Source organism: Podarcis pityusensis (assembly GCF_964106645.2).
Source record: "Podarcis pityusensis genome assembly, chromosome: 5".
NCBI lineage: Eukaryota > Metazoa > Chordata > Lepidosauria > Squamata > Lacertidae > Podarcis > Podarcis pityusensis.
In genome coordinates, this window is record NC_138032.1 from 75380973 (window position 1) to 75525151 (window position 144179).

At 42.8% G+C, this 144179-nt stretch overlaps 2 protein-coding genes across 2 annotated transcripts in view; both read right to left on the reverse strand.

The window, feature by feature from the left end:
- Positions 1–9000: 9000 nt before the first annotated feature.
- BICC1 (BicC family RNA binding protein 1) lies at positions 9001–113514 on the reverse strand (the record flags this gene model as incomplete). The annotated part of the gene is made up of 21 exons (XM_081004874.1): positions 9001–12462; positions 12677–12776; positions 16042–16202; positions 16842–16998; positions 20951–21105; positions 22432–22471; positions 23178–23343; positions 24355–24511; positions 25533–25674; positions 27760–27956; positions 28585–28743; positions 29276–29462; positions 31989–32120; positions 34456–34707; positions 35854–36048; positions 36594–36647; positions 37191–37349; positions 40557–40636; positions 69532–69601; positions 77835–77881; positions 112935–113514. 21 exons carry the CDS (start codon positions 113512–113514, stop codon positions 12332–12334), a joined length of 3321 nt encoding a protein of 1106 aa, XP_080861000.1. The 3' UTR covers positions 9001–12331.
- Positions 113515–139107: 25593 nt separating this feature from the next.
- Positions 139108–144179, reverse strand: part of LOC308476888 (protein NDNF-like) — a 10946-nt gene continuing 5874 nt past the window's right edge. Inside the window, exon 4 of the mRNA XM_081005006.1 lies at positions 139108–143595. Coding sequence (XP_080861132.1) covers positions 142244–143595 — 1352 coding nt within the window. The 3' untranslated portion in view covers positions 139108–142243. The remainder of the gene's footprint in view (positions 143596–144179) is intronic.

Here is a 144179-nt window from a genome sequence, read left to right on the forward strand (position 1 = left end):
ACAAACCTTCTAAAATTTAGACATTATTGGTGCCGGATTAACGGGGTTCAGCATCTTGCTAAGATTCAAGAACTGAAAGCATTCGGCAAAACTAGCAATATTATAGAAATGCTTCACTCTCTTAGAAAGAGGGCACAGAAACAGAGTGATAAACTCGAGACAAATGCATATCCTCATGACTTCAGCATGTATCACCCCCATACAGAACTCTGCCAATTTACACCAAAGATTGCCTGAGATTGCAATCCTATGCACAGCTACTTTGGAGCAAATCACATCTAAGGTAAACTTGCAACAGTATGTCTGACTGCTTGTTGTTTTGTCCAACTGGTGGATATGCTCCTCCTCCTCTGATCTTGGGCACATCTCCTTTACCCCATCAATGCTTATTTAACACGCACTGTGCTAACTGGCCAGTCATCAAAGGCAGTGGTGCACACCACCTACCATGGCATTTCTGCGTCCTCCTTGCTGGCCAGCACTTCCATCTGCTACCACAGCAGGGAAGTGGAAGAACCCTGGCTTAGTCTCACATCACCTTCTGTGGAGACACTCTGCCATCTGCTGTCGCCTGCAAAACCACACTAACAATCTCCGTGTTAAACATCTGCAATTGTTTTAAAGCAACGAAGTATTTGCTGTCACATTGGCTCACAGTTATAAGGGGGCCGGAGAAACTGAGCAACTTGGAGAGGAGGCCAAAAAGGCTTTCCATATCGGCTGTAAAAGTTTATTTATAGATCTGAAAGGAATTTGCTTCCCAGATATTCTCTGAATACCCAAACGTTTAGCAAATATTTGATACCTGTATTTGAAATCCAATTAGGTTTGATTCCAGTGGGTCCCTCCCCCCCCTCCATCTTTGATATTCTGCAGTATTTGATAGCTGACTATTTTGGTTCAGCTCGGAATAGATTTGGATAATACAAGTTACAGTGGTACCTCGGGTTAAGTACTTAATTCGTTCAGGAGGTCCGTTCTTAACCTGAAACTGTTCTTAACCTGAAGCACCACTTTAGCTAATGGGGCCTCCTGCTGCCGCTGTGCCGCTGGAGCACGATTTCTGTTCTCATCCTGAAGCAAAGTTCTTAACCCAAGGTACTATTTCTGGGTTAGAGGAGTCTGTAACCTGAAGCGTATGTAACCTGAAGCATATGGAACCCGAGGTACCAATGTACTTTCTCACATATACAAACAAAGAAAAAACACTCATTTCCCAAGCCAAAATGTGGCATCTTTAGGACTGCAATGGGGCCTGAACACCTCTCCCAACTTCCCACAATTCTTGAAACTCCTCCTCTTTCCCCAAATGTTTCCTTACAGTAGTATTGTTCATTGGAATGCTAAAACCACAATATCTGAAGCCCCAAGGGACTCTGGGAAATGGAAGTCCCCAGGGTACCCAAGTACTTAGAATTGTGATAGCATTCAAATACAGTGATACCTCGGGTTACATACGCTTCAGGTTACAGACTCTGCTAACCCAGAAATAGTACCTCGGGTTAAGAAGTTTGCTTCAGGATGAGAACAGAAATCATGCTCCGGTGGTTAGGCGGCAGCAGGAGGCCCATTAGCTAAAGTGGTGCCTCAGGTTAAGAACAGTTTCAGGTTAAGAACGGACCTCGGGAATGAATTAAGCACTTAACCCAAGGTACCACTGTACTGTGAATCATAAAACATACTGATAGCTCATGAAATGTTGTATTTGCTGGTCAGACATCTTGCTGGCTCCAGTTCTACATTCCGAAGCCTACTGAACTAGCTAGCCATTAACTCTTACTTCAGCACTGGTGGTGAAGTGGAATTCCCCACATCTGAGGCAGCAGATCAGCTGAGGACAAGACCTGAGGCAACAGAGGGAACAGGTGCCTCTGAAGAAACAGCTTGGGCTGCTGCTTGAGGCAGTCACCTCACTTTCTCCAAATGCCACCTTCAATCCACTCAGCAGGATTGCTCAGTCATAAAACTATTTCACAAAAATTCAAATATCCATTCTGAAGGAGGAGACCACCAGTGGATACAAGCTTAGCAGAAGCTTGATGCTCCCACCTCTTTCCTGGGTGGGTGTTCCGAATTTGCTGGTGTCTGAGGCCTGCACAGATCATACCATGTATAGTTGCAACTTGTGCTCTACTTGTAGATGTGAGAAATAATTTCAGAGTTTGTGCTCTCTCGCGCTCTCTCTCTCTCTCTCTCTCTCTCTCACACACACACACACACACACACAGACACACACAGAGTAATATTAAGAGTGTGGTGTTCCCAGAGGAAAATTGGTCCTGGAAAGGCTGCTCTGAACTGTTCACCCCTTGGTGAAGAGGGAGTAAAACAGGAGTGAAAACCATAGACAAGTGAGTCAAAGTTTCAGAGAGGTGTGCAGGTAGCTCCAGCAGCCAAAAACCCTAACGGCACTACATGTGTCCTTTGCACTGCGCAAAAGTTACTAGCTTCGAGTTGTTCACACGCAGAACAGGCACCGTCCTGCTAAGCGCTCCTTTTGTATTGCTTGCAGATTTGGAAGCCTTCCATGTTTGTCACTTTAAATGAAGACCAGGCAGCGCTCTTATTTGTGTAAGTATAAAAGTCCACAAGACTATGCGTGGTTCCAAAAGCTGTTCTGGGCCTTTAACATTCAAAAGGTTGGAGACAGGATATGATGAAGAAATGATTAAACAAAAACGGGACAATCTGCAGCCAATTTCCACAAAGGAGAACCATGATTCAACAGTTGCATCAAGGATCCTGGCTTTTATGTGTACCAGATGCACAGAGGCTCTTCCCAGTGTGCAGTTATTGCTGCTCAGCAGGAATCCTGTGCCACAGGAACTTTACCCTTTCTGTCACCTGGTTGACTTAGGGGCTTCCGGCTCTCACTGGGACAAAAATCTGAAAGGCACCCTAAGCTGTGAGGAAAGCGTTTCGGGAAGAGAAGAGATTCTACTTCTCTTAAACTGCAAGATTATAAATAATCTACACCATTTGCCTCCCTTTCTGTCTGAATTTGTACCCTTTCCACCTTTAGCTTCCTCTGGATAGTTTATTCAGCTGATGGGTTTCCTACAGCAGAGACAAAAGGACAGAGGCAGCTCTTGGAAACAGCGTATTTTAAATAATTTCAAAAAAAGTAAACAAAAATTATTCTGTCTACCCCCAAAAAGGCCTAATAGACGCTAAGGAAAACTGGGATGCTATTACACACTCAATGACTGGAAACTACTCCCCTCCTCCCATATAAACAATATCTTAGAAACCCCATACAGAAAACCAACTCTCCCAGGATTTATCTCCTCAGCCTGGGGTTGGCTCAGTGGTGCTACTAGGACCAGCTAGTGCAGGTCCAGGCACCCATGCAGGCCAGGGCACCACAGCTGAGGGGGTCTTTATTTGTCTTTAAGTGCAGCAAAAGCATCCTGCTTTCTCCAGTAGCAAAGCTCTCGAGTGAGTCTTTAGGCTCAGCACTGTTTCTTGGGACTCCCATGCAACTATACAACATTGCAGATTGTATGTGGGCTTCCACAGCTGCCTGTCAGGGACCGTGCTGAAGAGGGCTGCACAGATGAGGAATGGTGGGGGCCTCCCCTGCTCCTGATCATGATCCTGAATCTTCCCAGGAGCAGTATGACAGGATAGATTTGGAACAGTGGTTTGCAGAGGCACATACCTCAGAAGACAAAAGTTGGGAAGAACTGGGTTGCGAACAGCTAGGAGAAAAATGAACCAGGAGAGAGAGAGTTAAACTCTGGTTCACTGGAAACCATCCAGCCGATCAGTCCAAGGTCATGAAGATTAGATAAGGCAGCTGCACAGAAGGAACAGTGGTTGCGAGATCAGATTGCAAGATGAGGAGGTGACTCGGGGGGGGGGAGTGGGTGTAAACCTTAATTGGGAGCACCTTTACTCTGAGAATGGACTCTTTGTTTTTTTGCTGGGATCATTAAAATCTCTTCAAATGGTAAGAAACTATTTTTGCTTTGTTCTGCTTATCCACGGCCAAAGGGTGGGAGGAAGCTGCTTCCCCAAAGCCGGACAATGGCTTACAAATAAAAGTCTAGCCAGGCACACATCTGCAACAGTACAAAGCTCTTGGCATGCTGGCTGCTGCTCTGTTGGCACTTCTTGAGATGTTGTGGAGTCCACATGGGCGTCCCAGGAAGTGATGCTGAACAGGAAGATGACATGAGAACACCATACTTGCTGGACATTTTAACTACATGGCATTTAAAGAAAAAGGCTCCTTCAGGCACTTTGCACAGGTAAGGAGAGGAGCCCCCTTGGTCCTTTGCAAGGAAGAAGAGGAGCTACCAAGAGTGGCAGGGTTTGGCACAGCAGGCACCTGCTCTGGAATTGCTCGAGCCCCCATATTTGTTATTTGTTTGCCCATTTTTACTCCCACTCTTCTTCCAAGGAGTTCAAGGCAGGATGCATGGCTCCTCTGCCCCTCTTGTTTCTGCACAATCACCCTGTGACAAATAAGTTGCCTTAAGGGCGAGAGAATGAGTGGAACCAAAGCCATCCAGATGAAGGGAAAATGCAACAGACAAACAAATGCAAGATCTCCTTCAAACATTAAGATGGCAGAATGGAAGTGGGAGTGTGTGTTCATGACAGCAGGCTACACTTCCAAGGATGAGCCCCAGCTCCTATTTTCCAGGGAGACAGGAAAGTCACAACATATGCACATGAAAGCTCATACCAATAACTAACTTAGTTGGTCTCTAAGGTGCTACTGGAAGGAATTTTTAAATTAAATTTAATTTATTTTGTTTCGACTACGGCAGACCAACACAGCTACCTACTTGTAGCTGAAAACCAGAGCTTGGTATAAAATGTCTTCTACACTTCAAGGACAGACCCCAGCTAAACTCAGCACCTGTGTTTGAGAACAGGAAGAATGTAAAAGAAAACACGATGTGATCTGGTGTGCTCGAAGCCAGAGACAATGAACCCAATGGAATGAAAGTTTGTATGAATATTTAGGACAATGTACATCATTTCATGTTAATCCTCAGCTTGAAACTCTGTACCCGTTATCCAAAGGGCAAGGAGCAAATGAGGCCTCTGAAGCTCTTTACTAGTACAAAACAGTTTCATTCGATTATTTTCCGTCTTTTCCATCTGTGAGTTTCTTGGAGGTTGCAACAGCCCTTGGCGCACACTGAGCAATTTCCATCACAATTTATTCAAGCTTTGCCTAAATATCGCCTGGGACCGTTTAACATCTCTGCCAAGTCAGTGTTTTCAAGCCCCAGTCATGAGAAAGAGGACTGCTAACACAGGCAACTCCACAGAGTAACGCTAAAAAGCTCCACATCTTATGTTGTGAAATTGTTTCAGTTCCTGAAACCAAAAGCATGTTTGAAATATATGCAGTTTGACCATGAGGTATTCGGGAAATGACATTTCTAGAAATTATTCACATTGGGTGTAGCCTTTCCCAGGGCTGTTGGAAAGAATTGTGCTCTGAAGATCTACTGAATTCCTTCCCATTATTTCAAAGCATGATCTTACATTGCAATATATCTCTCGTCTCCCTCACACACCCCTACTTGAAAATGGGCATGTGATTGGTGTGGAACCCCAACGTAAAGCAGAATTGTGTCCGGAATGTATTGTACCAAATTTCATTCTAAAATGTCAGAGTTATCGCATCCAAGAAACTGCCCTTCCTCTAAACTGAAGCCAACATTTAAACCAAGGGCCTCAGTTTATTTCGACAAAAAGCTTTAAGAAGCTGCATATTCGTTACCGTTCCTTGAGGATGCTGGAAAAAGCAATGTCGTTGTTTGTGAATGATCCTGAAATGTGTAGATGGATTTGAACGGCCTCAGATCTTTCTTGTTATGGCTGTATGGTAAAAATGACATGAAACGTGGAATTCAAGGAGTAGAAACCAGCTACCCCAGTTTGGAAAAGAAGTTATGAGCCGGTCCCAAACCAAAACTCAGTCTCAGTTCACAATGGCTGGCTCTAGTGCCAGCACTCCTTGCCTTCCCCCCCCCCCTGTTGCCAGTCCTGTGTTTTCTCAAAGTCTCCCTTGGTGAAGAGAGACAAAATGACAGAGCTGGCTCATGTGATGGCCTTTGTCAGCTGCCTCAGCTTCATCAGTAAGTCCTCCTCTCACCTGGATGCTGCTGAGAACATTTAAGACCTCCTGGCATTTTTCTGTTTCCATGATGTAACTTTGATAAGCATATACAAAGCACAAACAGCCTGACAGTGATTTATGTGTTTTTGTTTACCTTTTACTTTGTGTTTTGAATTCTTGGTAAGCACATAAAATTTCCTTGCCTCCAAGAGCTTTCCATTAACTTCATCTAGGGTGTGTGTGTATAGTGGGGAGACATTCAAAGCCTTTCTATTAAGGCAGAGATGGGGAACGTGGTCCCCCCAGACATTAAAGGTAAAGGTACCCCTGCCTGTACGGGCCAGTCGCGTCCGACTCTAGGGTTGTGCGCCCATCTCACTTAAGAGGCCGAGGGCCAGTGCTGTCCGGAGACACTTCCGGGTCACGTGGCCAGCGTGACGAAGCTGCTCTGGCGAGCCAGCACCAGCGCAGCACACGGAAATGCCGTTTACCTTCCTGCTATAAAGTGGTACCTATTTATCTACTTGCACTTAGGGGTGTTTTCGAACTGCTAGGTGGGCAGGAGCTGGGACCGAAAGACGGGAGCTCACCCCGCCGTGGGGATTCGAACCGCCGACCATACGATCGGCAAGCCCTAGGCACTGAGGTTTTACCCACAGCGCCACCCGCGTCGTCCCCCCAGACATTGCTGGACTACAACTCCCAATGGCTGGGAATGTTGGGAGTTAGTTTCTCACCCCTGTATTAAGCTTTGCAGTAAAGATTCTAATGGAAGCCCCATCGCTGTGGGATGCAAGAATGGACTCAGGGTGAGACTTTTTGAAGAGTTCCTTCCAAGCCTTCAAAACCTTCATGTCTTAGCAAAAAGAGCAATGATTCCACAATATCTATTTCACTACTCTTCCACAAGAACTATTTCACTACTCTTTCTTTTAGCATAGTATCACCTCTGAAGTGTTCTGCCATCCCTTGCTACAGCTATAATTTATTTCTAGTCCCAATTTGGACCTCCTTGTTCTTCTGTACCCACCCTGTGAGGCCCATTCTTCATTATATTTTCTTTCAATGAAGTTCTTTTTATTTAGTTTTCATGTCGCCTGCAGCACTTTTGGGGCAACTACCACTGATAACTTTTTAAGAGCTTCACTGCACCTTGGCAGTTCCCCTTTACCTATGCATTTTGCTCTCCACAGAACATTATCTGTTAACTGCTGAAATCCATCATCGTGATGTGAGTTCCCTTTGTTCCTGTACTGTCAAGTTCCTTCCTTTTCAGAGAGCAAGTGCTACTGACATTCACAATTCTATGCTGTTCTGAAACTACCTCAGAAAAAGCAGCTTGAGAAGTCAACGAAAATGAAGACAGGTTCACTCACAGACCTATGCGCACCTGCTTATTCTTCACTGCAGATTTTACGTCCCTTTTTAATCCAACTTTCGAGGATTTTAAATTTATTTCTATAAATCTTTTCTGGCTAGTACTCTAATTTACAAGATGGTCAGCAACAGTTGGCAAATTGATTACAGTTCCACCAAGCAGGATGCAAGGACACCCCTTTCAACTTATTTCCAGAGTTTGCTTTGATGTTTGAACATATAGTATGCACTTGTTAGGATTTTCAAAGCCTAAAACATTATGCAGAAAGCAGTTCAGCTTAAAAAATAGCTGCACAAAACCATCCTTGCCGAGGGAGAGAAAGCTAATCAGCGAGAGGACCAAGAATATCCAAAGCAGATTATCTCCCATGCACCGTTGGAAAATATTGGTGTTTCATAAAAATGCATCAATGCAAATGTGCACAAACGAGGACATCCTAATTTCTCAAGAGAGCCAAAACATTTCTGTAGCAATAATTCCTAAGCAAGAGACCACAGAGTGAGATCCATAAGACAATGGAAACAGTGCTTGTTAAAAAGACTCTGTGCATAGTGCAGGCTTGAAGTCTCCAAGTAGGAAGACAGAAGCATCAGCTCTAAGCTGAGATACAGTGGTACCTCGGGTTAAGAACTTAATTCATTCTGGAGGTCTGCTCTTAACCTGAAACTGTTCTTAACCTGAGGTACCACTTTAGCTAATGGGGTCTCCTGCTGCTGCACCACTGCACGATTTCTGTTCTCATCCTGAAGCAAAGTTCTTAACCCGGGGTACTATTTCTGGGTTAGCGGAGTCTGTAACTTGAAGCGTCTGTAACCTGAAGTGTCTGTAACCCGAGGTACCACTGTAGTTGATTGTTACAGAAGGTATTAGCTTCACTGGATCCAGTATTTTCTTTATAATGCAGTACTTCTCAAAGGCTGATTCATTTGCAGTGCTGTGGGAGCCTCTTCCTCTTAATGCAGCCATAGCCTGTTCCAGAAATGTACGTGTGAAGACACCATATGGGTAAAATCAATGACGTGACTTAAAAGACAGACAATATGGGGTGAAACCATGCAAATCAGCCTGGCCAATGTGGTTCTACCAGAGCACAACAAGAGGAAATGGTTCCCATACCACTGTGGTAAAATGAAAACTGACCCTTAAGAGGGATACATATGCAGTCATAAGGAGACTGTCTTATAATGCTTTTATTGCAAGTTGAAGCTCTTGCCATCCCATGACTGCAGAAGGGGGGGCTGGGCTGGAAGACACAAGGAGAGGATCCATCACAACTACAGAAAGCCACAAGGACAAATGTGGAGAACTCTATGTGTGACTATGGTTCCCAATGCATTTTATTTAGGGGAAAAGCTGCTCCATAATAAAAAGCTGCTTGAGATAAGCATGGGCAAGTCTGCACATGTTTTTCTCTGACTAAAACAGCCTCAAAATCTCTAGCCCTTTTTCTTGTGGAAATAACAAGAAAAACAATGCAAGTGCTTAAAAAATAATAATCAATTGCTCAGCAAGAAACAAGTAGCTTCAAATCACTGGGTACACATAAACTTCCATTTTAATTTGATTAAAAACAATATTTTTATTCAATAACTCTAAACATCAAACATAATGTTACAAACAGACTTGGCTGTTTCGCATCATATCAAAAGCATCCGTAGACCCACTCCTCAGCATAAAATCTATGGGCCTTGGTAGTGGATATTAAACTTGAATGCTTCCCCATTTCAAAGGTTGCCTACTGAAAGTTAGCCCACTGGGTCTGAGGCTGGTTTGAACTCTGCTCCCATGGCAACGGAATAATTGACAGGGGGGCAGGGTGCATTTGGACCATGTAATCCCTCGAACAGCACTCTGAAGCACTGTGTTCTCAGTGTGTACCACACACAGTTTCTGAACATATAGATTGCACCCGTAAGGGCCATTAGCTCATGTGCAATCTGCATTTGCAACCTTTCCCCCGCAAACTGTAAAGAAAAAGAAGGATGAGGTGACTATTACTCACATGATGTGCCCCTTCACTTCAGAAGCACGATCAGCATTCTTTAGTAACTGTGCCTGTTAACAATACTCAGTTTAGGTTAGTCCTCACAGGGCCTAGCATTATAGAGAATATAACAAGCATGTATTTGCTCTGACTTTGGGAGCAACCATTCCATGTTAAGAGAACACGAAATCACCTCTGGAATAAATCTGTGTAAAAGACGACAGACTACATTTCATAGGCAGTGTAACAAGGGGGTTATATAAATTTATTCTTTCATGTAACATTTGATTAGTTTGGAAAATTCCCATTTTTGAACGTTTAATCCCATCTTTCATTTATTTATTCTTTAAAAAAATTCACTAAAAAGGACCCCTTCCCTCCCAAAATACAATCTGTATCTGCTCTATATTTACAGATAACTGGTCGCTATAAAGGCACAAAATTTAAAACTAACGTTTCAATATCTTTTTGTGCATAATACAATATTGACAATACTGAACATTGCATTGCCATATATCCCTTTTGTGGAATCAAAAGGAGTGAGAAAGTTGTTCTTCCAGTGTGGAATTTGTGTGTGTTGTGGGTGTGAGTGTGTAGCCCTATCGTTTTTATATCTGGGAAAATCTTCACTTCAGCATAGACCACAGCAGCTTAATTGCATCTTCCAGGTATAATACTGTCATAACACACATGGCATTTAAGTACAAACTGGAAAAAATATGCACAGATCTGTGGGGGGGTGGGGGGACGAATGCCTAATAAGGCGAGTGGTGGGAGGGTGCAATGGCAGCCGAAAGAGACTGGCAGATAGGTGCTCATCCTAGTCTGAATTAACTCTGGCACAGATTAAACCAAGTTAGTTTTAAATTTTGGTAAAATCATTTCCATGGACAAGCCAAATTCCTGAACTACTAAGTGCTTAATTCTACACATGAGGAGACTCATACCAAAGGGCATATTCATGATTAAGAAGCTAGTTTCTTTTAAGTATCAGGATCTCTATATTACAGTGTGAACAGAAGTATGTGTTAAGTTTTGAGGCAGGACTAGCTGATTTCCAGGATAATACATAAGGCAACACACAGAAAAAGGCAACTACAGTTGAACATGCACTAATCTGGCCTGTGCTTTTTCAAACACTGGAGAAAGATCAGCAGCTATCTGAGTTGCAGTGAGAGGCTGATTAGCTATATAGCCATCACTGGAGATGGTTGGAATGAATGCCGGTGGGTAGCAGATTACAACTGCGTTATCTACCATTAAAGGTTTCCTTTATGTGTGTTTGTGTGTTTTTCTCTGCTGTAGAAAACCATTATCCACAGAAAGTGTCAAAACTATTTCTCACCCCTGTTTTGCATATATAAAAAAACAGCTACGGTAATTGGTTAAATCTAATGCCTTCGTTAAGAGTGGTTTGCAACCACCTTAAAGGGTTTGTACATTGTACATAAATAAGAAATTACAGTACAAGTAAGTTCACAATTTTTTCTATGGGAATGTTTTTCTTCTTTCGGTAAATTCATGTTTGGAAACATCGTATTGCATCGCCGAGAGGCACTTCATCCTATCCTTCACTTCATAAATTTATACCTAGTCATTTGCAAAAAGACAGAAATAGTATAACCAGATTTCTTGACCTTTCACAGTATAAGAACACAACTGTTAGCTCTATCTATGCACAACACAGACTCTTTCTGGTGACAGTCAGTATGGATTTTTGGAAATAGCTCATCTCAAAACTCCACAGCTGACAATCACAAACTTAAATCAACCAATAAAACAGATGTCATTGCAGCTATTTGATTTATGTTGATCTATTGCTGAATGAAGAGTCAATGTAAGCAATATTCTTGAAATAAATGCAACAGTGCTGTCTTGTCAAATGAAATTAATGCTCTCCTTAAGCGAACAATTGCCCAGAGTTCTGGCATGATGAACTGCCTTCCATCCTCTACCAAAAACTTTTTAGGAGATCCGTTTAATTTCTTATGCACTGTAAAGTGTACAGATTCTAAAAAAATAAGACGTTTCCTATAAATAAAGTGTCCTTTAGTGGCAGTATATACTAAAATAGTCCTTTGCTTTGAGACGACCATTAAAATCAGTTTTAGCATTACAGGCAGCAGCTAAATAGGGATAACTGATGGCAATAAGGTTCATTTTGGTCTTTCATTGCATCTTTTACAGTGCACAAGCTTAACTGTAAGGTTTCTTCGAATGCCTCCCAAAAGCGAAAAGATGGTTGAGTCCAACGCTAAGAGACCTGATTGTTGACGACTTCTCTACAGTTGTTTAAGGGGGGAAAATAACCAAAATTTGATTTGCTAGTATGATTTATGGCAAAAGAATTTCATCTAATGTGGGAACATACCTGGCAAATGTTGATAAGTGCCAATACAATATTTTTTCCCCATGGAAATTGAAGAGGAAAACAATAAAATTTCCACAGGACAAGCAATCAGAACACGTAAAGTGCAGAAAGACCTCAATTAATCATTAAGCAGTACCAGAAATACCTTCTTGATAAAAACCACATGCTATGCCCCTCTGGCATCCCAGCCCTTCACTCTCCATTCAAATAAGTAAAAAAAAAAATTTCAGTGCATACAATATAGTTATTATAAGTAATAAAATACTAAACAAAGAACCCTATATTATCATTATTGCAAATTCTGTCCAATCTACATGAGTAAAACATAATCCACATTTGGTGTTCAGAAAGAGACAAGTGTTCTCTTCCTTTTTTTGGCACAGGTATTTGTGCAGAAGGCTTTGGTCCTTGGTACCTAAATTCCCAAAGTGCAGGGGGTTGTGTGCAGTGATGGCTGTCCACAGGATTGCCATGTCCATTTGTGCAGTCAACTGTGAGAGCCTCGACTTACTGCTACCAGCGGCCGCTCACACTAGCAATGTCCGAATGAAACTGACGCGGCAGTCTTCCACTAGCGCCGCCTTCCAGGAACGAGGCACGGACATTGGAGGGGTCAAACAGTTTTCTTCGGTTTTTATTCAGTTCTGCGCATAGGAGGGGAGGGGGCAGGGAAGGAAAGAAAAAAAAATAGCGGCTAAATAGGGATTAATTTTAAAAAGGGGTTTTTTGGTAAACAAATGCAGATTAAATCCATGCACATCAAGGAGGGTGAGATGTATTCTTGAGAGGTGACAACTCAAGCAAGCAAGGAAGACAGGAAAAACAAAGGGCTCATATATGCATATGATTTTTGTATACCTGAAATTGCAAGCAGCATTTTCCTTCGTGCACCAAAAGTAGTAATTCCGAGCTCTTTCAGATCCTGATCTGTGAGAGTGAGGAACGTCTGAAGATCAATCTGGAGAAAATACAAAATGTATACCCTAGTAATTCAAGATACAGAAGTCTCACAGGAAAGATTCAAAATGCATACTAAAGGGAATGGTATGGATAACTTCCCTGAAGAACTTTATTTTTATCATCCAAAGAATAAACTGAGCAAGACCAGCATAGGGTAATCCTATGCTATGCCTACTCAGAAGTTAACCCCATCAAGTCCAATAGCACTCACTCCTAGGTAATCACACATATATAATGAAAATATGATTTACAACCATGAAGAAGAAAAGATTATAGAAATGCCACATTGCCACAGTTTTTCTTCACAGAGAAGCAGGTGTAAAGGGTGCTTTAATATGTACCCATAATGCCCAAGCACTGTTTGTGTGCTATAACCACTATGCAAGTGGATCAGTTTCTGTTTACGTCTAGTGCAGGGAAGCAAACATGGTGCGCTTCAGATGTTGTGGAGCACAACTCCCGTCATTCCTGATCATTGACCATATTGGCTATGGTCGATAGGAGTGGTGGTGCAAAACATCTGGAAGGAACCACAATGGCTACCCTCTGTTCTAGCGTCATGGGAGCAACCACAGAGGAGATGGGAACAGTACTATTAGAAGTGTGTGTAGGTCAAGACCTCAATAATGAGAAACGGGCTAAGAGCTGAACGACCTCAACACCCTTTCTATCCTAACCGTACATTCCTAGATTGAGAAAATAAACCAACAAATGGGATGTAACTGGGCAAGGAAACACTCTGTCTCAGTTCAAGCCCACCTGCTGATCAGCAATGGTGCTGCTGGACTGGATGGATTTGTCCATCCAATTTCATAGGGTCCTTACAGAAATTTCCTTTAATGCAATGCTAAATCTTTAAGATGGCAATGTATTTGTGCCTGATTTCTGTAACTAAATAATGTAGTGTCTGTTTTACAGGAGTTTTAAATGAACTCTTGATCAATTCTAGTTTGTTAATGAGGGTGTGAAATCTCTGCTTACCCAAATTCTGTCTTAAATGCATTACAAATGCCTGTCCCAGACAAACAAAACAAAACAATGGCCTGGTTCTCACAACACAGTAAGTCAGTGTACAACTTACAGTGTCCATGTGAACATGCTGGTTCCTGGAGAGGAACAGGCATCCTCTTTGCTTCCTGATGGGCTTCTTTGATAAGTGCAGCACAGTAGCTTGGGCTTAGTGTTTTGCCTGGGATCACAGTTAAGACTTCTCCTTTTTAACCAGGATTTGTAAAGCAAGCTTTGTCCTGTGGTTACAGGTAATAGTTAAGAATGTGAATCTGTAACCATGAGCCTAGTTTCCAAAAAGCCAAGTTAGCTCTGTGCTGCAACAAGCTAAAAAGCCTGGGAAGAGGAAAGCAGCTTCAATCTCCATCTTGGGAGCTAACACATTGGTGCTAAGAAATGATCTGACAGTGTTATGTGTGCTGCTGAATTGTTCATGTAAATAACGATGGGGTGAAAAGCAAGTTTTCAAGGACATTCACATATCCAGCATCCTGAACACATACATGTGTGTATTCTCAAAGACATGTGAATTTCAGAATTTTCAGATGGTAAGCCATCAGATCTATACCACCAGATGGCATACCTCTTTGCAAGAGTCTACTACAAAAATAAGAAAGAAGGCCAGTAGCAATATTGAGGAGATGAGGGCAGGCTGGTAGACAGATGGCACAATTATATTCTAGTTTAACAAGCCAGGAGAGGCTCAAGATTTGGATGCTCACATGCAGTCCCTTGGCTCCTGCTTCACTTATTTTGTGTGAGTGGGTAAACAAGCCAGAAATACAGAGTTAACCATAGTTTATTATGTGCAAACTGAGAACTGTGGTTAATGGATTCCAAACAAGCCAGAATCATATGTCAAGTTTAAGTCACGGTTTCATATCCAGGCTTCTATGGAAGCCACTGACCATAGTTTCTCAGTTTGCATTTAACAGGAAGCTATGGTTAACTGCAGCTTTCTAGTTTGTTCCCCTGCTTTCATGAAGGGAGTGGAGGGGCAAAGCATGAGCAAAGCAGCTCACAAATATCCTGGTTTTAGTAAGGCAGAATTTGATATATAAGTGTGGCCAATGTACCTGAGCTGAAGATGGCCCACTCTTTTTGTAATTCAGTATGTCAAAAGACAATCCCCACAGGATTAGGTACTGCCACTCCAGGCTACAGTTGATAACATCATAGTTTCTGAGTACAATTCAAAGTGTTGGTGCTGACCTTAAAAGCCCTAAACACCCTCAGCCCTGTATACCTGAAGGAGCGTCTCCACTCCCATCATTCAACCTGGACACCGAGATCAAGAACTGAGGGCCTTCTGATGGTTCCCTCACTGTGAGAAGTGAAGCTACCAGGAACCAGGCAGAGGGGTTTTCTCGGTAGTGGCAGCCACCCTGTGGAACACCCTCCCATCAGATGTCAAGGAGATAAGTAACTATATAACCTTTAGAAGACATCTGAAGGCAGTCCAGTATAGGGTTTAATGTTTTATTATGTTATTATGTGTTGGAAGCCACCCAGAGTGGCTGTGACAACCCAGTCAGATGGGTGGGACACAAATAAATCGTCGTCATCATCAATATATCCTGCCTTTCCTTTCAAAGGAGACCAGTGGCTTTGCCAATTTTCTGTGTAAGCCATGCCACAAAATACCAGATTTGTGTCCAGGCAATCAAAGTTTTGCTCCAATGAAAGCTGAATTCTGTGCTTTGTTCAAACTATGCACAGGGATAAAAGCTTACATTTTTCAATAACCATCACTGATAGTCAGCATGGTCAGCGTTCCAGGATCATGAGACCTATAGTCCAACATGTTAGCTACCCCATGTATCATGTTATCATGTTAGCTACCCAAGCTTTAGTATGTTGAACTGGAAAGCAGGCAGCACTATGCTGCAGTAGAGGCAAAGGCCTGATGACAACAGGCAAGGCCAGAGGCTCTCCTGTTTCTTATGTAGATGTGTCACAAGCCACTGACACACAGTGTCACTCATACAGCAAGTTGGATGCCAATGCACTACAGAGCATGCGTCCACATATGCTTGCAAACACTGGAAACCAGAGTTGCTTCTCTCAGCATAGTGCTTTGAAAACACTTGAGGTTTGAAGCTAGCTATTCCTACATTCAAGAAATGAATATGTGGCCTTCACAGAATAGTAAACGAAAGCGCAGCAGATGGTAGCAATTGAGCGATTTAGTTTGGAAAGTAATCAAAACACTCTAGCAGGAACAACAACAAAAAATGCCTTTTCCAGACACTGACCTCTTGTTGCTGGAATATGTCTGTGTATTTGCCCAAACCCAGTTTGCTGAACAGCTCAGGCAGGTCAGATCCCTTAAATAGGCTGTTCAAGTTACAGCCATTGCTTCCTGTCAGCGAGGAGATGCAGTCCATGTAATTGCTGCTGCTGAGATAATGTTCAGCTGGAAGTTCAGAGAGGAAGTACCTTTGAGTTTTCAAACAGTTTGCATTTCACTTTTAAAAGATATCCCACTGAACTACTTAAACTGTGCATAAGCCACTGTGACAGGTAGACTTTAAACCCCAGCCCACCCAAAGGAAAATGATCAAGCTGTAATATTTTCACTGAAGTGCTACGAAAGAAAGTCAAAGATTGAAACTACATGTGGGGCTGCTCCTGAATAGGGCAGCCTTGTGTTAAGTCCCCTCCCCCCACCTTTGATTTGTGTGCTTCAACTTACACAGCATCCTAAATGTCGTGACACTGAGTGTTCATGTTAGCAGCAGCAGCCAATCAAAGATGTGGTGTTGGAAATATGGCAACACTCAATAGGGTGACATCAGGCCATGAAGTTGATTCACACATTAAAAGGAGAGACCCATGATTCAGGGCAGCCTTTTTCAGCAACCTGTCCCCACCGCCACACACCCAGTTTCTAACTCTGTCCTAGGATTTTAACAATTGCAATTAACAGGCTGAACTAAATAACCAACTTTGCTTCCGCTAGACTCAGGACAAAATTTTAGCCAGGCCAATGATAGTGCATGACAGAAGTCATGCTCAAGTTTAAAAAATAAAAAATAAAGCAGAAATTCATTACTTGATTTGTTTTGTTTCCTTTTAGGGCTGCCAATGGAAGAAACAAAGTCGCCAGGGGCTGCTGGGCCAATGCCATTGTGATCTCTCCAGTTATCAGAGTCGCTACCACTTCCTAGATGTTCCCGGCTGTTGGATCGCGAGAGAGACATTGATGAACCCTGCAAAAAAGATAAGAAGGAATAAGCATAACCTGAAAACTGGGAGAAGACTCCTTATAAACCTTAAAGAATAGTCACCCTGAAATGATTTTTTCTTTTCTTTTACAGGAGAGCACCCCTGTAAGGGAGCCACCCTAGGAAGGTGAGCAAGTGGAATAGGCCGAGATAAAGAGAGGAGGAGGAGAAAAAAGAGAGAATGGAGCACACCCTTTCTTGTTTAATCCCATTTCTCACTAGAGGAACAGAATGACATATTTCTCTATATTTCCAAGTTCTAAAAAATAAAATTCCACTATACAGAATAATTCCACATCAAGGAGAAGTGTGAACTATCAACCTCTGAAAGGTGACAGATGAGCATTTCTTGACATGGAAGAACACCCAGGCCTGAAGGGGTGCAGTTCAGCAAGGACTGCACTAGGATATATTGCTGAGTACTTACTTTGGGCTCTGGGGTATTATTAAATACAAAAAAGCTTGCAACTATCAGGATTCTGTACTCACCGGCATATATGGAGGACACACTACCTTACTCAGCTCAGGACCTCAATACCTTAAGGACTATCTCTCCCCCTACAAACTGACCTAGACCCTGTGTGCTTGTTATCTGAGGTCCTTCTCTATGTCCCGCCTCCCCGAGAGCTTTGGAGGGTGAACGCACAAGAACGGGTCTTTTTTGTGGCGGCTCCCCATCTGTGGAATGCTCTCCCCAGAGAGGCTTGCCTGGCACCTTCATTACATGTCTTTAGGTGCCAGGTGAAAACATTCCTCTTTACTTGGGTCTTCAGCCATGGTTGGTTAAATGTGTGGGTGGGTGCAGGTCCTAGGGGCTGTTGTTATGATTATTTTATTATCATGCTGTGTGTTATGTTTTTGTTATTATGCTGCATAAATTATTATGCTGCCCTGGGATCTTTGGATAAAGAGTGGTATATAAATAAAAAAAGCAACAATAGTAATGCAATAAGCCAAGGTTGTGCCACCTAGTCATTCATTTTGGCAGTAGCTAGTTACTGAAGCACACATCAATCACCAACATGGTTGTAATATGTTTGGCACCCTTTTCAACTCTACCCTTCCTTTTTATTGGGCTTGCTCCCATTTTCTGTAAGAGACATCTCAATAACTTTGGTTTTAGGGAAAGAAACTCATGACCCGTATCACAAGTAAACCTGTGAAGCTCTTTTTAAAAAAGAAAATGGCACCATCCTAATGCAACAGTGCCTCCACAGAGTCAGTCTTTAACTATGACCTGGAATGCTCCTCACCACACTGAGATTGTCATGTGATCCACTGGAGACTTTGTGACCACACCCACACGTTCCCAGAGCTCACCGGTTAACTCCTGGGCTAATCATTTTGGAATCGATGATGTAAGGTACCGTGACAGAAGTGCTTTCTAATACCAATGGAAGTTCTGAAAACAACCCAGTATAAGCAGGAAAACAAAGGGATCCATGGTTTTTATTTTGCCCACATGTCTCAAGCAAAGCAAAACAATGAGTGGCGGAGTCTCTGAAGAAATAGTTTACAGAGCAAGGAACCCAGGCTGTGGTTTGCTTCTGGGCTACAGCCAAGTGACTCAGAGACAGAAAACATTTTTAGTCTCCTAATAAACTCCTGTGAAAAAGGGAGACAAGTAAAATGGCTGGAAGATAATGTGAAACACACGAGACAACATTTATCTGCTAAAAGTATATACAGTACGAGGAGCAGCGTGGCCAAACTAAACCTGTTCCTAAGGAAAATCCATTTTTATCATTTACTATTCATAAGTTGTGAAGATGGTTCACAAAAAAGCCTATATCTCATTTAATGCAATGTTTTGACTTTGCAAAAGAGAAAGCACAGTTTCTGCCATGGGTGTTTCCCACCTATCAGTTAGACATCTGAACAGTAGACTTTCCACCCTGCCCCTGTTAACACTGTCATGGGGGAATCCCTCGCACCCCACTCCCCAGAAAATTCAAACGGCAGCAAAACCCATATACATTTGGTGTTGGTAAAGATCTGGCATCATAACTAAAGAGATGCTCCTTTATAAAGTTGAGTGTTTTGCAGTGTTACCACAATGAAAATTTGCTGTAGGAGGAGCACAATGCCAAAGACCTTGAAATATTGAGCAGGGGATCTGCATGACTACTCTTGCTTTCTCATCCCTCCTTGTCAACCAAGGGTACCACAGCTCTGCTACCAGGAAGCCACAGTGGATCATGATATTACAATCCCCTCTCCTTCCTCTAGAAGCCACAGCAAAATGATTCCCTTTGGGAATCTGCATCGCACTTGCCATGTAACTTAACCTCGTGGCATGAACCATGTCCATGCTGGGATCCAGTTGCCAACAGGCAGAATCTCTCCCACCCCCACCCCCCGGCTTTTTCCACTTTAGATTTCATAGGCCTTGAACCTTCAGTAATTATCTCATGTGTCTTATTGTGAAAGCCACAAAGACAAGTTTTAAGTCCTTGTGAAGCCTGCAATTAGTTGCGGCTGCATTCTAGAAAACAGGCCATTATGATTATTCATTCAAGCTAGAAATGAAAATACTTTTGCTTTGCAGACACTTGTACAAAAAAACACAGGTGATCACCACCGGAGAATCTGCCACAGAGCTACAGCCTTGGATTGATCCCATGTGACTATTTTTACCCTTTTAACATCCTCAGGACCACATTTCTCTAGTTCTTTGCTTGATGTACAGACTACGCTGAAGCTGTTTTTAAAACACAATAAAATTAACAGAGACTCCATAAATCAATGAAGAGTTAAACCTAGAGAAGTCAAAGAACATGCCGCATTGCACCTTCTTAAGATCTTGGAGCTTCGGGTTTGCTGCAAATTGGTACATATGTTCAAAGTTCAGGTGAGTGGCCCCAGTTTCTTGCACGCATAGTAAAACAGATACAGTGGTGCCTCGCAAGACGAAATTAATTGGTTCCGCAAGTTTTTTCTTCTTGCGAGTTTTTCGTCTTGCGAAGCACGGTTTCCCATAGGAATGCATTGAAAATCAATTAATGCGTTCCTAGGGAAACCGCTTGCCAGGCTGGCGGTGCGGAGAAGGGCTTTTCTCCCCACCGCAAGCCTTCAGGACAGGTACAGGAACAGAGGGGAAGGCGCGCAGCGCTTTCCCTCTGTTCCCGGGGCTTGCGTGGGAGGAGGGTTTTTCCTCCGCACCGCCAACATTCAGAACAGCATTCTGAATGTTGGCGGTGGGAAGGAAAACCCTCCTCCCACCCCAAGTCTTCAGGAAAGCCATCCGAAGCTGGGCGGCGGGAGGAGGCGTCCCCCCCCCCCCGCCCGGCATCGGAGCTTCGTTCCGATGCCGGGCGGGGGGAGGAGGCGTTCCCCCCCCGCCCGGCATCGGAGCTTCGTTCCGATGCCGGGCGGGGGGAGGAGGCGTTCCACCCCCCCCGCCCGGCATCGGAGCTTCGTTCCGATGCCGGGCGGGGGGAGGAGGCGTCCCCCCCCCGCCCGGCATCGGAGCTTCGTTCCGATGCCGGGCGGGGGGAGGAGGCGTTCCACCCCCCCGCCCGGCATCGGAGCTTCGTTCCGATGCCGGGCGGGGGGAGGAGGCGTTCCACCCCCCCGCCCGGCATCGGAGCTTCGTTCCGATGCCGGGCGGGGGGAGGAGGCGTTCCACCCCCCCGCCCGGCATCGGAGCTTCGTTCCGATGCCGGGCGGGGGGAGGAGGCGTCCCCCCCCGCCCGGCATCGGAGCTTCATTCCGATGCCGGGCGGGGGGAGGAGGTCCGAGGACAGTGGGGAAGACGCGCTGCGCTTCCCTGCTGTCCCGGAGATTTCCCTATGGGCTGTCGTCTTGCGAAGCAAGCCCATAGGGAAATTCGTTTTGCGAAGCGCCTCCAAAACGGAAAACCCTTTCGTCTAGCGGGTTTTCCGTCTTGCGAGGCGTTCGTCTTGCGGGGTACCACTGTACTTGCAGTTTTGCATACCTCATAAGTTGTCGACATGGATGGTTTATAAGACACGTGGTTAGCTCTTCTCAATTCCTTGATTGTTTCGGCTGGCATTGATTTGGAGAAGCCAAGCCCACTCCAGGTGTTTGTCGGTGTCCTCACCTCCGTAACAACTGGCTTCTTTAACATAGCTTAAAGAAAACAAAAGACAGCACACCCGTAAGCATGAACCCTGTACATTTTTGGATAAAAATGGTGTCTTTCGGCCAAAACAGGTTGCTCTTAACCTTTGCTTCCCCTCCACATATACTGAGACGGTGTGATGACCTCCAATCTTGTAGGGGCTTACGATTCTGTATGTGTGAGGAGAAACCATGGAGCTCCAATAATACATACAAGCTAAGTATCTTAGATATAATAATGTGTGCTGCAGGCATTTGTACATACATGGATGCACATCTCATTCCTTATAGAGAAGTTCTGGCATATATGGCAGAAGAAAGAGGGAGGCTATTTGGAAAAGAGAAATGGAGAACTGAGATGAGTCCCAAGCCCTCCATGATGGAACACTGTGTTGCTAATAATAATAGTAATTTATTATTTATACCCCGCCCATCTGGCTGGGTTTCCCCAGCCACTCTGGGCGGCTTCCAACCGAATATTAAAAACAATACAGCGTCAGACATTAAAAACTTCCCTAAACAGAGCCGCCTTCAGTAGTCTTTTAAAAGAAAAATAGTTGCTTATTGCCTTGACATCTGCTGGGAGGGCGTTCCACAGGGCAGGTGCCACTACTGAGAAGGCCCTCTCCCTGGTTCCCTGTAACCTAACTTCTCGCAGGGAGGGAACCGCCAGAAGGTCCTTGGCGCTGGACCTCAGTGTCCAGGCTGGATGATAGGGGTGGAGGCGCTCCTTCAGGTATACAGGACCGAGGCCCACTTGCCAATGACTTCTGTGATCCTTCCACATATATTTTATATGGGGATTAGCCAGATGTGCATATTAATGTATGCACGCAGCACCCATTCCAACTGCGGTCACTTATGCTTAGAAATATGGAAGGCATTGAACCCCCAACACTTTCCCCTGTGTTTACAGGATGTGCAGGCAGTAGGCAATCCCCTCCATCCAAGTTGCTGCAAAAAGGGGACACATGCTAAGCATGATTATACAAGAGGGAAATGGTGAGGTAGCAGATGAGGCCTGTGTTTCTTGAAAACAAAGTTCCCGATGAAACACGAGTATGTCATCCTTTCCAACCACCTGCCCCAAGACAAGTTTATTGTGGACCAAGAAGTTTCAAGTTTACAGTGTTCTCCCACACTGTAACAGCAGAACCAGAGTTTTTATACACAGAGAAGTTTGGATTGCAAAACATGTTGTCTACGATACAGCTTCTCGATTTGAGCAACCAACCCAGCCAAATCTCAGGGCAGCAGGGGAGGGAAGCATGAACCCTTTCATTGCTCAGTTACCAAACAGATATATATGCTGCAAGTCACAGTTGTCCCACATACCTTTGGTTGCTAATAGCTTCTTCTGTTCATAGTCAAATGCCTAAAAATGAAACACACAGAAGGCAGCTTAATCACTGCTCTCACTAAATGTCAGGCCAGTACTCTGCTCTCCAAGCCACAAAGATTTTGATCACGGTCCATAAGTTTGTCTAGGGGGAACACTAAGCCCTGAACAACAATGTGCCAGCAACTCCAATTAACATTTGATATACTTAAAACTTTCACTTAAAACCAGCTAATTAGGGCTGTAAATAGCTTTGTAGTTATTCCTAAGCCTTCACCCAATCTACTATTTTCAAACACAGCCTCTTTTTCCAAGGTATTCGGAGTTTGGTTCTCTGAACTAAAAATTGCTTCTTCGCCATGTGATTACTGCTGCAGGAGCATGCTGAGTTTTGCTTTGGTCACCAAGTTCCATCACCAAGTTACCACAGTGTGAGCTCTAACCCCCTTGGGGTAGATTGGCTGCCTGCTTTTTCCTGCCATATTCGTAATAGGACATCTTTTTGCAGTTATGGACCAGGCATATGTAGACAGGCACATGCAGAATCCTTCTTAGGGTGGAATTTTAATTGTGTGCATTTTAAGAAGGCTCTCTCTCTTTCAGACACACACACACACACACAGAGAGAGAGAGAGAGAGAGAGAGAGAGAAGGGCTGAAGGAGCCAGAGTGATTGGAGTCCAGATCTGGCCACTTTCTGGTTTTCACCACAATTTGGGCTTAAGCTACCACATGCTCAGTACCTGCATATTCACATACGACGACTGTGGGGCAAGGCGCGCTCTTTCAGAATTCTGCTGGGCTGCTGCCGCCCTCTCAGCTGCTCGTTCACTTCCAGGAGCCTTTTTATCAGCCACTGGGTTCTCTGAACCACTCAGCTCAGAATCTGAAAGCAGCCTCTCTGTGGTGCTGTAAATATGAGAGGGGTTTCTTTCAGGGAGCAGGATTTGCTTTTAAAGTGCGCAGAGATCTTAACAGCATTTGTTTTGTTCTCAGTTAAAGCAACAGGAAAAGAAAACATTTTTGAAGAACAAGACAGATTAGGTACTCATCTTGAAGCACTGGAATGCAAATAATAACTTTGTACAGAATTTAAAGCTTGCTTTTTCAGAGGTGACACAGCAAGCAGTCTGCTAATGTTGGCTTTAGCTTCCACGGCCACCAGTATTATTTGCATTAACTTCCCAAAAAACTCAATTCAAAGTGTGAATAAGAGAGTTTGGCTCACTCGTTTCCCAAGAGAGCATCTTTGGAGGTATGTAGATCTAAGAGTGCATGAATGTGTTCCCTGTGGCCCATGTGGCTGCTCACAGACCAAGGATTAGTGGAAAAGGCTATTTAAGTGTGGGCCAACTTATTGGTGTGTACTGATCTGGTCACATTGCTCCCTACTTTTAAGCAAAGTGGGGAATATAACCCACATCCAATTGAGAAGTCACAACTACATCACTATGACAATATTTAAAAGCCTGCCTTAAAAGTTACTGAAGAGTTGTCTTGAGGAAAGTATGCTGTGAACCCCACACATTTCTTTTGGAGAGCTAGTGTGGTGGATATGAGACTGACCTGTAAATCACAAAATTCCCTGCTGAAATCTCACCACTCACTATGTAGCCTTGTGCAAGCCTTGTTTTCTCAGCCCTAGGGACTGAGGGGGCGGTAACATTGAGAGACTCTCTGTTAAGTATTAGCATACAGGTAGCACTTCAATTAAGCAAAAATCATGAGAGTCAATCGTGGGTCATCAAGAGATCACCATGTCCATATGACTTTTGAGAAGCTCTCTTACTTCAGGGCAGAGCCTTAACTCCAGAGTAAGACCGTTATTAATGGTAGAGCTAACCACCCTTCGCCAGAACATGTAAAATATGTTACTGCCTCCCTGTACTTTATAAAGTCATATTTATGAATGTGACATACTGTAAGTGAGAGTTTTTGGTGCCTTGCAACAGTTCTACTGTTTGCCTCTTTGCACAGGATTGCTTGGAGGAACTCATCATTTGCTTGAGATCACTGGCATTGGCTGAATGTGAAGGACTTCTTGGCATGCCCACCTCCACAAAGGCATCATTGCAACCTATGGAGAACAAAGAGCAGTATATTATGTATCTGTCAGGAATGATTTAAAGCTAGCACAAATCCTGTCACTATAGGAACTGATTCGATAGCCACCAAGATCCTTCTAAAGTATTGATTCCGCTGAAGATTTGAGCATTTCAATTTATTATGAAGGATATTTGCAGCTTTCCAAAAAAATAGTTAAACACAGTCACTATGCACAGCAGAACTTTGTAATAAAAACACAAAGCATGCTCATATATCATTTGTATAGGGAAAGAATGATTCACATTTTCTTGGTGCAGAATTTCTGTTACCAAACTTTTCAGCAAAGCACTACACAGAGACCTATAGCAGCCATATACACACTTGAAGGTGTAATATTAGAAGCTATGTGAACCATACTACACCTCTATCATTCATCATACCATGAAACTAAGAAACTGAATTTTACAGTGCAATATAAAAACCTTGATTTGAGCAGTTTTACTGGTCTGGCTCATATGTAATATAAAAGCATGGTTTGCTGTTTGAAGTGAAAGCTGCCGTGAATCTTGAGCTCATACATTCCCTTCTTTCCCATTTTGCTTGAGTTCAGGAAACTGCAGGTTAGAATAAACTGGGGACAGGAGATTTAAAACTCCTCCCTTTCCAACTAAGGGGAGGGAAAGCATGCAAGCCCAAGGCTCATTTCTATAATGAAGCATGGCTTGTTTTATTCCAAGCCAAGCTACTGACGAACTCATGTGTAAGATGAGTGACAATGGATTTAACGGCAACCCTCAACCAGCTATTTGAACTTGAGCATCTCTTCAATATTTAGCATGACGACGACTTGGGAATCCTGCTGAAACTGGCAGCTCCTTCTTAATTTCTTCCTATCTGCTTAGTCGCTTAGCTTGCCGTTTACTCAGCTGGTGTTTAGAATGATTCATCACCAATTAAAATACAAGCTTATCCCGAATCTCTCAGGAGAGGTAACCCTGCCCATCTGAGAGGATAAGGCAACCTGAGAAAGCACAATGCTTATTTGATTATACCTTCGCCAGCATTTGCCTTGGTGGTCACTTGTTCAGAGGCACTATGACTATTTGTCTGCCTGGATGGATCGCTGTGGTTTGGACCCAATACATTTTCACCGAGTGATGCAGCAGTTAGCGCAGTATATTTCATAGCTGAGGTCTGGAATAGACGCAAGAATGTTTAGTCATAATCTTAAACTATAAAACATTTTATTGAAAAAGATCCACTGAGAACAACAAAAAAAGAGCAGTGTATCACTTAAGCATTTACACTAGCAAAAGTCCTTTGATGAATGGCAAGAGGGGTGCCCACACAGAGCAGGGCCTGTCATGAAAGAGATGCCCGGGTGGAGATGAGAAAACCTAATGGCACGTTTCACACAACACAGAAAAGTAACCGTAGTTTGAAACAAAACAAAACCCCTGTGGTTTAATGGGAAAAAGCTGTGTGCTACTGCATGCTGCTGAAATCCTGGGTGCTGCACTCCTCCCCTGCTGCTGCCAGGAAACAGGCCGTGGTCTGGCTTATCATGTCATCCAAACTTGGGTCATGGTTTCTTTCCCCCAAACAAGCCACAAGCATTAGGCCAGGAACAAACCTTGGCTTCCAATTCATGTTTCGGAGAGAAATAAATGACGAAACCAGGTTCAGATGACACAACAAGCCAGAGCACGGCTTGATTCCCAGCAAGAGAGGAGCAAAACACCCGTGATTTTGGCTGCACGCGCTAGAATTCTGTCCATTCACATTAAACCACAGTTTATTTTAACTACGGTTTGAAGTGAAATGCAAACCAGGACAATGTCAGGAACAGGGGATTTGGCTCGCAAGCAATGTCACAAGGAGCAGAACTTTCGCAACTCTCCTAGGAGGGAATGGCAGTACAATATGTACACTCAAGGGCACCACTAGAGTCATCCCCTGCTTACCCAGATTCCTTTCCCAGCAAACAGCACACCCACTCTTTCCCCAAGATCAAGCATAGTTTAACTGAATGGAATATTTATGTCTGACCCTAATCCACAGAAGACTTTTGTCATGCCCCACAGAAGCCATCCACTGATGCACTCTTCCAATACTGTGAGTTCAGATTGTCACTGTTGAAAATTATATTTGTGCCAAAGTGGTTGAACACAAAATTAAGTAGATTGCAGACAGAAAGAAACTCAAATAGGGAAATATTTGAAATATTTACATTTTCCCTACTCAACAATTGCAGGCAAACAAGTCCAGGTTTTAAAACAATGAGCAGCACTAAATCTGAGTTTCAAAAACCAATGTTCAGATTTTGGATGTATTCCCTACAATTCGAGATACTAAAGATGCCAAGTAGGAAGGAAGCTGCAATGGCAAAGTGACACCACTATTATACTCTGCAAAGCTTAAGAAGCCAAACCTTTTTCTTAACACAAAACCCCTGAAGTTTGCTTGGTAGATTTCTATTGACATTAGTGAGACATTAGTTGGCTTGAACTGATTTCAAATGGGACATAAAATACAACCAACTCTGTGGCTGCATCTGGATGCTATGTTAAACTATGGTTTAACAAGTGAAAAAGCCTTGGTCTCATGTGCTCCTCCTTCTCTTCTCCTTCAGTACAGTAATGAGGAGATCAGAAGTGTTCATTTTCATTTAAATGCAACTCAGCTTTATGTCCAAATCCTGAAAAACTGTGGCTAGTCTAAACTATTATTTATTGAAACAAGCCAACATCAAACCATGGTTTATGAAGTTGACTGGTTTCAGCAAATCATCCTTATAACTAACCACAGTTTGTCTGGGTTGGTACATGCAACTAAACTGTGTTTAAATAAAAATGAAACCTAAAGCTTCCAACCTCTTCCTGGCAGCTTCACTGTAGGAGAAGAGGGAGGACACAGACCTCCAGACTTACTTTCAGCCTATAAATAGTAAAAAGGTGCCCACCTCAGATTTGTCCCACCTGTACAGAGGGAGATATATAAATTAATGTTTGACCACAATCTCCACATTTACCTGCTGTGTTACAGTTTATAACCATTAGATTGACAAAGTGCCCTAATTAATCAAGGCAGGAGACTTTTTTTTACTCTGCTTGCTGTTTTAACATAAGATTTTAACATAAGGTTTTTATTGTCTAAATGATAATTTACTTAGATGTATTTTCAATATGCATTGGCTGCATAATCCTAATCATATTTACTTAGTTCAATGGCATACTCTCAACGAAGAATGCTTAGGATTGTAGCCTAAAGTCAATTTACCTTTACATGACCATTTAGAGAAGCTGAGCTTTTCTTGTTTTCCGCTTGCATGCCATTGACATGAATATCGACAGGGGTCAAGCCAGGAGGGGGAGATGGCGTGTTCTGGCTATAGTTTGGCACTCCTGATAGAAGAATACTGGTCAAAGTGGCTTGGGCAGTAGATGGCATCATCAGGTGGGGAATAGCAGAGAAGCCTGAAAGAAAATGTAACAACTTCCAGATCAGTAACATTTCTCAATTGCAGTCATGCACAAAATCTCAATTAAATAGAGCAGCAATTACGGACAGCCAGGCAATTGCTCCAGTACAGCTTTTGCTTAACTGCCGGCATCTCTCTATGGCACCGTCCTGCTACTTGAAATGTCAATGACTGAACCTGGAACATTCTGCAAAGGAAGTGCTCTATCCTAGGATACTCCACTGTAAAGAAGGTCATTACAACGAAGAGATTTAAATTGATCGCATCATTTTAATGCTATAAACGAGAGCTTTCCAAACTGTGACGCAACACGTTAGTGCATTGGCTGCAGTGTGTAGGTGTGTTGTGCGAACGCTCCCCACGCTCCTCCTGGGGCTGGAAATGGGTTAGCTTAACCTCCGGTTTGCTAGCAAAACTGAATTACTGTGTCGTAAAATGATGCATGTCTAAAAAGTGTGTCAACAACATGAAAAGTTGGGGAAACTCTGCCATAAACCTTTGTGGAACTTGGGAATTCTTCATAATTTGAATCCCATACTTCTCTCTAAAAACATTTTTTACCGTTCACTATGCAAAAGTTCAAGTTGTATTTTTTTTTAATCAAACAAATGAGACCTACTAACCTGTAGCACTTGTATTAGCAATTGAAGATGCCCACAATGTTGGACTGGGAGTGCCTGAACTAGGACTCTGCAAAGGACTAACAGAACTATTGAGAGCATTTAGGAGAGAATTTGGTGTGGTGGACGTGCTGACAGACAAGGCTGTTGGACCAAGGAGGCCTACAAAGTGAAAAAGCAAGACAGGTAACTTACCCCTCACACGCCTGCACAGAATTAATGAAACAATGCTTTAAAAAAATAAATCAAATTCTTCAAATTAATTTTGTTTTAATATCACATTGGAGGACTGACATTTTCAAAGAAGAATCCACATAAACCTATACTTCCCATGATAGCTACTTTCCCCTTCAGTGATGCTGGGGCTACCTGGACATGGGGCACTACACTTCCCTCTCTCTTTAAACTCTAGTGCTGCAAGGTCAACAACACTCTTTGGAAACTGGTCACCAATGGACTTGTACTTTAATCAGAAATCCCACTGACACCCAACTCTGTCCTACCCTTGTCTCTTTCCCCAGCTGTTCCTTCATTGCCAACAGCATTGCCCCAAAGCCGTTATTTCACATCCCACCCTCAATATCTTCCATTACCCCTCTTCAGTTAAATACATGGTTAAAACACGCAGCTTGTCCCACAACCCAACTCATAGTGTGAAGTTTCGGAGTACAGTAAAGTACTGTAGACTTCTTACCGAGTCCAGTAAGTCCTAGCCCAGCTGAGGACAGGATATCCAAACCAGGACATGAGAGGCCAACAGGACACGAGACTGCAGATGGGCTTGTTGCCATGGGGACTCCACTGCTTTCAAGGCCCAGGAGACATTTTCGTGCCTCGTACATGTTTAAGGCATTTCGCTCAACACTTTTCACAATTACAGACTGTAAGGAGAAAGCATGCAAGCAAGGAAATGCAATAAAATGTTCCGAGGGATTCTGATAACTGGCAACATTTAGAGGAATTTGTTTACAAACCCACTCTCGAGCCAAACTCATCCTCTGGTATTAATAGAAAGACGGCAGTCAGGTCTGCAAAACTTGTAGGGATTACTTAACATTTTGCCTTTTTCTAAAGGAAGAACTGTGGAACACAGGGATGGTACAACAAGCCTTGTTTATTTTCTCCCTTACAAGATAAAACACAATTATTTAAATGACGTGTATGTTTTATAATCTTTCAAAATGGGACAAGTGTTTATGTAAAAAAATCATTTCTCCACCATTTCTAAATAGCTCTGGTATCAAATCTACGTTTTTATATACACAGGAAAAGTGAGATCCCGTCAGCCTTAATGGACTCCACAACTTCCAGCATCCTCTTTTCTGCCTAATTTTTGATCACAGAGCAAGGTTTGCCAACAACCAAAATGCTGCTTGTACCTGAGCTAAAATCTTCCTTCTTTCCATTTTAGGATGAAGGCCTGCAAACCGTGTATGCTACTGATTATTCTCCCTCTCAAGTTCATGCCTTTTGAGCCCCTATATCCTGCACCCACCCCCACTCCCAGCCTCATGAACTCAGGCTGTTTCCCCACCATATGCTAACAATGTTACATGTGCAATGTGTCAATGTAGTTAATGCAAACCAAGGTTCACTCACAAACCAGAAATTCTGCATAGCCCTGCTCAAAGTTTCCAATTCTGGTCACATAACTTAAGATTGCACATATTGAAAACAATTTATCCTTTGGTACTTCTACTTGTCTCTGAAGGCGGAGGGAGGCAGTTCCCAACATGAATTAAATCTACAATCTACAGGAGACCTGGAGATCAATTGATGTAAACAACATATTTTTGGCAGTTTGAACTGAATATGTGCATGGTGAATGCAACTGCTACACTACAGGCTCAGATCCTTATTAACTTTGCCATGTCATTACTTCCAGAAGTTCTGGTTAAGGAAAACCAAATTCTGGCCACGTGGTGGGGAGCTCAAGGAATTATTCCATCATTTAATCTTCCAACCCAGACTGCATTGCAATGGGCACTAGTTGTCCAACAGCATTCTCACATCATGTACAATCAGCCTGAAATTTTAGTAAAAATGTCTGCTATATGGAGTTTTTACAAACACCTGACAATTCTTCCCTTGCTTGGGTTTCTATATTTGTGTTGCTTATATCTCTAAAACAACATAAGAATGAACTAGAAACCTCGTGTTCAGTGTTCAAAACTCCCATTGTTCTAGGCGTATTTTGTGACAGGAATTTCATTAGTGTGAGCTGTTTCTGAGCTCTGGGTGCAGTACTGTGCCTAAGATTTCAGATTAAAACTGCAGAATGGAAGGAAAGGGGGGCCTTTTTTTGCCTCCCCACTTCCAGTTATTCTCTGAAGACTGGATAAGACACCCTCTTAAGAATATTGGGGGGCAGAGGGGGGCAAAGGAAGGACTAGATCAGGGGTCAGCAAACTTTTTCAACTGGGGGCCGGTCCACTGTCCCTCAGACCTTGTGGGGGACCGGACTATATTTTGAAAACAAACAAACAAACAAACAAACAAAACGAATTCCAATGCCCCACAAATAACCCAGATACGCATTTCAAATAAAAGCACACATTCTACTCATGTAAAAACACGCTGATTCCCGGACCATCCACGGGCTGGATTTAGAAGGCAATTGGGCTGGATCCACACCCTGGGCCTTAGTTTGCCTACCCATGGACTAGATCATGTGAAAAATGAACATAATATTTTAGCTGAAATTCATTCATTTTATATAACAAACCAAAAAAAGATAGTCTGATAAAGCCAGTTCAAATAAGGTGAAGGTAAAGGGACCCCTGACCGTTAGGTCCAGTCGCTGACGACTCTGGGGTTGCGGCACTCATCTCGCTTTATTGGCCGAGGGAGCCAGCGTACAGCTTCCAGGTCATGTGGCCAGCATGAGTAAGCCGCTTGTGGAGAACCAGAGCAGCACACGGAAACACCGTTTACCTTCTGCTGGAGAGGTACCTATTTATCTACTTGCACTTTGATGTGCTTTCGAACTGCTAGGCTGGCAGGAGCAGGGACTGAGCAACGGAAGCTCACCCCGTCACAGGGATTCGAACTGCCGACCTTCTGATCGGCAAGTCCTAGGCTCTGTGGTTTAACCCACAGCGCCAACTGCGTCCCAGTTCAAATAAAGGTCTGAGTATGCATGCAAGGTTAAAGGGGATAGTTTCCATAACATTCCTGGTTTATTAGAAGCACTGGCTTCTCAGAGCTAAATGCATTAGATTATCTTTTTAAAAGAGTGCAAACTGGCTGCAGGGGTGCTCTGTGAATGCAGGAAATAATTCTCAATAAAAAGCAAGTCTTGTTTTCAGATGCTATACATCCATTGACTGAACAGCTAGTTTGGTTTATTTCTGGGCTGCAGAAGGAAGGCTTGATTTGCCTACAGAAAGGGAATGTTTTCTACCAACCTTGCTTGGCTGCTTTGGCTTTGGCTTAATACTAATGAAGACATCTAGCTGTTCCATTAGCTGAGTTATAAAGTGTGGTTCTACATCAATTTCTTCCTTCATATCAAACATCAGCACAAGAGGAAGGCAGCCCTGAAAGATTAAACACAAAACTCAGTATCAACAGGCAAGCAGAGCATTATCCTTTACAAGCCTACTCAAAAGTAAGTGCCACTGAAATTGGAGGGGCTTACTCCTACGTAAGGAGGTACAGGATTGCAGCATCAGTCCGTTTTCACAAGTGATTCTTAAAATTGGTTCACACATTTCCTGCGTTTGCAAATCAATGAAAAAGAAAACACAAGAACCTAAAAACTAAGACATATTTAATTTTGCAATGACGCTTTCTTATTTAACACCGGAAGCCACTGAGAGAGGGTATTTGGGAAGTAGTGTTGTCACCCAACTATATTTCTTCCTCTCATTAAATGCAGGTGAGACGGTGGGGGTTAAGGAACCACTGTCTGAGACTGGTAATGGACTGGATGATGGCCAGTTTCAGTTAGTAATCTACTTACCATGTTCTACACTAACTAGGAAAGGGTGCATGAAACTCATTTGGCCAGACATTTGAACTGGCTTCTTGTCAATTTCTGGGCTCAATTCAAAATGCTGTTTTTAATGGTTTGATCTGCCCAGTTCTAGGGATCCTCCTCAGAAACCTTTATTTGCATCTCTGCCCCCAATATCTGAGGTGAGCTGGGGAGACACTTATGTCTGCAGCGGCACTCAGATTCTAGAGCTCCTTTCACTGCAAAAGGCTTGCCTAGCACTGAGCATGAAGGCCTTTTAAGGCATCCCATTTTATACTGCTTTAAACTGGCTTTTTGTCCTTTGGATGCTTCGCCTTCTTCTAGCTTGTTGCATTTTTATTATTATTATTATTATTATTATTATTATTATTATATAAAACCTGAACTGTCTGAAGATAAATAAAATTAATAAGCATGACATGCTTGTAAAAAATCATCCTTGCACTTTATCTGCTCATCATTGTTCACTATATTTAAAAATACAAAAAACCTCTGCTCTTCTTCTGAGCATTAAAAAGGGGCTTTTTAATTTAAGCTTTCCATCATTCTTACATAGAAACTAATCAATATCCCTTATGGTGTTCTCTATGAGCATTTCTTAAAAAGCATAGTTCTAGATTAAATTTCTTCCTCCACACTGAATACTACTAGTTGGATATTCAACATTAACAACATATTATAGATAACTTACCATCCCAGTAAATGTGCACTCCCTTGCAGCATTGAAAGAAAGAATGGTCATGTTAGTTCTTGTCAACTGGATGTGTGTGTTACAGATCTGCTAACTTGAACTCTCACTATTGCTGTTTTAGGCTATGGGAATTCAAAATTCAATTCAATTCTCAAATTCCAAAACCCATAGTTCATGAAATCCAAGTAAACAGTTTTTGGGCTGGAACTCAAATGTCACTGATTTGAGCCACTAACGCTAGAATTTTCCACCAGATCTTTGCAAACCTTTGTGCTGAGGTATTGGCATGTTTAAATTACTTAGAAAACAGACAAACATTGGCTTCATGTTAGTATCTCATTGGTTAAATCATGCATAATTTAATTGAAGAGTCCCTTAACCCTATCAAACCGATTATGTTTGTGTACACCTAAGAAGGTAACCTGTGAATGGGACACACTTGTGTTTGGAAACACATACCGTATTTTTTGCACCATAACACTCACTTTTTTCCTCCTAGAAAGTAAGGGGAAATGTCTGTGCATGTTATGGAGGGAATGCCTACGGGTGGCATGCCTACGGATTTTCCTCCTCTAAAAACTACGTGCGTGTTATGGTCGGGTGCGTGTTATAGAGCGAAAAATACGGTACATAAATCATCATGTGCTCAATGCCAAGTTCTCGCTGAGGTGGCAAACCTGGTTTTGGCTCAGATGACTGATTGCTACTCCATGCACAAAAACCCCTGTGCAAGAGGAAACTAGAAGTGAAGTAGGGAGGATTAAACCCAGGGCTTTTTTCCAGCCGGAACTCAGTTCCGGCACCTCTCAGGTGGACACCATTGCCACTGTAAGGGAACAAGGGAGGTGTTCATGGTGAGTTCCAGCACCTCTTTTTCTAGAAAAACAGCACTGGTTAAACCCAAACCTTGTTTTTAACATTCCAGTTTTTTATATTTTCCTTTTGTATGGAGGAGCATTCAAATCACACAAATCCACATCAGCCTGAAGCAAGACAGTCTAGACACAGGTTTACCACTCCAGCGAGAACTGGGAACCCCTGGTCTTGCAGATCTGGAAACAGCAGCTGATCCCTATTGATTGCATAACTGCTGACAAACCTACAGCCTTATTATTCATTTGAGTACCAGTGAATTGCCCTGTGATTGTGGTGTTTTGTTGTTGTTGCTGCTGCTTGACAATTTCCACAGTTTTAATGTACATACCATGAGGTACTGTCTGGCAAGGCAGACTGACTCAATAGTGCCCTGGAGGTAGACTGTGGATTTCTTCTGTGGGTTACTGGGATCGGGGAAATGGATCTGAGCACCAGTTCTTTGCATTATATGCTTGATGTTGCTGCCGTTCCGACCCATCATAAAGAGATGATGCTGAGCTGCTATATCCAGCTGTGTGCTCACGGGGATTGCAGAAGCCAAGCTACCAGCCAGGTGTTCCAAGAGCATAGCTGTTCCTTCCTATTTAAAAGAAGTTTGAGAAAGGTTTATATCAGGTTGCTCCCCATATATTCTGCATACAGAAAGGAATGAGACTTATCCCAATTAAAGCAAAGGGATTAATATGCAGGCTTGTGTATCCAGTGCTGTAATATATATATTCTATTTTGTTCAATCCATACTAGATTATCTCCTCCCCAACACACAGTCAGTCTCATAAGGCACCTATATTTTGTGTGAGGATAAAATGGGAGTAAATCCTACGTTTATACCCTGAAAACAGCATTAAGCAAGGGTAGATTACAAGTGCGGTAGAGACAACTTAAAATTCAGGGAGTGGCAATTTGTACTTGATCACAATGGATTGGGTTTCTAAATTAAGAAAGTAGCAGCTTCCTTAAAAAGTCCAGATTGTCTGGTATTAAAAACGAATAGAATAGGTGAAAAATGCATCTGCATGACATCTATGGACAGACACAGGAAATCACTTATGTTGGAATGCATAACAAATTCTCTAAGAGATCCGTCCTTTTAGTACTCCACAATATTCCCAAATGGATAAATTAGGTGAACATACCACATGTGGCACAGAGATCATGACTAGCTGCCTGTCACCAGGCCTGCCATGTTTATGTCTGTCATTAGACTCAATGTGTCCACACATGCAATCCAACATGGCTTTGCCCAAATTGCTACAATTGCTACCTAGCAAGATCAGGACTAAGGCCACAGTCTATGAGGCCTAAGCAACATCAGAATGCATGATCAGTGCACAGAGGTAAACTGTGTCTTTCTGCTAGATGGCGGCTGTCCTCTCAACTCAAACACATATTGATCTTACCCACTTAGCCTGATGTGTGAAACAGGCTCAGGTTTCAGTCTCTAAACATATATATGCAGGTAACACGTGGAACTCCTATCTGTACTAGGATACTGCAGGGTTATGACCTGAAGAATAGCGCAAACTGCAGTTTCCATTATGCATATGCACACCATTGAAAGAAGGCTATGTTAAACAAATCACTCCTTTCTCTTGGGCAGAAACAGGCAGTTTCCCCTTACTGCCTGGGACTGTCAGCCACACAAATCCAAGCAAAGCAACAAGAACAGATACTACATCCAACTGTGCCTTCAGTACAACCACAGTAGTATCAGCTAAGGTGTTACCTTCACAGAACTAGCATTATTCTGAGATCCTCTGATGATGACTGTAGCCCCATATGTCCGAGAACGCTGTTTAAAGGATACTGAAATATTATATGTCTGCGATATATGCTGAATTGTAGGAGAATTGGGATCAGGGATTGGTTGAAGGATTCCAGCTATAGGTAATTCAAACATCAGCACCAATGGGAGCAGCTCCTGAAACAGTGATTAGAAACAAAAGAACAGAAAAGTTCAACACAAGGAAGAACTTATCTGGCCTATCATGAAGGTATATATTCAAAATTCTAAGTCAAGCAGCCTTAAATGCTATTTTATGCTGCCCACCATCTTACATTGCACAATCTCTACCAGAAAGCATCAAATTATCACTTCACCTTTATTTGGCAGTGTAATAGGTAGATATGATACCAGAAACATAGGGTGAGTATTAAAATCTACAAACTGTTGTTGCATCTTCTGGGACTTTAATCCACAGAATGTGTCCATAACTTTGTTAGTACAGCAAATAAAAATATGGTGAATGCTAATGGTTTGAAAGGAAGTCTGTAAATATCTGCTACAACTAGTATATCCTCAGAACTATGTAGTTCTGCAGCATCCCCAAAGTAGACAGCAGCCAGGGTGATTTTCTACTTTCTGGGTCAAGTGAACTATATAAAAAACTTATTTCAAGGACATAAGGAAGGAGCCAGGAGGGCTCAATGGAAGGCACCAATTAGGTACCAGCATCTGATAATTACCCGTATTCTAACTCTGGCCGATTCAACTCCGGCTGGTTGTCCTGCAATTGACACCTGTGGAAGTATGAACGTAAGATTGAAATTGTAACAATGAATTCCACCATTGTGATTAATGGTTATGCATCTGTTGGTTATCCTTGATGCTTAAAACATAATTGGAAGTTCTGATTTCTTACTACCCTCCCCCACAGCAACATTTTTTCAAACTATGCAAAGTTCCTATTAGATATGTAATCAAAGTTCATTCAAGAAGTGCTTAAATGTTATTTTAAAATAATGTAACAAAACAGACTGGACCACAAGAGGTGCTATTTCAAAGACAGCCATTGCATTTGTAATAAAAAAATCAATCTAATATTTTCTGATCACTTCAGCAAGTGATTTGTTTGGCTGAGAAAACTTTTAAGATTCATTGCTTCAAGTTTCTCTCTATACTCACTCACGCCCTGGGAGTAGGACAGAAAGGTATCTGGGGTGGGGGAATGTCTTTTGTCTCAATTAGCAAAACTTCTTGAGATGCCATTGACATGAACAAAGCCCTGACTCATATGTATGGATATTATGACTCAATGCAGCGGGTGAAAAATATATACTCACTTGATTGCTTTTTTCTGCTTGGTTATTTCTATTAGAATCTGGAAAGTGGATGTGGCACCCTGTTTCCTCCATCACCTTTTTAATGTTATTTCCTCCTTTGCCAATCACATGAGAATGCTCTGTATGGGACACATCCATCTTCAGAGTGACTCGATTACTCTGCAGGGGGGGAAAGGTCAGATGTTTATTTTATTGCATTCTTACAATGCAGGGTATATATATTAAAGTTGCCTTTGTCCCACACTTTATGAAAAACCTGAACGGAAGCTTAAATGGAACAGTTTTCATTTTCAAATCTGAGTACTATTCTACTGTTGACATTTCAGATCCATTAAAAAAAGGCCACATATTTTTGCCCTGCAATTTAACAAGTGAAGCACTGTGGAGTAGGTGAAAATTGTTTTGATACAGAACGCATAAGGTTCTGTATACAAATGGTGGATTAATGAAACTTCCTCCCTCCAAGAGGACATCACAAATTGGTAAACGAAGGTTACTTGCTCAAAAAAAACCCTATATTCTTCTGTATTTGTTATCAGATGGTTAAGTACTTGTGAGACATCTGTCGACCAGGAATTGGGGAATCTGTGGCCCTCGTGATGTTGCTGGACCTCCAACTCCCATCAGCCCCAATGAGCATGCTCAATGGTGAGAATGGTCAACCTCTGGAGGGCCACAGGTACCCTATCCCTATCTTATGTTCTCAACCGTTCACTGGAGCTGCTTCCCTCGCCTCTCTCCCAGCCTAAAACTGAGTAGTTGAGCAGGTGAAAGTCCTCTTTATCTACTTTCTGTGAACCTGCCTGCTCTTAAAGCAGAGCAGAGCAGAGAAGGGCGAAGGAGGGGGAAGCAGTTATCCTATGCCTCACAGTTCCCATGAATCTAACCATTTCCCGTCCTTCATTAAAGGAAGATGCTTGTGGTAAGGACCACTCTTCTTGAGACTTATCAATCTACTCCCCACTACAGACATAGGTTTTGAGCTTTGAATAAGCTACGCCATGCGATCCATTCAGCCAAAACAACCTGCTCTCCACAATTCTTAAATGCTTGAGATTTGCCTTGGGCAAATATTAGGGCTGTAAATTATATTGAAATTGCTGGCACACCCGAGGGTTAAGGCAAATGGACGACATGTTATAAATACAAACCAAGAAACAAACCCCACACAGGAGTAATAACAATTTTTTATGATAAGGTGTGCCTCAAGGACCATTACCTTGCATTTTACTGTGGCATTTATTAAGCCTCTGACCAGTATTTGCAATAAATACTACTACTACTACTACTACTACTACTACTACTACTACTAAGCAATAGGTAAATAAAGGTTTAGAATAAGGAGCTACCCCTCGGCTGACTCATGCTGGGAGTGACTGCTAAAATCTGGGGCAAACAGAGAATGATTGTAGACCTTGAATGGAACTCCAAGGTTACATTGCTGAGGAGCGTTCTTGCTGTATTATGTTATGCTAAGCTCAGGAGGCTTGCCTGGTACCATCTTTATGTATGTTTAGGTGACATGCAAAAACTTTCTTCCGTAACTAGGCCTTTGACATTTAGCTATCTGTGGCCTTTTAGAAGTGGGTGGGATGCTTTTAATGGATTTATCTTTCCTCTTGGTTTTAAGGTATCTATGTGGGGTTTATTGTCTGTCTGGTTGTTGTAAGTCACTTTGGGTTGCCCTGGACAGGATAAAGTGACTAACAAATTTAAAGGAGGAGCAGGAGGAGCTGCCAAATCATAGTTTGGCACTAATGCATAAGGATGAAGGCTCCCATAAAAAAACCCTCATCGCTACTACACTCTTCTCTGGTTGTTTTGCTGCTGCACTGTTGAAAGCTAAGCTATGTCTGCCTTAGCATGCCATGTAAACCTGGGCTTGTGGTTTAACTCTCCAGAGTATGTCATGAACTAGTACCATGGTTTGTTCTGTAGTTTACAGCTTGTGGTTTATCCGGGAGAGCTAAGCCAGGTTCAGATGACACATTAAGCCAAACTAATTAAGCTAAACCACTGAGCCTAGGGCTTGCTGATTGAAAGGTTGGTGGTTCGAATCCCCACGATGGGGTGAGCTCCCGTTGCTCGGTCCCAGCTCCTGCCAACCTAGCTGTTTGAAAGCACACAGTGCAAGTAGATAAATAGGTACCGCTCCGGCAGGAAGGTAAACGGTGTTTCCGTGTGCTGCTCTGGTTTGCCAGAAGTGGCTTAGTCATGCTGGCCACATGACCCAGAAAAACTGTCTGCAGAAGCAGACAAACGCTGGCTCCCTCTGCCTTTAATGACCCAGAGTCGTCCGTGACTGGACTTAATTGTCAGGGGTCCCTTTACCTTTACCTTTATGGCTTAACTCTTAGCATGCCACAGCAGCAAAAAAAACCAGGGAGGAGGAAAGTGGCCACAATATCCTCCCCCGCAGCCAGCACATTTTGTGCTACACCATGGTATTGCTTAATATGATGTATAAGCAAAACTATTTTGCCTGCTTAAAGGCATTTGCAGAAAACAAATGGGCTGCTGTTGCTGCTAATTCAGCAAGCAGCACACCAGCATTACATGTCTATTTACTTCTCTCAGCCACAGCCATATTTAAGTGGTTTAAAGGGCTCTACTTTGCTAGGCTAAATCCAAAGAGAAGCTTCAGGGCTAACCTCACGGGTCATGTACAACCCTAAGCGTCTCTGCAAACTCTTACATAGCCTTTCCAAATGCTACACTGAAAATGCAGTTTTCTTTTTGTGATAATTACACAACACATAATTTAACATGTTAACAAATATTTCTCATGACCTTTAATGCCCACTCTGTGACCAAGTACAGATAGTGTCCCATGGCAAGTAATTTTTACCCCACCCATTAAAACAACTGCATTAGCACATCTGAATAACTTGATAGCTCTTAGGGGGATTTTCCATGAAATTGTAACCAAATGGGATGTAGAGCTCCAATTTAGTTCCTGCAGTGCAGACAGCGGCTTGTGCCAAAGCAGCTTTTTTTCTTTTGGTAAGGATTCCGTGGGATCAGGCTGCTCATGAATTAAAAAAGAAAACTGTCCAGGTACAAAACCCCCAAGTTCTTAAAAAAATAAAAATACTCCAGAGTTCCTGTTGGATGCTGTCATTGACTCATTTTGCAGCATGCAAAGCTGTACTACTTGAGATTACTTGAAAGCAGATCAAATTTAAAGATGGAAATAATCACTGGCTGTTTTAAGGCATGTAAATGTTAAATTTCAGTGAAAATGTTTGCTTTTTAAAGTAACCTAAGAAGGTTCAGGAACGCTAAGTGCTGGTGCACTGCTGAGTCTCAGAAATCAAGAACTTGGAATTCCAAGCCCAAGGGCTGGTTAATTGATTTTCATCTTACTTTTGTGTCCAAAACAGACATGATCTTCTCTTTAGCTTCTTTGACATTTTCCTTTTTCCCGGAGACTTTAATATGAGGATCTTGAAAAGAAAAACCAAAGAGAAATATTACTTTGGTAAATGGGCTATGCAAACCATCCAAAAAATTACCCATTCTTTCTACTACAAGCCAACACAAGCCCTTAAGTCATGCTTCACTGTTCATATGCATTAATTTATGTAAGTTACATTATGCTCGCACAGTATAGACACCACTATATACGTCTTTCTCTAGAGAATTGTGCAAAAGCTCCCATAGCTTTTAAATTAATTTGGTTGCTTATGGCCATGCAAGTGTGCTTTCAGAGCTTTCAAACTGCAGAATGTGCCAGCCAGTTAGGGTTACATATTAACACTTTGGGAATGTAAAACTCTCCACTGCCAAGTGCAACAGGTTCAGTCTGTATCACAGAAACAGGCAAGATAGGCCCTATGAAGCAGTGGTGTTGCATCATTTGCCAGTGCCTGGGGCATGGAGGGTCAACAGAACCCACTGTGCCACCCCAGCCCTTACTGCTGACGCCGCTGGGTGGGTGGGTTCACGGAGCTCATGCACCAGCCCAGCCCTCACCGCCTGCCTGTCCATGCAGGGAGGAGCCCAGCTGGGCGATGCAGCCCTTGGCAGGCACCTCCTCAACTCTGGGTGGGTGAACAGGACTGGAGACATGGTGGCAAGGCCAGGCCAGGCTGGGCTCTGGTGCCCAGAGACCCCCGTCAGCAGGCAGGGTGGGACGGAGATCCCTGCATGGGGGTGCCTGATTCACGCCCCCTAAATTCATGCACCCAGGGCTATGGGCCACCCACAACCCGCCCAAGGTGAAAATGTGAAACTATTTTCCTGAAGAAGCCCAAGAGTAAATCACAGTTAGTAACTACATAAGTTATCCATCCACCTTTCTTTCTTTTTTACTAGTCTTCCTGTCCTTCTTACAATGTTGTTAATTTCTGGCCAGTAGGCTCTCTCACCCTAGTTGCCTGGACACAGGCAGTCAGCAAATTACCATATTGGCCCCAATTTAAGCCACACCCAAATATAAGCCACGCCTTTATAATTGCTGCTCCTGGCTGCATACTGAGTGCACGAGCGGGGGGGGGGGGGAGCACGCTGCGTTGCTGATGACCTTTCTCCTTCCTCACTCTCTCCCTTCCCGGCCTTGGGGGAGAGGATGGGGAACTACACTTGGGACAGACACTGCTTTGCCGCGCTCCTGGTGCTGTTTGCCCCATGCTCCTGGCAGCATACCGTAAGGTTGCGAATATAAGCCATGCTTTAACTTTTCACGGTCAGAATTTGGGGAAAAACTGAGCCTTATATTCAGGCCAATATGGGAGCTTTCACAAGGCTGCTCATGGCATGTCAACATAAAAGCTTTCATCACTTCATAGCTATGCCAAGTCCCATTGAAATAAATGGAAATAAAATGTTTAATTCTCACTGGTTACAACAGGGGTAGGGCTGGGGTGCCAATCCTGACTGTGGTCAAATAGGTCAATAATGTCTTTGTGAAGGATGACCACTTGCCTTGAAAAGGTCAATAAAACACACACTTCATTTAGAAGTAAACATCCTCTGCCCAGCACAGTAACTACAAAGAGAAAACTGATTACTCTTTCATAGTTACGAAGAATGTTTTGTTTAATATCATTTAAGTAAGAATTGTAACTCTTTAGCCTTTCCCTGTGGCTCTAGGACTGAAACAGAACAAGAACTGTACTATTCAGTTTCCTGAATATCATTTACAAACACCTATATCACACAAAGGTTTTCTATATACCTTGTTTGCAACAGCTTAGAATTTTACTATTAGGCAAGTTAATTTCTACCCTCACCTAAAAATTAACTTAACATCCTTTTTTTTATATTTCCCCCCCACTAGAAAATGATCGAGGCACTTTTTAAAAACTGTAAATATATTGCATTTTTAAAAAAAATACATGTACACATCTACCAGGGTCCCTTGAGGAAATGCAGAAAATGCTGGCATAAAGCTAATAAGAGTTATAATTTATTTTAACAGGCATAACAGGAAATATAGGTAGAAGCTTTAAATCATCAGTATTCCTGGATGAGACCTCAGTTTGTTTCTACTTAAAAAATACTTGTCATGTTCAGTCTTTTAGATATTATTCCAAACATGTTTACATCATGATTTGGGCCATGTGTATAGAGAATCTTGTTTGTATAGGTAATATACACAAACATAATTTTATCTGTATGCTGCCTTTCCATAGTTAAAACCATGCTCAAGGCAGCTTACAACATAATAAAGTCATGCTACACCGAGGGGAAAAAATTCCCTAAATATGGTAATATAAATTATACACACTACCTATTATGGCACATTATGGTCACACTCCCCAGCTATGGATGTCAGTTCACATCAAGCAATGCATATATTACAGCACCATGACCATGGAAAATTAATTGCCCTTGCAATGTTAACAAATACTGACTAATTGACTTTTTTTTTAAGCTTTCTTGGCAGTTCCTTATCAAGACAAATTGTCAAACAACACAGTAACAGAGTGAAAGCAAATGCCCACTTACTAGAATTGCTTCTTTAGACAAAAGTTCTCGCAACATAATTTTTGTCTTTTCAAAGAGATGTAGAACTAACAGAAATATGTAGCTGTTGCTATAACGCAGAAGGACAGCTCCATCTGGTGTTTTTATACATTATCAGCCCAGCTATTCCTATAAATGTAAGTTATATTCCGATTTGAACTCAATAGGCTGGCAGCCTGGTGCTAAATATTGCTACTGAATCATGTTTTTGAGAGACATGGCACTGCTACAGTCCCTTCTCCAGGAGCAGAATGCAAGGTAATGCGAAACACCCCGAGCGTGTTTGGAAACAAGGGTCACACAGGCGGAAAAGAGGGCAAGAACAGTCCAGTGTGCAATGAGAAATCTCATGCAGAGACAGAACATTTTGCTTAGCACTGTGCTAAACAGAACCTGCTATGTGGTAAAGGTAAAGGTAAAGGGACCCCTGACCATTAGGTCCAGTTGTGGCCGACTCTGGGGTTGCGGAGCTCATCTCGCTTTATTGGCCAAGGGAGCGGGCGTACAGCTTCCAGGTCATGTGGCCAGCATGATTAAGCCGCTTCTGGCGAACCAGAGCAGCGCATGGAAACGCCGTTTACCTTCCTGCCAGCGTGGTACCTATTTATCTACTTGCACTTTGACGTGCTTTTGAACTGCTAGGTTGGCAGGAGCAGGGACCGAGCAATGGGAGCTCACCCCGTCGCAGGGATTCGAACCGCCGACCTTCTGATCGGCAAGTCCTAGGCTCTGTGGTTTAACCCACAGCGCCATCCGCGTCCCTATGTGGTATATTGGTGTAAATAAACGTGACATCAAATGTAACAAGAATAATAATATTTAGTGTTGTCTTGAAACCTGGCCTCCAATTTCTTCCCCTCTGAAAGAGGTTTCCGCCTTCCTCATTCTCAGAGCACTTTAGAGCTTCACTTTAATTTCAGTGGGCGTAAGGTTGAGCAGGGTATGGCTATGAGGATTGTCATGATGCGCTCAAGCCCTTCAAAATTTACCACTACTGAAATCTATCCCAAAACACAGTAATGCCAAAGGAAACAGGGTGGCATGATCATTCTAACTGGGTTAATACTTTTGATCACCTTATTTGTTGTGGGTGATGAATTTTTCTGACGTTTTCCCTTTATCGTGACGATCTGCCCACTCTGGGCACAGACAAGCTTAGAATCTAAGCCTTAGGTAGCTACTTGGTGATGACAGTGTGGCAGATCATCTGGAGCCCTTGTGCAAGAGAAGGGTTGCAGAATACACCTGCAATAAAACACCAGTCTGGAGTGGTGGTTCATAGCAAAACACAGCTCAAGATAATGTAGGTTGAGTGGAACTAAACTTGATATTGAACTCCAGAGGCTAGCTATAGCTTGCAGGGGGGAAGGGAAGATAGAGTTTGGGTGCAATTAAATTCTCTCTCAGCAATAAGAAGCTTGTGGGGGGCAGGAAACAGGCCAACTCCAGGGCACTTTCTTTTACAAAGAGCATCAGACCACACTGATTTTTTGCCTAGCGTAGAATGGGCAGCAACTGTCACCACTGATATCTATAGCCATGTAGTTACCAATGTTTATGATTAAAAGCCACCAAAACAAGTATAGGTGTTCAAGGAGGATGCTTCTATGGAGAAAAATCAAATCCATAAAGAAGAGATGGTTTCAACTCACTTGCCCGTAGTTTCAACAGGATGGCAAGAAAGCCACCTATCCAATTTGCGCACCCTTTAGCAGAAAAATGTTTGCTTTGTGAACATAACCACAGCACACAAATACCCCTCAACTTCTTATCAGAGTTTATTGAGCTTTTTACGAAGCATTCCATTAGAAACATTCAGTTCTGTTTCTAAAGGATTTTGGCAAGTGCTGCAACCAGCTAGCAGCCAAATACCTTAACATCTTTGTTCCCAGAGGTTTATTACTTTTTGGCTCAATAAGTTTAAGACCGTCCAGTAAATGCAGATGACAAGAACTGCTGCAACAATTACGTTAGTTGCCCCAAGGCATGAAAACAAAACTTCTTCCACACAAAGATATATTAGCGTTAAAAACAATTTATTGGAGGGAGGAACACACGAAGGTCTTGAATTGTCCCTGTTGTGGTCACAACAGGGAAAGCAATATTTGAGTTTTTAAGAGTGTAGCACAAATACCCTTCTTCAGCAACTTCAACTTTGGATTTAACAGAGTAATTTCAAAGGTTGCTTCCTTTGCACTCTCATGGAAAAATAGGCCATATCCATTGAAAATATAACCAGGTAATTTTTTTGAAGCAGCAAAATCTGCAACTTTTAGACCTGACACAGGTCATGAAAAGAGATAAGAGATACTCTGTTGAACACTTGAAGTTTACAAGGTACACGGTCCTCCAGATTTTTGCTGAGTCCCTAGATTTTAATAAACAAGTGAAATTCCATTATAGGCTCCACAGTTTAAAACAATAATTTTTGCAATAGTGGTGCACCCTGCTTACTGGAATTTAAGAGGCTGGCAAACTCCTCTAGGTTGAAGCTGTATAGTATTCATTAAGTGTAGTGGATCAAGGATTTGTGCAGAACTCTATGACCATATAGCCCCTTAACAGACATGCTTTAGCTTAATTATTAGTAGGCAATTTTAAACTTTTATTTACAACTTTAAAATTGTGATAAACCAGTATGGCAGGGGCATATCAAGTCAGCTTCCTTCACAAGTAAACAAAATCTTAAAAGTTTAATCTTTTGTATTTCTTTACACTTAGATTATGTGCCATCTTGAAAGGCAGGGTTGATGTTTTTTGACCTTTATCCTGTTTTTCATTTGATACTGCTTAAAAAGCACTTATATTAAAGAGATCCTTATTTGCATGAGCGCAATGGATGCCAAATTATTATAGCTAAACATTTCCAATAACATTCCTCAGTATGAGCCAGCCCTTAGTGGAGGAGGTGAGGGTGCCAGAAGGAATCAATATGGGAATAGAAATCATGCATTTAAAAGAATGAGAGATTTACTTGCTTCCTTGTTCATATGTTTATCTCCCCCCACATCAGAATTTGGTAACCATGTGAGCTAGTAAGTTTAAAAACACAAGGACTTCAGAACTTTTGTGTGTGTGTGTGTGTGTGTGTGTGTGTGTATGAAAGCTACATCAAAAGGGACTCTGAAGTGCAGTGCCCATGTACACTACAGTGGTACCTCGGGTTATGAACTTAATTCGTTCTGGAGGTCCGTTATTAACCCGAAACTGTTCTTAATCTGAGGCGCGCTTTCGCTAATGGGGCCTCCTGCTGCCGCCAGCCCGCGATTTCCATTCTCATCCTTGGGCAAAGTTTGCAACCCGAGGTACTACTTCCAGGTTAGCGGAGTTTGTAACCCGAGGTACCACTGTATAAGGGAAGTAATGAAGTATAGAACGTGACAATACATTCTTTAAAAAAGTGGCAGGCAAATATTTAATTGCAAAAGCAATGCTGCAACAGTCCAAGCTGGCACACGCACACACACAAGTATAGGAAGCAAATGGTACAAATCAATACAACATATGATTCAGTTCCAGAATTCACTTATGGTATACTGCATTAGCATTACAAACACACTTGGTCGAAATGGAATCAAGCAGTTAAGTTACATTTGTTGCTAGGACTACAACTGGCAAAGTGGCTTATTTAACGCCTTGGGGAAATCACTTCCAAGCAAAGCACATGTGCTTCAGATCAAGAATGTCAGAAATAAGGCCTTTGGCCAGACCCTGTGCAGCACAGGTCAACACTTTAGTCCCTTAGTTTCTTTTAGTGTGCTCCTCTCTCCCACGTTCCTGGCAGTTCTGCAGCATTAGGTAGAGTCCTAGCCAGGCCTTCCCCCACTGGCCTGCAAGGAAAGTAGAATTTGGCACACCTGATACCTTAAACCTGAATATCTGCTCATCATACAGAGCAGCACTATCCACTGAATGCTTTGGTTCCCCACACATCTCCATCTGGGATACCTACTAGATTAATGCATTGTGCAACATGCAACTTCTATTAAATACTACTTGTGACATCTAAAAAATGGTATTTTACATTGCTTGGGATATTTCTCTTGCATTCAGTAATACTGATTATTTGTTTAAAGGCAAGATAGCTTAGGATAGCATTGTTCCACTGATCTATGAGTGGTTATTGAAGCTGCACTTCCTATGACTGTTTGTCCCCTCCTTCCTTAAGTTATACATGGCTTCTCCAGACAGACAATATTTTATAGATTTAACAGAGTACACATTAACATATGACTCTAGAATTCTGCGCCATATCCAAGTGCCAGCTATAGATTGTTCAGATGACTTGCATATAATCTGTATTACTAATTGAGTGAAACGCCAATTGCTTGCCACGTGTGTGTGTGTGTGTGTGTGTGTGTGTGTAAGTAAACATACACACAGATACAGAAGAGAAGAATGACTACTAGTCCAGATGTACTGGGCCTTGCTATACAATGATTAATTTAAACTTGCCTTGAAGCTTTTTTTGCAACAGAGTGTAAAGAACTTTAAGTTTATATTATTTGTTCTTGAAAGTATGTGCTACCAAGTGCAACTGTACATTAAGCAGCCAAAGGACACAACTGATGCCAAGACACTCAGTTTGTGGGTGTTGGCAAGAAGTACAGTGGTACCTCAGGTTAAATATTTAATTCGTTCCGGAGGGCCATTCTTAACCTGAAACTGTTCTTAACCTGAAGCACCACTTTAGCTAATGGGGCCTGCCGCTGCCGCTGGAGCACGATTTCTGTTCTCATCCTGAAGAAAAGTTCTTAACCTGAAGCACTATTTCTGGGTTAGCGGAGTCTGTAACCTGAAGCGTATGTAACCTGAAGCATATGTAACCCGGGGTACCACTGTATATCAAAATAATTTTTGCACAAAGAGCTGCATCATGCATACATTTGTGGTTTTGGTTTTTTTAAAAAAATAAATCTCATTTTGTGTGCGTAACAGCAGAAACACTCCCCACAATTAGTTTTCAGAAGCTCCTCACATCCATACTATAATAATAATAATTTATTATTTATACCCCGCCCATCTGGCTGCGCTTCCCCAGCCACTCTGGGCGGCTTCCAAAACAGTATTAAAATACTGTGATACATCAAACATTAAAAGCTTCCCTAAACAGGGCTGCCTTCAGATGTCTTCTAAAAGTCTGGTAGTTGTTGTTCTCTTTGACATCCAGTGGGAGGGCGTTCCACAGGGTGGGCGCCACTACCGAGAAGGCCCTCTGCCTGGTTCCCTGTAACTTGGCTTCTCGCAGTGAGGGAAGTGCCAGAAGGCCCTCGGTGCTGGACCTCAGTGTCCGGGTAGAACGATGGGGGTGGAGACACTCCTTCAGATATACTGGACCGAGGCCATTTCGGGCTTTAAAGGTCAGCACCAACACTTTGAATTGTGCTTGGAAACGTACTGGGAGCCAATGTAGGTCTTTCAAGACCGGTGTTATATGGCTCGGCAGCTGCTCCCAGTCACCAGTCTGGCTGCCGCGTTCTGGATTAGTTGTAGTTTCTGGGTCACCTTCAAAGGTAGCCCCACGTAGAGTGCATTGCAGTAGTCCAAGCGGGAGATAACCAGAGCATGCACTACTCTGGCAAGGCAGTCCACAGGCAGATAGGGTCTCAGCCTGCGTACCAGATGGAGCTGGTACACAGCTGTCCTGGACACGGATTTGACCTGTGCCTCCATGGACAGCTGTGAGTCCAAAATGACTCCCAGGCTGTGCACCTGGTCCTTCAGGGGCAGTTACCCCATTCAGGACCAGGGAATCCTCCACACCTGCCTGCCTCCTGTCCCCCCAAAACAGTACTTCTGTCTTGTCAGGATTCAATCTCAATCTGTTAGCCGCCATCCATCCTCCAACCGCCTCCAGACACTCACACAGTGTCTCCACTGGTTCTGATTTGAAAGAGAGGTAGAGCTGGGTATCATCCGAAAACTGATGAACACCCAGCCCAAACCCCCTGATGATCTCTCCCAGTGGCTGCATGTAGATGTTGAAAAGCATGGGGGAGACGACAGAACCCTGAGGCACCCCACAAGTGAAATCCCAGGGGTCTGAACACTCATCCCCCACCACCACTTTCTGAACATGGCCCAGGAGGAAGGAGCGGAACCACTGTATAACAGTGCCCCCAGCTCCTCAAGACGGTCCAGAAGGATGTTATGGTCAATGGTATCAAACGCCGCTGAGAGATCCAGCAGAACTAGGAAACAGCTCTCACCTTTGTCCCTAGCCCTCTGGAGATCATCAACCAGTGCGACCAAGGCAGTTTCAGTCCCGTGATGAGGCCTGAATCCCGACTGGAAGGGATCCAAATGGTCTGCTTCTTCCAGGCGTGCCTGGAGTTGCAACCAATCGCTCAATCACCTTGCCCAAGAATGGAAGATTTGAGACTGGGCGATAGTTGGCCATCGTGGCCGCATCTAAAGATGGTTTTTTAAGAAGCAGTTTAATAACCGCCTCCTTCAGCGGGTCTGGGAAGGCTCCCTCACGGAGGAAAGCATTCACCACCCCACAAAGCCCATCGCCCAGCCCTTCCCGGCTAGCTTTTATAAGCCAGGATGGGCAAGGATCAAGGAGACAGGTGGTTGGTTTCACTCATCCAAGCAGCCTGTCCACATCCTCGGAGGTAACAGATTGGAATTGATCCCACACAATTTGACAAGACAGGACTCTAGCACTCTCCTGCCCCGGCCCTGCTCCCACGGTGGCGTCTACCTCTTCCCGAATCTGAGCGACTTTATCTGCAAAAAACTTTACAAAATCATTGCAGGAGATCATGTGGCCCGTACTGGGCCCCGATGTAGCAGGTGGTTCCGCTAAATTGTGAACCACCTGAAAAAGTCTCCTGCTGCTGTTTTCTGCAGATGCAATAGAGGCGGTGAAGAAAGTCTTCTTCGCCGTCGCTACCGCCACTTGGTAGGCTCGACATTGAGCTCTAACCCGTGTCCGGTCAGCTTCAGAATGGGTCATCCGCCACCGGCGCTCTAGCCGTCTCAACGACTAAGCATCTGCTAGTTCATTCCGCTCACTAAGTAGCAGAAACAAGTTTTTAACTAAGCATGTCTGCCATTGTGCACCCATTGGATGGTGCAAATTAGAGTGACCTTTAGGGTATGGCCATGTTAAGGGCTGAAACTACGCCACCAGAACAGTATCAGGCTGAAGAGGACAAATGACTGCTCTGCAATGAAGATAAAGCAAAAGACTCAATCCCAGGGTCATGGGTTCGAGCCCAACATTGGGCAAAATATTCCCGCATTGCACAGGGTTGGGCTAGATGACCCTCCTTGTTCCTTCCAACTCTACAATTCTATGATTCTATAAATTTTGCTAATCATGGATTTACAGCTTCATGTTCATGGCTGCAGGACTGGAATACAACTGCATTTTCCCTTCCACTATTTTTAGCATACATTCCATAATAGTTGACTTCATAAGCTACAAGTGTCTCACAGGTTTCTCTTCATCCACAACTACAGATGGGCCAGTTGCAACTTATACGCAAAAGGCGCGGACTTGGGAAGATGGAAATGCAGCTAAAGCCATAGATCCTTCAAGGGCAGCCCACTTCCTTGGAATAACCTGATATGGGTGTATTTCTAATATGGAGGCACTAATATAAGCAGCAAACAAGAAACAGATGTGCCATAAAGCAATGAAAAACATCAATATACCATACATGATTTAACTTCCAGTATGACATCCAGCAAATATCCTGGCAAGAAGCTTGGTATTCAGTCTTGTTTTTCATCATGTACACTATACTGAGAGAGTACAATATATTATTTCTTCAGCTCAGACTTATACCAAACTGTTCAAGATACTGCTGGACTGTGTTTAAGGGACATATGGATTTCTATTGGCTGTGCCAGCTTCAAAGCCAGGGAGAAAAAGAAACTGGTGGACACTTTCCTCTCTTAACAGCCACAGACTTGCCACTAGCTGCTAAATGGGTTCCATAATTCATCACACCCATGTACATTTTCTCTCTTGATTCCAAAGTCCCGTTAAGGGGTTAGATCACTCCCGACTCATTAATTCAACTCCTGTTGGCAGCCCATTCCTTGGTTAGCCTAGTAAACGTCCCCATATGCCTCAGGAGGTGCTATCTGCTACTCTACAGTTCTAAATGAAGAAAGGAAACAAACAAAGTTTCATAGGACCTGTTGCTGATGTCATTGCACCCCACATACATTGCCTACTATGCTCTGTATTGAAAAGGTTTTCACACTTACACAAAGGACAGCCCTCATATTGAACTGCAAAACCACAGGTAATGTGTTGGACTTGGGGCAGATACATCAAGACTCAAATCCCATAGAGTATTAACCTGCTTTGGATGAAATGCTAAACCAACATATTACAGTATATGTGTTACAGCATCACATGCATGAGCTTCCTTCTGAATCTTCCCTCCCTCTGGTGTGAGGAGATAGGAAACAATAGTTGGCGATAATGGTTACATTCAGACACAACAATAGGCCATAATTTATGAACGAACCTTAGACATTCTCCTCCAGCATGGCTGTCAAGGAACTGGAAGCCTCTGCTTCCATTTTCAGCTAACCATAGTTTGCTGTTTTGTCTGGACTGGAACTGTGGTTAGTTTAATTAGATGTATCTAAACAAGCCAGGATCAGTTTGATCTTGGCTTCTTAGAACAAGCCATAGTTTAAATTAACCACACAGTGTCCTGATTTAGATGGCATGGCAAACAGGAGAACACTGAAAGAGATGCTTCTCATCTCTTCACAGCCTGGATAGCTCACTTTGTCACAGCATGGTGCCGATAACACCAAGGCTGCAGGTTTTATCCCTGTATGGAATAGCTGCACATTCCTGTGTTGTGGAGGGTTGGACTAGATGATCCTCAGGGTCCCATCCAACTCCTTAAGTCTATGATTCTATGTTTCAGGAAACAGTCTGAGGCTTATTGCACTAAATTATGGACTGCTGTTAGGTCTGGATGCGGCCATTATCTTCCAATCTAACTTCCATCATAGGTTTGCTGAAGGAATAACAGGATAATGCCTCTGAGATAGAATTGTGATAAAAAAATAAGTGAACTTTCTTTCCTGAATATTATATCAATACCACATTAATTTCACAAGTCAGCAAATTCCTTCATCGAAGTCACTCTCATACAGCCGTGAACATGAGCCGATCTTTATTTTAGTATTCACCACCTTTCCAAAGAAGCTATGTTCCATGTGGATATAGCAAAATACCCAATAAGAGAAAATCAAAACATAAGCTGAACAATTAATACAAAATTTACTTTAAGTCATTTTGTAACTTACTTTTAGAAAGAGAACAAGGATGCAACTACAAGTGGGGCTTGCAACAAAAATGTTGCATTGTGTGCTGCTAATTCACTAATAGAGGAAGTCTAGTTCAGGGTTCCACAATCCTATACATTGTATAGGATTCTATACAATCCTATACATTGTAAAGGACTCGACTTCACACCTTCTGGTTTTCTTTTCCAAATAACATTCATTTTTGGCTCCTAGAGGCTTCAGATGATACTCTGTCCCCATAAATCTGTTTTTTATCTTGTGAGTTGCCCTCTTTGTGGGGTTTAAAGGGGTTTTGCACATACACATACTTTGGGGGTTACTCAAGCTTGCTGATATCTCTCTTCCTGATTCTCAGTGGCCCTCTTTTGGCTCCAGTCCCACTGGCACAGAACCAGCTTATTTCACTATCAGAGGGAATGATAAACAGCAGAAGAACAAGGTAAACTACCAGCCTAAAACCTAGCCGCAAAAGGAAAGTCTTTCACAGCCTCTGTCATTAGGTGACAGGAACAGGAGCTCCACTTGGCAGATGTGAAGAAAGGAAGGTTCTACTTTGTCCCTCTACCAATCTAGGGGCACTCATAGATGAGACATGGAGTGCACTCCCTGAAAAGTTGAAATGATGGGGTTCCCATGGGCACTGGTACTGCCTGACCTCTTGCAGTGTCCAACCAGATGCTTATGAGAAGCCAGCGAGCAGGACCTGAGCACAAGAACTCTCTCTCCTCCTCCTGTTTTCAGCTACTGGTGTCCAGAAGCATACTGCCTCTGACCATTTTCTCTACCCACTTTCTGCATGCCATGCGTAAATTTATAAAGGTAAAGGTAAAGGTACCCCTGCCCGTACGGGCCAGTCGTGTCCGACTCTAGGGTTGTGCGCCCATCTCACTTAAGAGGCCAGGGGCCAGCGCTGTCCGAAGACACTTCTGGGTCACGTGGCCAGCGTGACGAAGCTGCTCTGGCGAGCCTGCACCAGCGCAGCACACAGAAACGCCGTTTACCTTCCCGCTATAAAGCGGTACCTATTTATCTACTTGCACTTAGGGGTGCTTTTGAACTGCTAGGTGGGCAGGAGCTGGGACTGAAAGATGGGAGCTCACCCCACCGCGGGGGGTTTGAACCGCCGACCATACGATCGGCAAGTCCTAGGCGCTGAGGTTTTACCCACAGCGCCACCCGCGTCCCTGCGTAAATTTATACATTCCTATAAAGTTGCCTCTTACACATTTCTGTCACTTTGCCACTTACACTTCCTCTAAACTAAGAAGCCTCAATCACTGTAATCTTTCCTCCAAGGGGATCTTCCCCTCGGTCATTTGGGTTGGTCTTTTCTGAACCATCTAAAACAGTACCTATTTTGAGACGAGGCAACCAGAACTGTACACAGCATTCTAAAAGTGGCTGCACCAGAGACTTGTATATATGTTTTAAAAAATGTTTAGTGTTTTATTATGTTTTTATATATGTTGGAAGCTGCCCAGAGTGGCTGGAGCAACCCATTCAGATGGGGTAATAATAATAATAATAATAATAATAATAATAATAATATAAGTCTTCTTGTGTAAGCTTCCAACACGACATTCTACAGTGGGTGTGACAAGCTTCCAAGTGAAGCCTTGGACTGATGTGATGCTTATCACCTTCGCCTATGCTTTTTGAGAGGGACTGATAAACTACGGAGATCCCATGCACGAGAGTCCAAGCACAAAGCACTGCAAACATGAAAGCATTTTTCAAAACATAAAACAAAAAAAATAGCCTTATTTCTCTCACGGACACACATTGTACAATTACGAGGAACACTCTTAACAAAAAGCAGATGTAGCTTCCAACGTAAAGGTCCAAAACATATCGTAAGTCATGTGGCATTCTAAACAATAAACATGTCATTAGCAAAACATGCTCTACAAATCTTGATCTGAGCAAAGATAAATACTAATGGCTTTAATGACACTTTTAAGTCAAATATCTCAGATTTACAAGGGGCACTTAAGAAGCAGCAATTTAAAAATACTGTGATACATGTATTTTGCAGGCTGGTTTTAAAACAACAACAACAAGCGAAATATGTGGAAAGCAACTGCTTGGAGCCACAATGACTGGAGTGCAGATTCCTTCTGTTTACCCACAAAGCCAATAATCAAATAAAAGCCACATTTAAAAATATGTGTATCCAGGGATTATGCTGCAATCTTGAAATGAGCGACCACCCATTCAAGGGAGGTGGTTCTTGTTTCCAGCAGTTCAGGGTAAACATTAAGTAGAGTCATCCACAACTGGCAAGTTACAAGTAAAAAGAGAGAGAGGGGAAGAAATATGGGAGATCTGATGCTTCAGAGAGATGACAGAAAACACAAGTCAGCATTACGTATTTGACAGAGAAACAAGACCAATCTAGACAACTTCATCGGGTTTCACTTCCTTGGATATATTGAACACTATTACCCAGTTTATGGAAGTAGATGGGGGTATTAGTTTAGCTGGGAAGCACATTCCATGATCCAGCTCTGGATGTGTTTTTTTAAAAAAAACATACAGTGACTATGACTATAAGCTCAAACTCATTTTTTTAAAGTCCAGACCGATTTAGGAGTTTTTAAAAATAAGTTATCAGGAAGCTTATATTAAAAATCTCATTCCCAAGTATGTTTTAAAAGGTTTCTATAAGTTCACACCTTATAATAAATTTGTGGGGGGGGGTTAGTTGCTTTCTATTCGGAGGAAAGTCATTTTTTAAAAAACGCAGTTGGTAGTTAGCAAATGCAACTGGCATTTCCTTAAGGTAAATTGTTCCAGTAATATTATGAAATATGTTACACAAACATACACACGAAGAAGGAGCATGTTATTTCTCCCTACCCCTACATGGCATGGTTGTAGGGTTTCATTAATTAAACTAGGAAGTCATTCCTTACCTCCTAGGACATGCACATTCTCTAATGTCTACAGTAGGCCCATAAGCACATGCTATTCCAAATGGTCTTCATTCTAATAAGGAGGCCAACTCCTTATACACCCCCAGAAGACAGTTTATTATGCATCAACAGAATAATCTCAGTTCTGAGAAAGTGGAAGAATTTCTCGAAACCAAAGCGGTTTGTTGTATCAAAAGCAAAGAGCGGAGAAGTGGTCAAAATGGTTCTCCCTTTTGTCTACTTGCAAGGAAATAAGCAACGGGAGTGCAACTGTGCACTACACCACCAAGTCAGATAACTAAAGAAGGTCCAGCAAATGAAGATTCAGAGGTGCAGCAAAGATCTCATATCTGAGTGCCTACTATATGCACTTTCTGGAAACAAGACATTTTTGTTCCAATAGAGCTTTTCCCAGCAGGATAGAAGAGTCTTTACCATTTTGTATGTTTTCAGTTATGTTTTAAATGTATTTGCAGTTTTTGTGGCTTTAACTTTTTTAAATTATCCTCAATGTAAGGTAAAAGTAAAGGGACCCCTGACCATTAGGTCCAGTCGTGGCTGACTCTGGGGTTGCAGTGCTCATCTCTCGCTTTAATGGCCGAGGGAGCTGGTGTACAGCTTCTGGGTCATGTGGCCAGCATAACTAAGCCGCTTCTGGCGAACCAGAGCAGCGCACAGAAACGCCGTTTACCTTTCCGCCGGAGTAGTACCTACCGTATTTTTCGCCCTATAGGACGCACTTTTTCCCCTCCAAAAATGAAGGGGAAATGTGTGTGCATCCTATGGGGCAAATGCAGGCTTTTGCTGAAGCCTGGAGAGCGAGAGGGGTCGGTGCGCACCAACCCCTCTCACTCTCCAGGCTTCAGGAAGCTATCCGCAAGCCTTGGGAGCTCCACGGGAGTTCCCGTTGGGCTCCCAAGGCTTGCGGATAGCAGCCTGAATCCCGAAGCCTGGGGTGCGCTGCACAGCGCACCCCGGGCTTCGTGCAGAAATCGGGCAGCCCCACAAGCTCAGGGGACAGCGGGGAGGGGGACGCTTCTCCCCAGGGCCAGCCCCACAAGCTCGGGGGACAGATATCCACAAGCCTGGGGAGACCGGTGCGACTTCCCGCCAGGCTCCCTAGGCTTGCGGATAGCAGCCTGTTCTGGGGGCTGGGGTCGGGAGAAGCTCGGGCATCCCCCGCCCCAGCCCCGCACCTGGGGAAAAAAAATAAATCCCCCCCTTTATTCCCCCCCCAAAAAACCTAGGTGCGTCCTGTTGGCCGGTGCGCCCTATGGGGCGAAAAATACGGTATTTATCTACTTGCACTTTGACGTGCTTTTGAACTGCTAGGTTGGCAGGAGAAGGGACTGAGAAATGGGAGCTCACCCCGTCGTGGGGATTCGAACCACTGACCTTCTGATCGGCAAGTCCTAGGCTCTGTGGTTTAACCCACAGCGCCACCCGCTTCCCATCTTCAATGTACATTGCCTTGAAATGGTTGTTTAGAAGGCAATTAATAGATCAATAATAATAATATGATGCTGTTATAGGCTGGTCAAGTCAGGGTGATGCAGCTGGAGGGTTTGCCAAGGGCCCAGGGGAGGCCTCTAGTGGATGTGGAGGTCTCTGCTAGAATTGGGGTGGCCTGACAGTGAAGATCTTGGGGAGGGGCTGTTCCTTCTATAGGCTAACAGACCAAATCAGATGGTGGGGGAGACACATTCTAGTTCTCACAGTTCAAGGCTCAGCCTTTCCACTCTCAACCTCCGCTCCCCCTCTCTGCCTCCATGCCACACATCAGCTTTCAGATCAACTTGACTCCTCCTCACCAGGGCCGGATTTAGGTTTGATGAGGCCCTAAGTTACTGAAGGTAATGGGGCCCTTTATATGTCCAGCTGTCCTTTGTCAACAACAAATTGTCACTGTTTTTTGTGTTGAATATATGCTATATGGTAATTATGGACCTAATAGGTATCTAAAGCCATTTGCACATAACAAAATACTTTGGAAATGTACACCAAGTTGCTTTTTTTCCTTTACATTTTTGGGGCCCCCCAAAAGAGTGGGGCCCTAAGCAATAGCTTGTTTAGCTTATACATAAATCCGGCACTGCTCCTTTCAAATGTGTGCAGATACAAGGTTTACTGAATTACAGCACTCAGTACCATTATCCTAAGTGGACAAATCCTGCTGTTTTCTATAAACAGTAAATATCCAGTTATCTATATGCATGACTTTTATAGTTCTATCATCTGACATCCACACAAAGAGCTTCATTCCTAACAGTCTCTCACCTGCTCAGTTAATAAAAGGCTTAAGTATTTGGAAGAGGACCAAGACAGAGTCTGGCAATGATATCAAATCATGTACCACAATCAAGAAGAGTGACACCAGCAGAAGTAGCATAGAAGTGGCATCTGAAATATGAAATGCAATACTGCTCAGCGTTCAGTGCCATTTTTCATGTGCATGGAACAGTTAAAATCTCTGCTTTATGGGGAGAAACATATGGAAACTATTAGCCTCAGTTATGTGGTCCCAAGTGAAGCAGAGCTCAGTGGTACTCTTTAGAGCCTATGAGCATGCCAAACGTTAATTTCTCTTATCAACTGCTAAGAAGCCATGCAACCATTTACACAATGTGTTGTAGAACTCACCATGCATGCAGAGAGCTCTGCATTTAGGGGAGGGCTGGGCAAGGCAAAGGAAGACACTGTCTAGATCAAACTACACATAGCATGCAGTCATGCTTATTTTTTAATTCCACATGCAAGGGGAAGGTCTAATCGTTGTCAGAATCACAGTATTCAAGGACTGTAGGTTTATTCCTTCTGTCCCCAGCTATGAGATCCCTCAATTGTGCCCCTTCTCCCGCCCACTATGACTATGAGGCTTGAGGGGGGAAACTTTCCTTTGTTTTAACCCAGCCTCATAGATGTATCAAGCAGGGATTTCAGGGAGATGCAACTGGGGGTCAACAACAGATCACTCTCCCACAAAGTCTGTAATTTAAGGTTGCGGGTGGGATATGGCTGTATGCTACACATTAAGCACAGTGTGTGGTTTGAAAATATCGGTGGGAATCAACCTCCGTTATCACCACCCACATGTGGATTAGTGATAAGTCATAAAGACTCTCTTCTGCAAAAAATATTTTTTGTGCATTGGCTAAATAAGGGATGGTTGGGAGAAAGGATGGTTTTGCAGCAGGTTTTTTAAAAAATAAATAAATGCAAGAGTAAGGATTTAATGCAAAACCAAGTATCCAAGCTATAGCCAAACCTCTATAGAAGACCTATATTACTGTTCATACCTATTTTATTCTGTAGTGATCGCTGCCCTCGAATGCTAAGGGATGAAGGGCGGACTATAAACACAAACAAATAAATAATCATATCTCATTTTCTCTTAAGGTATGTTTTCTGAAGGACACATAAATCCTTTTTGGACAAGCATTTAGGCGCAAGGGTAAGTTAATGCATGTAAATAAAAGCTGCTTTCTTTTTTTATGTAAAATTTGTCATAAGTTGTTTTTTATGTTCCTGTACTGCAGCGTGTTCCACGTTTCTGTGGTCATGGCTAGTACCCTTATGGTTGCAAGTATATCAGCCCTCCATAAGGTCAATCATCTGAATTATTTCATTTATTAGGGGAGAGAAACTGCTAAACTGGAAGATACAAAAATACAAAAATAGCCAGAAAACAAGAAACTTCTAAGAATATGATGGGGAGGAAGCTTCAAAGTCAGTGTTGGGAATGAATACTGGAAAAGATTGCGTACCGTTTCAGAGCATGACACATTTGAGACTTTTTCCAGTAGCATTACAGTAACTGAAAATGCATCTCTTCCACAAAATTAATGATATGCATTCATAGATCTACAGTCTAGGTTATTACCAACAATTTCCTCCCATCACCCCTGAACTTGGAAATGCATGCTTGTTCCTTTTGACTTAATACAACCTCTGCTCTCCCAGCCACATGGGCAACTTAGGCATGAGTGGTGCAGATTCCATTTCGCTGCCAATCCGCACTAGCTGAGCTGGCACTATGATATAAGGAGCAGCTGCTATATATGACCCTCCCCAACCACATGTCCTTTTTTCAAGCGCTATCTGTATTGGAGAAGAGAATGCTAAAATAAGCTTTTCTGGTGGCAGACACCATATTCATGGTGTTTCTTCCCAAGGAATCCAACAGCTCCACTCACTCAATTGAAATAGCTTTAAACACATTTTTATTATTCCAGGGTTCTGTCTTCAAGGCTACTAGAACCTTTCCATTCTGGCTTTTTCTCTCTCCCATTTTTTAATTTTATTTTAACATGTTTCATGACTTAAAAGATGTTTGTTGATTTCCATGTTTTCTTACATTGTAAACTACCTCAGACACCTTTTAAATATGGGTTACAACTCTATGAAAATGAGAAAGTCATTGAAATACCTGGACCAAGCATTTGCTGAGAAGTGAACTTACAAATGGTTTAGTTCAACTCCTATGGGTTGTTTATTACCTTTGAATATTTCAGTTGCAGCATTAGTTGGAAAACTGCATGACAAAGGTCAGAGAAATAAAATGTCTGGACAGATTTATTTGTTTGTTTGTTTGTTTAGTATACTCTCATTCATCCGTAGCTCTCAGGGTGGTTCACAACATATGGGCTTGAGAAATATGATTACCCGGTAATCCGGGTCACCTAAATATTATTATAATTAAACAATTTATAACCAACCTAACATGTCAAACAATTTCAGGGTGGTGTGCACAATCATTAAAAACCACAATTCCAATTATACTACTTTTAAAACACAAGTGATGGTGATTATGAAGTCAACCTGTGAGACTGACAGTTCATTATGCCATTCACAATGTATACTTGCCACAGCAAACATCTACCATTGCAGCAGCCTTAGAGACACTGATCCTGCAATCCTATGCACATGTTTATGTAAACAAGCCCTGTTGAATTCAGGTGGCTCACTTCCATGCCTAGAATAACACTGCCAACTTCTCAATCCTGAAAGGTAATACAGCCTGAAGAATATAGCGATTATTATTTAATTAAGTTAAATTTAGTAGTCCCTTGCTGCACAAAAATGTCTCCAAGCAACTTACAATTTTAAAAAACATAAAACCTAAATAAGAGCATACATAATACAAATTAAATCCAGTTGACCCCCAATCAAACAACATCAACAAATTACAGGGATGTGTTCCTTTCCTGCTCCATTGTGAGACAGCCAACGAATAATGGTCACAACCTGTAATAGTCTTGAGATTGCAGTATTCTTATGAAGAAATGTAACTGTTTGGAGCAATGGAGCTCTGAAACAAGGATACCTTTAAAGAGGATTCCTGATTCTGCCAAAGGAGTGGGGTTAATAGGCCATAAAGTCGCTCCCATTTCTATTTCAAAGGCATTGTCTGCTTTTCATTATATTTTCAAAAGAAACCATTCCACTCTGTGTCCATTCTCTCCTTGCTTGCCTTTTTTTTGTATTTTACTTGCCCTACCAATCCTATTTTCCCTTCCGGCATAAGTGCAGCTCCTCAGGGGCCAGGCCTTCCTTTCACTCCCACTGCTTGAGCTTGGGTACAGACTGTAATGCTCCAAGCTCCTTTACTGGCCAAACCACACTTCTCCAGCCAACATGCAGACACACAAAAATGCAGGTTATATCAGATCTAGCAAAGCCCATTTATAGAAAAAAGATATATGAGTCATTCCCTTACAAAGAAACATCTGCTTGCGATCATCCTGCTTGGGACTATGGATTTAGTTCCACTTTTTGGCTGACTTTACCAGAGTAGCTCATCCTATGGCTAGTCTTAGGCAAACAGTGAGAGAAAAGGTGTTTGAAAAACAAGTTTGCATTGCTTAAAACAAGATTCTGGAGGGGTGCTATTCCTTTTTGCTGATGTTAAAAGGCTGTTAAAACCCAAAGTTAAGAGCAAGTTTGGGAAGCAAGAAGTGCTAAGACGTGGGGCATGGCAGTCTTGAGGTGGGCAGGCCCACTTTGGGTGTTTAGGATTAATGCCATCTCAGTTAGAAAGGTTATATTCATGTATGATGAGGTGTGTCACATACACTGTACAACTGAGGCTACGCTTCTGACTGACAGACATGTACACAGTGTAAAGCCTGAGGAAGAACAAGCCCAACAAAAAATACTTGGGCAGGACAGTTTCGTTTGTTTATAAATTTCATGCTGCTTAATACAAGGAAAATTTAAGCAAAAATACAACACTCCCTAAAAATGAAATAAAAACAGAATGAAGGGATGCATCACAAATACAACTTGCTTAGTCTTTAAAGGTAAAGGGACTCCTGGCCGTTAGGTCCAGTCATGGACAACTCTGGGGTTGCGGCGCTCATCTTGCTTTACTGGCCAAGGGAGCCAGCGTACAGCTTCCGGGTCATGTGGCCAGCATGACTAAGCTGCTTCTGGCGAACCAGAGCAGCACACGGAAACGCCATTTACCTTCCCACCAGAGCGGTACCTATTTAACTACTTGCATTTTGATGTGCTTACGAACTGCTAGGTTGGCAGGAGCAGGGACCGAGCAATGGGAGCTCACCCCGTCGCGGGGATTCGAACTGCCAACCTTCTGACCGGCAAGCCCTAGGCTCTGTGGTTTAGACCACAGTGCCACTTAGTCTTTACCTAGGGGTTAATATTAATCTGCATTTTAAGCACCTTTATTGGGCAACTTTTCAATAGCAGCCTGGCTAGTAATAAATAAAAATCTTATAGGGTCTGATATTGACAACATGATATTAAAAAAAACTCTGGCAATTAGTACTGATAGAAAAATTAACCACTAACTTATAGTAACCACTAAACTAAAAATAGCAAAGGGAATTCCATTTTCAGTGGAATGACATACTTTTGTTCTGCACAGTGCAAAAGTGCATGTTGTAATGGGAAATGACACACAACTGAAAGTTTAACGGTAAAAAAACCTCCAATGTAGTGCAACCTCTCATCTTCAGAAAGGCCAGGGCTTTGTTGTTGTTTTTTTAAATCTGAGTGTAGAAAATTATGAAGGAAGAGCAAGCAAAAACAGTATCCTGGAGCCTGTGGATTCCCAAGCCAAGCCATGGTTTGTCTTCCCATGATGCTTGAACCTGGCCAATTAAAAATTTAAAAAGAAGGAAACAAAAGCTTCATGTCTCCCCCTTGTGGCCATCCAAGAGGAGAAGCAGGGAGTGCTGGAGCCCAAGGTTGGCCATGGCTCATTCCTGCCGTAACAAACCATATGCTAAACTGTACGTTAAAACATGGAAACCAAGTTGACACCAAATAAGCAGATTCCAGCCCTTAATGCCTGTAAAACAACTTTACAATACCAAACACTGTGCTGCTCTTTTAAACATCTGCATACATCATGACTTTAGAGGCCCCTCCCAGCCAACAAGGAACGCACACAATGGAACCACATAACCTTTTCATTGATTCCCCACCCCCTCCTTTGGGCGAGTGGAGGTCCAAACAAGAGCCATGATGGAATGCTGCGTGATACATAATCCTGAAGCAAAGCTGACGGAATAGCTATGAGTAGTTCAGTCGCCATGGGGACCAGTGAGGAAACAACATCTAAATGCCAAGATTCACACATGCACACACGCCTTGGTGAACGGCTATTAAAAAAATAATAAAATACTTTATATCTTGGGAACCGAAAACTTAAGAAAACGCTTTAAATAAAACTCTTGCTGACAAAAGCACACAGGCCTCAACAAAGCAACTCATCTCAAATTCTCCTTCCATCAGAGGGTTCTGCCTGACACCAGGGCATACCAAGCAAGAGGACCCAGCTGCTTAGCAAGTAGCTATGGAAACTAAGAGACACATGGTAAGCATGCAGTAAAAGCATGGGAGATAAGACTACAGACGCGCAGTTTAGACTGTTTTCACAGCTGCCGTTGCCTTGTTATATTTCATTTCTGGTCAAAGTAATAAGCAATGCCCTTCCTTTTTAAGGGGCTTGGAAAATATACAGCCTAAACACAAAGGAGGATAAACATTCATAAACACAAAATAATGAGATCATCTCGGATGTAGGGAAACTCAAAACCTGCTTGTTGAGCTCATGTGATATTATCTCACTATAAGCGTTAGTTCCCATTTAATGTGGGGAGCAGAAAAACTAACTCCTCGGAAGGTTACCCTTCCACAATCTCTACACTACCACACACATACACTACCACACACCACACCACATGTTTAGTCTACTAATCTTGAAGGCATTTTTTAAAGAATTGTCTAGGGATCTGGGTACATGAAGATCTGCCCTCTGCCACATGAAGTTGCCCAAACTCTACATCTTTCATTAGAGACCTCTTGAGTTCCTTAGTCATCTGAAGCAAGGCAGGCAATAACTGGGCAGAGACGGCCATATCTGGAACACCCTCAACAAGAGAAGCTCACTTGGCACCAAGGTGAAATCTACACACATATAAAAAACGTTCTGAAAATGCTTTTTTAAAAGTGTTTTTTAAAATGCAATTAATTTTCCATAAGGCTCACCATTGCCATTTAGTGCCACATTGTATATTGTACTTAAAACACGTTTAAAATGTTTTATTTGCAGCTGTATAGCTGAGTCCCTAATTTGATTGCCTCCCCCCCCCCCCCGGTCATCAAATACCTTTTCGTGGGTCTGGCTGGTTTTTCCTTCATGTTTCCTAGCTTATTTAAGTCATGTCCTGCTGCTTCTGCAATTTATTGCATTTGTTGGATTTCCTTTTTTTCTGTTTTAACATTATAAGCTACCCAGGGTCCACCCCCAACCCGAAATGACAGTATAGGAATATTTGAACTAATCAACAAAACACACCAGCTCATTCTTCAGACAGTCTCCATATTAGACAATGTGGACCAGTTTCCTCCCATGATTAGACCCAAAATTATCAGACTACCACCTGAAATCTAAGAGTAGTCCAGAATGCTTTCATTATCTGAAAGTCACTCTGAGGGTGGCTGCTATGAGTGGTAACAATTGTGGCATTTTATTTTTATCTGTCTCCCACCCCACCCCACCCTATGCAAATATGCTATTCTGGAGGACAGATCAAAATCCCATGAATCTGCAGCACAGGTGCAAAAAGAATGCTGCCATTTGCAACAGAAATAGTACAGAGTTAAGGATACAAGCAATTAACCTAATGCCTATGATCTTGTGAGTTCAAATGCCCAACAGGCAATGACTTGAATATTACACTAACCACTCAGTTCCCCACTGCCGATGTCCAAGCCGATCTTCGTATATACGGTTGACATCTCCTTTGTCTCACTAAGCATTATTGCAGGACAGGGGAAAACGAAACACAGTATTTGTAAAGGTAAAGCATTTACAAGTATGTATTTTTAAAGCAGGGCATTTTATTAGGAGTGGGTTTTGTTGTTTTCCAAGCTTATCAACAAGGCACTAAAGGTCCAGTCGCTGACGACTCTGGGGTTAAGGCGCTCATCTCGCTTTACTGGCCGAGGGAGCTGGTGTACAGCTTCCGAGTCATGTGGCCAGCATGACTAAGCCGCTTCTGGCGAACCAGAGCAGCACACGGAAACACCGTTTACCTTCCTGCCGGAGCGGTACCTATTTATCTACTTGCACTTTGATGTGCTTTCTAACTGCTAGATTGTCAGGAGCAGGGACCGAGCAATGGGAGCTCACTCCGTTGCGGGGATTCGAACCGCCGACCTTCTGATTGGCAATCCCTAGGCTCTGTGCTTTAACCCACAGCACCATCCGCGTCCCTAACAAGGCACTAGGGAGGCTTAAAAAGCAGCCTGATGGCAAGTTGATCTAGTGATGAAAAGCATCCACAACAGCCTCTAGCCGTCAACCTCACCAACAGTGAAAAAAAGGAAACCAATTGTTTAGTAAAAGTGTTATACTTTACTATGCACTTAGTAAGACACAGAAAACAGAGGAAATTCAAGCCAAAATAAATGAAATGTACAAATTCAAACTCATATTTCAGAGTCTAAAGCAACAGCCTTTAGCTACAGCTAATTATTATTTCTATTTCTATTTGCCATGAAGAGCAAAACCCTTTAAATCATTTCCCCATTGACATGCTTAATGTTCAGACTTCACTTATGCAATCCATCTTCTCACCATTCCTTAAATTGTGAAGACAACTTTGTTAAGAATTACAGATGAGATAAGTATCAGTGGAATATTTTCATTGTGGTTGTATTTAGAGGGGATGGGGTGGAAAGGGAGAAACTGATAAGTAACATGCCCCTTTCGGGACAGCAAACTTCTGCCTTCCCTAACACACAACCAAAAAATGGATTTTTAAAGTGTTGAGAGTCTTGGCCAAGAGAGGATAAGAAAGTCAGTGTGAGGATGTGCATCGGGGAAGAGTTTTCTGTTCTGAAACAAGTTAGGCTGTTAGGGAAATAGTAATCCAACTGGATCTGACTAAGAATGAAAACTGGATTCAAGGCAAGTATGGTTCACAATCATCCCTCCTTTGGTCCATCCAGCTTTGACTATCACACCCCCTGATTTCTATCCAAGGCTGGTGGCACAAACGTTTTCAAATGCAAAGTGGTTTTCATAACACGACGCAACCTGTGTGTTCTGTTCACACACACACACATATATATTTCCAAACACTACATTATGCTGTGAAGACCATGTTGCAGCATCACCATACTTTCACGTATTTACAGTGTGAGTTCAGTGCCATGAACCATACTGAAAGCAAATTCACTGGTTAAGCCCATCCAGCTATTTCCTTAAAAAGAAAAAAAGAGAAAAAACCATTCACTTAACTGTGCTCAAGCTGCCAAATTCTTTGGAAAGAATCATTTTACAGAACTGGATTCTGTATACTGTATGTTAGTCCCTAGGTAGACGAAGTGTTTTGACGTTTAGAAATAAAGAATGATCCAACAGAAAAGCTCATGTTAAAAAACAACAACCTAGAGATAAATAGCATACAATTCTTTAAAACAGATGACTGATTGCAAAAACAACTAAAATTGCTTGTTTTAGAGATTCTCACCCAACTGTCTAACCTTAAGAAAAAGGTATTTATTACAAGAAGTCACTACAAAAAAGACACAAAATAATAAATTGGCTTTAAACTTATGGGTTCTCTCTTAACAGGTGGGGAGGTCTTTATGCAGACATTAGCTTTTAAGACACTTTATAGAATAGCTGATGAACATTGCAGGCCTAAAATATCCCCAGCCTGAATTTCAACGACTGAGTCAACATGCAAGCCCAGCACTAGCTGCCCTGTATGTAAAATTCCAAACTATATAATTCCCACAGATGTCACCACTATTCACTTATGCAGCTTATATGTCAATGTCCTTAAAGTGACCCCAGTACAAGACACTCTTCTGTGACACATGCACATCTGGTTGTTGTTATAAAAGAGAAGTGCTGCAATAATTTATTAATGCAATTACCAACTAATCTTTCACTTTCTCATCAAACTGGATGACAATAACTACTTCCCACCAAATGATCATAGAATACAAGAGGCTTCATACGGAAGAATAACAGTAGAAGACCTAACTCATGTACTCCTTGAAGTCCCTTTTTATAACAATCCTCCAAACAATTACATCCACCCATGGTTAAGATCACAGAAGGGAAGGTCGTCTCTTGCAAAGACCTGTTTTTTGTTGTCTGATGTGGAGAGGTACATATCTTTTAGAAGATTCCAATTTCTTGCCAAGGCTTTACAGATTCGCGTAATAAAAGTTAAAGGGGGAATGGAAAATGATTTATCCACTAAAGGCCGGGGAGCAGAAATGTAAACCACTATTATTAGTAGTATTATTGTTGTGATTATTTTTGTGTGTGTAATGGCTGTTCACTAAACTCAATAAACCAAAAGGACTGACAGAAGAACAACAACAGGATGGCCAATTCATACTTCAGTAACCTCCACCTGGATTACTGCAACACTCTCTGGGTGGGGATGCTCTTGAAAAAGAGCCCAGTACTGTCAATTGGTCCAAAACGGTGAATCCAAATAGAGTGCATCACTCCCATTGTCTATAACCTCCATTGGTTTCCTGTTCATTTCCAGGTTCAATCAAGGTGCTGGTCACCCTTAAGCCTCCAATGGACCTTCTACCATAATGTGCTCTCTCATAATGTGCTTTCAACACCTGCTCTAATTGTCCCCAGCTTCTTAGGTTTCACAGGAGGACATGAGGAACAGAGTTTTATCGACTGTGGCAGTGATGTTCAGTGGCAGAGCTTTGCATGCAAAAGATCTAAAGTTTAATCCTTGAGTGCTTTCAGGCAGGGCTGGGAACAACTACCAGAAATGCTGCAAAGCCACTGCCAGTTAGTGCAGCCAATACCAAACTGGATAGACCAGTTGTCTAAAGCAGATCCCTATATTCCAAATGCTTTCCCTAGGGATGCCCACATGGCTTTCAACCCCAAGCAAAGACTCTGATTCCTTTAAAGAAGGGTTTCCCAAACTTGGGTCTCCAGCTGCATTTGGACTACAGTTCCTGCCATCCCTGACCTGACCACTGTTCCTGATAGCCAGGGATGATGAGAGTTGTAGTCCAACAACAGCTGGAGACCCAAGTTTGAGAAACCCTATTTTAAAGAAATGCCTTGCAGAAGCTGGACAGAAATTTTGCTATTTTTTTGTTTTTGTTTTACTGCCGATGAACTCAATTTTCTAGCATGATCTGCTGTGACAGTTGATTTTGTTATAGCATTTTATAATGCCATTCTGGTGCTGCTCCAACTGTTTCTATACTGTTAGCTGCTCTGTTATTTGCTAGTGATGAAATGCTGGACATAAGTTTTCAAAATAAAAAAGTCAAAATATGAACATTGTCTGTGATTTCCCAGATGCTACTGAAAAATCAGATTGAGCCATTTCATTTTCAACCTAACAAACCTTTTGTATGTATAAAGCAAATAAGCAGCTTGCACATAGGCAATGTTATAGTTTACTCAAATTTGATTTAAAATAAAATAAATAATAGTAATACTTTGTTCTTGCCCAGTTTCCCCAAAAACATACTAATTTACAGCACATGAAGACATGGAACTACACTGATTTCAAACATGGCATTGATTTAAGTACGTTTTTGCAAAAAAAATAAAATAAAATGGGGTAGAGTAACCATTTTTATTCAAGTCTGAACAGCAAAAGATGTTATTTTCTTAGAATGGCCCATCACTGCATCTTCATTCTCTCTCTCTACAGAAACTCATGTGAATACATCTTTACAGGAAAATATATGGGCTGTATTTCTGCACAACAGAACATTCTCTCCTCCTGCTGCTCACATGCCCCTAAATATACCCTGAGGGACCCCCCCAATCCTGCAGAGTATTTTGCGGAGCAGGGGCGGGAATACCACTGCATTCATGCTAATCCCTGCACTAATGCAACTATTTAGTTGAATACTGCCCCTTACGTCCTGTCAGTGCAGTGTAATCCCCGAGGTTACTGAAAAGGTTGGTGTGCACATCTGTCTGCATTCAACTATAAAAACACGTCTGCAAGCTTGCAGCTGAAAAGACACTACCACTCAGGCCACAGAATAATAGCTGGATTTAAAAATCTGATTCCTGTTCTTGGAAAGTACTGTCTGATCAGGACCAAAAGCTTGCTCATAATGTGGTATTTAATCACGAAGCACTAGCAGGAGCCAGCTATGGCACAATCTTCTGCTTCACTCACCCACACACCCTACTTTCTAGCATTAAGAGGTTTGGCGTCTTAGATCACTAGAACACAGTAGATAATTCTAATGTTTGATATTATTATGAAAGTCTCAACATCTCAGTAGTCGCTATAGCATGTTAACAACCTTGAGGTACTACTAAAAAGGTTCAGCTTTTCTGTGTATTCAGCTCTCGGGTATTCAACACCTTTGTCAATATCATCACTAGGTGGAGAAGTTAGCAACCAATTTTTACAAACTGATGCTTATAAGTACTAAAATGCCTTGGAGAATTAGGCCATTCACATGAAGCTGAATTTGCAGCATTTACAGACTCTAGAATAGGTGCTGGCAAATCTGGAAAGGCAACCAAACAGGTAACAGGCAGAGTATACTTTTTAGATACAAGAAATTCAGCGCACATTTACATACTTATGTAGATTGGTTTTGTTGTGACTGTCATAGAATGTGCATCCAAACTACCATAATCTTACAAAATATTTTACCTTTCTTTGATTTTGCACCAATCTTCAGCTTGGATGGCCAAGCAATCTGAGTGTTTGTTTCTTCCATAATCTGTTAAAAGGACAACAAAAAATTCAGTTTAAAATACGTTACCCTCTGTACTTTACTGCTGACGGTTGTTTTGAACTGCTAACATGTTACCAAGGAATACCAAGATAATCAGATGTTTGAAGATTAACCAAACGTAGCTTCAATGGAAATTATGACAAACCAATTCCAGTTGTCCCCCCATCCCCATTACAATATTTGTTTTCTGTATTTGCAGAGACCCAATCCTCCTACTTTTAAAAAAACAGCAGGGAAGACTCAAACTTGCAGGCTCCTTTACAATCCTAAAGAGCTTTGTTTACTTTAAATATTTCTAGTTCTCATAGTGGGGAAAACGCTGTTGCATTCAGGTCTAGTTTACAGATGCCCTTCCATAGGCATCTGGTTGAATACTGTGAGAGCAGGATTAAGTCCTTTGGCCTGATCCAACAGGACTCTTCTTACATTCTTATGTGTGTCTCAGCTGTTTGAATTTGGGAATGCTGACCTAAAAAAAAAATCTAGTTTCCAGTACCATAGTTGCAAGAACATATGACTGTAGTTACAATTAAAGAAATTTCAGGTGCATCCTTTGCTGGCCCATTAGAGCAAAAGCTTTTAAACACATACTCCTAAAAATCCCGTAGTCCGTGTTTATTTCTACTGCCTATATCAATAGAATTCTTTAAAGCCACTATTTCCAGAGCAGGGTGCCATGTGGAAAAAAGGAGAAATGTCAGCCAAGGCTTAGTACACTTTGCTTTGTATGGATTTCAGCTGCCATGGGATAATAAATTGCAGATGGAAGACCATTTCCAAACGAGTGAAATTCTACCATGACACGCTTCCTATTCCTGAGAATTCCCAAACCCAGATGTGAAATAAGAAATCCAGTGGAATTAAGTTAGAATGCTAAGTCCTTCAGGCCTCTGTGGGATTTCAGCTGACAGACAAGAGATGGAAGCATGCACGGGTCCTGACTTCCAAAATTTTAAACTGTTTGAAATAAATAGGCTGGCAGAGCAATACTTCCTATCTGCCCAACTGGCATAAATGTGACCTTCTCAGTGGTTACTTCCATGCCAGCTGGGGTCCACACAAAGGTTTTCTAGCAGCATGTTTAGTATATCACATTTGACAACCCCCAAGAAGTTGGGCACCATTTTACGCCGTGCTAAAATATGCTGTTAGAGAGGATCTATGTGTGCTGAAACCTTTTACATCAGCAGGCTGGCTAGCCTAAGGCCCTTCACATGGACTCCAGCCACCATCAGTTCCAAGTCAACACAGCCAGTGGTCAGGGATGAAAGCAGTTGAAATTGGTGTTAGAAATTAGCTAGGTACTTTTTGCTACTGGCACAGGTCCAGCTGCAGCTGCAATGGGAGATCTCCAGATGCCAGGTGGACAACTGACATCTCCATCTGGCTGGTCCCTCCAGCTTTCTTAAGCAGGCAAGCAGAAGAGTTTATTCACTGCATTTATATCCCAGTTTCTTCTCCAATGAGTAGATGGTTCACCTCCTTCTCAGGTTAATCCCTACAATAACCTTGTGAGGTAGGTTAAGAGGCTGTGACTGTCCCAAAGTCACCCACCCAGTGAGCTTCATGACTGATCTCCCAGGTCCTGGTCTGACATCTAACCACTACACCACACCGCCTACCTAGAGTACTTCTGCTATGGTACTTCTATAAACTAGGAAGGAAAATAAATATGGGGAAAGCAAAATGTCATCTGGAGAAGGATCTGAAATATTTTCCTTGGTGCTTGAATTTGCTTTATTCTAGATGGTTTTATTTGATGTTTTAATGTGTTGTAAACTGCTCTGAGATTTTTTTTCTTTAAAATATAAGGCAGTATACTAATGAAATGAAAAGAAATAACAATAATAAAAACTCCATGGAGGGAATTACATGGGTAATTTTCAGTGGCTATGAACAAGTTTAAACTTTGAACAAACGTGCATGTTATAAACTCATTTTTAAATACACATCTTCTTCACGGATGCAAGTGCAATATCACCACATGCTCTAAAACTGTCTTCACGTTAGTCAGTGGTTGTATAAGCATGGAACAGCTACTACACTGCCAACGTGTTTGTCTACCATTCCCAAACATGTTGAAGACGACAGTTAGCTGCAAACGAGAGCGATGCACTTGGAGAAATGAAATCAGAGTTGAGATTTTAAAAGTTTAAACGGGTATCTTGAAAGGTTTTTAACAAAGAGCCAATGCTAACACAGGCACATTTCCAATGCACAGATGGGAGTGGATCACACTTACTTTGAATCAAGGAACAACAATTCAGTGCTGTACAGAAAGTGGGTTAAACTAGATTACTTCATTATTTTTCATCACGTAAAACCTTTGGGTGTACTTAAATTGGCCAAGATACTCTGCGTTTGACCTTTACAGGATGCAACCTTTTTTTTTTTTAACTGGAAGAGTCTGAGGGGAAGTTTAACTCACATTTATGCTCTTGCTTGCAAGTAAGTTGGGAACCTGATCTTGGCTAGCAGGCCTGGAAGTGGTGAGATTTAGAGGTGGTGCAGTGGTTAACAGTGTTGGATTGGACCTGGGAGACCAGTTGCAATGAGCATTTGCACATGAGGATGACAGGTGGAAACATGCAATCCTCCGGACTTGCTGCCAAATCCTATCCCAGGTAATGCTACACAACACCTCTGCAGCGAACTGTTTTGGAAGCCAGGGCAGAGCACATTCCATATAGAAGACTATTTAAGGCAACTACATAAACAGGGTTTAAGCCGGTTGGGTAAGTTACAGAGTTCTCATATCCAAGAGAGCTCCTAATTCATAGTTTTAGTAGCCTGGGTTTGGCACAGTATATTATGAACCAGATTAGCATTTAATTTAGCTCTGAAAGGAGTCATTAGCGGCTCTTGTGAAGCAGCATGCCTGCTCAGCATTCAGCCAGTCAGATTTCCATCCACTACAATCATTTCAACACATTATTTTAAGCAGCTTAAGCTTTATAAACTTAAACAAAACCAAATGATTGCTACTAAACAAAGTGATTCAGACGTCTGGCTTAATCTACATCCCTACATATAAAATCCACTAGAATATCTAGGCAAGTTAGATACAAAGGAGCTTTGCACATTAAAATGATTCCCGAATATCTACTAAAAATGCTGTATATTGTTACGCAGGCCCCAGAAAGGAATACACTGAATGATCAGGCTCATGAAAATCCTTGTCAGCCACTACATTGGGGTGTGTGTGTGTGTGTGTGTGTGTGTGAGAGAGAGAGAGAGAGAGAGAGAGAAAACAAACTATTCCTGCTCACTCAATTCATCCTCATTTTTATTGCAGACAGATTGCATGGGCAGACACAGGGCAACATTCAGACATGGGGAATATTGCATTAGCGTTCCTGATGAAGCTAGTGCTTCTGTCCCATTTCCTAATGTTCCTTTCACACTGAAGTACCTGGTGTGTTATGGAACTTTGGCTTTTTGAGCGATATACCAGCATGTCACACTAAATTTAATTCACACCAGTGGGTGAGGTATGACACAACAACTGCCATTGTACAATGTCGCTACTCCCACACCCTTTCTGCACATGCATGTTTCTGTTCCGTCATGAAAACTGCAGGAAAGAACTGGTATGGCACCCAAATTTCATTACTTTGCTCCAATAGTTTTTAGGGTTAAGGGGACAGCGAATGGGTTTTTTTCTTCTTCTGGGAACAAGTAACATAGAAATGAGCATTGAACATGGACTATATTCTGTTCATTTTCCTGAAGTGCCTCTTATGTCATGTGAAAGCTCAACTCATGTAGAAATTAACAGTTACAGAAGCATCAGAGAAATGGGGGGGAAAACCTGCTGTGTGAATGAAGCCACACATAAACACATTTCTTTCTTCATGTGTGTGCATATGTGCCAATTCATGCAACACATTTTTCATGCAACCCTGAGACTCACTCAGATGAAGTTTTGTTGTGAAGTGGCTCTAGATGGTGCCCAACCTAATTCACTCAATTTCTAATCAGGAAAGCCAACCACTGACCACTGACCACCAGTAGCATAAAAAAAGTTAGAGGAAGCTAATAGGTCAGGTCTGAGAATAAGTAACATTATTGAACCAGATTTATATACCACTTTAGCATCAAACCCCCTAAGCAGTTTACATAAACACTAAAAGTATCAATAAATTAGATGTTAGAAACAAGTTGGCCTTAAATAAAATATCAAAGTAAATGCAGCCTAATTATCGTCCGTCCCCCCCAATGAAGGCTTTTTCCCTTGCTCTTGTGGTGTGCTTGAGACATCTGATGCTCTCTGTTGTTGCCTGGGAAACTGGACCCTATTCACCCCTATGCTGTATGAGTGTGTCACATGCCGTGTTAGAAACTCAGATATATAAGCTACGTACCAAATGGCTTCTTAAACCAGAGTTACAGTCGCCAAAACAGAATGCCTAGCTGCAGTTTTTAGGCTAGACAGTTTGATAATTGCATTTTTCTATATGACTTTTTGGTTCCTGAAATTCATTCTGCTTGTGTAGATAAAATATAGCAGGTAGAATTCTACAGGATGTGTTGCTAGTGTGTGAAATCGGTCAAGATCCAAGGACTCCCAGACATGCACCTCCAGATGGCGGTGGTGTCAGGCACTATCCAGGTGCCTGGGCACTTGGTCACAAGTGGCTGGTAGCCAGGTGCAAAACGTACCTGGTGCCTGGCAAATTTCGAACACTGGTCACATGATTATCCCCAAATGTGTAGGTTTATCTGGAAGCATTCAAACTTGGAATCAGGGGTTGGCTGAAAACCTTTCCATGCCACCAAGATTATACCAGAAATTAAGTAGACAATCTTTCTATAGTAGCTGATGATCTCCTATATTATTATTATTATTTACATTATTATTTTATTGCTTATAGTTGTTGCAAACTGCCTTGATTTTTTTTTATTATATAGCAGTAATTTTTTTATATATATAAATAAACTGAAAATGACTCATTGCTTGCATTAAAGCCAGAAACATTAATGCAATAAGAAAGTTTTTCTTCACACAGCACGTAGCTAAACTGTGGAATTCACTTCCCAGGGAGGCAGTGATGGCCACCAAAACACGCAGCATGACACTTACAGAAGTGCCTTGGTATAAAGCAGGGCCTGTGAATACTCATGAAACAAAGCCACAAAATTAGTCAAGACATGGAAGCACTCTAGCATCAAGGTGGCATAGATCAAGATGACTCATCTTCCTGAACGTCCCAGTTGAATTCACGTTATTCCAAGGGCTGTTTCCACACATGCCACAGCAACAAACCTGGGATGCCGCCCCCAAGTGTTCTATGTGGCCAGCCACTCAAAGCTCTGGTGCATGTACTTGTATGATACACATCTGCAACATCTGGTTATCATATTCTCATTGTGTTTTTCAGAGCTTTATCTAAGCTTTAAGTCCGCACCAGAAATGATGAGAAAATAATGCAGTTATCTGTGAGCATCCATTATTTTTGGCTTCTTGTTATGCTGTCTCCATTTCTCTTGATTCTGAAGTGTCTTTCTCAGACTTACAGGAAACCAAACTGAACAACCACCATCCTCATGAGAAATAAACAAAACTGAGTATGATGCCCCCACTTATTTCTTCATTGCACAACAACCAAAGGCTCCCCTCCCTACTTCACAAGTCATCTCTCCAAGCAAGTGCCCCTTGTGAAAGAGTTTCCAGTTTGGGAAACAACAACTGAAGCCACTGTATCATATTTCCTCCTGCTTACTACTTTTCCATTCTGTGCAACTTCTCTCTCCACAAAATTGACTATTTCACAAGAGAAGTTAAACAGACTGAAGGAAACTCTGCAAACAAGATAGCAAGAATGCCACGAGCAACTACCCAAAGAACTGTTCTAAAATTCTTGATGGACATACCCGAGTGCTCCCTTCAAAAACTTTGCCATTTCATAATCTTCAAAATGCAAGCTTCTTGAACAAATTTATATTTTCCTGTAACCCACAGATGAACAATAAACATTTTTGCCTAGCAATGTCAGCTAACCACAAGCAATGGAACTCTAAAATCTGTTTGAATGTATTATGTAATATGAGTAGCTTTAAAAACCAACATCCATAAACAGAGGCTGACAAGAGTGAATAGAGAGGTTTGTAGTTGGGAGCCTGGAAGAGATGGGTTCAGAACTTAACACTATCAAACTCCCAGGGTGGTCCCAAGGTAATTTTTTTTATCGCTCAGCTTCAGCAGCTCACCTGTAAAGCTCAACCATCACCACCTACCTCAATGGGCAAAACAACATAGAAGAAATAGGGGACTGCTGTGAAAAATTCTATCTCCTACATCTCTCCTTGCTAACCTACAACATTAACCACGTGTCTTCACACTATCATTATGTTTATCATAAAAAAGGGAAAGGACTCCTGACAGTTAACTCCAGTCGCAAACGACTCTGGAGTTGTGGCGCTCATCTCGCTTTACTGGCCGAGGGAGCCGATGTTTGTCTGCAGACAGTTTTTCTGGGTGATGTGGCCAGCATGACTAAGCTGCTTCTGGCAAAACCAGAGCAGCACACGGAAACACCATTTACCTTCCTGCCGGAGGGGTACCTATTTATCTACTTGCACTTTGACATGCTTTTGAACTGCTAGGTTGGCAGGAGCAGGGACCAAGCAATGGGAGCTCACCCTGTTGCAGGGATTTGAACCGCTGACCCTCCGAGCGGCAAGCCCAAGGCTCAGTGGTTTACACCACAGCACCACCTGCATCCCTATGTTTATCATAGAGATACCCAATAAGGAAAAGCAGGGAAGAAGAAAGTGGATCCTGAGTCTCCTGCCTAAAAGTTTACTTGCTGCACAGCACTGACTGTCCCTGATGTTGGAGACAATGGAATGGATTCAGAGTGTGTTATGTTAGGGGGTTTGGCTGATTTCAGTGGAAACTTCAATGGAAGTTTCACTCATGACCTGCTTGTCTGCAGTTGACTTCAATGGAACCAAAGTTCAACTAGTTCACTCTGGATTCAGCCCAATGTATCTCAGCTGAACAGAATGGTTCAACTAATGCTCTAGGGTATTCGAGGCTGACCTCAAGTGCATCTGTAACGTATAAAAATCCTGAAGTTTTATTGGGCTTCCCAAATGTGATAACTGATGCATCACAAAATTGTTGCATATCATTAGTCCAGCCTTATGCAATGTCATGAAAGAAGAACAGGGTTCCAAACTTAGTGAAGTGTTAAGGCTGTCTCTGCACTGTATTAGGAAAAGTATGTGTTGAATAACTGAGAAGTGAGTAAACAAACAGCCACAGTACAGCCACAATTTAATATGGCCATTTCTGTTTTTAACTGTAGATGAATGTTACATACTGAAATAAAAGGTGTAAACTCTGAAAATCTTTTTCTGTAAGCATGTTTGAAACATACTATCAGGTGGAGAGAGGCAGACTCACGAACAATATTCTACAATATAAGACCAAACCCTTTTCATATGAATGGATTGAGGGGGTGGGGCTGTTCTCATGTTAAGCTTTTTGAGAGATCCCCTTTGGGAGAGGGGAAAGGGTGAGTGGAAGCCACAAATCATGGCTGACTTGTAAGTCAAGCCAGAGTTTGCGAACCCCAGTACAAATGTTCTTAAACCTACCTACTGCAGAACTGCAAAGCTGTGTTTTAAAATTAACCCTCAGAATTCCCTTGCCTGTGTGTTAAAGAAAGAATGCCTTTCAAATACTTCAGAAAACCATACAAGTATAAAAAGATGTAAACCCACTCCCCTTAAATGCAGAAATTACCCCGCCCTGATCATTCATATCAGAGGCCAATTCTAACGTTTAAATACTAGCTTTTAACAGCATCACATTTTGGAAACGACTGAAAGGGCTGACTAATCCTGATCCAGATCTGAAACATGTATTCTCCAACCCCAGATTCCTTGGGTTGAGCTGTGGCCGCCACAGTGAAGGCTTCAGCTAGAAATGACTTCTCTGTTCTCCAAGCAAGGGCAGAAAGGCCAGACTCAGCGTATTTCTGCCAGGCTTGGTTAATCCAGTTCCGAATTCCTATTCCTCACTACACCTGAAAATTGCACTGGAGACTAAATGCACAGGCATACGCATACAATAGGTCATAACCAAGTCACATGTCATATTTTCCATGCTCCAGAGATAATTTACCTAAAATATCAATCACCATGCCTTCAATTATAGTGATAAATGTAATATTGTTAGACAGAGATGACTAAGTGCAGTTTTGCTTACCTTCTGAAAAAAGTCTTCTCCACTTTTGCCTTTTCCTTCAGCAGCAGCTGAAAATAAAATGACACACCATTAAACATATGCAACACCTGTCATGTCATGTAGCATTTTCCTACATGCGTGAATTTTATCTCAGCTTAAGGCAATTCTGGTTATGTCTCTCCTTGGGTGCTTTCACAAAGATACTTAAAGCACTGTTGACCCCAGTTTAACAAGGGTGGCAACCCATCCATCATGAGAATTTCCTTGAAAAAGTTACTAGGGCAGTGCTGCTAAAAATGGGAACCATTTCTGTCTGGAAGCAGAAGAGGTTTTGCACAGCAATTAATCCTGCACATATGCTGGCAACCTCCTTTATGCAAAATATGGTTGGGGAGAAAAGGAGAATGTACCGCAGGATGCTTGGTGGTTAACAAACACTTTGATTTCTGCCATATTCCCTTGTACTTCACGTGGAGGAAATGCCTGATGCACTGTCAATGGGGAAAGATTATTGAAATGGGTTTCATGGTGGGAGAGATCAAGATCCAAAATGCAATTGGACAGTCTCATTTCAAAAAGCCAATGGCATAGATACCCCTGTGTACAGTTAGTTCAGCTCATTTTCAACATTTTTGGATATGGTCATTTAAATTTGAGAAACATGCTTGGTTTCTCTATTACACTAAAACTGGTGCTCTTTAACAGACTCGCATGTCTATAGAGATCTGGGCAGGTAGCCTGCATCTCTTCAAGCCCAGGGTGGGAATCCCTAAAGTTACTTAGTATTTGCTCAGTGGTATTTTTCCACTTTTTTTGAACAGCATACCACAATGACTGCAGTGTTGCAGAAGCTGCCTTTCAACTATGGTCCACTCAGTTTCAACTATGGTTTTCTATACAGAGGGCTTTAATTTAATTAACAGAAGCCTAAAACTGTCTAGGGTGCACAAAAATTATAGTATGGTTCTTTGGATCTTAGCCTAGGGCTAGATGTAATCTAATGTTTTACTTTGGCTTTTACATCTAAAATATGCCAGTCTTTGAACTTCCTTCAATGAGCAAACCAAGTGTGTCTGTACATTTGAAAGTATTCTGTTACACATCACTCACACAGACAGCTTAGGCCCTTTATTTAACCATAAAGATACAGTTTCTGAGATGCTCCTTTTGATCATCTCGTTTTGAAAATGAAATTTACCAAACAATTCCAATATGCTTTATAAAACAGTTGCGGTTACTAACCATTGGTGATTATTTTAATGACAAACTAGGACTAACTAGTTGTTCTTCAGAGTGGGAAAACCAGTTTTTCTAGCAAATGCTATGATAATATTGAAACCCATGGTACATATGCTAAAAAGACAAAGCAGGAAAAGTTCATGATCTCAGGTACCAGTGCCAACTTCAACTTAAAACTCGCTAGGGGATGGAGGAGGCAGGCTAGCATAGCGTTGGACTGAAAATATTTGCGTTTTCTAGACATGAGTTTAGACACTGGAATACCCAGGAACCTCTCAAAGGTTATTGTTGTTCTTCAAAATATACTACCGCGCCACACACAACAACCAAGACTAGTAAGATATAATGAATTTTGGCAAGAGTTTATCCATGCAGAGGAACATTAACAGTGTTCAGTAGCTACTGAACTGAAGTTTCAGATCTACTGTTGCAGATAGCCATTTAAGAGAGGAGAGTTACGATCCTAATCACAAAAAGAGATTGGAAGAAAGCAGCTCTTTGCTATTTACCAAGCTGAGCATGTAGGGGCAACTGAAAACAGGCAAGTATTTATTAGCGCTGCCATACGTATGGATTTCCCCGGACATTATTGGGATTTCAAAGGTGGATGTGGCGTCTAGGGAGGGTGGGAATTTCCAGAAGGTGGTGGTTTGTTCTGGATCTTTGGCAAGTAAACCCAAAACAACTTTCAGGGTGTCCTGGTTTTTACTTTTTGAAATATGGCAACCCTATAATAATTAATAGAGCCCACCAGTCTTTCTCACACACTGGCACAGTATAGCTTTGAGCTGTCTTCCATTGATTTTATGCACATTTCCAATTTAATTAGAATAAATTTCTGCTGCCTTTAGTCAGAAACACATTGCAACATCCATCACTTACATGTGATTATAACTAAAGATTACAGACATTCCCAACAGAACGATACGCAGGGACTGCCACTCACAACTATATTCTAATCCCTTTGATGCACATTCATGTATCTCTTCAACTATCAAGCTCTTATGCCCTTTTATATTAAAGTTAAACAAATTCCTGGCCTAGCCTAAGCCAACAGTGATCAACTGGCAGTCCTTGGGGTAAATATTGCCCTCCGAACATGAGAATATGGCCTTCCAGGCCCGTTTTGTGTCTGGTCCCTACCAAATATGCCAAACTTTACTGTGGCAAATTGAATTTATTTTCAAAAGAACTAAGGGATTCATGGAATTAACGGAACCTTAGAGCTGGAAGGGATCCTGATGGTCATCTCGCCCAAACCCCTGCAATGCAGGAATCTCAACACAATGTACCCCATCCAATTTGAAACCATAACAGACCCTGCTTAGCTTTGCAAATGTGCTAGCAGTTTTACTGCTGCACCACGGAGCTAAGTTAGAGCAGTATTTCATGTTACATCTCTCTGGGTTTTATATGAGATGATCTGGATATACACCCCATAATATAAAGAAACTCTACTTTACTTTGTTCTGCTCTTGGCTATGAAGCCTGCACACTGCTAAGGGGTTTGTGTAAGAAAATATACTTCTGGACCCTTGTCTGGTGAATAGGCTAACCACGAAAATTCAGAAATTGACAACCCCTGGCCTAAGTATTTACAGCAAGCTATTTTCTCCCACGCACAGACTCCTGCTAACATATGAAATTTAACAGGCCTTGCATTTTTTTCTGTTACAACATTTGTAAAGACTATCAGGCTTTTCCTAAGAAAGCAGTCTATTGTATATAAATGGCAGGTGTGTTGAAAACTATCTATTTCTATTCAAATATATACGTTAAGCAATTTGTATTTTCAGCTTTACTCTTGCGGCTTCCACAGTTATCATGCAATATTGCATTTCACACACTTCTCATTTTCAGCCAATATGGGGCTGCAAAACGCCTATCCAAAACTAACAGGACAAAGTTGAAACAGGTGTTAACTATTATGGCATCCATGAACTTCAAGGTTTTGTCTACTTAACCATGAGAAAGTACTATTGAAAATCCTTGAGATCAAATTTAAATAAATGATCTTGGAATTCTACTTGAGTGTTATTTCAATTCTAGTCTACTGCAGTGGCTTCTAGTATATTTCAAAGAGTGAAGATTTATGAAGCCAAGTCAAATTTTGTGTAAATTTAGAATTGTTGTAGGTCTTTTGCAAGTGTCATTCATCTTTGGACATGTATTTCTTTCCAAGGTTTTTTTCATCTGTATTGACACAAATTGCAGAAGCCACCCAGGGGTCATAGTCCCAACACAGTTAAATTAGCACTTCTGGTACTGAGCCAATATGGCTGCCATTCAAATGACCCCTGGTAGGTAAATAGAGCTTACATTATAGAAATCTGGTACTAGAGTATCTATACTGTATTCCTAGGTTGTATGCAGCTTTTGAATTTATTATTGGACATCTAGGACTTGTGTCACATGACCCGGAAGCTGCACACCGGCTCCCTCGGCCAATAAAGCGAGATGAGCGCCGCAACCCCAGAGTCGGCCACGACTGGACCTAAAGGTCAGGGGTCCCTTTACCTTTACCTTAGGACTTGTGTCAATAGTTCCATCTCCCTTTTCTATGCCAGTCACCGGCTTCATTACTAACAAACCTTGATTAAAGCTCTTTGTTGGAGAACAAGCCATGAGCCTGGGTTTGGAGTTAACAGCCTGGATAACTCAGTTGCTTAGAGCGTGCTGCTGGTAATGCTAAGGTTGCCAGTTCAATCCCCGTATGGGGCAGCTGCTTATTCCTGCATTGCAGAGGGTTGGACTAAATCAGGGGTAGTCAACCTTTTTATACCTACCACCCACTAATGCATCTTTCTTGATGGTAAAATTTCCTTACCGCCCACCAGTGTTCGATGGAAGGAGGATTCAGCTTGTGCCGTAGAACCCCCTACTGCCCACCTAGAATCCTGAAACGCCCACTAGTGGGTGGTAGGGACCAGGTTGACAACCCCTGGACTAGATGATCCTTCCAACTCTACAATTCTGTGATCTATGATCTACTAAGCCAGCCTGTGGCTTAGCTGCAGACAGTAGAAGCAGAAGAGGACTGAAGTGCTCACGACTTCAGCTGTTTTAACTTAACTATAGTTTAAAGTGACATGCGAACCAGGCCACTAGCTCAGCTGACTCATACCAAGGATACATACAAGAATTTTTAATTAGCTGCTAACCAAGTTTTCAATTTTTATTTATTTGAAATTACTAGAAACTAATCACAAAGTGCTGTTGCTATGTAGCGAGTTCTACAGAGCTTCTCTCATTCATCCTCACAGCCTTTGCTACTAAGAAAAAATAGACCAGGAATGGTATTTGGGGCCAGAAGACTCTCAGCAAATTTAGAGAGCAGCCTGGATTTGTACCAAGATATGTGGATTAGTACTAGGGGTATGCAGTGGGTGCATACAAGTCTATAGCTGAATTGGGCCAATTCAGATTTTAAAAAATCAAAATATGGGGCTTATCCAAGTCATAATGGGATCCCTCCATCGTGGGTCTCCAATGCTGAAATTATGACAGCCCTAGGAGGTCTGGAAAGTTTCACTTTGGGAATACAGGCAGCAAGTTAAAACAGCTGTTGTTCAAGCATATCCCCTAGAGTATTGTTTTTGCTTCTTGATTCCCCCCCCCCCCCCTTGGGCTTGATGGTTTTTCTATTTCAGAATTCTGGAATTGTTGCTACATTAACTTTCTTGCTTTGTTTTCATATGAGCTGCTTTTGTCTATGTTCCTTACACTGCTCTGGGGGCCAAAGACCCAGGATATAAGCAAACTTCTATATAAATCAGCTCATAGTTTCGTGGAGGTGTGCATTAGGAGGTGTGCATTAGGAGAAGTGCAGTGAGTTTAGAAAACTTACTTATGTTATACCCTGGACCTGAGTGTCAGATGCCAGCCCTTGAGCATGATACAGGAGAGAAGGAAGGTTTCAGAAGGGTGGGAAATAAATACATTTCTCCTGCAAATCCCAAACACTGCCACAAGGTTCCTGTTCTAGGTTTGGGATACACTGCTACTATTTGTATTATGAGAAAAATAAGTTGAGTTCTTATTGATAGGACCTGTATTGTCCTTAAATTGGCCACCTTCAATTTATGGCCAGCTGACCACATTTGAAACTAGCCCCTCCAAAAGCATTCCATGTTCACTCTTTGAAAAAATAATAATGAATGAGCCTCACTCCATTTTACAAGCAGACGGAGGCTACGTAGCAGCAGCTCAACCAGTACCACAACATGGTAACTTCTACGTAGCTCCAGCTAAACTTATTGTTATGCAACGGTATAGTGCAAATTGGGAAGACGTGCCAAAAGTGGGCCAAAAGATGTGTTCAACTATCTTGGCACAAATGTAGCCCTACTGTTTTTAAATCCTGCATATTTTATATACCTGTAAGTCACCTTGAGAAAGATATTAATTTGATAAGTGAATGGAGTTCAGAACTGTGAAACACAACAATACTGGTTCTTAGCTTACATGTAGAGCCATTACAGACAACTAAATGGGACTAGTTGTCTGCATTAAAAAGCTACTTTTCTAAGTGCAATCACATCAACACATCACATCAACAAAATATTGTTTTTGACAGCAAGGAAATGAAGTCATTGTTGAGACAAGATCAAAGCACATAGGAAACTGGTGAACAAAGTTATATTATCACAGCTGCTTGTATACAGATATTTAGAAAAGTGACTTCTCAATTCTTGCTCAAGCATGAATTCCATAGTTTGGAAACAAGCTCCCTGCAGAACTGGGGTTGGGGAAGAGTTATAGAATCCTCTTAGGGGATAGGCAAACAATGCAACATTTTGCTAGAGGTCCTATTTGTTAATAGAGATCATCACACTACATAGGTTTACGAGTGAAGTCTTATAATGAGAACAAATAAGCTGTGAATAAGGTATGAAATGAATCAGTTAAGGTTACTTATTTCGTGCATTTGTTATTATCATAATTATGTATACCACACCTAAAATTACTAGATGGCACACAGGTGTAGTTTTTTTAAAAAATAAACCATATTATTTTTAACTTAAGTAAAGTTAAAGATGGATGTTCCCTGCAAGCACACTATCTAGAATGCAACAGATGCAATGTACAAAACAATAAGAATGCAGCAGGTAAACTCAACTTTCAAATCAAGTCATGTTTACCTTCTGCTAACATTCTTACTGCTTCATTGTTGGTTGTTTTGATGGACTTGCCTATATATTCTATGTCCACTCAACCCATCTGGTTAAATGCTTGGTGGAATAAAATCATCTTAAAGCGAATGGCAAAACAGGTCAAGGGGGCTACTTGGGGTTGCCACTAAGCATTCCAATGACCCAAACACCCATCCATGGGGGAAGTTTGACTTTTTAATATTGTACCTTTCCTCCAAAGAGGCCAGGATGGTCACGTTTCTCTCCCTGCCACCTACTCCACTTTAACTTCACATAACACTACCACATATATTCACCATGGGAGGTAAGTGAGGCTGGGAGGGAGAAAATAAGGTAGTTGCCAAGGTGAGCCTAAGATTTGAATCTGGGTTTCCCCAGCCTTGGTTCCACACTCTCTGCATTATTCCACTATGACTCTACACAATCTTAAAATGAAGCTACAGGCAGGTGTTGGTAGCATAATGGTAGTTCTCAGAGGCAGCCCAAACGTTTACAGGGACACTTCTTTTAACACATTAGATTCAGTTTTTGCAGCATTTCATTCTTGCCAAGGTATTCTAAAAACTGAGAAGGCCCAAAGGGATCACGTGCCCAAAGGATTTTTCTCTACCCTGCTTATGAAATCAGACAACTCAATCAAGCAACAGCCAGCACCAAAATAAATGTGAATGCTCTTGCTTATGAGTTCGGGGCCTTTCTGGAAATCAGAGCAAAGTGCCAAGTTATGAGAGGATCAGACACAGTTGCTGAAGAATGGTTTAATTTTTTAAGCCTTTCCTCTCCTCTCCACCTCCAGCGGAGTCATTCCATTTAGCTGAAGCCACGGTTTAGCTTTGGACATCCTTAACTATGGTTTCAAGCTGGCTTGCTTCAAAAGAACAAAATTAGGCACAGTTGGGTGGATTTAACCGCAGGTTGCTGTGTCCAGTAAACAAAAACAAATCCTTCTAAACTGCTCTTTTCAGCCATGCAGGAGGAAGAGGATGAGCAAAGTTCTCCTAAGCTCATTCGAGCAATGCTATTGTATAGTTAAGCACCATCACCAGGACACTGTAAAAGAATTAGTTTCAATTCCACATAAGCTATACAAGAGATACTGGTAAAGTTCCAATGAGTTTGCATATATGTAAGGATATAACATATTTTTATATTTCCAGGTGACAGCTCACCACTACATATGACTTCCAGAATTGGCTGCAGCATTTACATACAGTTATTAAATTGTGAGAAGTAAGCCAACTCTAAGCCTTTGCTGTGCATTTCCCCCCAGGAAAATAAGGATCTGTAAGATGGGAATGAAAAACATTAATCTTTATATTCTTTCCTAGAGTATTTTTCTATCGCTTATACTGCTACCAAATATGGTGCTTCATTCCCGTGAAGATATCAGATTATCTTTTATATGCATTCCCATTTTCTCCAATGATCAGTTTTGAAGCATTTTTTTAGGAATGGCAGATGTCAAACCTTTAGCTCATCAGTTTCTCATCCCCTGTCACATATTGTTTTCATATGAATTTAGATACTTGTGATAATTGTGGGAGAACTGTCTACCACATCAGTTAAAATAACTAAAACTTGGTCAGGCTAGAGATGCCAAGGCAGAGGTGAGAAATCTTTTCAGGTCTGAAGGCCACGTTCCCACTGGGGAATGTAGTTGTAACGTCACCCATCTGGTCAGCAGAGAGAGTGGGCAAGGACATCCATTTTCTCTTTTCCCTTTTCCTCCTCATCCATTCAAAGTCATTCACCCCATCCCTGCCACCCCATCTCCATTTGGGACCTTCATCCTCCTCTAGCACCCACGCAGCCAGCTTGTTCCCTTCCTTCCTTCCTCTCTCCTCAAATCCACTGAGGTAAAGGAGGGACTGTCACCTGCCTCTTCTTCCTCCACCCTGTGGCCAGTTCTTGGCGACAGTAGAAGAGGATGTTCAATGGGTGAGGGAGGGACACACACAGGAAAGCAATCACCTGCCCACATGTTCTCTAAAGTGAGACACACTCATGTTCTTCCTCATATTTCAGAGACAGAGCTGTCGACTGTATTGAGTCTCAATCTATCATCAAAATTCATTTCTCTCAAAAAGATGGCTGAATGACTTTTTGTCTGTACTGAAAAAGTGAAAGTTTGTGAAAAACTTAACCAATTTTCTTCCATTTTCTCCCCATACAAGAAAAATCAGATATGCAGAGTGTTTAGGGATACTGTGCTCCTCTGGATAAGGAAACCAATTTATTGCTACATATTGCTCAAACTGTGGCAGTGGAATATAAGCTTCCAAAAGTCACAAGTCAGATTTTAGGTCCATCTGCTAACATAATTCTTCCAGGAGGATCTGTTTACCACTGGGATTTGAACAATGTTTGAAAACAAAGCTGGAGTACTGTCAACATACACTGCTGCCAGATTAAATGGTCAAGAATGAGCATGGAACTGCATTTTTCAAATGTATTGCTGCTGACCAGAAAATGACCAATATTAATTTTAACTGTCTAAGCCTTTTGCAGGAAGCTGCCTAAATACCCAGACTGAAATCTTTCCAGACTTTTATGCATTTCCTAAATATTGCTCTTTGCCTAAATATCTAAAGTTTAAGGCCAAGATCCAAAGAACTGTACAACTTGCTCTACGTGATCAATGCGGTTTGGGGGCCATGCTTATCAAGCAGAAGCTTTTGTTGCCACTCAGGTACAAATTGTTTTTGAAACTGAAGTGCAGGGGTTCACAAAGACTGGAGCTGAAAGGCCGGGGGACAGTGTATCTTTTAGTCTGGAGAGAGGGGTGGTGGCTTGTCCCAGATGTTGTGTGAGGCTTTGGAGAAACCCATAAAACAGTGAGAAGTCTGGCAACTTCCAAATGCTTCCAAAGCCCTGCACAGCATCACAGACAAACATCAGAGCGAAGTCTAAAGAAAGGAGGGCAAGGACTCATCCCCAGCAGCGAACACAGAAGCAGCAAGACTTTGTGCTACTTTTATGATACGCTCTGAAGTTCAAGGGGACATCAGAGATGAGAGCCCGGCCATCTACTAAGGGTCACTGATACTGTTACATCAATTCAGCCCAAACTGGCACAAGAGCCAGCTGTTCAAAAGGGGGGAAATAAAATCCCATTGCGTCTGTCCACACCCCTGGGCAAGCCTAAAGTAGCTTTTTGGATGATAGCCTGTATTAACAAACCATTTACCAATCTGGCCTTAAGTGTAACTAGCCTTAATAATGGAAAAACACAGATTCAAAACTATTGCTCCATATTCAGTCCCTGAGGCTTTGAAGGATGCAAAACAACATTTCTATAGTGTTTTCATGTGCTCAAAGTGCTTCACACACATTATCTAGCCATAAACCTTACACATTTATTATTTTTGGTATACACCTAAAGAACAACGCATGGAGTGGCCTTCTAATGATATAAAGCAATAAGCATGGAGTATGGCTAAACGCAATTGGACTTAACATTTTCTTTTGTTTCCAAATTTCCTGTATTAAAAATATCCACACAATGTAACGGAATATTTATTACTCAGTATGTTAATTGTACATGAAATGATGGAAGAGAAAACAAAGTATCATGCACTCCAAAAAACGTGAAACAAATGAAAAATTAAGCTTGTTTGGAACATTGCCCCCTGACTTCCTCTACAGCAACTCCAAAGCCAAGTAACATTTCATTTCTGCATGAGCAAAAAATACTGAGCAGCAAATGATTAACTGCGAGAACTGTAGTAGATCAAGTCAAGAAAATTAAAATAGCACGAAACCATCATAGGCACATCTGTGTACTTTCCTAGTTCTGCACGTGGCACTGTTCACGTCTTCTACTTTATTTCCCAGTTGAACAAAACATTGAGGTTATTGGCTGATCTCAGATGCAAACACAACACAAGTCCAATTCTGTGCTTGAAACCACAGCATGCTAAAATGGATGCTTGTAGACTGGGGAGGAGCATCTGAGCTAAGGAAACCAACTTATTGGTGGGACTCGGTAGGCAGAGGCTCTCACCAGATCAAGAAATGCATCTGTTGATCCTCTGTGCTGAAGACTAAAAATCACAGCATGACATCAGAAGGGCAACACTCAACACCTGCTATGGACCCTGTCCATAGATTCACCTTTTGCAAGCAAATAGTTTCAGCTACAGCAAGCTGCATAAGAACTGGGATCTGGGAACTAGATATAGATATAAGAAAACCACTACATAAATTGGAAAAAAGTAGATCCTACTTGAACTACACAGTAGAAAGTGCTGCACACAGCTACCAGCAGATGACAGAGATGTGCACTTTCATTTAAACCATGATGAAAGCAGGCACGCTCACCAAAAGGCAGTGTACGTAACTAAGTACACCTAAGTGTCCCAGAGATGCTCATATACATCCATGCATACTAAAGGTCTAGAGTAAGTTGCATGTTTTTAACAAGGGTCACTTCGGTGCAGTTTGTCAGACTGAGGGCTTTTTGTGTGTGTGTTTAGCAGCACAACACAATTATCTAGTACTTTCAAACACATCTTACATGCATCATCTTCCCTCGCAGACTGTAAACTTTTCATGGTGTGTCAGATGTTTAGAGGATGAGATAGCATAGCATGTGACTTCAGATGCAGCCAGTCTTAAATTTCCTACCAAATATCCCTCTAGCAAAATACTCTCCATGTGTTTCTGTGCTTTGCTCAAAACCTCCTGCCAAATGGCTTGTTCTTTTTAAGGAGACGTAGGAATTGCACTAATTTGGAAGGAATGTCAGGGACCCAACAGGAAAAGCCAACACTACTTTTTTTACCACCCTGGATATTGCTATACATGCCTGTTGCCAGTGTGCATTCTTTAGACAAATCAGTTAAGTAAAACCAGCTCTGTGCATTTGAATTAAGTGCCCTTCCATATTCATTGCCAGCTGTGTATTTCAATGCCCTCTCTCTTTCAAAAATATGCAGGTGCTAAAGACACTCTCATTTGCAGAGGCAACAAATAATATTTTTAAAACCAAGACATGAAGAAACTGATAAGGACCCCAATATGAACTTAATTCCATCAGCCCTCCTTTATACTCTACAAATGCCAAATATCAGCTACTCATCCTAGACAAAGGTCAGCCAGGGACATCAGGGTGCCCAAGGCAGAAAGCCCCTTCTTCACATCAAGCATATCTGCCTGAAAGTTCTCCCAAGCAAGTCTTACTGAAATTGACAAGAGTGACACAAAGCTTTAAGTGATGTGTACATGGGGGAACTCCTATAGTCAATTGTGCCTAAAGGTTAGAACAGAGCAGCACCTACCCTGCCACCCTTAAATGTTCCCCCAGTGTTTGATAGCTGAAGGAGCTGCCTGACCTTGTCCCATAGCAGAGGTATCTGTGCACTGGACAAATAAAGGACAGTGGACACAATTAATTGCCACCAAGACAAAACTCTAATTCCTCTGTTCCATACACTCTAACGGGATGGTGAAGGGAACATTGTTTCTTTGACAAGGTGCATAGGGCAAACCAATCTCTCTAGGGCCAAACTAAATGCAATTAGCTTCCAATGGAGTGAACAGGCATTTTCTTTCCTATGCCTAAAGCAGGCATAGGGCCTCTCATTTTTGATGAGAATCACAACAGAGTGCATCCCATACCCATTTCCATTAGAAAACAAAATCAAAATCCAGTTGCTAATTGTGCAAATGGTGGCACAACTGATATGACCCTGGGTATGCAGAGTTCAGTGTCTTGCTAACAAGTAGAATTTTAATCTAATATTCTGTTGTTGGGGCCCTCAATGAAGTTGCTAAAAGTGCAAAAAAGGAAGAAAAGTCTAAATCTGACTCAGCTTGCTAATACTACTGGTGCTTGAAGGATGCACAAGGCCTTTGCCGGATAAGGCACAGAAACACCATTATTTTGGGGTTTGTATGTCAAAGCTTACAGCTGAATGGGGCTTGGAAAAGCAACATGGATCTAACGCAGGCAGATGATCCAATATTATATTAGGAGCTGAACTATCTTTAGAAAGGCATGAGGCGCTTAATTGGAAACATCCACAATTTTCTAGATCCTTACAAAACAGTCAGCATCTCTTCTTCTCAAAAAGCTTGGCGCTGGTGGAATTTCCAACAGCTGGAAACAATACCTGTATTGACCATGTTACCAGAAGTATTCCAGCAAAAAGAACACATTTTGGCAATCAATTTACTCTACTTTTTGCGTAGTAACATTCCCAGCTCCAAAGCTGCAGGTAGTTTGTCGGGGACAAAAGGAAATGCCCCACTAAAGAACTGAATAAATATGGTTTAAATAAGTAAAGAAATAATGGCTGGTGTAGCTTGCACTATTCAAAAGGGTCATGCTAGCAGATTCTCTTGCACTGACTGTGTTTTTCAAAGGAGATTGTCAGCAACAAACAGGTTGGGAGAAAACTACTGAGGTTGGGGTTCAAGAAAAGCAATAGGCAAGAGAAATGGAAAGCCAGGATTGACAACCTTTTCGGGCCGGTAGGCACATTATAATTTTGACTGCTCTTATTCATAAATAGCTGCGTTCAACTCAAAATGGCTGTCAAGGGACATGACGTGACACAAAATGGCTGCCCACATCTAATAATAATAATAATAATTTATTTATACCCCGCCCATCTGGCTGGGTTTCCCCAGCCACTCTGGGCGGCTTCCAACAAAATATTAAAATACAGTAGTCCAAACATTAAAAGCTTCCCTAAACAGGGCTGCCTTCAGATGTAGTTGTTCTCTGACATCTGGTGGGAGGGCGTTCCACAGGGCAGGTGCCATTACCAAGAAGGCCCTCGCCTGGTTCCCTGTAACTTGGCTTCTTGCAGTGAGGATACCACCAGAACGCCCCCGGCGCTGGACCTCAGTGTCTGGGTAGAACGATGGGGGTGGAGAGGCTCTGCCGAAAGAGGGCAGAGAAAGAGAAGACAAAAAGGTATGAGAATGCCCACTAATCTATAGAAAAAGGCACGTACACCTCTCTTCCACTCTGAATGGAAAGTGAGTGTCCAATTCTGGCATCCAGTGAAGTGAAGCTTAAGGGGGCATGTCTGCTGAAGAAGAGGCTAAGCCAGTGCAAACAGAGCACGAAGAGCAAACCATGCTTTGTGGGGATATATGCCCTTTTGTGGGCGTCATAGGAGCAACTGGTGGTTGCAGGTATCACATTGGCAACCCAGATAACCCATAAACACTGCCCCTCCACCCGTCAATTTTCCTTTGAAATATCACCCCTTGGCACGTCAGAAGCAAACTTGACATTGGAAATGCTCACTGTGCTGCCAAAGTCTAACTGAAATGCAATGTCACCACCTTAACTGTATTTGTAGAGAAAGACCATAGGAAAACAAAACTGTGATCACATCTGTACATTCACAGTGCAAGAAAAAGGAAATTAAGAAGCTATACCTCATTGTGCCAACTGCTTCCAAACCCTCTTCAAGTGAAGAGTTGCCATGTGCAAAATCTCTCTGTGCTTACAATTGAGTTTATTAATTAATCAATAATATTTATACCACTTAATGTACATTATATCTAATCAACATCAAGCTCTGCCTAGGAGGCCTCTACATCTTGCCACTGACAACTGCATGGTCAGAGGTGACATGAGAGCAGGCTGGTAAGTACTCCAGCTCTGAAAATGCCCTTTCCCTAAAATCTGATTAGCACCCACATACCTGACATTCAGATGCAGGGTGAAAGCTCAGCTATCACTCAAGTTTGCACATAACGCTAAGCTAAATCATGACTTAGTGCAAATGGGGAAGCCGAAGTGAAGATCATGGCTGCAGCACTCCAGGCAAACACTGAGCCTTAGTCATGGTTTGTTCTTTTTGGCACTTATGGTTTGTCTGGTGAAAACAAGCCACAAGCCCAGGTTTGAATTCAATACATGGCTTTGCCAGAACTGGGGAAACAGCAGTGTAGCTGCAACCTTTCTTTCCTGCACATTCATGCTAAGCCATGGTTTGGATTACTGTTACATTATTGTCACGTTTTTACTGTATGTGTTTTAAACTGAGGCTTTATTCTACCAGTTACAGTGTTACCCAGAATGATTGGCAACCAAATTGGCTGGGTGCCTTTCTGATACAGTTAAGCTGCATCCTAACTGTTTACTGATTCTTTTTTATGTTTCCTGTTTTCTCTTCCCAAGCAGAGATAATGTGTAAGTGTGGTGTCAGCTCCTTAAAAAAAAGGTCGACAACTCTGGGAGATGGGGGGCCCGCCAGAGGGATCTTTGCACCACGGCGTCGGATATGCTTAAGACGGCCCTGAGCATGGTACAAATACAGTGGTACCTTGGGTTACAGATGCTTGAGGTTACAGACCCAGAAATAGTACCTTGGGTTAAGAATTTCGCTTCAGGATGAGAACAGAAATCGTACGCCGGCGGCGCGGCAGCAGCGCGAGGCCCCATTACCTAAAGTGGTACCTCAGGTTAAGAACAGTTTCAGGTTAAGAATGGACCTCTAGAACAAATTGAGTTCTTAACCCAAGGTACCACTGTAACCTAAATAAATATTGCCATGTAATATTCTCCGCTGTGATGAAGAACTCAATGAAGCTATTAAAAATTTCATAGATAAACTGTGGGGGGGGGGGAGCTTTACTTTTGATTCAGGTTGCTAGCACTACTGATCTTAAAAGGTACACAATGGCTCTGCCCTAGCTGAGACCCAGAAATGCTATCACTCCCCCCACCCCCAATATGCAGAATGAGAGGCATTGAATCGTATGAGATTGGACCATAATGTGTCAGAGGCACTTAACCAAAGGCAAAGGAGCGTGGCAACAATTCTCCAAGGAAAATTGAATCCTACTGATTCTGGTACAAAAGCAGTACGAATCTATTGATTTATTTTTTCCAGGAGGCTGATTCACAAAGATTTTCACTGGATTACATGGAAATGAAAAAGCAAGAAAAACCAAAACAAAATTTCACAGAAACAAAAACAGAAACAACACTGCAACAGTGCTCTTTAACTGGCTTGTTCCGCGCTCACTGTCAAATAAATGACAAATGAGTAAACACATGCCAAAAATGTCAAAGGGGATGTGAAATAATGGCATTTAATTTGCTCTTCATCCCTCAAAGCCAAGCAATCAATTGCCAAGGATTTTAAAGTTGGTTTTACGCTATTAGGCTGCTTCTAAAATCCCGGATTAGTACTATTCCTAATATCCTAAATTCCATGTAAATTAATTATTGAAAACCTGTTTTAACCATATTTTTGGAATCAATCCTGTTAGAGGAATCTAAATTTGCGTAAGATTTCAAAATTATACACATGTGTGAAATGAATGTAACATTCATTTTAAGAATGATATACCCGGCTTTATAATCCCCAATTTTTCTACTTGTATATGGGGCAGAGGTTTTAACACATCAACAACATTTACACACTTTGGAAACTTAGGCATTTTCTCTTTACAGCAAACAGTGGCAGTGAAGAAGTTAAAAAAAGTGGAATATTTAACTGTCAGGAAAGGAGTCAAAGGATCTTTACTGACCACTAGTGGCAATCAATTCTATTTTTGACTGCAACTAGCAACAAGACAGTGTACTGAATAAATTTAACTTTGTCCCTGCCATTCAGGCTGGAGCTATCTTGTACTTTTCTGTAAATTTCACATGCTGACACCGCAGGAAAGGAGAAGAAATGCAAGAGGTTTTGCATTCATTGAATGCTGGCAATGCAAGTGTTTGCCCTGTTATAAATTGCTCAGTTTCATTCAAAAGGTGGAACAGCCGAGGTTAATTCCAAAAGATGTTATCTGTGCTACTATCCTCAACAGCATTGGCTTCTTCTTTCCTTCATGCATTGCTGGTGGTTCTGCATGTTCTCAAAAACACTTCAACTCTCCCCATCCCCAGCTATTATAAGAAACCAGAAAACTTGGAAGACATTCCAAATAATGAATTCTGCTATTTTTCATGTACATGCCACTTTCAATCTTGAAGGCAAGTTAAAACCCGCATCAGTTGTAAGATGGCCATTCTCGTCAGAAAAATGATTTTGGCCGGCTCAGTTTTTGTATCCATCAAACAATCAAGCTTCTCTTTTCTACCACGCTCCAGAAATAAGCATCGCTTGAGGCAATGAAACAACCAGTAGATTACAGCTTACGTGCATTCAAGTTCCATATTAACATCGTTCACATCCTGCATTGTGCAGTTGGTTTCCTTTCAGAGAATCTTAGAGATCACTCAATCTGTGTGCCTCAGTAATTTGAGAGCCTGTAAGACCAAAGTTGCCAGACACGCCTTGAAGTCAAAGACGTCTATGTAAGTGGCAGGCAGTCTTTTCTATTGCAACATGGGGCCAACTGACAGCAGAAATACAGTGTTGTATAACCTTGATGCAGACGCTCCCTCTGCCCTGTTCTCTTCCAGTTAAGCCACTGAGCAGCTCAGGGGTCACCACCATTTCCTGTTAGATTTCAATTCCCATAATCCCTGGCCATTGGCCATGCTGCATTGGGCTACAGGGAGTTAGGAATCCAGCAATATTTGGAAGGCACCATATGGGCGGCCATCCCTGTGCCTAGATTCTCCCACTGTTACCTGATGTAATTCTACGCATACCCAAAAAGAACAAGGTATGATAATGTACCTTAGCCTCCAAACATGGATTGCAAAACCACAAGCCAAAAATTTGGAGACAATTCTTGATTAGTAATAGCCACACCTTGCTAGATTCAAATGTCTCAGCAAACCATGGTTATAAAATCCAGAAAAGTTAGAAGGGGACCTGCAAGGGAGCCTATGGAATGTTGTTTGTAGGACTGGGAATGTGACTTCTCTATTTAAGCAGGGTTCAGGGAAAGTGAGAGGCACATATGCGTTTACTCACATGCAATTAATACAAACACACAGGTGATACACGCCAAAGACAACCAGCTGGAGCTTCACACTGAGAGGTTATATGGGCATCTAGAAAAGTCTCTGTGATTACAGTTGTAGCAGTGATATGAAACTTGAAATGAAATAGTCATGTAATTAGTAAACCAGTACTACAAATACAGCAGGCAAAATGGGTAACTGGACCACTGTCCGTGCTGCTTCAGATTCCCTCATGCCCTTTACTTGATCCTAAATGATGAAGCTAAAATGATGACTGATCATACTTTCTGCAGACTTCCTGTGACTTCATCCTGCAGACGTAGTGAATTTTACAAAGGTGAAGTGTTGCTAAATTTCTATGGGCATATAAAAGGTTAATGTGGCACTTTAAAGGGTTAGATATGAAAGCCAGGTTGACTGAAAAGGAGTTCCAAACTAAAATGCTTAAACCTTAGCACACTTACAAAATGTCAGAAGCATCGGGGATGGGGGGGGGTTGTTATACTGAATTGAAACCAGTGTGAGTGGCTGCAAGTTCCAGAATGAATCTATGGGAATGTCTAACCTTCACCCCCACCTCCAATTATTGCACTGTCCCTTTACAAGATTCTCTGAAGAACACCTGGGTATCTTGACTGGTCTTCTCTGTACATGGTTATGTGTGTTTTCTTTTGAGAATCAACAGGTTGTTAGTGTGCTCTGGCTTCCGTCACGGTGTTCCGTTGAGCCAGAAGCGGTTTAGTCTTGCTGGCCCGGAAAGCTGTCTGTGGACAAACGCCTGCTCCCTCGGCCTTAAGCAAGATGAGCGCTGCATCCCATTGTCGCCAGGGTTCACTTTCGTTTACCTTTTTAGTGGTAGAATTATTATGCTCTAAGAACCAATGGATGTCAAGCAAGACAATACATGAAATGCAAAACTAATAAGCAGAGTCATTCTCCCCACCCCTCCCTCTCTCAAGTACAATATTACATCCAGTAAGTTCTGCAGAAAATAGTCACAAACTAAAACTGTCTGCACAGTTCAAAGCCAAACTGGCAACTCATTCTATGCATAATTAAACACAGACCATGCTAATCCAAAAAAAAAAAAAAAAAAAAAAGCCTACATGGAGAGGGCAAAGCCAAGATAACAGAACAGAAATCATTATTCAACAGCAAAAGGCCCAACACAGTAGTGGGGAACCTGTAGTCCTGGAAATGTTGATGAACTACAACTCCCATCCTTCACTCACTCTTGAGAATGCTTACTGACAAGGATCAGTTAGACTTTTCACACTGACTACTAAACTGTGCATTAGATCTCACACAATGCAACTGTAGGCTTGTTGACAGCCAATTGCCTGCTCACTTGTGGAAAGCATAACATTCCAAGGGACCAAAAAAGAAACCTTTACAACAGTTTGGGTGGGTTTTGCTTCACACCAATGAGTGGGCAACCTATAGTCTACAATAGTGTTTCTTCAACTCCCTGTGTCCCCAGGGATTTCTTGAAAATAGCTGAGAGTCTTGGTGGACCACTTAATGATGTTTCTGTCTATTGTATTAATTGTACTGTTTTGTGTTAGATGCTGCATGGTTTTAATTGCATTTAATTGCTTCTGTTATTTCTTATACAATGCATTTCATTATATTACAATTTTAATTCCAAAGAATTAAAATTGTAACATCATAAAAAGTCCAATGTAAGAAAAAAATTAAAATACAATTAAAAGCAATATGAATGTGTAATGTGATGCATGTGCAATCTTTTGTCTTCAACCACAGATCCACAGGCATGCTGCAGACCAACTGAATAAAGCTTGTGGACTAGTGGTGGTACACAGATCACAATTTGGGAACCCCTGGTCTACAATATATGGTGGAACACAATACCTAGCAGCCCCAGCCAGCATAAACAATGGTCAGGGATAATAAGATTTGCAGTCCAACTCAATAATACTCAGGGGAGACCCATTGAAACAAATGAATCTAAGTTAGTCCACTAATTTCAATAGGTCTTCCCTGAGCAGGGCTCTGAGTAGGCCAGATGTGACGAGGCCACAGGTTGCCCTCTCCAGTTTTACATAAGTTGCAAATTACACAGGGGCTATCTAATGTTTTTGTGCAGTAGTTTGTAAAGCTGTTCAGTAAGACTACGCAAGCGCTCTTCACACTATGCTAGCATAACTTGGGGGCTCAAACTAAGCAAGAAGGTGAGTGAAATGCTTCAACACAAAGACTGTAACCAACAAATGGATCATAGGAGGCTCAACAACTGGATGATCCATATGGCTCAAGCAATGAATAGGATTTCAGTGACATGCAAGCACGTCCCAAAAATTAAAGACTGTGCCTTATGAGGTTTTTTTTTTTTAGGGGAGGGAATGACACATTATACTAAAGTAAATTAATTCAATGCAAGATCTTGGATAATCCTGAAATTGGGAGTGGGGGAAGAGTATGCACCCAAAACAACATTGCTAGAGATAAGAGACCAAACCCCCAAAATTAGAAAAAAAAAAGTTAATGCTAACAAGTTTAATACTATCAGAATGCAAAATTCTGCAGGTGAGCTCATGATGCTTTAGAATATGAAGACTACATGGCTCTCGTTGCTTGGGGTAAACAGAAATCTCAAACTTTCCACACTTACTCATTCTCTCAACTTCTTGCACTCATTAGCCACTTCAGAAAGTACCCACATTTCTCAACTAAGACTAGACAGAGAAAGTCACCCAAAAGGAATTTTCAATTAAATACATATTTATATGTGAATATTCTGATGGGAACAGAGTTCCAACTTTCTGCTACTACAAAGTGCATCATTAACTTTAGATTTAGCTAAATGTCTGTTAGCAAAAGCAGCAGTGATAGAACTACTCAGTGTTCTTTCTGCATGACAAATTGAGATAATTGAGATCCATCAGTCACTTCAGAAATCTCATAAATTTCATTTGTCCAGGCTTTTCCTGACCAGTTATTACTGAAGTTATATTTTTTATTTTACTATTTATGTTGTACCTTTTTTATTTTATTGTTTTTATGCTCTATTTTTGTATACCATGTAGATATTTTAAATATTAAGTGGTCCAGAAATGCTTTTTATTTTAATTGTCATTATTTTACAGAAATAGCAGAGGGAATTATCAATATGCATTTTCAAACTTCATCCTTATGAAGCTAGAAACAGCCAGAAATCATTTGAATGGTGTGATCTAACAGAAGGCTGGAGATGGCCAGGAAAGAGTGCTTCTTTCTGAAGATCCTTGGTGTATATTTATCAAGTTTAAAATCTGTGTCCCAACAAGTTGTCCAAAGCAGAGTACAAGATTCAGAATACACAATAAAAAACAAACAGTTAAAATTCAGTATTTTAAAAGCAAAACTGTGATAGCAGCAAGTCAAGCTAAGGGCCTTAGTGCACCAGTAGGTCTTAATTCAAATTGTGTAAGGAAAGGAAGAAGAAAATAGTTTAGCGGGTTTCTGTTCCAAAGCACAGCTCACCTCTAACTGATCTTACCTCAGAAAGGAAAGGGCTGAATAGCACCTACTAAGGCAATTTCTTTATCCACTGTCCCCGTAACTTGATACACTTCCATCATTTCTAGGCAGAACACTGTCTAGTCCTGTTGTGGTGGGTGAGTTTCTGTTAGAAAGGCTAGAAGATGTGGACAACGTGCTTGGACTGGCCAGGGCGACCATGTAAATAAATAATAATAATAATAATAATAATAATAATAATAATACTTTGTCTTTTCTCTAAACCGAAAAGCCCCAAATGCTGCAACATTTTCTCATTGGTGAGTTCCTTCATTCCCTTGATAATTTTGGTTGCCCTTCTCTGAACCTTTTCTAACTCTACAACGTTCTTTTTGAGGTGAGCTGACCAGTATTTCCACTTGCAAGCGTACCATACATGTGTATACTGGTATTATGGTATCAGCAATTTTGTTTTCTATTATAACTCCCCATCTGCATATCAAGCTTAGGTAGACAAACCAGAAGCACCACACAGGTGCTTGTGGTCATTCCACAACAACTGTAGTGTCAAGAGTAGGGGACAGGGCCATGGCACAGTTGGAAGAGGAAATGCACAGAGCAGCCTAGATAAGGCCACTTCAGGTCCATGATCCATGGCTGCTTATTGGATCAGAGCCAAACTAATTGGGCTGGTGCACCCATCCTGATACCTGCATATATTATTTATATATAAAATATATATCCATAAAATCTTAACACGAATATTTTCCACGCTGTGTGATTTTAATTACCCTCAGGACTTCTGTACGCAAGACAGTTTCACAGAGTCCTTATTTAGTCCCCATCTGAGATGTAAATTGCCCTAACATTCCAGCCAGTACACACTATCTTCAGAATATCTCTCAGTGCACTGAACATTTTGCCATAATGTGAAGTGCTTCAGTGCACCATAGTCTGGCATTGCATTTAATTTGGACCATTTTTATCTTAAGATATCAAGAAGCGAATGAAAGGCAAGAGCTCTAATACATAGCTAGAGAGAGGGACAAATGCTTGCCTGTTTTGAAGTTGAGGTCAAAACTAATGCTTTCAGGGAACAAGTTTTCTGTAAATGCTTTATAGTTTGGTATATGTATGTGGATTTTGACCCTGCTGACTGTCATTTGCTTCTGCTGTTTCTGTGCTTCCTCCACCACCACCGCCACCTCTTCTAACTGAGCTTACTAACTCCTGGCAATGGCCACACAGACAATTCTAATCAGGGTTCGTGTACTTAATGTGATGATGTCATGAGGTTGCATAACAAATAGTATTTGTCCAACGTCACTAGGGGAATTCAGAGTGAGGAAAGTGCTTTCTAAATGGGCAAAAAAACCCCACCTCCAAAAATAATAATACTTAAGGCCTTTTGCAGCAATCACTCACAAAATAACTGCAAAGCACTGCCAACAACATTTGGGAACACTCCCCCTACAGCTCAGCCCTATCTGTATTTTCTTTTTTAAGAGGCATATGTTTCAGTTCAATAATGATTCAAACTTTGATTACCAGAAGCTACATTCTGCTTGGAGCTTGAAAGAAACTCTTTGGACGACAGCTGACAGCTTTATGAATGCAGTGTTATGAACATCCCGGAACAAAATGAACACTGAAATACTATAGCCCTGGCTTTTGACTACTGCAACTTTTAAGAATTGGGGTACTCACTGCATCTACATCAGGGATCCCACCCACATGGCATATTCTCTTCCATCTTTGCCATAATCTCCAGGGTGCTCTTAGGCATTGCAGCAGGGATGGAGAGACAGAGATGCTCTGCAGTTTTCACAATACAGTCATCTGCTAACCCATCCAGCTTCCAAGATACTGCCAGGCATTGTCCACACTCTTTCAAGCACATTTTGTACCAGAAGCAGAAAGCACCTTGGAGGCTGCAGCTCTCTGCTGTCTCATAGACCAAGATCTGAAACCTAATGTCAATAAAGCTTCATGGAAAGAGATAGCTGTTGCTTCTAATTCTCATCCCTGTCTCTTACCCCGTGCCTAGAGTAGTTGTGGGCAAACTCCCCTTCACTCCAATCAAATCAGTTCAGTACTCACACAAGCAGCTTTGGTAAGCATGTGCAATGAGTTTGTTTATATTCTTCAAGTTCTCCCTCAGCTCATAAACCTGTGTGCTGATGCTGCTATGCAAACATTACATTGGCCTCTTGATGTTGTAGTTTGTAGTCTCACCTGCATCACACCCATCATACCAGCAATGACAGAGGGCTGCCTGGAAACTCACCTGCTCCTCTCATCCTAATGGACATATCAGGGAACCAGAGAGAGGTTTAGAACTGGAGAGTGAAATATCTACCACATAAACATTACAGGAAGACATTGCTCTATAAGAGAAAATACCCCCCCCCCCCACTTTGTCCCGGTGGCCTGGTCTCACAGGGCAGTATTCGACCAAGTTGTTCTCAGAGGAGATCTAGAGAAATGGATGAACATGACTAAACCAGGCCCATTAATGTCAATGGGTCTACTCTAAGTAATACCTAGCTGAATATCGCCCACAGTTCACAGCAATTCATGCGTTTCCATCAAGGGTAGGGGGTTAACACTGAGGAACCAATACACATGCATTTACAAAGCAGCTGCCTTTCATCAACTCATCTGCCAAGTTTCTCCTCAGAATCTCATTGAGAGAGGTTTCTTAGGGAAATATTGCTCAATTCATAATGTAGATTAGCAGGACAGGCTAGACAAGTTCATTTACTGGAACAGCTAGTTATGAGTTTTGGCAACATCGGTTATCCAAATCTAGTGTGACACACTGGACAGGAGTATTGGGGATGACTGGGCAAGCTTATGCAGCTTACTTCTTAGGCTGTTGCAAGTAAAACCACGTAGGTGCATCACTCTGAAGTCCTGAAAAGAGTGGCACACCAAATGTGACAGAAAAAGATAGCTGAAGGACTAAGAGGGAAATCCTGGTTCTATTTCAGGTGTTCATTGACTCCAATCTGACCTACAATGCTTTCCCTGTATATGACAGGATGTTGGTGAATTTATTGTCTGCACAGAAGTATGAGAAGGAAAGGTTTTGAGCACAAGTCACCAAAATTCATAAAATTAGGCATAAATTGGAGCTTACACAGAGAGGAGACAAATAGCAAAATCAATAAAAACTTTTTACCTGTCGCTCCATGCATCTAATTGTGGTTTGTCACACATAGTGTACTTGGGAATCTGGTGCACAAATTGTCAATCTAAGGTGATGACAGTGAGCAACAATGGACGGATACAGAGACTTAATTTTTATATTTTTTTCCTAAATTACAAGGTGTTTCCGTGCCCCAGTGTCAGGAGAAGGCTCAAACTAGAGCAGGGCTTCCAAAACTTGGGTCTCAGGTGGTTCTGGGACTACAACTCCCATTATCCATAGTTAGCAGGACCAGAGGTCAGGGATGATGGGAATTGTAGTCCAAAAACAGCTGCAGGCCCAAGTTTGGGGAAACCCAGAACTAGAGGAAGGCTTGATTAAAACCTAATTCAATTATCAAATTGCCCTAAACAGCTCTCCTTCAGCTTGCTATTTGTACTGGGGCTATGAAAAATGTTTCAATGAACTTTACCAATACAGTTGTGGAAGTAAGATAAAAGCAAAAAGGGGTGAAGAGGAAAAAATTGTGTGGATGAAATCCAGGTGCATTTCATTACAACTTTCCTACCTACCATTTCAGTGTCGATCCTCCTCCATCCACCCTTGGCTATTACATACCAAAATGCAGCTGCAGAAAGAGGAAAGACCATCCTTTATTTGCATGCATTAATTAAGTCATTAAATGGCCAGGGTGATGTACACTTGAGTCTATCTGTGAAAGTGCCCAGCTAGGTGCCATCAAACAAGGAAGATGTGCCTTCTTGCCCTTCCTAGCCAAAAATGAGCCTACTAAGGTCTGAAAGTACTTGGTGTTCAGCCCAAATTGCTGACTACTCCTTTTGACCATTGCTTAGCTGTCAGCTGCCTCCCCCACCCCATATTCTCTTCATCTCATTCCATACAAGCAAGTTAGCAAATCTCTTGGGAAGGTGGTGGGATACTATGCAAATGGCACGCACATTTATACAAATTATTCCACCTACAGAGCTTGCATTTTCTTGGCACAGCATACAGATGGTCGCAATTTCCCTTTACATAAAGTGAAATATGCAGAATTATGAAGACAGTTTTCTAGCTTGTATAAGGGATAAACACTGGCATGTTTATTCACTAAATAGGCAGGTTTTTAATCAGGCTGTCCACAATGAGCAGTTAACAGGGCATATTTTCCAATGATAGGTAAAGATTGTAATGTAACCAACAGGAATGTGCAAGCCAGCAATACTTAACCAAGGCATTCATGCCAAACCAAGATAGCCTGTTATACTACTAAGGAAACACTGAAATTTGAGAAAGTGGTATTATTACAATAGTTAACAAAGGAATGTAAAAATGTTTTAAAGACTACAACTCCCACAAATCCGTTTCATATATTTATTTTTCTATAGGAAAGCCTAATCAGCAGATTTGGCACATGAAAGCAAAAATAGTAACTGAAGCCTTTCCTGCTATGCACACATGAAACAAAATGTAAACGCTATTAAAGATGTTCCAGTTACTACAGAATCTAAACTGCTAACCTGAAACCTCAGTATTTTGGTTTTCTAAGCAAAGTATTGCAGTGGTTCATTAAAAACCTAGACACAGGGAGGAAGAGGCTTGGATCCTTAGTGGTTTATTATTACTAAGAGATATTTATATAGGAAAGAATGAACTTCCTGCATTGCATATCTACCTATTCCAGAAGAGCAAGAACTTGATTCTTATTCAGAACACTGACTTCATTTCAAGTGTTAGGAATGGTTTTACATCTATGACAAACCACTCACACAACTTTTATCATGACAGTTAATTCCAATCAAGTACACAGAGAATTGCAATCCAGCTCTTGCTGCAGATTTTCTAACTGGCAATGTTAATCGCAGCTTTTCACAAAAACACATTCAAGACTGAAAACTCAGCAACGGTCAAAGCCACTTCCACGTCAATATATCAGTAGAGCTTTAAAGATGCATTTTATCTGTAAATCTAAAAACTTTCACATTGCTTCCTTCTTACATAGAGACATCTCCGTTACCTGATGCAAGTTTCTATACCAGGCTTCCCCAACCAGGTGCCCTCCAGAAGTTATTGGACTACAAATGCCATCATCCTTGGCTATTGGCCATGCTGGCTGAACTTGATGGGAGCTACAGTTCAATAACTTCTGGAGGGCACCATATTGGGGAACGCTGTTTTGCACTGTTAAAAAACAGGCATCACTAGTACAGTGGTACCTCGCAAGACGAATGCCTCGCAAGACGGAAAACTCGCAAAACGAAAGGGTTTTTGGTTTTTTGAGTTGCTTCGCAAGACGGAAATGTCTTGCAAGTTTGTTTCCTTTTCCTTAAAACCGTTAATACAGTTGCGACTTGACTTCGAGGAACAACTCATAGCACGCGGTGTGGTAGCCTTTTTTGAGGTTTTTGAAGACTTTGGTGATTTTTGAAGCTTTTCCAAAACTTTTCCGACACCGTGCTTCGCAAGACGAAAAAAACCGCAAGACGAAAAAACTCGCGGAACGAATTAATTTCGTCTTGCGAGGCACCACTCTAGGGCACTGCCTGCTACAATTCCTTGAGCTACAATCCATACAGTGCTGAACAATGGCAGAGATTCCAAACTGTGCCATAGTCCCTCCTTGTTATTTAATGACTGTGTTGAACTTAAAGGTAAAGGGACCCCTGACCATTAGGTCCAGTCGTGACCAACTCTGGGATTGTGGCGCTCATCTCGCTTAACTGGCCGAGGGAGCCGGCATACAGTTTCCGGGTCATGTGGCCAGCATGAGTAAGCTGCTTCTGGCGAACCAGAGCAGCACACGGAAACACCGTTTCCCTTCCCGCCAGAGCGGTACCTATTTATCTACTTGCACTTTGACGTGCTTTCGAACTGCTAGGTTGGCAGGAGCTGGGACCGAGCAACGGCAGCTCACCCCATCGTGGGGATTCAAACCGCCGACCTTTTGATCGGCAAGTCCTAGGCTCTGTGGTTTAACCCACAGCGCCACCCGCGTTGCACTTACTCAGGTATAATTCAACAAGAAAGGGGTTCCTTACATGAACAGACCTCCATCCCTATTAATGTCTAGGATGAAATGCAGATTATAACCAGCTACGATTCTAAATTGTGCCATAAATTGCAGCCAGCCTGCAACTTATGTGAATTTAATTTGTGCACATTCCACTTTACTCACTTGGCAAAAAATTTAAAAAAACAAATGAAAAGGGGGCAGAAGTCTGCAGAAGACGACTTTGGCAATCCCATCTGCCACTGAACCCAAAGTTTTCCCTATACAATGAAATGAAATTTATTACGGTCCCAGACCAGATTCACAGTTTTCCCTATACACAATTTTGGCTTTAGGCTCAAATCCCTGGAATATAACCCACCCCCACACAAGTTGTGGGTATACAGTACAATGCATCACTCTGCCACTTGAAAAAAACCAAGAAAGTTAAAGATCTGCATAACAACACTGAAGAAAATTCACCAAATTGACCAACAACTTATAGGAGGATACAAAGAGATTTCTGTATACACGTATTGCAAAAATAACCAAAATGCTATTAAATGTAACACAAGTGCATTGGATGTAAACACTGTAGCACACTGTGTGAGAAATTCACAAAGTTGCATAAATAAAAGAAGTTTACACACATACAAAGAACCCTCCCCTTAAGAGTTCTGAAACCCAAACACATACAGGGTCAAATTCTGCTTCTCCCCACTGAAGCAATACTTGACATGCTTGAGCATGTCATTAAGGAAAAAATCTCAAATACAAACTGCCCAATTTTAATATGATCACCTGGGGGTGGGAGATGGGGAGAGAGTATGAATAAAAAGTGAACCTGCTGCCAAAGCCTTAAGTTTAAGAGAAAAGAAAGAGTTTTTAAAGCATTTTACGTGTCCCAGCAGTCTTTTTTGATGCTCATTTGCAGGAAACCCTCCCTGGCATGGAGCCTGTCCTGACAACAGGTATTCAAAGTTACCAGCACATCTGCTGAAAGGAAGTTTGAGAATGTCGTCTTTAGCCAGAATCTCTGGTTTGCCTTAACTACATTCACAGCTACTGCTATGAGATTTTTTTCCCAGTAACACAAAGAAAATGTTAGCTTGCTCCCTTTGCAAGGTCCACAGATTTCTGCAGTGGAGGTAAATGGAATTGATACAAGTAGACACAGCAGAATCCTTGCTTTTATGTAACCTTTAGTGCCAATTTTCATGTCTGTAGCTGAGACATCATTATTTTGCTGAATTTAAGTTCTTTGAAAATGATATTGCTACTTTCCATCACTGCCCTTTCTTCATCAGAGCACTGACTTGCCTTCTGCACTGCAGTGGGTCTCTCAGCTACCATTTTTCAGTATTGGGTCTACCTCCTTGCACTGAATAAAGCAGCACTGAAATGACTTGCATTTTACAAGGACACATTTCTTTCTAGGAGAGAAACATTACACCAGAGCAATGGCCAGGTAAGCAGAAAACTAGAATGTTAAGTAGCATTTTCCTTCCATTTCAGGCCACCAATATGCCACAGATGACTAACACAGATACATGTGGGCGGGCAGGGAGGTTAGTAAAAATTGTTGTACACTACTAACTTCTGTGGGATTTGCAAAGTTGTGTTCCATGCTAGCCCCAAACTATCTATGCTGCCTCTCATAAGTATGCCAGGCAAAGTGCAATAAATTACTACTGCATTTCCCAAAAGCAATTTAGCAGCAAATTGCAGCTGACAAACTCCAAGCCCCACAAGCTTTGGGTGAAGTCCTGAAATAAGCTAGCACTGCATTACCAGCACAATAGTACCCAAACACAGTTGTTCTTCACATTCAGTAACATATGGGCAAGCATGAAACGGGGCATGGGCTGCATGTCATGTCCAAGGGACTAAGCTCAGATTTCTGATGATTGTTTGATCTCCAGCCTTCAATGAAGCTAGGTTATTAATACACAGAAACTTAAAATCATTGTGTTTTAAAATCGAGTGTTTCTATAAGTACAAAGCAACATTTCCAAAGAACACATCACTTGTTTGGGATCATTCTCATTCAATACTTCTAACAGCAACTCTAGTCTAGAAATAATGCCAAATACTTCCCTGACAGCTTAGAATCTGTCGTGTTTGAGAAGCGATATTCAGATTTATTAAATATTATGCAGCAATTCAAGTCAGTCATGGCCCTCCAAATTCACAAGCTATTTGTAACAGAACCCCTGGAGTCTAAGTGCTGGCCTGGTTCGCATGATGAAAAGGGTGGGCTCCTGGAGACGAGATTGTGGTCACTTTGCTCCTCATTCATAATTTTGCTGCTGCAAGGAGCTGAGCTGTGGTTTAGCTTGTTGTCCGAACCTAGGCTTATGGTTTAGCACTCTCCAGAGAAACCATGAGCTGTAACCAAGCTTTGTCCTATAGTTTACAGCTCATGGTTTGTTTGGGAGAGATAAGCCATGAACCTGGATTGGGATGACATGTTAAACAGAACTATGGCTTAGCTCAGTGCTCCCACCCACCAAAAAATAAAAATAAAAAGTGGAGCAAGGTGAGGGAGCAATAGGGAAAGGGGCCTTTTCAGTAGTGGTAGTCTACTTGTGGGACTTTTCTTCAAGGAGACTAACCTGGTGACCACATCAATGTATTTTAGGGTTTTGGTGTTTGTTTGTTTTTAAAAAAGAACCCTCAGGTTTGTAGTATCTGAGGCCCTCCCTGCCTCCAGCTACAATTATTAATTGTGTTTTAGAAGCTACTGTAAAATGGACTAGAACTTTTTACCTGAATGGAGGTACAGACTTAATTTAAAGAATTAGTAAAAATCACTTTGTTGTGTACTGGTTAAATTCCTCTCTGATAATGTTTGTAGACAAGAACAGTGTGGCTTAAGCACCACCAGTCTGAGAGTGGGTGGAATGCAGGCATGAGATAGAGCATCATTCAATGACCTGTGCAGGTCTTCTCTACAGGTATTACCAAAGTATCAACTATGCTGCTCCAGTAAATGTTTCAATTAGGCATCTGTTCCACAGCTGCTGATCAGCTTCATAAGGTGAACAAGGAAGTACTCTTGCCTGAAGCAGCTGAAAAATTAAATACAGCATAAGGACAAAATAAGCATGGTGCACTGATGGGAAGTTGCATCGCTCCAACTAATCCCTGCTCTCTGTTATGGCTTTTCTGCATACTTTGTATAAGGCAATATATACCCAAGCAGATAAAATCATGCAAGACAGATTAGTGGAAGCAAGCAGAGTCAAGTGGAACTATAAAAAGAGCAGTAAAAATATAAGCAGATCCAGAAAGAGGTACATATTGTGTAAGTTACATTGCTTCTTTTTAGTATATATGAAGACAAGTACGACAAGAAAATAAACTAATCTTTTAAAAGAGTGTTTTCTAGCGAACAGAAAGCACATGAGCACCTCCTGTAAATGGGAGACTTCTGTGGGAGAGTGCTGACAATCATTGACCAAATAGTAATTTATCAATGTGTGCCTGTTGTGACCCCTTATTAAACCTGAGTTCCTGAGCCAGGTACATGGATGGGCAAACACCTCCAAAGACAGGTAGCCTTAACTGTCCATCTGCCTAGCAAGAGATGAAAATTATGCATACGAGCTGCCCTCTTGCCCAGTGATAATGTGGTTTGGCCAGTGTGGTACAGAGGTTAGGGTGTTCAACTCTCAAACCCCCTCTGAGCTGCAAAGCTTCCTGAGTAACACTGGGCTAAACGCTATGTCTCAGCCTGTGTAAGAACTAAGAGGGGGTCATAATACCTCCTTGAGCTGCTTGGAGGAATTGGGGGGGGGGGGCGGTTTGAGAGCTAGAATTATATTCCACATCAGGTAAAACCTCATGGCATTATCTGCCATATGTTCCACTACTCAGCTCTGATCAGCTAGCAGTACGATCTCTCACACAAACTTCTTTCCAATGATTATACCATGCCTTTAGGGTTTAAAGGCCTCCTCAAATTTTAAAGTTAAATTATAGTCATTACAGTAAATACTGTGATCTCTGCTCAGTTGCATACCAAAAATCCCTCTATCAGCAAAACAAAATATTAACTGCTTAAAGATTAACCTACCCCCAGGAGACTGAATCTAATTTGAAACAAATTCCAAACATTATAGTCAGTCATACTGACTGCTTTTCTACTACCCACAATTCACTGATCTGATGATCAAAAGCTGTGCTATAACCATCTGAACAGAACATTCAGAACTGAACACAGAGGCAACACAGCTACGGGGATATCTTGCAAGAAGTAAAGACTACTTCCTATTTTGCGACCGCAAAATAGGGAAAAGGAGTTATTTAAAATGTGGAGCAGCAGCAACATAATTTATTTGTGTGCTGTAGAGACTTAGAAGAGCTACAGAATATTTGGAAAGGTGCGTTGGAGAGTTCAGTCCCGGTGCTTTGCAATTGTGAAGGCATGAAGGAAACAAATATATAGTGCTCACTTGCAAAGCCTTGATTATAAGTGTAAGTTAGCCACATGAATGTTGCAGAGTGCTGTACATGTTGCCAGCTTGTTTGTTTTTTAAAATATATTTTATTGAACAATTTTAGCAAACAAATTATCAATCAACATAAGCATTTACATTCCCCCCCTTCCCTCTCTCCCCCAAGGACTTCCCTCAGCTCCCCTCCCTGGTTTCTTTACACATATTATTCTCTGCATATTATAAAATTGTACATATTGTTGCCTTTTCTATCATATATTCAACTGATAACTTTGTGGATGTTTATGCAAAACCTGCCAAGGAGTCTAAATCGTTTTGTTGTCTTTTTAGATAATTTGTAAAAAGGTCCCATTCTTCCTTGAAGTCATGGTTGTCCTTGTTACAGTTTGTATGTCAACTTATCCAATTCATCTTGCCACTACATGTTGCCAGCTTGTTGAACCATTGCAGGAGTTGTAGGCCAACAATGTATGAGGGGAGCAGAGTTTCTCCATCTCTGATCTGCATACATTATAATATGAGCCATGTTATGATCAAAGACCCACCAAGTCTAGCCACCCTACACCAAGCATAGACATATAGTGGGATGTTTTAGAAGGGCTTATGTACAGCGTTCACAAAATTATTGTAATCCTGCTTTTCCACTTTAAAAAAATGCTACAGGTGGTTCACAACATAATCAGCATACTAAACTGCAAAGCAATAAAATGGAGTTATTTGCTTTGATCAAAGGAAAGGTTTCTGGATAATTTCTGATCACCACCACTAAAGCACAGGGACCATTAAAAGCTCAATTAGGTACACAAATGCTGAGGATTTCCAACCATTTCTAATCTACACATCTGCCTTCATAACCAGCCCTCGTAAATGTTTTATCAAAAACTGTTTACTTAAGTTTCAGCAAGGGTAATGCAATTCAAAACAGAACGAAATTTTAAGGCAACCCACCATAATAAACAGGCAACAGAAAACAATTGGTTCTCCTCTACACAATGTACTCTTAAACATTTGCACTTTTGCTAGTAAACTGATGCAGTTTATTTCTAGCCTACCTTCCACATTATAGGAGTTCAACAATACTACGTGAATTTTCTCAGTACTACGGTTTTCATTCATGGAACAATGGTTTCCAAACTGCAGAACTCTAGGATACTGCAATCATTTATGGATTCCATGATGAGAAGATAAGTACTGTAATGGTGGATATGCTGCCTAAAGCACTCTTTTGTAGACTTCCAATCTTTCCCTGCAACCCAAAACCACAGGAGATTGTTGGATTCATCTTACTGAAAATACGTAAGAAATTGTATGACAGTAATTAATGTCCATGCCATACATTTCTGCCCCATGATACCTGGTCACACCCACCCACATTTTCAAGGGCTGGAAAAACATGCAAAATCCATTGTAACCAGATACTAAATGGGGCGATATAAAATGAGTATACACACCACAAACTAGGGTATTGTTGTAGCACCTACTTAAAAGACTGCAGAAAAAGTAAAAAGACAGCAGCAACAATTTGGACTCAGGAGAACCAAACAGCACCAATGTCCTACAAAGTTACCCAGAATCCTTTGCAACTTCAGCCTTATGAAAAGGATCCTGGGGAAGTTTGAACTCAAGTAATTTAGAAAGTGAAGCACAAGTTTACTGCTTTATTTGGAGCTGTATAAGGAAATAATGCATGTCAGATTATACCAGCTGCAAATATTTTTAAAAGTCTGGCTTTGGATAATTTCCAAAAAGCCTCCTATACTACAGATGTTATTTTATAGTGTTCAATTTCCTTAATGCTTTCCCTTCTAAAGGGGTTGCCCATAAATTGGTTACAAAATTATCTTACCACTTTGACAGTCACTCACACTATGCAACAGAGTATTCATTTCAGAGTGCAGAATGCATATGTTAATTAAGCAGAGCTAAGAAGTTGCCTGGAAAACCTACATCTCTGAGATGCTGTGAAGCAGAACTTTGGGCCTGTGTTAATGATTAAGTTTTTTTAAAACAAAACAAAACACATAGAAGCTATTGAGATTCACTTTGCACCAAGCCCCTAAAACCACTAATTTCTCGACAAATGTGGACTCCTAAGCTTAGAGAAACAAACACTTCCAGCCTCTGAAAAACAGCAGAAGCACTGACATCTGTAGAAAGGAGAGTTTATCCACATCTGGGACCTGATGTGTTTGGGAAACAAACGGGAAGGAAAGTTGAGAGGAGGGAGAAGAAAACAAAACAGCCAGCGAAGTTTGGAGACAGCATATTTCAGTGTGTGCTCTGCAAACTATTTCTAGCCTTGCATTTTAGATGGCACATTGGAGTAAGAAGGTTGGGGGGGGGGGAGTGAAGAGACTGAACTTGGAGCATCCCAGAAACACCAAATTACAGCAGCCACTATTCCTAGAATGGAAGAAATGACATCCTGCTTTGAAACAGGGTAAAAATGAAAGCTTTGGCTGGAAATCCACACACAGAAAAGGGTCAATTTCTCCAGCTTTGCTAAAGATCTCTGCTCACTAAGGGTGCCTCTAGCCCCCAATTCTCTCCATGTGTCAAGGCCAGCCCCATGACTTCTGACAGCCCCCTCTTCATCCTCCCACCACCACCAAAGCTCTGTTAATGAAATCTTTTCAATCAAAAGGGGTGAACTGCTCCTCCTGGCCATGCAACACACAAGCCCTTGAAAGCTATCTTCCCAGAAGTCCACAAAGGGAGGAAGAAGTAGATGGACACTGTCAGCAACTTCTAAATGCTGACAGAGGGGGAAGAGGTGCTCCTTAAAACTGGGGGTGGGGTTTTCCCCAATAGCTGGTGCTGAGCACCTTTCCTGCTTTACCCTGAACAGCAATGCCCACACGGGCACTGGACTCAAAGATCCCACATGGTGCTGGGACCATTTCTCTGTTAATTTATTAAGGCCATGCTGTGTAAAGCAAACGACCTGGGGAATGAACTCTTTTCTGGAGGGATGAGTGGCTTTTTAAAAAAATATCTTTTCCAGTGATGCTGATAACGCCAAGGTTGCAGGTTTGACCCCCATATGGGACAGCTACACATTCTTGCATTGCAGGGGGCTGGACTAGATGACTCCAGGGTCCCTTCCAATTCTATGGTTCTGTGGCCAAGCAGAGAGGAGGATTTTACCACAAAAGTTAGGATGCAGAAGTGTGGCAGAATGGACTATTCTGTCCTCCTCCTTGGAGACACTCCAGGCTGCAGTTTCAGTCCCCAAAAGGAGAGAAGGGAAAACTGGATTGTTGTGTGAAGAATAGGGACTCAATATAGAATCCCTGAATGGGAAGGGACCCCAAGGGTCATCTAGTCCAGCCCCCTACAATGCAAGCATCTCAACTAGATCCCACAGATTGCATAAGCCAACTATTCTTCCTCCTGGGCGGGGGGGGGGAGAACTGTGCAAAGGGAGATGGAAAAAGACAAAAGATCAATGTCTGGATTTCACAAAAAGTTCGTGGAGAAATACGGTACATCAAGTAGTACGGGGCGGGGATGCTTTCCCTAGAGCCCAGCAAGGCAAAGGCGCCCCCTTCCTTCCAGGCTGGACACGCAAGCGAGCCCGGGGAGGGGGCTTCCTCACGAGACGCTGGCTGCGTGGTCCTCTCTGCCACGTGGTGAGGAGGACGTTCCCCACCGCGCGTCTAACGGGCAGCGAATAGCGGCGAGGGAGGCAAAGCGGAATGCTCGGGCCGAGTTGCGCAGGCGCCGCGCGGCCGCCCCAGCCGCGGCTCCCTCGCGGCTCCCTGGAGTCCCTCGGCGTCGCCCGCCCGCCCGCCCGCCCGCCCGCTCGCCTTTCCCTCCCGCCGCGGGCTCCTCACCTTGCAGCATGGCCTCCAGCTTCTTCCTGTCCACGCGGAACCTCTCCTCGCCCCACTCGGGGCTGGCCGAGGGGGCTCGGGCGGGGCCGGCCGCCGAGGAGCCGCCGTCGTCGTCGGGCAGCGGCGAGTCGGCGCTGCGCTCGCTGTTGGAGCCCGGGTCCGAGAGCGGGTAGCCGTGAGGAGGAGCCGCCATCCCCGCGCCCCACTCGGCGGCGGCGGAGGACGCTGAGGCGACGGCGGCCGCCCCGCTGCCCTCAGCCTCCTGCCCGCAGCAGCAATAGCAGCAGCCGCCGTCGTCGCCTGTCCGGCCGCCGCCGCCGCGGGAAGCTATTTGGCCCCACAGCCGCCCGCCGCCCGCTTCATCCCAGCCCGCCAGAGCCTCGCTGGTCCCGCCGGCGGCGGCGGCGGTGGCGCCTGCCTCCTCAGCCTCCAGCTCAGGCTCCCCGCCGAGCGCGCGGCTGTCCCTCTTGCTGCTGCTGCTGCAGCCGCTCGCCTTGCACAGCGCTTGTCCCGGGCCGGCTGCAGCTCGGCTGCGCCCCCATCCCGCGCGCAGTCCGCACAGCATCCCCGCCTCCTCCATGGAGCGGCGAGAGGCGCGCGCCGACGGGGAGGGAGGGATATCCGAGGGGAGAAAAGGGGCGGGGCGGCGCGCGAGGGCGGGAGCCGCCGAGGAGGGCGCCGCATAAATAGAGCCGGCGGAGGCTGCGCTCGCGCGAGGCGCCAGAGGCTCCGCCCAAAGCTATAAGTAGCGGCCTCCTCACCCCGCCCTGCTGGGGTTCTGTGGTCCAGACGCTGCAGCGACTTCTCAGAAGTCGAGCCGGGGTGGATTTGGCGCTGGGATAGGTTGCTAAGCACTTCCCCCTCCCACTCATCCCAGGCATTTTCCCACTCAAAATTGTCTCCAGTGAGAAGGAGGGGCTGCACGAGAGACAGAGACACTGTAGCCTTCCCACAATAGGTGAAAAAGCAATGGTTATTTTGAGCTGAAAAATCAATAGGGGACAAAAGGCTAAGAAGTCTTTGACTATGTCCCCTTTCCCTATTCAGACTTCAAGCTGTGTGAGAGAGCTCAAATAATTCCATACAAAATGTGTTTTGAACTTTACTGACAGTAATCGAAGGATTGTATATTTTCCAGATATGCCAATAGTGTTTGGAGGCAATGGTGGATAGGGATAAGTGTTTTCCCCTGAGAAGCTCTCCCCCTTTAAAAACTAGCAGTCAAACCTAGGGTTAGGTAAGGAATGCAGCCAGGCCAGATAGCTCTACTTCCCTTTGTAGAAATTAATTCATTGCAGACCCAGGGTGCTGTAATGACCACTAGCTGCAACGTGACATTTCAAGTATTCAGCCAAACTGATGAAGGGTGTGTCTAAGAATGACTATTGAATAGGATTGCCATATATCCAGAATTTCCCGGACATAGGCGTTGGAAACAATGTCTGGAAGGAAATCGCTTAAATGTCATGTCAGAAGTGTAGAATTTACCAAAACATAGCTTTAAAACTTTGGGCAATTTTTTATTAAAAAGCTCAACAACTTTTGTGTCCGGGTTTTCACTTTTTGAGATATGGCAACCCTACTATTGAAAGAAATGAAACCTCCATGTTCAGAAGCAGTGTATACCTCTGACTGTCCAATAGTAGGGAACAAGGAATGGCTATTGCCATTGTACACTCTTTGGGATGTTAACGGAGGAATCCGAGGGCTCACTTGGACAAAAAACAAAGGCACCAACCAGGACAATTTGGAGCAAAACAGCAGCCTGTAGGCTTGGCCTTTATTGGAAACTGTCACGACACGACTCCCACCCACAACAAGGTGAAGCAAAATGGAAGCCCAGAACAAAAGAAGACCCCAACTTTTATTAGTTACTAATCCCCTAAACTACACCCCTAAGACTACATCACAACTACATCACAAAAAGGAGGGGTTGAGGGAGGAGTTGTGGAGGTAACCTGAGTATCTTGTCACCTGGCTGGTTCCTCCTTTCCCCCCTCCCCATGAGTACTTTCCAGGTGACAAAGGGGAGTTTGCATTTTCCTGCCCCCAGAGGGAAGAGCTGATCATTGTCCTTTGTTCCAGTCCATGCTGAATCCACTCCTATATGCAAGTTCTTTGTGACCTTGATGGTCTTCTGTCTAGGACCATCAGGGTTGGCATAGCAACTGGGCAGGGCTCCTGTGTATGTGCTGGTATGCTCAAGGGATTATGGCTGCCCTGTATCAAACCTTCCCCATTTTGTAGTCCTTCCTTCATGGAGTAAAATAAAAGTGGAACAGTGCAGATCCGATGTATGGTTGATTTTCTATGAATTTATAACAGAAACATAGAGTATGTTGTGTGTGTGTGTGTGTGTGAAGTTTGTACGAACTGAATGATTGGGGGGGGGGGGTGTCCTGCGACAGAGATCAGGGGTGCAACTTACAAAGACTTATTGCCAAATAGAATTATTTCCTGGTAAAAATGCAGAACATTGCTTTGTTAAACAGGCCTGTGCAGTTAGTGTGCATGCTAAAAGCACAAAACCTTTTGCTTTGAAGAAAAGAGAGAATAAGGAGAGGTATTACAAATTAACTAGAGGGGTTGCTGATGTACTGGAGCCAAAACTTGGCACTTAATTTAGAAAGTAAAAAAGGGGGGAGTAGTAAATCTCTAGCCCTCCAAAAAGATAGTTATGAAGCAAAAGTGAAGGAACCCTTCCAAGCCATTTCTGTGAGATGAACCAACCTGACTGCTCCCACATTTCATTGTTTTAAACCAATGAGGGAAGTCAGAGCTGTGATTGATGAGTGAATTTGGACCCCAGTCGACAGGAATCCCTGTGGTCCTAAGAACTGCCCCCCCCCCTTGGGTGCACTTTTCCTTCTTATGTAGTCCTTTGAATCTCTGTAGCTTGCCCTTTTTCTACTAGCAATGAAGATGCATCTTTCCTGAGAGGTAGATTTATCTGAGAGCTGATACTCCCTACTTTTTTTCTTTTTGCAAATGCTACTACACAATAAGTGCATATGGATATTAAACAGCACCCCTGCCCTGCACTGATGGCAAATGCAAAATATGAAAACTTTGCAAAGAGACTTAGGAGTGTCTTCTGCTAGGGAGGAGCTAAACCAGGCACTGTATATTTCACTTGCAGTGAGTGACTGCTCAGAAGTAAGAACTTTGTGTTTTAAGTGAGGACAGGATTACAGCCTAGGCTTTGGGGGAAATCAGGGTTCTTGTGCCTTTAGCAACTGTGTAGCACACAGAAATCCAAGAAGCTAAGCCCCCCTCCCAATAAAATTATGGGGAAAGCTTCATATTCTGCCTGTCAAACATCTTATTATGTGTGTGACCACTGATTTAATCTTGTGCTCTCAACTCCAACTGCAAAAAGGATGCAATTTTATGCAAATCTTTGTCCTCTTGGGTGAGTGGTTCAGAGAGCCCAATCCACATACAGTGTACTGAGCCCAGAAAATCCTGTTTGCATTCTTGCTATCCTCAGCCTATGTCAGTTTGCATTTCTTAGTACAGAAAGTATTGATCTGATGTGTAGAGATCTTTCCTATTCTAATTGATTCAAGAGGGTTCTGGAGGCTTCTGTGTGTGAAAGAAACAAGCAGAAGGTTCATGATGGTTATTCCTTCAGAGAAACTGAGTACAGCTGGCTTAAACTGGTTCTCTTATCTCTTCTGTCAAGGTCATGCTGACTATAAAAGTAGGGCCAGAAGGAGCCTAGGTTTCACTTTTCTATTTCTATCTCTTTTTCTTCTGGTTATGTGTTCTGTACATAGGTGTACATAGGTGTTATATCCATATGCTTAGTGTTGAGGTTTAGTCTTGTTGCAAGTTATTGCAAGTTTAAGTTAAGTCTGCTGCAACTGGATTTCTTATGGACAGGGCCAATCCTGAATGTATTGGATTTGTAACCATTATTCTCATTTGCCTTCCGTAGCAGTAAAGCTCTGCTGGATGAAATATAATTGCCTCTGGTCTATTTGTTGGGAATCCTGCAACGTGTTTCAGTTTTTACCCTGCTAACTATACATTAGAATCTGCTCTGGATCAATATTGAGTAGAATTTCATGACAGTCTAAACCTGTAGTCTGTAACACAGGCTGAGACTTTATGAACATCTGGAAGTAAATCTTACTGAGCCCAGTGGAACTTACTTTTTCACTCACAAGCATTGCAGCACGTATAATAATAATAATGGCCTACTTTCTGCGGCTGCTGTAATGGTTAATGAGATTGGATGAAAAGGTCTGGGTAAAATATATAATATTCACACTACCAAGTACTACCACTGTATCAGCAGTAAAATAAACAATGATTTAAATCAGTGGTTTTCTGGGAATAACCCATGAGCATCTATATATCCCTTGCATTCATATGTATTTCTTTTACCATGGAAATACACCCTTTAATAATGGGGTCTTACATTCCAGTTAAAAGAAAAGGCTCAGCATTTTTAAGCAGAAGTTTGTATGCAATTATTGTATTGATTATACACATTATATTTATCCTATTATATCTGTTTTCTGTTACTCTGCTTTAGCAATTACCGTACTTTTCCATGTATAAGACTAGGGGTTTTTTTTACTAAAAAATAATGTTAAAAGGAGGGGTAGTCTTATACACGGGGCAATCTCCCCCCATTTTCTTAATTTTAGTCCTCCAAAATAGGGGGCATCTTATACATGGGGAGAGTGTTATAAACGGAAAAATATGGTATGTATCTGGGAAGAGGATGATAGGTACTTAAAACTTTCTCTATCGTGCCTTCCTTTCCTCCTACTTCATGTCCCATGGGATCTATGTACAGAGAAGACCAGGGATCACAATCTCTCCTGGTTCTCCTCCTGTGATGAAACCATGCAACAGATGCACAGGGTTCAGGCGTCTATAAGAGCTCAGCCATTTGCCCTGGATGGAAGCCATACTTCTCAATTCTCAATTTGTGTAGGAAATGCTGCAGTTGTTCATTGCTGATGAATAGGCACCCTGTACATGTTTGAATATATTTTCCTTTATTATATATTATCACACCAGACCCATTTCCTGAAAGAAAGGGCATGGCTTGAGTGTGCTTGAAAGAGAGGAGTGGGACTACAAAACCAACAGTGCTCACTAGAGAAATCTTCTGCTTATACCTGTCATCCTCCTCCATTTGCCTCTTTTCCTGGGCTTCTTCTAATGCACCTTCTTTTCAGCTACCCCCACCACCTTCCCACTTCTCTTCACTTCTGTGAAACTGGGGTAGTCAACTTGGTGACCTCCAGATGTTGCTGAACTCTAGTCTCCAATATTCCATTATTGAGCTAAGTCCTGTGGCATGCAGTAGCTTCTCAGCTTCAGGAGTTCCTGCATGACCTGTATCCATTCCAGTATGACTTCAGCCCTGATTAAGAAACAGCTTTGGTTGCCTTGGTAGACAACCTTTGCCAGGAGTTGGAGACCTGTTGGTTCTGCTGGACCTCTCAGTGGCTTTTTGATACCATTGTATATATACCATTATGTGTGTATGCACATATACATATTCAGGGTTTTTAGCTGTAGCTAATTCATGCTGTGAGCTGCCTTGGGTCATGTATTAGGAGAAAGGCACGACATTAAGTAAATATATTATAAATCTCCCATCAGTCCCAGCTAGCATGGCCAACAATCAGGTATGATAGGAGTTGTAGTCCAAAAACATCTGGAGGGCCCATGTTAGTTATTCCTGCTATAGAATCTCCTGTTGAGCCATTTATCAAAATCTTGTGCCAACATCTGGCCCAGAAAGAGCCATGATACTGACTCCAGAGACTGCTTGTGGAGCCACACCACAGCCGGGATGCCATCATTGCCCTATCTCCTGTATGCCCCCTCAAAGCCTTTGTAAATCAGCCCATCACATCATATAGCATGTGTTGCAAGCAATATGAGTGTTTCTCCCACGTATTCCAAGGAAGCCCTAAAATGCCAAGTGCATGATTTAGTTTAAGTTACCCTTAAATGAAACTGAAAGCCACATTCTTAATTGTTAGAACAACATGACATGGGCAGACGACTGGAGAAAATAAGGAGAAGTTGGCAGATAGCAGCTCCAGTGCTTAGAGAGAATATTGGTTGGGGTTGACTTTGGCACGTGTAACTCCATACTTTTTTGTGTGTGGCTAGTAGTTTTGATCAAAGCAAAGAATAACAAGAGCTTTTTCATTCTGTTATATCCCTTTATAATGATTCCTGTAATGACTCTCAGGCTCCTTTGTGGCCTCGGAACCCCAAACCGAATGAAGGACAAATTTCTTACCAGCCCCAAATATGCAACACAGAATCGGTAAAATGATACCTTGTACTGGAGCCACTGCTGTTGATGTAGGAGCAGGGAAGCAAAATTTACCCAAGTCTCCTTTAAAAAGAGGGAATTTTATTAGCACATTAGCAATAATCGACCCTGCCCCGAATTCCTTCACTATGTGGCCAGCCATAATGGGGAATGGGGAAAAAAGAATTCCTTTCTGAGTCTTGACCTCCAAAGAGGCACTAATGAACTTCGAGGCTGAGGCCTCAAGCAGCCAGAACTTCAAGCAGTTCATTTCTCCAAGAAGGGAAACAACTGTGTTTCACCCCTGTGCATTTATTGTGAAGTGGGACCATTTGCACCACAACCTGAATGTTCCCAACTAATGTTCTTTAGCAATTGTGGGTGAGGGTGGCTTCCTCCCTCAAGCCCTCAGTCAAATTGATTCCAAATGCCAGAGAAGTTCTGGTCCAGTTTCCTAACCAGCTTGCCTCACAGATAGCCCTGTCCATGTCCCTTCACCACCCAAACATATCTGACAGTTGTGACAGCAACATAGTAGAGGCTTCGCAATGGGAGCTCCCAGGAGTCAAGAACCAAGAGGAATATACAGGGGGCCATCCAGCTAACTTGTTCCATAAGCACAAGGATTTCCACTTGTAAAATGGAACTCCTCCTCTCCCCAAATTCAGTTGCACAAGCAGACATCCTTACAACGATGGAACAGTTGATTAGTGCTACTTTGGGTACAACCCACAATTCCTTCAATCCTACTAGGAACATCACATTTCCCATGGTTTCTGGTTTTTGGAATGTCATCACCAGCATGCATTGCAGCATCCTGGGCATCGGGAATCATGGGAAGTGCAATTCTCCCATGCTTCCTAATAGGGATGTAAGAACCATGGGATCTACCGTATATTCCCTATGGTTCCTGATACCACTGGTGCCGCAATAAAACTGCTAGCACATTTTTATAACTAAGCAGGGTCTAGTATGGTCTTTCCACCTTGGAAACTGTAATTATGATAAGGTGGAGGCACTATCACAAATGTTGTTTGTTGAGTTTTATGGGGGGGAAGGGAGAGATTAACTGGGGAGGGTTGGGGAAAAGGAGACTTCTGGGGTGTGAAATTCCAAGTGGCCTCAGGGCCAGGAATCTTTAAAAAAAAAACCACCAAACAAACCCAAATCAATTATTGTCCCTAAACCCATTCTGGACTGAGGTGTTGGAGTAGGGGGCTTACCTTTTATTAATATTATTCCTTCCTATCTAGGTTAGTTCTAAAATGAAGGCTGACATTTTAATGCAGAGGTCCCTGGAAGTTCAACTCAATGAAACTTACTTCTGAGTTGCAAATGACTGGGTCTCTACACAATGAAATAACGGTAATAATAATTAGGCCTTTTGGTTCAGAACATATAAATATGAATTAACATACCACTCTGGTAAAATGAAATGAATAGCTATTCATAGATTATTTGAGTTTAATTTGTTCATTTTAACTGAAATGTGCACAATAGCTGTCTATTTCGCTGTGAGGGAGTTTGGAAATATTTTCTCTGGCTTAGACATTCTACCATATAATCTGGACCTCATTAAATGTAAGGCATATGGGTCTCCCCCCCCCAAACCTTGTGTGGGTGGGCATGCCCAGGGCAAAGAGGCAGCTTGAAATGTAAACCCTTGCAACTAAAACTGACCACCGAGCCTTCTTGATTTTGTTCGGTTGGATGAATCTGGTTGTTGAGATGGGTAACAGCAGCAGCAGCAGCAGCAGCACGAGGCTCTTAAGGGCTGCATCCAGTGCTGTCTCACATGCTACTGACAGAAGGCTCTTGGAGCCACTGGAGGCTTCTTTCAGCAGAACAGAAAAATAAGGTTATTGTGATATATTCACTCTCCCCATTCCATCCACAATCAGTTCCAGAGGACTCAGGGATTTTTCAGTCCACTCTGGGAGGTGACACCATGGGGTGGCCTGGGAAAGCATAAATCTCTCTCTCTCTCTCTCTCTCTCTCTCTCTCTCTCTCTCTCACACACACACACACACACACACACACACACACACAAGCTAAAAGGTCTCTTTTGTTATTTCACTGACAGGAGCCTCTGATGGATCAAAGAACATTCCATCAAAGATGAGGCAGCACTGGATATATGATTTTTGGGGTGCACAAAAGCTCTGAACAAAGTGCATCCATTTTCATGGCGAAAAGAAGACGAAATGGATTTCCTTTGGGGAAAGGCTCTCAAACAAATCTTGAATCTGAATGAAATGCACATCCTTGTCCAAGCCATTTCTGCATTATCTTCCACCGAAGGCATTCCCTTCAAACTCAGTGCAATCCTCTGCTCCCTTGTGCTACCTCCAAACATTGAATTTGCATTTTATTTCAGTTTTACATAGAAAAATATACTAAGCCAGGAATAGTCACTTTTATTAAAAGGAGAAGGAGAAGCAGCAGCAGCTTGTTTCCTGATCACTGCCCTGTAGGGTGCAGTGGGTGCCATGAGTAGATTTTCTTCAGACATAATCACATAGGGAAAGCTATGCTTTCAAATGTACTTTCTTTCTAGAAAAGCAGAACTTTTAAAAAGAGTTCTCCTTTCCCTTCACCATCTCATTGGTCTGCAGTTTGCCATGAACTGGAGCAGTTTGTGCAAGCTCATGTCCATCTAGGTGTGATTGTGTTTATGCAATTAGTATGTGCAAGATTATGAGAGCAACCCAGTTTTTATACCACCCGGTGCACTATCTCTGAGATCAACTTGGCCAATGAACTGTTACTGCTGGAGGTGTAGATGAGAGGTCCAGCACAGGGTAATGATGCTGAGCCCCGTCCCAGCTCTGATAATAGGAGGCTGATGAGTAGCATTGGGCTGGAGGTCATTCCTCCTTACTGGGCCTGCATCTTCAGGGAGATTAAAGTAGGAGCCGTGGGCAGCATCACTGCAGGCAGATGACAAACCATGGTATGATGAGGAGTGCACTGTGAATAGGTCATTATTATGATTGCTCCAAGAAGATGTAGTAGTCAATGGCAAGTTCTAACCTAGGCTAATGCACTGTAGCAGGACCTCCCCACTTCCTCCCTTTTCCCGGAGCCCCCCCCCCCCCGATGAGTGAGTGAAGTTGGAAGCCAGCTATCTCGCCCACCATAATGGCTATACTCAGATCCAGTTCTGAAGGTAACAATGGACCATAGCTCAGTGACAAAGCAAATGCTTTGAATCTGGAAGTTCTCCAATTCAGTCCCTAGCCTCTGCAGTGGAAAGGATCACAGAGAGCAAAGGCACTTCCAGACTGTTACCATTTCCAGCATATTCCGGTTATGAATCCACAAGTCAAGTGGATTTGGCGATCTTGGACAACAAAAGCATCCCTCCCCCCCAGTGGACTTTTTTCAATAAGGAAAACAACAGGGAAATGCCTTGGAAAGTACAGGAGAATGCTTACTTGATGCAACACCATATATCCACCCATCACATATTGTGCCCTGCCAGGCGACTGTCAGCCTTCCAGGTGTCTGCAGTTCCCAGCAGGCAGCAAACCCACTGATGACCTGCCATGCATGGCTTTGGGGCTGTGTTTGGCTGGGTAGCTGGCAAGTTGCACAGCCCTGGTCTCTGGATAAACAGCAGAGACTGATGAACCCCATATGAATCTCCTATGATGTCAAAACACAAAGATTAATTAAATACAATTGCCCTTCTTTTTCTTTGAACAGAAGCAGCAGAACATTCTCTCGCTCCTTCCGTTAATTATTAGAAGGCCTTTCCCAACGGCCAACCAAGTGTAGTTACTTATTTAATCATCCCCCCCCCCCCCCGCGCAAATGATGTCACAAGAATTTGGTGAGACAGTAACCTTTTAAACTATTTTGCCTTACATCATTATATTGACAGGAGCAAATTGCGACAGGATCATGTTTTGTGCCCTCCCCTTTTTTAAACAGCAGGATATTCCACAGGAGCCTTTTACAACATCAGTTTCCCTGTACAGAGATTGTGTTAGAGATTTTGGGCATCACTATCATATCTAGGTTGTTGCTGTTGTTTTAGAAACACACAAGCTGAACTAGGGAAAGTGCGGCAAATACTAGCTTTTGCCATGTCAGCATTTTACTATGTCAGGATACATATATTATATTCATTTATAACCCCACCCTTCGCTGAATGGTCTCATAAAAAAAAATTGGGAGCACAGAATGGCTCCACTGCTGCATTTTACGTATACCACTTAAAAGCTCTGGTAATTAAGTGCTTAAATAAATAAAAAAATACATCTCAATATGCACTCAGATTAATGAGTTTAGTTAACAACAGGCGAGCTTTAGCTTAATCTATAAGATGCCCTTTATTATGGATCACACATTCACCCTCCTGATGATGGGAAGGACTAAACAGGTGCATGTAAAAAATAAATAAAAGCACCAAATGGAATAGCTAAGACTTTTGATTTCTCAATGAAATATTTTGGCAGACTTTCAAAAGCAACCACTGAGGGTGGAAGAGTCGGAGCAATAAGTAACCACCCTGGGCCCTCTTTCTTCTCATTGCCCTCATTCCTTCACAGCTGCAGTTAGGCAGAATTCCGACAAGCTACATTCCTTATCACATAAAGCAAACTACTATGCTAATGTAATTCCTGAGCTATGAGAAAATGTTTCCCTTGGTTTGCAGGTAGGTTAATATTGGAAATTCCAGTGGAGGTTGCACGATATCGCTGTTTGTTCTGATAAGGGGGCAATACTTTTGCCTTTATCTCCTGTTCAGGAGGAATACATCACGGCTGTTTTTCATCCGCTTGTTTATCACCTGTCATTGCTATTTTCATGTGAAGGAAGCAATCTTCATGCGGCCAATTTCTAAGCTGAAAGCAACCTCTGAAATTATTTTCAGCATTTCACATAAAAATAAATAATATTTGAAGTCAGAGACATGTATGTTTGCATAGCCTGTACAAAAAGAGTCCAGGGTTGAGTGTTTTGTCAAAACTCGGACATACTAGAGTTCATTTACAGTGTTTTTTCCCCTAGCAGGACAAGCACAAGCTACAGTTTATGAAGATGGGTTCCCACCCCCTGGAACAGACCACAGTTAAGATTAACCACAGTTTGAGGTTCAGGCATAGCACTGTGGTTCATTTAAAATGGAAGCGAAGGCTTCCAATTTCATGATGACAATCCCAAGTTTAGCCCATAGTTTATTGTTGCATTCAGATGAGGTTTCAGAATAAGTGGTTAGGAGCAGAGACACGCATGTCAGTGTAGTCCTAGCTGTCAGCTTCCTTCTCATCGCTGTCACTCTTGTAGAACTTAGCTGGGATGAAATAAGAGTTAGCTGGTTGCATGTGTCATTGGCTTTGGCTCCACCTCCTGTTGACCTCTCTACCTTTGCCCTGTCAGTCCTAATGGGTACCAGCCTTCACTGGAGTCCCACGACATCTGGGAGTCCCTGTTAAGGATACAGGGCAGGCAAACATGTGCCTTCCTGTACTTTTTGGCATGTAGTTAGTATCAGCCATCACTGGCACATGTCGTCAGACGATAAATAGAAAATAGAAAGAGTTTCAGAAACATCACCCCACAGCTGCCTTGTTCAAACAGTGGTCATGGTTTGTGATTCTTGGCATCTTTCATATCTTAGTCTTTAAAGTATTTAAAGAATACTTTTTGGATGCATCCACTGAAACATGCTGTTTTGGGTTGGGGAGTGTGTGCTATATAGATCTGGACAAATACAGTTTCACCATATTAATTAAACAACGAGATGACATAGCTGAAACGACCCTGGGCCTCAGTGATTTAGCGAAACTGGCTGCTGTGGAGAGACAGCTCCGAGTTGTTTTTCAGAGATTAAAACTTCCAGTTACCATTAAATCATGATGAACAAACAGGCTCTGGACTTGCAACGTGTGATTGTCTGTGGACATGGGCCAATTACAGAAGAGAGGAGGGCCATCTGTCTTTGTTGGAGAGAACATGGTTATTTCCCCCCCTAGTCAAAATGCCACAGAATTTTGCATCAGTTTAATGAAGTTTGGCAACTGAACTGTAGTTTCACTTGTGGTGGAAGCACCTTAAGCCAGATTAAGGATTCGCTGGAATCTAGCGTACTTTGCTCAGTTCCAGAAGGCTTCTATGATGCCATAGGTTAGCTGTGCATGTACATTGACCTCTGCTCCCCTCCCCCATGGCATAAGTGTAATCACATAGTGCAGGGGAGCATCAAGCATGTATAGCCAGGTCTCTGCACCATAGAATTGTAGAGTTGGAAGGGACACCAAGGGTCATCTAGTCCAACCCCCTGCTATGCAGGAACCTCAACTAGATCATCCATGAGAGGTGGCCATCCAATCTCTGCTGAAAAACCTCCAAGGAAGGAGAGTCCATCACCTCTTGTGGGAGTCTGCTCCACTGACAAATGACTCTTACTGCCAGAAAGTTCTTTCTGATGTTTAGTCGGAATCTCCTTTCTTGTAACTTGAAGTCATCAGTTCAGGTCCTACCCTTTGGGAGCAGGAGAAAACAAGCATGCTCCATCTTCCATGTGACAGCCCTTTAGATATTTGAAGATGGCTATCATATCTTCTCTCAGTCCCCTCTTATCCAAGCTAAACATACCCAACTCCCTCAACCATTCCTCATAAGGCTTGGTTTCCAGACCCTTGATCATCTTGGTCACCTTCCTCTGCGCACACTCTAGCTTTGTCAATATGCTTTATAAATGATTGTGCCCAGAACCACTTTACTTTAGTTGTGGTCTGACCAAGGTAGAATAGAGCAGTAGTATTACTTCCCTTGATCTGGACACTATATTTCTGTTGATGCAGGTGAGAAGAGCGTTAGCTTTCTTCCTGAGCCACCATGATCTGATGGACCCCACAAATTCTAGGGTTTTCCCTCAAACAGCAACATTGATTCTGAGTGGGAACAGAAGTTAGAAAAGCTGGGTGGAGAATTTGAGCCTGTCAAACACTCCCCCCCCCCCCCCCAGAGCAGAACCTCTCGGTTCCATCCATCTCAAGTTTTTCTTTGAGATAGTGATACTAATACCCCCTGGGCAGTTCTCAGGAATCTCTGGTATTTGTGTGGTTAGAGGCAGCTTGCTCCATCGAGAGCACATCAGTCCGACTCCAGAACTCTGAATTATATGATCCATAGAGAGAGAGAAAATGTTGCTTATCCTCACGTTAAATTTCCATGGATACTGACATTGGATATTAGCCACAGGAAGCTGCTGTAAACGGTGTCTGTAGAATGCTGACCAATCTAGCCTGGCTATAGCTCTCAAAGCTTTCAGGCAGAAGCTTTCCCCAGTCCTTTAGCTGGAGATGCCAGGGATCAAATCTGGATGTTTATGTATTCAGGGCCCTATCTCAGAGGGCTCCCAGAAAGCAGAAAATGCAGCATGTGAATCACCCTTGTAGCTTAACCCCCTTCCATACCACATTACCATTTTCTAACACGTTTCTAGTGTAAACTTTATATCATGCAGTAGCCAAAAGGATGTTCATCAAAGATTTCTATTTCTCTCTTTCTCTCTCTTTGCCCTTCTAATAATTAATCCCGCTGAGGATCAACATCCCTGATAGTCATTCAGGGCATTTTTCTCTTCTTATATAAGCACTTGGCCCTTGTTCTTTGTCCGACGCTGTTGACAAATGAAGTGAAAAAGCTGTTGCAGGCATTTTGTGACACTGGAGAACGAACACTACCTCTCATAGTTTATGATGGCTTGAGATCAGCATTGGTCGGATGCCGAAGAATTCCGACTTCCTCTCGAAAGCACATTCGGCACAGTGGGACGCATTTGTCTGGACGTGCGAGATATATATAAATGGCCTCCGCACTTTATTTGCCCTTGAAATTTGCTGCGATTCCTGTCATTTCAAGCTGCCTACGCCCACACAACTATGGTTACTCGGTCTCCGTCTGGACTGGAATCTTTCAGGAGTAATTGAGCTGGTATGCCATCTTTTGTTGATAATTGGAAAGTTTTTGGATCCAGCACAAGAAGTTAAAATTCCCTTTGCATAGCCATATGTTTTAGAAGTTCTTGCAACAGCAATTTTCAGGTCATTTGTCGAGCAGGAATTCGAGAAGAAACATATGCCTCCCGCTTGCGTCTTGCCTTACTATTCTTAAGAGTATTATTTCATAAACAGAGAAAGGAGGTCATTAGCTGGCAAATTATTCGCAGGATCTAGCTGGAAAAGAACCACATACACTCAAGGATTACTGGAGAGGGGGAAAGAACTGACTTTATTTTATTAGGCTACATTTAGAAATGAACGAGCTCGGATGAATTTCTTTCTCAGCAGTAAGGCAAACAGACGAATGCCGCAAAGCCATTTCCCCCCTCTCTCACAGAAATGAGAAACTATGTAGGGAAATGATTGTGTGGGCATGATGCTTTGGATGAGGCCCGAAAACCACCAGCAGTAAAGGTGTGAATTATGAAGGCCAACAAGTTGGATTCTTCACAACAGGTTGGATAATAAAAAGGTAAAGGGACCCCTGACCATTAGGTCCAGTCGTGACCGACTCTGGGGTTGCAGCGCTCATCTCGCTTTCAGGCCGAGGGAGCCAGCGTTCGTCCGTAGACAGGGTCTGGGTCATGTGGCCAGCATGACTAAGCCGCTTCTGACGAACCAAAGCAGCACACGGAAACACCGTTTACCTTCCCACCGGAAGGTATTTATCTACTTGCACTTTGACGTGCTTTCGAACTGCTAGGTTGGCAGGAGCAGGGACCGAGCAATGGGAGCTCACCCTATTGCAGGGATTTGAACCGCCAACCTTCTGATCAGCAAGTCCTAGGCTCTGTGGTTTAACCCACAACACCACCTGTGTCCCAGGTTGGATAATACATGATAATAATTAGGGCAGAATCAAAAGCAGTTTTATATTTCCACGAATGTTTAAAAATAAAAGGATACCACCTTCTGTTGGTCACCTCCACACCATACATTAAAAGCACATTGAAAGCTTAAAGGAACTGTAGTTTGTGGAAACTGACAGGAACTGTAGGTGTCTGAGGGGTAAACTACAGTTTCCATGATGCTTTGAGGGAAGCCATGATGGTTAAAGTGGTATAAATGCATTTTACATGTATGATTTGGATGTGACTTTTTGACACTCACTGTATTTAGTTGTGTATTTTTTTCTAATACCCTTCCGCCTAGCATCATTCATTCCCACTCAAATGGTCTACGCATTTTATGCTCCCAACAACCCTGTGAGGTACATTAGGCTAAAAGACCGTAACGAATGGCTCAGTGGGGATTTGAACTTGGATTTCCCCCTGGTCTAATTCAAGCACTCCACCTGGCTTGTGATTCATTTGCCTCATTGCCATTCAATCTGTTTTTATTCTACCACGCCCCACATGAAGCTGTTAATGCCATCATCGTTGGATGTGATGATATCATGGACGCCCATTCACAGTAGCAGCAAACAAAGTCAGGCCAAGAATGTGGAAATGTTATGTACTGAGTTGAATAGGATCCAAAATGCAGCAGTCTGATTGGTCCTAGAACAATGCAGCAGTATGATTGGTCTGCAGGAGCCACCCAATCCAGCTCCAGACATCCACTCTAGACTCTGAGTATATTTCAGGAAGGCATCTCTGAATGTAGTCCTGATGCTATATTATGTATGCAGCGCTCTGTGTTTCCCTGAGCTTGCCGTGTGTTTTATTTCGATACATGATATCCAATCATGTAGCATTGTCAGGGTTTGGGCTACTGGCATTTGCTTTTAAGCTCTGGGTTACAATTTGCAGCTTGGGGCTTTAGACAGCCAATCACGTTGAGAGTGGGAGTGGCCCAGGCCTTCAGAAATACACATAAGCAGTTGCTTTGCCCCTGTTTGACTGTTCTGTTCTGTTAGACATTGGCTCAATAAAGTCTCTTGCTGTAATCGCTGCATCTCACCTCATAGAAACATACACAATCACCCTTTCTCCTTCCTGGACCTACTGAAGCACCAATGTGGTTTGAGGAGCAGGAAACCAGCTGCACATTTGAGCAACAACAATCTCTCCTTTTTTGAAGGACCAAACATTGATGTTAGGGACTGGGCAAAGGAGGAATGGTGAAGACGGCCTCCCCAGCTTGACCCTTCCAAGGAGGAGGAAGAGGAAGACAGTTTGGATTTACAACAGGGATATGAGGGAAGTCATAGCTCAGAGGCAGATGAGGGGGAAACTTGGGAAATAATGGGAGAAAAGGAGGAGGAAGCCCCGGGGGGGGGGGGTGACAGCTGACAGACACAGTGTCTTTAGAAAGCATCCCAGACTCCCCCTCTCCCTGAACCCAGTGAGCCTTGAAAGTAGGAGAGCAAGAAGCTGAAAGACAGAGGGAACATATAAGCACCTGTAGAAGTGACAACTGAGGAAGTGGGAAAGACGGATGGTGGAGATTCACTCGGGACAATGCCATTATCCCAGAGGCTGGGTTCTAAAGCCTCTCTATGTAAATACTGAATAAAAAACGGATGGTAAGAAACATTTCCTTGTCTTTGTATGTCCCTGGGCAACTGGCCGGGAGTCACTGGCAGCAGTCTGACAATTGGGGAGCACTTTGCTAAGATCAGTGTGCTTGAAGAAACCCCTAGCATAGGGTTACCAGACGTCCCTGGTTTCTGGGGACAGTCCCCAGATTTGCAAATCTGTCCCCAGACAAAATATATCCCCGGAATGTCCCCAGATTTGCAAATCTGTCCCTGGGAAACGTGGCAGTGGCAGCTTCAGCAGCCCGGAGCCAGCCTGGTAGCGCAGTTGGCTCTGGCTGGCTTCAGGAGCTGCTCGCTGCCGTGTCGCCCGCCTTTTTTCCTCTCCAGAAGTCCCCATATGATGTGTTTTGTGCGCAACACATCATAAAGAGACTTCCGGAGAGGAAAAATGGCGGGCACCAAGGCAGCAAGCAGCAAGCAGCTCCTGAAGCCAGCCAGAGCCAACTGCGCTACCAGGCTGGCTCTGGGCTGCTGACTGCCGCTGCTGCCGCCACTGCCGAAGGGGAGCCGGGGACATCCGGCGGTACAGATCACCTGCCCCCTTCCCTCTTTGTTTTGACTGATCGGGGGAGGCTCGGGAGTTGCGGTTGGGCGGCCCAGTTTTTTTAAAAAAACTCTGCGCATTTATGTTTCACAGGGTGCGAAAGAAGGGCTTTGCATGTTTATACAATATGCATGTGTGCTTGGTCCCAGGGTCTTTTGCCTCATCATCCCCACTACTGACTCCCTGTTGCTACTCAGCTTCAAATAAGAAAAGAAAAGAAAAGAAGTGCCCCCGGATTCATTGAAAAAAAACTGGTAACCATACCCTAGGATGAGTACATAGGTAAAGGTAAAGGGACCCCTGACCATTAGGTCCAGTCGTGGCCGACTCTGGGGTTGCAGCACTCATTTCGCTTTATTGGCCGACGGAGCCGGCATACAGCTTCCGAGTCATGTGGCCAGCATGACTAAGCCACTTCTGGCAAACCAAGCAGTGCACAGAAACGCCGTTTACCTTCCCGTTGGTGCAGTACCTATTTATCTACTTGCACTTTGATGTGCTTTTGAACTGCTAGGTTGGCAGGAGCTGGACCCAAACAACAGGAGCTCACCACGTAGCGGGGATTCGAACCGCCGACCTTCTGATCAGCAAGTTCTAGGTTTAACCCACAGCGCCACCCATGTCCCCAGGATGGGTACATAGCAAGCTGCTTTATCCCAAATTGTTGGCCCATCTTGAGTACTGTCTGCACTGAGTGCCAGCAGCTCTCCAGGGTTTCAGGTGCAGGTTTCTTCCTGCCCCACCTGCAGATGCTGGGGACTGAACCTGGTTCCTCTGGATGTAAAGCAGATCTTCTACCACTGAGCTAAAGCCCTTTCCAGTAGTAGCCTCTGTTTACATGTATGTTTGTTAGTGGACCCCACAAGAGATTTGCAAAACCACACCAACGTTCCTGGTCCTGTTATAAGGTCGTGGGAGGGATGGAGGAGCTTGAAGATGTTGCAAAAGAAGCTTCAAAAAACCCAACCGCTGTTTCTCAATCTAATTTGAAAAAGAATGTTCAGTATGTTTTGATTGATCCATTCTATTATCACACATTTTATGAATACCTTTCTTAATTGGGAGTTTGAAACATCCGAGCCAAAAAACAAAAATAAAAATGGCAGTATCCTAGAGGTGATGAAAGACTTTTTCAAATAGCTGGTATATTTTAACTTTGACTCAAGGCTATGAGGCAGACAACGATAGCAGGTGGACAGTCTCATTTATCAGCTTCCTTTGGGTGCCTAAAATACAGGCGAGAAATAAATCTGAAATAAATCATTAAATGCAACCATTTTCACAGTATGAGCAAAATATTAGCTGGCCCAGCCCACTGAAATAGTAACAAGCTTCCTAATTGAGATTCCTGCATTGCAGGGGGTTGGACTAGATGTCTCTCAGTGTCCATCCCAACTCTACAGTTATATAATTCTATGATTCCACTCGTCTGTTACTTGGTTATAATTTACAGCAATGTAAATAATTAAAGCTTGTATTAACCACTATTCATGGCAGTTTTAAAAAAGCAGAGAGAGAGCACTCCATGAATGTCTTAGTATCACACCATACATTTAAAGCACATGTCCCCACTGCAAACAATTCTAGGAATTTTAATTTAACCCTCACAGAGCTCAAACTCCAAGCATCCTTAACAAACTTTGGTTCCCAGGATTCTTTGGGGAAAGTTATGAGCTTTAAATGTATGGTGTGCACGCAGCCTCAAATTTTAAAAGTAGCTATATAGATTTAAAGTCCTGAGTCTTGTAGCTTTCTTCACAGCTTGTGGTGGTGCCTCTGGGTTTATTTAGATTTTTAATTCGTTCCAGAGGTCCATTCTTAACCTGAAACTGTTCTTAACCTGAAGCACTACTTTAGCTAATGGGGCCTCCCGCTGCTGCCACACCGCCGCAGCACGATTTCTGTTATCATCCTGAAGCAAAGTTCTTAACCTGAGGTACTATTTCTGGGTTAGCGGAGTCTGTAACCTGAAGCGTATGTATCCCGAGGTACCACCGTACCACTCAAAGCACATTATTTCCCTCAAAGAATTCTGGGCACTGTAGCGAATTAAGGTTAGTCTATAATTTTACATATAATTAGTTAGGCTTTTAAAACTAACACAACAACAACCCACCAACAGTGTAAAAGTGCCTCAGCCATAAGCTAGCACTTAATGCAAGCGGTCATCTGACCAAGCAAAGTTTGATCAGGTCAGTACTGCCCAAATCTGTTTAAAATGGCACCCACCTCCAAAGTTACAATCATAGTATCCATTCTTTAAAAGAAGGTTAGATGACGAGTCCGCACTGGATTTAGGGCAGTGCAGGTGCTTCTGCTGCACAGAGCGCTTAGCTGGGGGGCACAAAATAATAATAATGATAATGATAATAATAATACCTATATTTATATGGGTACCTACTCAAAGTTGTGGGGGTGCCACATTTTGTCCTTGCTCAGAGTAAGGTAAAAGGTAAAGGACTCCTGGAAGGTTACGTCCAATCAAAGGCGACTGTGGGGTTGCAGCACTCATCTTGCTTCAGGCTGAGGGAGCTGGCGTTTGTCCACAGACAGCTTTCTTGGTCATATGGCCAGTATGACTAAACCGCTTCTGGTGCAACGGAACACTGTGACAGAAACTAGAGCACGCGGAAACGCTCTTTACCTTCCCACCACAGCGGTACCTATTTATCTACTAGCACTGGGATGCTTTTGAACTGCTAGGTTGGCAGGAGCTGGGACAGAGCAAAAGGAGCGCACCCCATCGCTGGGATTCGAACCGCCGGCCTTCTGATTGGCAAGCCCAAGAGGCTCAGTGGTTTAGACCACAGCGCCACCCATGTTGCTCAGAGTGCCATGTTACCAAAGCACTCCTGGTTCAGTGCATGAGTGGGGAAGCATTCGTCCCACAAAGTGAGAACTGAAAGCAGAAACTGGTCAGTTTCCAGGCAAAGCGTTGGGGTTTTCCCTTGGTAGTGAGTCGCACGGTAAAGTGTGAAGACTCGCTGCAGGTGGTGAAACTGACATACAACATCTCCAGAGTTTGCTTTCAGCCTCGTCTGTTTCAGCTGCAGTGCAGTGGGGGAAGAGACGTGTCAATCTGATGGAACAGGCTATATCCAATCAGGTGCCTGCGATCAAAGTGCATTTCAAAAAGCACCCAAACAGCAATGGCTGTGCCAGTTTGTTTCTCAACTGCTTTGAAAAAAGGCAACAACCTGTGCAGCAGAAGCACTTCCTTGTGGTGTTGAGCTGAAACTTTCTCCTGCATTTTTCAACCACTCCCAATCCATGAATGAGAAAAGGAATAGCATTCAGGAATTATGAATGGGGGAGGAGAATTCAGTGAAATTATTATGCATGGGGTCCAGAGCTTCTTTTTGTGCTTACCTCACTCTTAAGGTGCCCGAGGGGTGTTTGTGAGTGTCCTTTCTTTTCTTTTACAACTGATGTCTCCTCCAGCCTTCCTGGATGCCTTGAGCTGGGATGCGAACCAAGTTTGCATCTTTCAAAATTGCTTACCAAACATCACACAATTTGCTGTTTTGTGCTCTCATTGTAGTGAGCCCACATGGAGCACAACTCCACGAGTGTTTGTGGGATTAAGATGCCCTGCAGCATATTAATTTTTTTAATTAAAAAAATCATTTTTTTGGTATTAATAAATCCTGCTTCATTTTACATAAGCAACCCCCTTTCCACATACACACATGTTGCATGCCTGTAGTAAAGTTAGGTGAAATCCATAAACCCAAATGTGTTATTGTTTACATGGCTGGAATTTGTGTTGCAGAACCCACAGAGAAGTTTTTGAAACCAACTACAAAATCCTATGAAAGAGCATCAAAATTAATAAGGAGAACGAGATGCAAAGTGGGATGGGCTCAATAATTCGTGAAAAATAAACGAAGCAAGATGACAGCGCAAATTACATCAATAGCCATGACACCCTCAGCTGGGCTTTTCTAAAAGCATGGGAAAGTGAGGAAGTTGTCTACTGTGTGCCTGGCAACTATTAATTCTTTTTTAAAAAGCAATCAGTGTGAAAATATTTTAAAAGCCCTTTGGTGTGATCTGATCCCTACTTGACTAGCAGTTGCAGTACTGCCTCCTGTCCATCTGGGGCAGTAGAGGAGCCTAAGCACAGCAGAGAAGCAGGCCAAAACTGACTTCTTCTGGCATGCTGCTGTGGTAGCATAAGAGTCAAGGGCAAAGCCTATCTTGAGACCTCCTAGAGTGCCACACAAGGCCCTTTAAATTTCAGTGTTTCAATCTTAGCTGGAGCTGATCTTTCAGAACTCAGCTCCCCTGCCAGCAAGAGGTCTTATTTCATGAATGGTGCCAGCGATTTATGTAGACATTTCCACTCTGCTTCTCTTTATAAATAAATTGAAAGTGGCGTACATAATTGCACACACATCAAAACGACAAGTTCACCAATAAAACAACAACACCAGCCACCCCAAAGTCACTGAAAACAGTATAATGTAATTAGGAGTAGGTTAAAACAAGTTCAAAATCAGGGTGATAGAAACATTAAGCCACAATAACAACTGGATAGAATAAAGCGGTCTTAGTTAGTCACAGATATGAAGCTTGAAAGAGACGGAGTCAAGCCGGGAGGGGAATCTGAGGTCTTCCAGATGTTGCTGGGCTCTTGTGAAGGTCAGTGCCCATTGGAACTGGTAGGGCAGAAGGCAGGGAGGTCAGCAGTAGGTGGCGCCGGAGCAAATGATGGGCAGAGTCAACTAGTTCTGGTTCAGCCCTCCTCCCTGCTGAGTTCTACAAGGGAGAATAAGGAGGAGGACCATGACAACCAGGGCCACCCGCTAAATTAGTTGCAAGGGTTACCCAGACAAAACCCTTCGAAATTTACGGCTCTAACTTAGTCACGGCCATTCATTTCTCTGTGTCTGCTCTGAGTAAAATTTAGGAAGCAAGGAAGGAGATAGGCAGGTGAGGGCTGGCTGGGGGCAGACTACACTTGGCAGAGCACTGCTCTACTCGCCCTAGTAGATGAGCCTCTCCTGCTGGACTCCATCATCTCTGACCATTGGCTATGCTGGCTGGGGCTAACGGGAGTCCAAAATATCCAAAAGGCACCACGTTGGGGAGGGCTGGCTTACATCTATGCACTGACTGGCTTCCATCTTGGAACCCAAGGCAGCATACAAGGAACCACCCAGGGAATGAGCACACCCACAGCCATTTAGTTTTTCGCCAGGAAATCATATCATGGGCCTTCAAACCGTGACTGGTTTAGTCATGACTGAATCTAGATCCAACCCAAAGCCTTTGCCATCACAGTAACCCTGTCGAACAAGCAATTTAGTCCCATTTCACAGACAGTGGACTGAAAATGAGAGACAAAGGCAAACAATGAGCCTACAGTAGAAGTGAGATTTGAACCCTCGCTATCTCGGGACCACACTATTTCTTGAACAATATTTCTCTACAGCACTAGCTGGGAGTGGGCCTGCTGTAAGATTTTTCTGGGTTGTATACAGTCAGTGAAGATTTTATTTGGATACTGACTATATGTACCTTAATAGTCTTATTTGGAGTTGGCTGAATCCCTTCTGTTTCTCCATAAACCAAAACAGTCACTCTTTCTTCACTTTCTTAATATTGCTCTGCCCTCTAGTGGTCCTAAGTATTAATTTATATTTCCTAGACAACATTCTTCACTGGTATTAGGTCCGCAGAACTTCACTTCACTGAAATGTCGGGATGTGCAAAGAGGTGTGCAGAATATGGCAAAATATATTTCCACTTAAAATGGCTTCTTTAATCTTTTCTCAGGTGTGTAGCAGCCGCAGATGACAGCGACACACACAACATATGCATCCCATCCCCCACTTTATATATGCTGCTTCTTGATTTCTCTGCTCAAAACATCTCAGAGTTTACAATAACAGGTTGCAACCCAACCTCTATCCATTTAAAATGGTGGGAGTGAGCCCTCTTCAATGCCATGGGACTTCCTTCTGAGCACAATGTGGCACTAATTCCACCTTGAAAATGAACTTCAACATACATCCTGATATTTCGACGATATTTCAAGCAGTTGCATATAAAGGTACCGTATGTGCAGGTGTGACCTCAATATCTGCTGGCAGGTGACCGGGCCCCCTCAATACGTTTCCGAGCACAATTCAAAGTGTTGGTGCTGACCTTTAAACCCCTAAATGACCTCGGCTCTGTATACCCGAAGGAGCATCTCCACCCCCATCGTTCAGCCTGGACACTGAGGTCCAGCTCCAAAGACCTTCTGGTGGTTCCCTCCCTACAAGAAGTGAGGTTATGGGGAACCAGGCAGAGGGCCTTCTCGGTAGTGGCACCTGCCCTGTGAAATGCCCTCCCATCAGATATGAAGGAAATAAACAACTATCTGACTTTTAGAAGACATCTGAAGGCAGCCCTGGTTAGGGAAGTTTTTAATGTTTGAAGTTTTATTCTGTTTTTTACAGTTCTGTTGAAAGCCACCCAGACTGGCTGGGGAAACCCAGCCAGATGGGTGGGGTAGAAATAATAATAATAATAATAATAATAATAATAATAATAATAATAAATTTTATTTATATCCCTCCCTCCCCAGCCGAAGCCGGGCTCAGGGTGGCTAACAACAATAAAACAGTATAAAAGTACAGCATAAACAACACTCTAAAATCATTCATTATAAAATTAATTAATTCAAGCCACTGGCAACCATTGGGCCAGAGCTCCGCGAAGATTGCCGAGGGAGGGAGTCAGGCTGTGCCCTGGCCAAAGGCCTGGTGGAACAGCTCTGTCTTGCAGGCCCTGCGGAAAGATGTCAAGTCCCGCAGGGCCCTGGTCTCTTGTGACAGAGTGTTCCACCAGATCGGAGCCACGGCCGAAAAAGCCCTGGCTCTAGTTGAGGCCAGCCTAACTTCTCTGTCACCCTATCAATATTGAGAGGGCTGAATTTGGAGGCAAACGTGGTGTGGTTCAGTGGCTGGCTCTTCCTGACTATGAGAGAAGAAACTGTGCTGTATTAGGTACTACACTCAGTCTCATCCCAACAATGTGGTGTTGTGCATGCAATGCGCTTTGTGCATTGTCGCCATGACATCACACACATGTGACGCACACACTTGGGCCCCACAAATCTTGGGCACAAGATGGTGCCTTTGATTGACAACCGTACTTTATCGCACTCCAAGGCCATGGCTCATATTACATTTGCTGTGGACATGCCACTAGAACAGTGCCCCCCTCCCCTTCCTAATGATTATGTTATGTGTCTCCATTAACCCCAAACTCTGAGATCCATTTTGTTCCTGTTCCAGCTGCAATGGGAGCAACCTTTTGAAAAAGAGTCCAGCAAAGAGGTTATCCTTCAGAACAAATTTCCAAAGAAGCAACAAAGCCTGGTATCAAACTGTTCTGGAGACAGCCTCCACGTTCAAAATATTAAGCCACAGAATAACATCTGAAGATTGGCCGCTGAGCTTTTGGGAATGAGTTCCTGTTCTGACAGTTCATCATACTGACTGGGTCTGACATTCTTCCTTGAACAAAAGAAAATATATCAGTACATATAATTCAATTTAATCACTGCGCTGAGGCAAAATCTGTGCACTCCAAGACAGCAATTGCTATTCTCTCAGGCTACTAAGAAGCATGATGATCTGAAAACAATTGGAAAGGAACTCTCTAAAATGCCAGATCAGGCCCAAAAGGATTTGGACATCTGCCTCCTGTCTCCTAACACTCATCAAGACAGTCAATTTTGTGTATGGGCTCCGTTCAGCTTCTGAGTTGTTTTTCAAGTCTATTTTTCTTTCAGGTTTGCCATGCCAATGTAATATAAGTGAGAGACACATAGCCAAAAGATTCATCTGACTATTTCCGATCATTGTGTGACCTTCACCTCTGCAGCCCTTGGCGATGTGCACCCTTCCTTAATGCCCCTGCAAAGTGGCACTAGCACAAAGGATCTCTGAAATTAGTGCTGTGCTGAAATACACCCTTCAGATGGCAAAAGTTTTCTTCCCCCGAGAAAGAGGTTTCCATTTTTCTGTCTCCTCTCTTTAGAGGTTTGGAGCTTGCCTTATGGCTGAGAGATGGCCAAAGATTATGTGGGCATTTTTTCTTTCCAGTAAACATTCCTGGTTGGAAAAAGCCTGCATGGGAGGAGTTAGACCTAAGGGACATTACTCAGTGCTAGAGCAATGCAGAAGGCTCCAGGACCGGGAGAGACCTGGAGCTTTGATCAATGCATGAGCACCTGGTGAGGCTGCAGGGATGCTCCCATGGCAGGGGTGTGGTGTGCTTGTGGCGGTGGCAGTAGTGGTTGCCCACAGCAGCAGAGTGGGAGTGGAGGCATGGTATTGGTGGTGAGTAGCATAATCCTCAAGCCCAGATCTACTGCCTGAGGCGACCACCTCATATTGCCTCATGGTCGAGCCAGTCCTGGCTGCTGCTGTGCCTCAACTTAGATCAGGTTGTGACCCAGTAGTGTGTCCAACCCATCTGTTGAAAGCCAATATTTTTAACAGCCCCTCCCTGCTATGAGGGAAGAGACTTTCCTTTTTAATTTTTGCAGCCAACTTGGAAACCAAGCTGGTTGGAGGAGGCGGAGGAGATGAGACATCCGTTCCTCTTCTCTCACCCTGATCACTCGCCTATATGGAATTCCTGATTTCCCATGAATACCAGGCAAGTAGTTAAACACAAGGCTGATCTCTCCCTCCCTCTCTGTCAAGATGCTGTCAGCGGCTCTGGGATGGTTGCCTAGGAACATACAAAGACAAGGAAAAGTTTCTTACCGTCCTTTTTATTTCAATATTTACAGAGAGAGGCTATAGAACCCAGCCTCTTGGATAATGGCATTTGTCCTGAGTGAATCTCCACCCCACCCCCCGACTCTCCCACTTCCACATCCGTCATTCGTACGGATGCTGCTACATACCCTCTGTCTTTGAGCTCTTTGCTCTCCTATTTTTAAGGCTCGCCGGGTTCTGGGAGATGGAAGGTCTGGGATGCTTTCTAATACACTGTGTAAGCCAGCTGCCGCTCCGGTTCTGCCTCCTCCTCTCCCATGATTTCCCAACTTTCCCCCTCATCTGCCTCTGAGCTGTGACCTCCCTCAACCCCCTGTTGGAAATGTATACTGCCTTCCTCTTCCTCCTCCCTGGAAGGGTCAGGATGGGGAGGCGGTCTCCACCATTCATCCTCTGCCCAGTTCCTGCCACTCCTTTCCCTTCCCAACATTCTTCACTTTTACTACAAAGCAACAACCCTGTTCGTGAGCCATGACTTCAAGAAACAAACTATAAACAACAGTTGTCCATAACTGTTTACTACTGACATGTTCTACTCAGACTACTGAATTACTAAATAAGAGTGGCACAGTGGAAAAGCAAAGTAGTCTTTCAATGAGTCAAGTGCAGAATATAGCTTATTCCACTATAAACACAAGAGATGAGAATACAAAGGAACCAAGTGAATAAAAGTTGACAATAAAAAACAACAACCAGGTTTCTGTTTTTATTTTTAAATCAAATGTAGGTTGATATTTTCTTTTAAATAAAAACAAGGTCTTAAATGTAGATATAAGCATGCTAGCCTAGCCTTGCATTTAAGCACTAGCCTGGTAGGTAAAGACCACCAGGAATTCTATACAGGTTAGTGTCTGGGCTGGAGCAGGAGGTGATGAACTTTCAAAATGGAGACAGTTGAGATTGGACCAGCTCCCTAACCTGCTGTTTATGAGGCTCAGAGTGTATGAGATCAGAAGACTTAGAGAACAAAGGTTTGTGGCTTTTAGGTCTTAACTGTAATAGAAATAGAGTTCTCATACTGTGATACCTGCCAAGACCTCCCTCGGAAAGCACCAGCAATTGTTTAAGGAAAGAGTGAACTCTACCCTCTCTCCCAATTTACTTCTACTTTGGTGTGTGTTTTGGAAGGACATGGCAGCAGAAAGCTAATCTGCCTCATCAGTTAGTGTAATGCAGAGAAATGCTACCCAAATCTGGAAAACACAAGTTTAGATGCTGGATTCCGATATCTGCAGGCAATGGGACTGCCAGGACTGCTCCCACCACTGGTTTGAGAAGTGGTATACACACAACATCAGCCACAATCCATATCTATCCTGTTGTCTCTTACGAAATAGTCAAACTTGCTTCAATCCAAGTTGAGAACAAGAATGTACTAGCAGTGATTTAAGTTGGTAATGCATAAACATCCTGTGTGTCACTGATGCCGGTTAATAACATCTCTAACCCATCTTGGTACTCCAGATCTCAACTCCAGAAAACATCCGGACCCATCAAATTATTTCCCACTGCCAGCCCTGAATTTGCATTCTTTTATTTCAAATATCTCAAATCCAAAAAGTGACGTGGTTAGCAGATCAATCGCTGGTTCGGCTAAGGAAATGGCATTTTCTCTAACTGGGAAGTATTATGCTATGGGGATCTTCTATAAACCCTCTTGGGAAAGTTTATAGATCTGTTTGCCTATTCCTTTGTTTATCTGTCACCACTATTCTTTAGGCCTTTGTTTCTTTAGGCCTAGGTTCTCTCGCTCACACATTTCTCATTGCAAAAAAGTGGTGAGCAAGTGGGTGCTTGCTCGCTTCACCCTCCCCAACACATTCCTGATGGTCTGGCCCCTAGAGTCTCCATGCTTTGGGGTGAAATATCTGCAGCAGGGAGCCAGCCCTACTCCATTCAGAACCCTGTGCAAGTAGAGTTCTTCATTACACAGCGAGACTCCATGAGAAGAGCTGGCTCCCCACGGCTGACATTAATCTCTCCTTAATGTCTCCTCACCCACGGAATGGGAAACTTCTGAAGGAGCAACGTCTGAATAGGGCTGTTGGCACATGATTCTAGGTATATTCAGCCTTGCAATTCACTGGACAGCCAATGCATTATGAGACCCACATTGGGTGTGGGTGCCTCACAACATGGGAGCTATGGGGTACAGAAACCCCCACGGGTTGTCCCTGCAAGGTGGAGTAGTAACGGAACTGACTGGATTTAAACCATATTTCTTTCCTTTAGCTCGCCGAAGCTCTATGCATGGGATAAATTAGAAATTACTACAGTGGAAAAAAGAGTAACAGTTCATCCCCACTGAATACCCAACTGTCAGACAGCGAAGCGAAGTTCTTGTGGGTCACTTTTTCAGTCTGCACTGCGATATTCCTCTCAGACTCTGCTGAGGTTACCTGCACTTTGCCAAAGGCAGAGGGAGTGGATTCCGGGAACTGAATTCTCATTGGAGAGATATCTTACAAAGTATGTTTGCTTTAGGTCCATTAAAATTATCCTCTCCCTCACGCCAGTTTTGGATTTTGTAGGTTTCAAAGATAAATGCTTTGGGTGGTGTTCAACTAAGATTTACCCTTTCTGTGCCCCTCTCTGGGAGAACAGCCAGATAGCGGTCCTATCTATTGCACTGCTACTGCACGGAATTTAGCCATGAGGAAGCAGCCTCTGTAGTCTGGACTGTAGCTCAATATTAGAGCATCTGCTTTGCATGCAGAAGGTCCCAGGCTTCTCCAGATAGGGCTGGAAAAGATTACCTGTCTGAAACCCTAGAAAACTGCCACCAATCAATGTAGACAATACTGAGCTCGATAGGACAGTGGTCTGACTTGGGATAAGGAAGCTTCCTGTGTTCCAGAGCACGACAGAATGAACACAGCCAGGTTAGACGTGCTAATTTCAGTGGGTCTGCTCTGAGTAAAAGTTAGTTGGATACCACCCTTCTGTTTTAAACCCTTTCAATGAAATTGCAGATAAGCGCGAGATAGAATTGCAGGGGGGAAGGTCCTGGGAGCAAGTCTACTTTTCTACACAGAGATTCCACCTCTTAAATCTTGCAACGTAAAACACTGTTTTCTGTCCCACTCCAGGCACGTTTTGAGTGGCGTGGGTCACAAATGCTGCCCATGCATGGAATTCCTCCAACTTTGTCATTCCTCAGGAACCCATCTTTGAAGGAGAACTTCAACATTTCTTCCGCGTCTTTACCACTTTACTGTAATATCTGACAGGAATCCCAGAAGGCCCAATGAGGTAAACATCGAATAAGTAGACTGTGCCTGCTTCAAGCCCGCTGATGGTTTCGGTCGTCACGGCTCGCCGGAGATTGAGATCGTGGAAGTATTTGCACAGCACCTTGTCGCCTTTTTGCCTTGACTCTGGCCCTGAGCACCTGTCGGCGTTCCTGGTTTCCATCCACACCTGGTCCTCCTCAATCTGTTTCTTGTACACGCAGTACTTGCTCATCTGCTGTGTGCCCAGCCAGGCGATGGTGACAGAATTGCAAGTCCTCAGCTTGCTGAATGACTTGATTTTCAAACTCTCTGGCAAGACTGGGAAGAAAGGCCTGTGGAAGAGAGAGGACACCTGTACCTTCACAGATGCGTTTGAAGGTTCTGTGGAACCCAAGTGCACCAGGTAAAGGTCTCCCGGCCTTCCCTTCAGCATGAAGTGCCTCAAGCCGGCAAAGCTCTCTGACATGAGCACTTTCCCACCTCTGGCTATCTCGACCCGTATTTGGCCACTGCAAGACTGAAAGGCAAACTGAACCTGCTTTTGCACAGCCTGGTACTGCAGATCATGGAGAGCTTCCTTCCTCCCATCCAGGGTGAGTTGAATCACCTTCCCATCCTTTAGGATGGTGACTTTGGGCTCCGGTTCCTCGAGGGTTCGGGCAAAGGTTCCAGTGTAGGCAGCACTGGCGTTGGTGAGGAAGTTGACGACAAACACATCAAAGTAATACTGAGTGCTGGGTTTCAGGTTGGTGACTGTGTAGGTCTTCTTGGTGCCAACACATATCTGCCTCACCTCCCCATTGCCAGCTTTGCTAACAAGGCTCAGTTCGCCATTGGGCATGATCATCACTTGCTGAGGGTCCAGGACATACGGAGACAGTGAGAGCGCTAATGCTTGCTGCGACGTCACTCCAGAAGGTCTTAGGGCTGTTTCTGCTGCACATAAGCTCTTGTAGTTATGCCTTTCATTTACCAGAAGACAATACTGGACATTTTCTTTGTGCTGCAGGGCTGTTGAACTCTGCTTCCAAGCCAGGGTTACCGTGGTGTGGCTAATGCCGACGACATCTATGCGTGGATCCATTGGGAGTTCTGGATACAGGTGCTCAGAAGTTGTGTCTGTCGTTAGATACACCGTGATTTGGGTGTCTCTTTCAATGGACAGGAATTCCAGCACGTAGACAGCGGAATAGTAAGATGTCCCCATGTATGTCTCCACAGAATTGCCTCTGTAGCTGAAGAGAGTAGACACGGTCTTCATGGTCTTTGGAAACTTTAAGGCTTCCTGAACGTCCAAATCATCTGTCAATGACATATGGAAATGCAAAAATATTTTAAGTCACACTTCTTTGGGGGATGGGCAGAAATGTTCAGCTAGGTTTGGAGAACATTTTTCAGACTGAAGGCCTTGTTCCCTTCTGGGTGTCAGGGACTGGGCAGAGGAGGAATGGTGGAGACCGCCTCCCCAGCTTGACCCTTCCAGGGAGGAGGAAGAGGAAGGCAGTTTAGATTTACAACAGGGGTTTGAGGGAGGTCACATTTCAGAGGCAGATGAGGGGGAAAGTTGAGAAATAATGGGAGAAAAGGAGGAGGAGGGGGAGGAGGAGAAAATAGAAACACCAAGGGGATGACAGCTGATGGACACAGTGTCTTTAGAAAGCATTCCATACTCCCCCTCCCAGAACCCGGCGAGCCTTGAAAGTAGGAGAGCAAAGAGCTCAAAGACAGAGGGCACATAGCAATACCCATAGGAGAGACGATGAGAGTGACGAATGAGGAAGTGGGAGAGACGGGGGGGGGGGGTGGAGATTCACTTGGGACAAATATACCAGTATTTTTTTCTGCTGCCAGGAAGGAAAAATAGAGCCGAGGGATGAATCAACCAT